Below are 137,864 nucleotides of genomic sequence, written 5' to 3'. Positions count from 1 at the left end.
CAAGAGAATTTGAGAAAGGAAGTTTACGGATTCCACCTTAGGAAAGCAAGAATCATGGTTGGGAATTCCCCTAATATAGGAAAAGTGTTCAAAAGACACTAAGGACCCATCACATACATGGCAAATGTCCACCACAGTCCATCACTTGGCTGCCCAACATGAACGCACACTCCTTCTCCATAAGTAACCTTCCTAAAACAAAAGTGCCCTCATTGAACGTAATCCTCACTATCTCTTGTACAAAGGAAAATGAGGTTCGACTCTCCCCAGAACTGAAATAAGCCAGTCTCAGCACTTAACTGCTTTCAGCTTCAAGTACAGGATCTCCAGGTGATATCCATTCCACCTCTAATTTAGTCAGATCCCCAAACTGATATCCTATAAACCGTGGACTAAAGCGAAGGTTCACCACCAACAGCATCCTATATATAAAATAGCAGAAGGAAGGCAGAGGACAGAGAAAAAGGAAATCTGTTCAAATATGCAAATACACACATGACAGAGCAAGGAGGAAAATGTGGACAGAGAGTGCCCTCTTTATTTCCGAAATTGGCCCCTGACCAGAGCTGTACCTATTTCATTCTCTTGCCCTCCTCCAGTACAGGTGAAACAAAACTGAATGTTGGTGAACCTGAGCCTTAATGATGCTGTGGAACTACCACCCTAGCCCTGGACTACCTACCTCTCAACTTCTCACACATGAGTGAAAACTAGAAATGCTTCATTTGTTTACTTCTCCCATTTTGGGTCCAATTGGGGAAGGCCCACAGGACAGGACTCCATCTACATCCCCATTAGTGGGCCTCCATTTCTCTGTTTCTCTGCAGTGGTAGAGCAGAGAGGGCCCTTGATTTGGAATCAGGAAAATCTATTTCTGAACCATAAGCCTCAATAGCCAATCCATAAAACTGAGCTAGTAATACCTACTTCACAGGGTCATTATGCAAATATATCTAAGAGTTGGGACAATAAATGATGCATGGGCTGTCTCAAAAAATGCGAATTCCAATCCCAATTGCTCTTGTGATAATGTATGTAAAGTCCCACTGTAGGGTCTGTTCCCTTCCCACATCTACTCTCCGTGGATCTTCTGCCAATAAGAGATCCAGATCAATGGTTTTCAAACTGCAGGTAATTATCCTTTAAGTGGGGTGCTGTTCATATTTTAATATGGAGTGGAACGGAATAGAATAGAAACTGAAAGTACTGCACGTGACCAGGATAAATACTGTTTCCTGAAACTTCTGATTGTTGTATGTGTGTATGTTTGTGCTCGTGTATTCCCACACACATATATGTGCATTGGGTCCTTCTGCAAAGTGCATTTCCTACTGTGGGCCATAAAAGTGCATATGTTTCTGGATGCTCTGCGTAAGGACTCTCCCAACCCATGTTTCTGAAGAGCCTTTAACAAACTGCCCTACCTGGGAAAGACATGATCCCTCCACCCCCGCTCCCCAGATAAGGCACCGCGGTTGAAAGCTCAGACTGCCAGCTGAGGATGGGAGAAGAAACCATGACCACGCAGTTCCTGTGGTGACCAGCCCAGCCCTTCACTCATTGCTGGAGTTATAAAACCCAAGACCGGAAAATAGAAGCAGCATCTGCCCAGGGCAGCCTCCCTGAGAAGATGCACAGTCTCCCTCTCACCCTGCTACTCCTCCTCCTATGGTGCAGAGCTCAAGCTGCTGAGTCTTGCGGTCCTTCCCTCTGGAAGCGGCAGGATCGGCCCCCAAAACAAGGTTTAGTCTGAATATAGCCGACTCTTAAACAAGGTCGCAGGATCTCTCTGCAGGAGTCCAGAGTGAATTCCACTTGGGATGCGCCCACCCAGTCTCTGCAGCCTATGGTAGTTCCCCAGGGGACAAGGAACCCCAGTGACCAGGGAAAGCCCACAACAGGTGGGATGAAGAGGGGCATCTTCTCATGCTATAATGTGAGGTACTGCGTAGAAGGTCCTATGTTCCCTTCATCCTCTGAGCTTCGGGGCTACATTTTACCGTGTAATGTGGCCATTCTGTGATGCTGCTCACGACCTGTGGAGAAGGTCAAGCCAGGAACCTGGAGAGCCTGCCCTGCATGGTCACAAAGGAGCATTAAGGCACAGGCAGTATGGGAGCGGTGGAAATCCGAGGTGAAGAATGCCTGAATGCATCTGCGGCCAGATTGGCTGTTAGACCTGGAAGAAGGAACGAGAATTTATATGGGAGGTTGTGGGTGGGGAGACAAGAGACCAGAGACCAGAGCCTCCTGAGGGGGACGACGGGCGGAGTACAGGGTGAGGATGAGATTCCCAACTTCAGCCCAGCCTATGGTTTCTCCGTGTTCAGGCCCTGGGGGCTCTCTGTTCCAGGGGAGATCATCAGGGGCACAGAGTGCAAGCCACACTCCCGCCCTTACATGGCCCACCTGGAAATCATCACTCCCCAGAATCACCTGATGTCTTGTGGTGGTTTCCTGATAAGACGGAACTTCGTGCTGACAGCTGCTCACTGTGCAGGAAGGTGACACAACAGGGTCCTGTTTATCTCCAGGAAGAACATAAACAGCCAGCATCGCAGCCAGGGACACATGCTTGGGTGGCCTCAGGAGGGGTCCCGGGCCTGGGAGAGGCAAGACTTGAATTTAAGGAAATTGGGCCCATAGTTGATGGATGCCCTGATCTTCTATCACTGTGAGCTCAGCAATCTACCAAGGAAAAAGGAGGCCCTACCCAAGTGTCCTTCCTTTAAAAGTAGCTCCCCTCTCCCCGACCCCAGCCTATGATATATGTGACTTTCAGGGGCCCACCCAGTTTTCCAGGCCACTTCCTCTCTGCCCTTTCCAAGAACCCTGGCCTTTAGTTCTCAGGGACTTGACCCATCCTTTCCATGGGAGGCAGAGAACAGGGTCTACCAGGGACTCCACCACCTCCCCCTTTCCTCTGGTATCTCTTGCTCCGGAGGGCTGGCCCTCATATAGGGCTCCCTGAATTAGCAAGAGCTAACCCTGTCCCTTGGATCCTCCATGGCCGGCCCAGTCCCCAGCAATTCCCGAGGGTCCTGGAAATGTCCCTGTTCCCTGAGTGAAACCTGAGCCCCCCAAATGCCACAAGTAGCCCAGGAAAAGGGGGGTGGGTAGAGTCCAGTAACCCCCATGATAGACTCCAGTTCCCTTTCCTCAGAGTGGGCACATCCCAGGAGACAGTAGACCATCACTGTCTCTCCTTGTCTTTCCTTCTCCCTCACCACAGGTTCATAATGGTCACCCTTGGAGCCCATAACATACGAAAGAAAGAAGACACGTGGCAGAAGCTTGAGGTCATAAAACAATTCCCTCACCCAAAATACGATGACTTTACTATTCGCCATGACATCATGCTACTGAAGGTGATAACTTCTTTTTCCCCCTTCTCCACTTCCTGTTCTCTTAGTTTTCTCCTTCAGGTCCCCATTGCCCTGAAATTTTCCCAACCTGCCTCTGGACTCCAACCTCACCAAGTCACCCCACTGGGTGTAGTTTTAATGTGAAACAGTTTGCCCTGTCCTCCCCTGATTTCCTCCAAAGAAAACTTCCACCCAAAGCGGTGATACCCCGTCACCCCTTTCTAGCACTGACAGCCCTTCATGCCCTTCACAGTTGAAGGAGAAAGCCAACCTGACCCTGGCCGTGGGGACACTCCCCCTTCCACCCCAGTTCAACTTCATCCCACCCGGGAGAATGTGCGGGGGGCTGGCTGGGGAAGAAGACAAGTGAATGGAGCAGGCTCTGACTCTCTGCAAGAGGTGGAGCTGAGGCTCACGGATCCCCAAGCCTGTAGACACTACCTAGCTTTTGACCACAACCCCCAGCTGTGTGTTGGCAATCCCAGGAAGACAAAAACTGCATTTAAGGTGACCCTCCGACATGGGTTCTTTTCCACAAATCTCTGTTTGGGTTCTAGGATGTCTCCTGGAAGGAGATGGAGTGGGAAGACTGTCCGCCAGCAGCAGGGTTTCAGATCATAGGCCTAAGGAACTGGAATTGCCCCTCTGCAGATCTATCCCCCCCTCCCCGCCATGCAGTCTCTGACCATCCTTCCCAGGCTGCTGCCCAGCACACAAGGGGTAGCAAGAAGGAAAGGGAAAGGGGCATCATACCGAGATGTATAACCCCATGAGAAGCCAGGGCTGCTGGGTCTGACCGGAGGTCTCTCTGTGACTCAGAACTGGGACCCACAGGCAGGAGTGGATGACTTCCCTGCTCACCTTCTGTGCTCGCTCTCTCTCTCTCCCACAGGGAGATTCAGGGGGCCCTCTTCTGTGTGCTGGGGTGGCCCAGGGCATTGTCTCCTATGGACAGGATAATGCAAAGCCCCCTGCTGTCTTCACCCGAATCTCCCACTACCGGCCCTGGATCAATGAGGTCCTGAAGCAGAATTAAGCCTGTACGGAGCCTAGGCCAGCCCGAGGAGAAATCTGGAGCCAGACCTGAGCAGGCTCTCTGTGCCACTTACTCCGGAGCTGCCTCTGGTCTCTGCTGAGGCCCCGCCACATCCCTCACACCCAAGAAGGCTCCTCCAGGTCACAGAGTCCTCAGTAAACCTCAGTAAAGACCCAGCTTCCAGACTTGAGCATGTGTCCTCTCTCTGATTCTCCCCTCTCCTGGCACAGAGCAATCAGCCCCAGCCTAAGCAGCCTACAAGCTTTGGAAGGAGTCGGGATGTGGGAGGGGAGTGAGTGTAAGAGACAGAGAGGAAATAATGAAGAAAAATTAGGGAAAGAAAGAAGAGAGAGGGAGGGGCGCCTGGGTGGCTCAGTCAGTTGGGTGTCTGCCTTCGGCTCAGGTCGTGATCCCAGGGTCCTGGGTTCAAGCCCCACATCGGGCTCCCTGCTCCGCCGGAAGCCTGCTTCTCCCTCTCCCACTCCCCCTGCTTGTGTTCCCTCTCTTGCTGTGTCTCTCTCTGTCAAATTGATAAATAAAATCTTAAAAAAGAAGAAGAAGAAGAAGAGAGAGGGAATCCCTGGAGAGGCAGGATCGGTATTTCCAACTTAAACAAGATGTTACACCAGATCCTTGCTATAATCATCTACTCTATACCAATTCGGATTTATCTCTAGTAATATTCAGAATCACTAAGAACAGTGTGAATCACAAGCAAAGATGTCAGATGTTTAGAGCATCCCTGACCTTTCCCCACTAGGTGCCAGGAGTAGCACCCCTCCCCGCTAAGTTTTGCCAACCAGAAGTTTCACAGGGCATTGCCAAGTGGTCCCCAAGGGGGCAGGGGAGCAGGAATCATCCTCAGTGAGAACCACTGGTTTAAATACTCGATCTAGGGAAGGCAGTTGGTGCCACATAGGGCCCTCCTCACAGTCCACCTCGATAGGAGAAGATCTACCATCTGTGGAACTTCCAATCAGAGATGCAAAGAAGATAGACTGGGGGACTTGCTTCCACCAGAACGGAGGATATAGTAAGGGTTCCACTAAATCTAAAGTTATGGCTGCCAACTGTCATGTCAAGCTTGTCTTGATCGTGAGTGAATCCCTAGGCAACAGTGAACTTACCCCAGTGACATGGATAACTCACCTTTATTATTATACAAAGATAGAGTTGTTGCCACATAATAAGGGCAGGGGGAGTATGAGGCACTCCTTGGGGCTTCTATGCCCAGTGACAACTGAAACATGTAGCTGTAGCAACTCTACCCTAAAAAAAAAAAAGCCCAGGAACCTCAGAGATAAAGGTCTGGTTTACCCTAGTGGGTAAACAATTTAAACCAACAGAAGAGCTGGCCATGGAGTGGAGCGGGGTGGGGGATGGGGGATAGGTGACAGAGGAGGGAAACAACTACTCATGATGACTAGGACCAGCTGCCACTGAAGGGACTATAGCCTGTCCTTACAAAGTGCTTAACATTTGAGTCAGTGGACTTTGTGAGGCACCTGGGTGGCTTAGTGGGTTAGGCGTCTGACTCCTGGTTTCCCCTCAGGTCATGCTCTCAGGGTCCTGGGATCGAGCCCTGCCTTGGGCTCCCTGCTCAGCGAAGAGTCTATTTATCCCTCTGCTCCTCTCCCCTGCTTGTGCTCTCTCTCTCTCTCTCTAAAATAAATAAATAAAAGCTTTTTTAAAAAATCTTTTAGGGGTGCCTGGGTGGCTCAGTCGTTAAGCGTCTGCTTTCAGCTCAGGTCATGATCCTGGAGTCCTCGGATCGAGTCCCGCATGGGGCTCCCTGCTCAGCAGGGAGTCTGTTTCTCCCTCTGACCCTCCCCCTTCTCATGCTCTCTCTCTGTCTCATTCTCTCTCTCTCAAATAAATAAATAAAATCTTTTTTAAAAAATCTTTTAAATCAGTAGACTTTAAGTAAACCTCCATAATGCAGGGGGGCTTCATCCCATCAGGTGAAGGCTTTACGAGCAAAGACAGGTTCCCAACAAAGGAATTCTCAAGATGGCAACAGAGAAAACCTGTTTCTAGACGGCTGCCCTGAGGAATTCAGATTCAAGACTGCAACATCAACTCTTACCTGAATTTCCAGCCTGCTGGCATGACCTACAGATTTCTAACTTGCCAGCTCCCACGGTGGTGGGAGCCAGTTCCTTAAAATAATGTCTCCTTATATGCGGCACCTGGGTGGTGCAGTCGGTTAAGCGTGGGACTCTCGGTTTCTGCTCAGGTTGTGATCTCGGAGCCATGGTGTCAAGACCTGCATGTAGCTCCATGCTCAGCGCAGAGTCTGCTTGGGATTCTCTGTCTCCCTCTCCCTCTGCCCCTCCTGCTCACTCTCTTTCTCTCTCTCTCTCTCTAAAATAAATAAATAAAATCTTTTTTTAAATAATAATATCTCTTATAGTTACCAAAAAAAAAAAATAATATATATATATATATATATATATATATATACTTTTTTTATAAATTGAAATGACCACTCCCTTGAAGAATCAATGCCAAGGTGAAATGAACTCAATGTGGGGCAGGAGGGGACCCGACCTGACACTGTCCCTACTCCATCACTGCTCGCTGAAGGGCGCTTCCACAGAAGGCTTCTTACTCTGGTCATCCACAACTCTTTCCCTAAAAGCTTTCTCTGGTGTAGGAGCATGCTCAGCCAGGGCACACAGCAGACGAGAAGCGGCCCCTCAAGTGGCCTCATCCCATAAGGGATGGAAATTGGTGGGTAATTAACCCAGTGTCATCGCTCTGCTGGTGACACAACTCTGAGGCACGTCTTACACCATCCCCCAAAAGTCCCAGGTGACATGAAGCTCCGGGCGTCCGCAGCGCTGATCTGCTCAGTAACACACCCTGTATTTTTTTCCCTCCTTCCTTCCCTACTCTACTTCTCTCTACTCCCCTGTTGACGCTTCCAGGAGTCACATCACAAATAAACTCCTTGCACTCAAATCTTTGTATCAGGGTCTGTTCTGGGAAAACCCAGACTAAAATATTCCCAGCAATCAAGATTTATTACATCTCTTGTAGTTAGTACAATGTGATGTTGAGGCAAAGACAATCAATTAAAGCAACGAAACAGAATAGACTCTGGAAAGAGATACATTCACCTATGGACTATGACAAAGTAACAACAGCAGGACAGTGGGAAAGGACAGTCCTTTCAGTACGTACTGCTGGGCCAAGTGAATATCCGTGGGGAAAATGAAATTTGACCTCATCTCACAAACCCAGAAAAATCAATTCCAGGTGACCCACACATGACAGGTAAAACAATACAACTTCTAGACAATGTGACAAGAGAGTACCTTTTTACCTTGGGGTTTGGAATGATTTCTTCAAGGCACACAAAAACCTCTAACTTAAAAGCAAGTTTCTCCACCTTGCACTACCGACATTATGAACTGGATACATTTTTGTTATGGGGCCTGCCCAGGCCTCCCACTAGATGTCGCCACCACTGCCAAAACTATCCTAGTTATGACAACCAAAAATGTCTCCAAGGCACGGTCAGATGTCCCCTGGGGTACAGTTGCCAGATTTAGGGGGAAAAAACAGAACACCCAGTTAAACTTGAATCTCAGATCAACAACAGCAAAATAGTATGTGTCCCAAATATTATCTGAGACATACATATATTAAATTTGTTTCATTGTTTATCTGATATTCAGATTTAACTAGATGTCCTGTATTTTATCTGAAAATTACCTCCAGTTAAGAACTACTGTCTCAAAGGAAAAGTGATTTGATATATTGGATGACAAGAAGAACCTCTGTTTATCAAAAGACACCTTTAAGAGAATGAAAAAGCAAGCCATCGAGTAGAGGAAAATCCTTGTATCCCATATGCAGAACTTACAAATAATGCCTGTCGAGCAATAAGAAAAAATTCAGACCATCCAATAGAAACACAAAAGACTTGAATAAGAAATTCACAAAACAAGATATCCAAATGGCCAATAAACATTATGAAAGGCATCCAACCTCATTTGCTGTCAGGAAAATACAAATTAAAACCACAACGCAATACCACTACACACTCACCAGAATGGCTACAAATAAAGACTGATAATATCAGTACTGCCAAGGAGGGCAACAGAAACACTCTTACGGGGCTGGAGGGCGTGTAAACAGACTCAGCCACTTCGACGGCATCCTATGAGAAACAAAACATGCACATCCTCTGACCTATCAATTCCACTTCTAGGAATATAGCCAAAAGAAAGACCTGCATCATAAAGCATGAACAAGAATGCTCATAATGACAGGATACTTGGGAACAATCCAAAAGTCCATCCACAGTAGAATGAATAAATACAACTGCTGTATGATACGAGTACATGGGACACACCCCACAATAAAACGTAACTGCTGTTACATCCAATAACATGGATGAACTTCACAAGCATGTTATTGAGAAGGAGACAAAAAGCAAGACTCAAAAGAAGACCTATTGTGTTAGTCCATTTCAGAAACTAATAAAACCAATGTATGTGTTCAAAGTCAAGGTAGCGGTTACCTTTGCGGAGGATGGACAAGGCAGGAATTAGGACAAGGCACGTGGTTGGGGAATGAGGGCCTTCTGGAGAGCTGGTAATGTTCTGTTCCTGACTGGGGGAGCAGTTACAGGAATGTGCTCACTCGGTGATAACTCACTGAGTGATATTCGTGTTACGCATGGCAATTAAAAGTTTGGATTTTTTTGTTGTTGTTGTTAAGTTGTTCTCAGTCCCTCTCAGTGTTTTGGTAACCTTATTTCTAGTTGATATCTAACTCTTGCCATCCAGTGTCCTCTCTTTTTCCTCACTCAGCCAATTTGACCATATTTTTCTTAAAGATTTATTTATTTATTTGAGAGAGAGCATGAGAGAGAGCACGAGCGGGAGGGGCAGACGGAGAGGGAGAGAATCTCAAGCAGACTCCACGCTGAGCATGGAGCCCACACGGGGCTTGATCCCATGACCCTGAGACCACTCACAACCCGAGCCAAAACCAAGAGTCAGGTGCCCAACCAACTGCACCACCCAGGCGCCCCGACCATATTTTTTAAAGACATATTTTTAGCTGTAGCAGCCTCTTCGACTATGCTGGTTAATCACCAGTGAGGATTTTTTTTAATGCCTGGAAGCATCAATCCAGACATTTCCTTTCTTAATTTACAGGGTTGTTGCCTTTTAATATTTTACCTTTCAATTGTTCATTAATTAATTTTCCTACTTTATCTGTGATCTCCCTTCTCTCCCAAGGATGCTGGATTTAATTGGGCATAAACACTATTAGTAAAGGAAGTGCAGCTCACATCTGGCCTGGTCTATACTGCAGCCTAGTTCCAAACCCGAGGTAAAAACATCAGCTCTAATTCCACTCTAACGAAGCATGGTCCACCCCTTCCTCAAGTGGCACAGTTCCCATTAAAGTAACAGGTGCTCTAACCTCTCTCTACTCTTCGGACTGGTCAGGTGACCCACAGTGGAGAGAGCTCTGGGGTTTTAGATTCATGTTTTGTCCATTTTTTTTTTTAAGATTTTATTTAGGGCCGCCTGGGTGGCTCAGTCATTAAGCGTCTGCCTTCAGCTCAGGTCATGATCCCGGGGTCCTGGGATCGAGCCCCACGTCGGGCTCCCTGCTCTGCAGGAAGCCTGCTTTTCCCTCTCCCACTCCCCCTGCTTGTGTTCCCTCTCTCTCTGTGTCTCTCTCTGTCAAATAAATAAAATCTTTATTTTTATTTATTTATTTTTTTAATAAATTCCTCACATACTGGGCCACTCACCCTCAGCTGCCTACCCACCTCCTGCTTTTTCTCTGGAATTCTGTCCCATAGATCACCTTCCCATGAAGTCCCTGCTGATCAGACAAGCCTTCGTTAAGTTCTTCATACTCCACTAAGAGTTGCAAATGTCCTGTTTAGTAATCCGTGATCCAGCAATGAAATAGGGGGACGTTCTGTCCCCTGACTTGACGTGGCTTTTCCCACCTGTATCTGTTTGCTTCACTGTTGGCCATGGGGGAAACAAACCCAGGAAAAGCTCCCAATGGCCCTTTTACAGCCCAGAACAAGAAGGCTGACAACTGTCTGCAGACGGTGGCTCTCCCTTTGAGAGGGTAGGAAAGGGAATTTCTGGGCTAGTGAGGCCTCTGGGGGTGCAAGAAGAGCTGTTGTTCATGCTGAACATTTCCCTTCAGCCTGACAAAAGGCTGATCTCTGTGGGTGTGTTTCTTTCTCTCTGTCTCTGTCTCTGTCTCTCTCTCTCTCTCTCTCTCTCACACACACACACACACACACACACACACACACACACACCAGCATTGGCAGAGCCCATAGGAGGGCAATCCTTAGCTCATTTCACTTCTCACTCGCTGCTCTGGAAATTAGACTCAGAGAGATCTCAGGGGCCCTTGGTCTTCCCAGTAGGTCCAGACCAAGAGAGGAGATGGGGCTGATGCTGGAGGTGAGACGCTATCAGCTCCTGAGTAAGGCTCCACTGGGAACAGAGGTCTGGATAGAGGTCTGACTGAAGATGGTGGCATCTAGAGCTCTGCATGGGGGGCAGAGAAGAGAGGAGAAGATGGAGCCCCCGGAGAAAAGCGGCATTTCCACAGAGGGTGAGCCTCCAGGAACACTGCTTTTTGCCACCACAAAATCTGAGGTCAGAGGAGATAATCTTTAAAGGGAGGAAGGGGGCTCTAGGATCCTTAATCTGCTGCGTGTCCAGTATCAAGATCTTGGCTGGATGGTTGGTTGGTTGGTTCTGCCATATTTTAATAAGAAACTATGTGAGATGATGATGTGAATTGCATTTAGCAAGTAACATCCCAGAGCCTGAGAGAAGTTGCAAAAATCTGCCCAAACAAAATGAAGCAGGGGACATTCACACAGTTAGAGGTGGCAGAGGGGAAGGGCAGAGGTGCCTGTCACCAGCAAACCCCCCGTCCTGTGCCCAAGCTGAGGGGAGCAGCCAGGACATCACCCTAAGTCTTGGTTTCCCATCGTGCCCTGTGGTGATAGCTTCACCACCCAGAGGGACCATGCTCAGCTCCTTTTGCTGTTTCAGGAAGCAGCTGTGGGGGAAACGGTCCCATTTCAATGAATGAGATCCTTGTGATTGCTAAAGACTCAGAAGAGACCCTTGTCTCCCTGAAGGGCAAACCAGCTGCATTTGCGCCAACACCCAGATGCAGACAGAAATATCTCATGTCTTATTGTCTGGCTCAGATTTGAATGTTTTAGCTGCTCAAGTGTCAGATGGACTGTGAGAGCTGCAAACAGTTTAACTTAACTAGTTCAGTTGTAAAAGGAGAGGCTAAGAAGGAAGGAGAAGTCAACCCACTCATCACCAGACTCAGAAAAAGAGAGACTTTATGGAGTTTGAGGGGAGTTTGAGGACACTCAGACAGGACCTGCTCCCCATCAGCCTCCGGGAGAGAAGAGGTGGTTGCTGGGAGCTAGCACTGTCCCTATGTATATCCCCTCCCACGCAGGGCACAAAGGTCTGGAAGGAACTCCTGCCTCACCTCCATGACAATATTGATGAAACTCCACCCTCCTGAATCCATGGTCTAAAGGTATCTGATTTAGCAGAACCTCCTCTGCCCAGTCCCCAGCTCACTGTAAGAAAAGACAAAGCCAGGAGAGAAAGAAGGGGTTGTCAATAACTAGGGTGTGGTTGAAGAGGGGAGGAGTCCCTTGATACCTCAGCGACCTGGCTGAGGTTCCACACTGGAGGACGGTGAGCAGGGCCCCCCCAACCCTGGTCTAGCAGTAGACACATGTCCCAGGCCTAGCCAGTCAGAACACTCCATACTTGACCACAGTGGTTGGTTCAGAGATGGACACACAAACCAAATCAGTCCAATGAGAGTCAATTCTGAGATTTTTTTTTTCCTGAAGACTTTATTTATTTGAGAGAGACACAGAGATAGCGACAGAGAGCACAAGCAGGGAGGAGAGGGAGAAGAAGGCTCCCTGCTCCCACTGAGCAGGGAGCCTGACACAGGGCTCAATCCCAGGACTCTGGGATTATGACCTAAACCGAAGGCAGATACTTAACTGACTGAGCCACCCAGGTGCCCCCAATTCTGAGATTTTTGCTGGGATTAGGAGCCAAGAAGCCATCCTTGCCATAAAAGGGATAAATCTTCCTGAAAATAAAGCCAAATTACAATAGAGAAGAGCCTGGAATAGCTCGGAAAGTAGAAGATTCACTTGCAAGAGCAAAGTTTTGTTGAGAGAAGAAATTATTTAGGTGTTCCAACAAATCAGATCTTGGAAGATTGAGCAAAGAATTTGTTCTATAAATCAAAGAATAGAAAGGAAACAGGATATGACATCAGAGCAGTTGCCCATCACACAGGTTTTCCTGGGCGTGGGGAAGGAGCTCAGAGAGATTTGGCGAAGTCAAAACTAGATTATAAATGTTGCATGGCTTCTCTGAGAAGGAACTCAGCTAGAGGGGCAGAGAGAGATACTGGACCCAGAGAGGTAGAGGACACATCTGAAATCAGCAGGATTGTGCCCCAATCCCCAAGCATAGCTGAGAGACTACGAGCCTCTCAGAGAAGTCCTAATTACAGCACAGAGCTTGTGGTGCTCCTAAAATAGGTCCACAAATTCTTCGACACCCCTCCCTTCAAAAGTTGGAGTCAAATTCCCCTCCACTTGGACTTGGTGACTCACTTCTAACAAATAGATCATGGTCAAAGCAACTGTACGGAACCTCCAAGTCTAGGTGGGTCATTAAGGGCTTTGAGGCTTCAATCTTACTCTCTTAGATCACTAGCTCCAGGGAAGCCAGCTGCCATGTCATAAGGACACTCTAACAGCCCTATGGAGACATCTGCGTGGCAAGAAATTGAGGTTTTCTATCAACAGCCAGCAAGAAATGAAAGCCTCCTGCCAAGGGCCAAGTGAGTGAGCCACCTTGGGAAAGGATCCTCCATGTCGTCAGATGATTGCACCCCTGACCCTTATCTTGGCCATAACCTCTTGAGAGACCCTGAGCCAGAACCACCTAGCTAAGCTGCTCGCAGATTCTTAACCCACAGAAACTGTATGAGATAATAAATATTATTATTGTTGTTTCAAACCACTAATTATTTTTTTAAGATTTTATTTTTTTAAGTCATCTCTCCACCCAACATGGACTCAAACTTTCAAGCCCGAGAGATCAAGAGTCACACACTCTACCAACTGAGCCAGCCAGGCACCCCTCAAACCACTAAGTTTTGAGATAATTTGTTAACAGCAGTATATAACTAACAGTGCTAGACTGCAGCGAGATGCTTGGGCAGTAATGATTATGGCAAATAACGAAGAGATGAGCCTAAGGGGAGATTTACCAAGCCCCGTACATTCCATGCTGTTGGCCAGAAGACAAGCTGAGAGTTCCTCACTCTCCTAGGAGACACTCCAGACCATGGGTATCATAGGTAGAAGATATAACACCCAGAAGCTTGGGAGTTTGTATCCAAACACCATGCCCAGAGGCCTGGCCTAACCAGCCGTGTCTCAGCCGATAGCTGGCAACATGCAAAGGCCGAACAAGAAGAGATTCTTCCTCACAGGATGGCAGTGTCTGGACCAAAGATCTCCTACCCCCAGGTGTCCAGCGGGGAGAGGGAAGGGAGAAGACAGATGAGGTACTCTGAAAAACTGAGAATTTACTCACAGAAAACTGAGTGAACTGAGAACTTTTAAACTAGAAATGAGAAAGTTACTTTGGTTGGTTGAGTTTAAGTTTATTCCACTGCCAAAGAGAAGCGTTCATGAGCAAGTTGTGTTCAACTATAAGTAATAAAGTTCTGGGGCACCTGGGTGGCACAGTTGGTTAAGTGTCTGACTCCAGCTCAGGTCATGATCTCAGGGTCCTGGGATCGAGCCCTGCATCAGCCCCAAGTCAGTGACAGGCTCTGCGCTCAGCAGGGAGTCTGCTTCTCCCTCTCCCTCTGCTCCTCCCCTTGCTATGCTCATGCTCACTCGCGCTCTCTCTTTCTCCGCCACCTCAAATAAATAAATAAAATCTTTTTTAAAAATTAAAATTAAAAAAAAAGTTCTGTTTCTGCACATCTGAGATGGACTATAAACTTTCAAACCACTACATATTCTTATTTATTTCAGACAAAGAAAAACAAAATGAATGCCCACGTACCCGCTACCTCACCTAAGAAATAAGAAGTCAGTCTCCCCAGTACTCCTCCTGGACGGCTTTTCTGCTCACCCCCACAGGTAAATGCTATCCTGAGTTTTTTTTTTCATTTTCACTCCCATGCATTCCTTTTTCCTTTAACTGCAAATCTGTCTCCTCAATAAAAAGTGCATTATTTTGCCTATATTTAATCTTAATATAAATAGTACCATATTGCAATTACTTTCCTGCAAGTTCTTTTTCGTTTTAACATTATAGTTGTAAGATTCACCCATGGTGAAATTTGTAATTCCAGTGCATCTAGTTAATTCAATTTCTTAGTCTGTTTAAATGTACTATGGATACTGATTATTCCTATTATCTTATTTTGAGCTTTCCAATTTTGTCTAAGCTTTCTTTTTTTTATTATTTCTTGATAACTTTTTTTGAATTGATTCGATTATTGTTTCTACTGACTTGGAAGTGCACATTTTATTTCTAATATGTAATAGTACATTTTTCAAATGTTTATGTCACAAAGTTTAATATTATTCAGCATTGTTATCCTTTCCCAGCAACTCAGCTCCAGCTCCATTATTGCTGACTCAGATTTTAGTTCTGCTTCAATTTTTACCCACAAATCAAATATTATTGTGGTGCTTTATATGGCCAATATTTGTTTATATTTACCCATTTGTTTACCAACTTTTGGATCATTATTCTCTTGCATCTCACACCTTCCTTTTGAAATCAGTCTCTTTTTTCCTGACAAAATTTGTAAGTCTGATGATAGTAAATGCTCTCTTTTTTGTCTTGTCTAAAACTATCCTTGGTTTACCTTCATTCTTGAATGCCAGTTTGTAAACAGTTCTAGGATGGCAAAGTTATTTTCTCTTCACATTTGAAGGTTTTATTGTATTACTCCACTGGCTTATATTGTTGTAGTGAAGGTATCTGTTGTCCATTTAACTGTTATTTCTTTATAGATAATCTGTCTTTTACTTCTGCCCTCTTTTAATACCTCTTCTTTGTCTTTGTTTTTATACTTTAAATATGGTGTGACTATGTATGGATTTCTTTTTATTTATTCTACTTGAGATTCATTTTCCTTATTGAATCTGAGTATTCATATCTTTCATTAATTTGGAAAAGCAACCAGCTATTATCTCTATAAATATTTTCCGTGTCCCCTCCTCTGTCCCCTCTCTTCTGAGATTCCAAATAGAAGAGTTCGAATCAGGGCAGCTGGCTGGCTCTGGTGGTTAAGGGTCTACCTTCGGCTCAGGTCATGATCCCAGGGTCCTGGAACTGAGCCTGCCCCCCCTCCCTCTTCCTCAGGACATAGCCCACCAAGAGCTTTATGCAGGGGTCCCAGGCATCATCTGCTGTCACCCAAGCCTCTGGGTTACAGAGACTTAAACCAACCACAAGGTAATCTCAAAAACCTTTGGTTTTGGTCTCTGAGGATTTCCTTTATTTTCTAGTTACCTTCACAATGCAGTTAAATGGAGATGTGTTAAACTTTACCCAGCATATCCAGGAAATTTGCAGTGGGAGGGGTTTTTTTAGGAGATAAATGCCACCATAGTGTTCTTCCCACAAGTTTTTAAATCATTCAGTTTGCAACATGTGGAACAGTTTGGAGAAGAGAAACACACAGAACCAGGAAGACCTACTAGGAGACTACTGCAGAAATTTACACAAAAGAGGATAATAACTTAAAGAAGAGTGGTGGTAGCAGAGATAAACAGAAATAGATGGATCTGGGAGATATTTAGTAAGTAAAATCAACAAGGTTTCAGACATCCAAAAAGAGATGTCTAGTAGGAAGTTTTAATAGGGGTTAGGAGGTCAGAGGAGAGATTCAGGTTGCATAGGATACTAGGAAGTCTCTGAAAAACTGGTAACTAAATTTGTTACCGAAATTCAAACTTGTCGGTGCACCTGAAGCCAATGTCTGAGACATCAGTTTTGAAGCAAAGAAAGTTCTATTATCAGAAGAGCAGCCATTTCCAAAACTGCCTTGTCCTGTTGAACCTAGGGACAGCTTACATATGTTTGGGGAAGGAGATGAGTATGTGAGAGGAAGGTGAGAGGTTTCTTGAAAACCTGAAAGGGCAATCTGGAGGTATGCATTTTTTCCAGAGAATGAGGGGTCAGTCAGGACGTGGTACATCAGATAATTTCAAGACAAATGTTTCTGTCCAGCCCTCATTAGTTTTCTACAGTCAGTGGGTAAACAGGGAGTAGGGGTGGAAAAGGCAAAGTTCATGATTGATAAGAGGTGCTAAAACATAAGTAGGGAACAAAACAGAAGGTAGACCTAAGTTAATAATGCAACTAACACAACTATAGTTCTGCTTATGCTTTCAAAGCAGGTCCAGGAACCAAGTGTCCAGACTCAAATTCACCAACATAGATACTTGGAACAAAGTGCAGAGGGAAGAGAGAAAGGTCTTAGGACCCAGCTTCGAGAAATACCAACATTTTGAGACCTCAGAGGAGGCGAAGGAAGCAACAGAAACTGAAAAAAGACAGGAGAAAGACCCAGAAGAGAGCTGTGGCTTTCACTGAGGCCAAGAGATGAGCATTTCCAAAGGGAGGAAGTGTCCAGCAAGTGTCCAGTGAAACAGAAGTCAAGAAAAATGACTGGGCATTCGTTTTGGTGACACGGGAAATTGGTGATCTTGGCGAGAGTCAATGAATGATAAAGGCAGGAGCGGTGCTCGCTTTGCCCAGCACATATACTAAAATTGGAAGGATACAGAAATTAGTATGTCCCCTACGCAAGGATGACACGCAAATTCGCAAAGCATTCCATATTAAAAAAAAAAAAAAGACGGGAGTGAATTAGGGAATAGAAAATGGACACCACTCCTTTGAGAAGTTTGGCTATGCAGGCGACGACAGAGAGGGCCTTAGCATTCGAAGAAAAGGGCTGGAGATGTGTTATTTTAAGAGGAGGGGAACTCTATAATGTTCTAAAGAATACAGGAAGGAACCGGAAGAGGGAAAAGAAAAGATAAGAGGCCGGGTCGAAAGAAATCCATAGTACGGGTAGACGAATTCTCTTGCTACTATTACTACTGATCCACCAGGCTGAATGGACGTCCAAATTTCCGCGGTTTGAGTACCTACAGGCTTTCGGTCAAGGGGTTTTGGGGGGTTGGAGTTTTGTTTTGGTTTGTTTCTGCATTAAAGCCTTCCCTCCTCGGCCTTCTTCCCTTCTTTCCCCGCCCATTCGGTCTATGTCCACCGCCCCCCGCCCGTCCCCGCCACTCCTTGCAATGAAATATACGGCCTTCTCTATGAATTCTTCCGGGTCGCCAGGCAGGGCCACGCCCAGTCTCCATCCTGCCCGCCCCCCCATTGGAGCGCGCTTCCCGAAAGACGCATGCGCACAGAGGACGTAGTCGCTTCCAAGATTGGGCACCCCCACTGCCGCCGCCAAATCTTGCGCAAGCGCGTTAGGTCCTGGTCGCTATGCGGGTGCTTGTGGGTGAGGGAGGGCAGAAAGGGAGAGTCAGGGGCGGGCTTATGGAAAGGCTGACACAAAGCTTGAGAGGTGGGAGGCAGTTTCTGAGGGAGGGCAGTGAAACGTGCACAGGTGATCGTGCAGCAGCCTTGGCCTCCTACCCCAGGAAGCCGAAACTCCCCAGTCCCTGTGACCTGTGTCACCTCTGCATCGCGGGGAGGGGGCGAGAAGGAGGGCAAAAGTCTGAAGTCAGATGGGATGGCAGCAGAGGAGGGGGCCACAAGCAGGGATGGAAGGCGACCCCGAGAGGATAAATACCTCGTATTTTCTGGCCAGGTGGCGGGACGGGCTTCATTGGGACAGCCCTAACCCAGTTGCTGAAAGCCAGGGGCCACGAAGTGACGTTGGTCTCCCGAAAGCCGGGGCCCGATCGGATCACGTGGGTATGTCCATCCTCGGGAAGCTCTGGGGGACGGTCTGGTTTGGCGGCGCGGGGCGAACCCCCACACCCACCCCCCACCACCGTGTTTTCTCTGACAGGATGAACTTGCTGAGTCGGGGCTGCCCCGCTGCGATGCCGCTGTCAACCTGGCGGGAGAGAACATCCTCAACCCTCTCCGAAGGTCAGCCACGGCCCTGAAGCTGATAGCCTTCAGAGCAGAGGGAGGACGGTGTGACCCTGATGAGCTGTGGAGAATGGAGATGTCCAGATGGAGAACTAAACTCCAATCCCAAACTACTCATCCTGCCCCACTCCTCCCTGCACACCCACCTGCCCTTCTGCCCTCTCAGCCGTTGACTTTCATCCTCACTTATAACTCGGGATGCCCAAAATATGTGCCTTTTCTTTCTCCAGGAAAGATGGACCATTTCTCTAAACCACAATGCAAGGTTTTGCTAGAAATGGGTCTGGATGAGCCCCAGGGAAAGAGAAAGAGGTATGTTTGTGGCTCATTTCCTTTTTGTTTCTCCTGCAGGTGGAATGAAACCTTCCAAAAAGAGGTTCTCAGCAGCCGCTTGGAGACCACCCAGATACTGGCTAGAGCCATCAACAAGGCCCCACAACCCCCCCAGGCCTGGGTCTTAGTCACTGGTGTAGGTATGTCCCAAATCACCACCCTTTATATTAGCCAGAGGAAGAGAGGTTGCAGTGAGGGGCAAGCTCAGGCCCTTCTAGCTCTACATGCACCAGAGCGCTGGTCTTTTCCAAATACAGAACTTCCTAGGCCCTCCATCCATGCATATTTCTTCTGACCTTTGTGTACTTTCACTGAGAAATGGGGATCCCTAGAGGAAGAGGGGATAGTGGCACTGCTCCTGATGCCGGGAAAAGTCCCACCTACTCCCAAGTCCCTTGCTTGTCACGGCACAGTTCTTTAGGAACAGAATTCCTGATTCTTATATTTCACCATTGGGACGGGATAATTACAAACAACTATAGAACATATGTCAGCTGCTACTCCAAGTGTTTTACACGTATTACAGCATTTAATCCTCACAGGAACGCTAGAAGGTGGGTACTGTTATGATTCCCATTTTAAAGATGCCAACAGAGAGCTTATATAACTTGCCTGAAGTCACAGGCTTAATAAATGGTGGAGCTAAGAGTAGATCTCAGGCAGCCTGGCCCCCAAGTCTTTGCTCTTAACCACTACACTCTAGCAGCCTCTCAACTTAGCCCTGCAATTAAAGGTAAGTTACCCCAGGGCAGCAACGGGTCAACCCATGGAGCAGCTCAAAGGGAAAATATCTATGGCTCTGTCTTCCCATGGGAAGATCCCAGGGGCCGGGGAGGGTGAGACCCAGAGGAAAATTGGGTGCCAAGGGCCAGGCAGGACCAAGGACACTGGGGCAAACCAGTGCTGTTCCACCGGCAGCTTACTACCAGCCCAGCCTGACTGCAGAGTATGATGAGGACAGCCCAGGAGGGGATTTTGACTTTTTCTCCAACCTGGTAACCAAATGGGAAGCTGCAGCCAGGCTTCCTGGAGAGTCTACACGCCAGGTGGTGGTGCGCTCGGGTGAGAACCAGGGGCTTGGGTATCAGACAGGGTTGGAATGTCTTCCCTGGGCTGGGGGCCTGGGGGAGTCAGGGGAGCTGAGCATCCAGAGTGTGAGAGGAGGCTGCCATTTCTGGCCAGCCTGCAGGTGGGAGGACTCGAAGCCCCAGAGAGAGCTAAGTTGGCATGGGGACGGGGAGACCGGGAGGAACAGTGGAACAGCCTGGAGGTTGAGGAGCCTCCCGTGCTGTCCCTCTTCCCTGCTCTAGGGGTTGTGCTGGGCCGTGGGGGTGGTGCCATCGGACACATGCTGCTGCCCTTCCGCCTGGGTCTGGGGGGCCCCATCGGCCCAGGCCACCAGTTCTTCCCCTGGATTCATATCAGGGACCTGGCAGGAATCCTGACCCATGCCGTTGAAGCAAGCCACGTGCAGGGGGTCCTGAATGGAGTGGCTCCAGCCCCCACCACTACAAATGCTGAGTTCGCCAAGGCCTTCGGCGCCGCCCTGGGCCGCCCAGCCTTCATGCCTCTCCCCAGCGTGGTAGTGCAAGCAGTCTTTGGACGAGAGCGTGCAGTCATGCTGCTGGAGGGCCAGAAGGTGGTCCCACGGCGGACACTGGCCACGGGCTACCAGTATTCCTTCCCAGAGTTAGGGGCTGCGTTGAAGGAAGTCGTAGCCTAAGTAGGGAGGCTCCTGGCAGGGCCTGAGGCCTGCCCCTCTACAGAGGCTTCCTGGTTAGAGACTGTGAATAGGCTCAGGTACTCCTCTGAGACCTGAAACCATCTGGTTCTTAGGGATTCCTCTCCCTGCCCTCCTCCTCATTGTTCTGTTGCTCCACCTTATTTAACTGAGAGACTGTCCACAGTGTCAAGGTTGGAGTCTCATCAAGTTGGGTCCTTAACCTCTTCAACTCCTTGTAAAAGAATTTCCAAGTTTGGTTTCCCTACGTGTTCCGTTACTGTCCCCGGTATCCTTTATGTTGTGTAGAATGCTCTGCTATTGAGGCAATAAAGATAAATTATCTCACAGGCTTTGGTTTGCTCCTTTGGCCTAGATTCTCCTGGAGTTTATGTCCGAGAAAATGCCAGATGACTCTTTCCCCTATGTGGGGCTTTGAACGTTATAATGGGCAACATCTCCCTTCTTGGTCCCTCCATTGCCAAACTGGTAACAAATCTGGGGCATGAGGTTATAATAAAGGTGGAGACTAGAAAATGAGAGAAATGATGATCCATTAACAGTGGGTTCTGTGGTCATCCTGCATACTTGTCACACAGTGCCATTAGGGTGCCATCAGAAGAGACCAGGCCCCAGTCTAGAACAGCCTTCAGTCTGTCACTGAACAGCAGTGAATAAAGCAATCACACGTTGGTCCTAGGTCATCAAGCTGCAGTAGGACAAAGCCAACATCCCTGTCTGTACGAAGCTGAGGACTTGCCTCTCATCTGACTGGGGCCACTTCAGGCAACCAGGGTCCCTAGCACAAAACGGCAGATGATACCCCTGGCCTCCTGCCCTGGTTATCGGCCACAACTTAACCAACAGCTCCCCTAGCCCCCAGTTTGGGCCATCTTAACCAATCTCCTTTATTCCCAGAGGACTCTGTGCTGTCTTTGAGCCACCGTCACCCCCTAACTAGCTTCTTTCCAACACACCTGCCCCCAGCTCAGGTCAATACAGGATAGTGGTATAAAGCAGCAATGGGGAGGAGGGGTGAAGACACCGGGACCCAGAGACTCTCCAGCTTCATCCAGCTCCCCACACTGGTTGCTGGAACGAAGAACTGAGGTGGCAGTAGTCAACTCGCTGTGCCTCAGGGAGAAGTGACAGCCTGAAAAGGACCATGTCCCGGGACCTGCCACAGAGCCCAGACAGCACAGAATCCAGGGGCACCTGTCCTACTTCTTTATCTGGTCTTGGGCTCTTTAGGAAGTTGATGGGCTCTGTATTGTTCCTGAGGGAATGACCCATCTCAAGGGTAGCAGTAACAGAAAAGCGTATTTGGGGGCTGCGCTAAAGGAAGGTCTACTGACCAGTGCTGTCCACGGATGAATGTGCGACCTGGAGGTAGTCCGTTTCCCTGCACAGGACTTTAAGCAGATAAAGAACAGGAGGGGCGCCTGGGTGGCTTAGTCAGTTAAGCAGCTGTCTTTGGCTCCGGTCATGATCCCAGGGATTGAGCCCCACATCGGGCTCCCTGCTCAGCAGGAAGCCTGCTTCTCCCTCTCCCACTCCCCCTGCTTATGTTCCTCTCTCGCTGTGTCTCTCTCTGTCAAATAAATAAATAAAATCTTAAAAAAAAAAAAAGATAAAGGGCAGGATGTAGGAATCAGGATGGAGAGGCAATGTTCTTATGTAACAGTGGTTGATCTGTTGGCCAGTCAGGTACTTTCCTTCCGACTTGGGATTCTTCGGTTTTCATTTTCCAGATCATTGGTTCATCTCGATAACAACCTCTGAAAACCCTCCCATCCCCATACACACACACACACACACACACATACACACACACACACAGCAGAAGCGGGGCTCACTTTATGCCACATATGTGTTCTGTAGAGAAAATGCTGGGGTCAGATCATATTAACATTGTCATCGCAGAGCATGGCTTCATCAGGCTGGTGAACGCTCAACACTTCGGCAAGTGCATCTAACCGGGGACTTTCTGACACATTCGTTCATCTATAAACACTTGAACGCAACAGGAGAGCTGCCATTTATAGGAACCCTGAGAGTATTTTGGTAATGCAAACAGTCACCCCTAATTAACTGTTTTGTAAATGTGGATTTGGGGGGTTGCCCAAAAGGGACGCAGCCATTACAGGGCATATGATACTGAGGACGCAGTGTTAATTAAAATCAAGGGCCTGGGCCCTGGGGACAGAGGATCCTCAGCTCTGGCAAAGTGAGGTTTTGCTTAGGCAGCCTGTGCAGCCACAGACACACACACCTGAGACTTGATGCAAGTACCTTTCCTCCGAGGAGCTTTCCTCTGTGTTCTCATTTCTCTTCCCAGCCGGCATTTTTAGCCCTGATTTACAAGCAGAAGTAAAGGCCAAGCAGCTCCATCAAGGTCACAGACAGATACAGCTGAGACCGGAAGCCAAGTCTCCCTCTGCCTTCTCCACCAGCTCCCTGCTGCCCCACTGTGACCCAGACCCCGTAATACCTCCCCAGGGCCTCCCCAGGGCCCAGCATTCCCTTCGATGCACCCAGCAGCCCAGCCAGGCCTAGGAAGCAACTGTCCCTCTGGCATCCAGAGCCACAGCCAGGGGAAGGAAAGACTTCACTTCCTTGCCACCTGCTCTTCGTTCCCCACCCACCCCCCCAAGCCTCCATCCCCAACTCAGTTTGAAGGAGGAGCCGGCAGTCCCCACCTCCAGGACCTGCTCTTCCCAGCGGGTCCCCACTCCCTACAGAAACCCTGTGCTATGGCAAGGTTGAGAACTTAAGGCTGAGCAGAACCTCTTGAGAGCTATCTGAGGTCCTGACTCAAGATGAGATCAAGTCCCACCAACTCAGAGTGAGTCTAGGTCAGGGTCTGAGCAGCACAAGGACCCTCACAGAAAGAGCTGAGCCAGGCCAGGCTGGAGCTGACCGGGTGGCAGGCAGGCAGTCAGGCAGGGGAGGCTCAGAAGTTGAGACTCAGCAGGGCCTCGGAGAGCTGGTTGATGTCCCGGCAGGAGGGCTCCCGCTGCAGGATGAAGTCCACCTTGTGATCCTGGCCCCAGAACACCTCCAGCAGCTGGCGCCGCAGCCGCTCAGTCTCCCGGGTCTTCCGGATGCCACTGCTGCCTTTTTCCTCCTCTTCTCTCCCCTGCTGCTGCTGACCGGGTTCTGAGAAAGCCCTGGAAGGATGCTGAGCCTTAGAAGCCCCCTGTGCCCTGGGAAGAAGCAGAGGGTACATGAAGAGCTGATGAGCATCCTGGGGGGAAGCGAGAGCTCAGTGGGCCTCCCAGGTAACGGCCCGGCCTATTCCTGGCTTGGGAGTGGGGCTGGGGCCACGGTGGAAGACGCAGTCCTGATGTTCCCCAAGCTGACCACTGAGTGGCAGCATCAAGCCACTTCTGAAGGGGAGAAGACCAGTCCCTTTAGAACCAGGAAGGTGAAGCCTGTCACTATTACGATCTAGTTCTAGTCTAATACAGTGATCGCTTACTTAATAGTCCAGCAGAGGGTGTGTGGAATACAACTGGCTGTAAGTAAAAGCAACCATGTTCCAAATAATCCACCAAAAATATGGATTAGGGGAAGCGCCCCTCCCAGCCAGGAGGGCCTAGATCAGGATGCCCTGAAAAGCAGTTAAAGGCCAGGCCCACAGCAACCAAACCAGTACAGAAGCAAGCTGGCCCAGATGAGGTCACCCTGCCCCCAAGTCTCGGGATCTACAAGGCCCCTGCAGACAGAGGGCCAAGGCTGGGGGCTGCCTGGGAGAATGTGGGGCATTACCTGACTGGCTTCTTCAGGAACTCATCCAGCGTGGGGCCATTTCGCCCTAACGGGTCATCAGGAACCATGAAGAGGTTTCCCACAAAAGTGAAAGGCAGCAGGCTGGGTGTGGAAAGAAAACATATGGTCGCAGGGGTGCTCTGATGAACCTCCCAGACAGCTGAGACCAGCACCACCAGAAAACTACTGGCCACCATCCTTCGAGACCATATCAAGCCCCTTCCCAGAGTCTTCACCCAGTGGCAGAGCAGAACTGGTTTAGAGAAAGGTCTGAGTACGCGCCCTGTTCTCAGGGGAGGGCTCTCACCGCTCCCTGATGATCGCCATCCACTTCTCAGACTCCTCCGCCAGGTCCCGGAACTGGTCATTGGAGACAATGACCCCATCGGTCTCTTCGGCCAGCTTCACCATGAACCTGTTTCAAAAATCACAGCAGCCGTTCTGGCATTCTCCAAGGCCCCAACCCCAAAGAGTATTATTGACTCCCATGACCCACTTCTGCGGATGGAGATCTGGCCCCCCACCTCACCTTGACCCAGCCATCAGGTGCCTGCCAGATTTGGGTGCCATGGGTTGGAGAGGAAACAAAGATGAATCCAGCATGGTGTCCCAATAGCATCCCCTCCACCTACCACAATCTTCCACCCAACACTTTGTGCCTCATTAGTGAGAGACAGTGAGATCTGGCTCCAGCCCAGTCTTCTTCCACCCTACCCCACCAGTCAGTCACAAATCTATCATGTTCTTCTCCTGAAAAGCCTTCCACTCTGCCCCTTCCTTTTCAGTCATACCATTACCCTTAGCTATCTGGACACTGCAGCTGAGACACCACATAGCCTCCTGATAAGGGGGTCCCCTGACCCCAACCATTCACCACCCTGCAGTCTCTCCTGCCTTCCCCTCAACAAATCTCTCCCCTGCTTGCCCTTTATCTACCGAGTAAAGTCCACATGCCCAGGCCTGGCAGCTAGGGCCTTCTAAGCCCAGCTCGAGCCATCCTTACAGCCTTATCTCTCCTGGTATTCCTAATGAACTTTCAACTCTGCCAAAATCAATGATCAGATAACACCCCGTTCTCCAAACATGTCCTGTGCTGACTGCCACCATGTTTCTCAAACTATTCCCTCCATCTGGAGGTGCTTCCCTAACCTCACTGATGAACAGAATCACCAGGGAACTTTTAAAAAAAAGAGATGCCTGGGCCCCACTTTAGAAATTCTGACTCCACAAGACTGGGATAGGACTCATGAGGCAGTGGATGGGGGTCTTTTCTAACAAGTTTAGAAACTAAAAGATGCAGCCTAGCCCAAGTCCTCAATCGACAAAAAACTGGCAAATCCCTCCCTTCCCAGAAAACTCCTACTAGAAGGGGGCTCCCTTTCCTCCAAGTTGCCACTGTGTTTGGTTTAGGGTTTGTGTGGGCTCCAAAGTCAATGATCAGGCCCACCCTAATTCCCAGCATCCCCACCTCCTCCTGCAGGCCATGCGCCTACTGCTAGGTGCTAAGTGAGCAGGCAGTATTTGAAAGACAGTGTGGCATACAGGAGACTAGTAATCAGGATTCAGTGTAACATGTCTGGTTCTGAGTTTCTGTCTGGGAAACAAATGAAGGTGTATCCATGGTATCACAGGATAGACAAAAGGCATTTGCTGGTTAAGGGTATTTTACTATCGTGTTACTTCATCTGTTGCTCAGCACTACTCATTCCGTGGGCCTACGCCACGCACCACCGTGTCATTCACTGTAACCAGACAAAATTCCAAATTCGCATCGGGCTGTCTGCCTACTGGGACCTACGTAACTGTACAGACACGTGCCTTTAAAATTCATTACAACTGACTCGCTCTTCAGTTTCAATTCTGTGTCAATGCTGGTGTGGAAAGGTTCCATATCTTGGATAATCTGTGAAATCTAGACATAAAACAGAAGAGCATTGGGAGAAAGTGAACTGCCTTTTTGTAGAATACCATTTGCTTGTTAGGGAGGAAACGTTGTTTGAAAAGACAAAATATATAAGCGCTATAGTTTGGAAACTAGTTTTTCTTTAAAACTGAAAATCCTAGAGAATAAAGAACTTGTAGTAGTAAAAATTTTTTAATTGGTTAATTGGGTTTTAAAATCTGCCCATTTCTGTGGCGCCTGGGTGGGTCGGTCGGTTAAGCGTCCGACTCTTGATTTCGGCTCAGGTCATGATCTCAGGGTTGTGGGATGGAGCCCTGCATCGGGCTCTGCGCTCAGTGTGGAGTCTTCTTGTCCCTCTCCCTCTACTCCTCCCCTCCACCACCCACCCCCCACCTCTGCTCTCCCTATCTCTGAAATAAATAAATAAAATCTTTAAAATCTGCCCATTTCCCCACTGTGTAAACTCTGGGGAGGGAATGTGCCCTGCATTTTTCATTTAAACAATTTGGCAGTTTTAAGTTCTCACTTTTCCTTTGCCATGTAATAGCCTTGGTCAAGAGAGTTCACCACTCCTACCCTATGTCTGCAGTTCTGTAGGACAGAGACGAGACCCACTGCCACACTTGATTGGGTCTGTGAACAGTTAAGGAATATCACTGTACACCTCCCTAGCACCTTGAGTGAGGCAAGCACATCCCTCAGCTCCTTTTGATATTCACAAGGAGGGTGACCAAATGAAGAGGACCGAGACAGAGGTTAGCCCGCTAAGAGACTGGTCCACGGGCAGAGTCAATGAATAGTACAACTTGGGGCTCAAATGCAGATCTTCTGATTCTAAATCCAGTGACCTTTCTATCAGAACATGTTTTGTATACTCTTAGAATGCATGGCTTGTGTCTCTTCATTTGACTTGTGATTTTGAACATTTACCCTGGCGCTTCCAGAACGTTGGGGAATTTCTCTACATGTTTGGAAATGTGGGTTGTCAGAAGGTACTTGTCAGTTACCCACGTCACCAGCTTTCCATTAAACTAGGATTTTCTAGACAGGAAAGCACTACATAAATACAAGGCAGCATTCAGCTTGAGGAACGAAAAATGAATGAATGGACACCCACGGCTGTCCACCATCTGTCTCATCACGCCTGCGGGGCAGGTTTACTGACCCGTTCGTACAGGTCCACGAAGGAATGACTGGCCATTTTCCCGCTGCCCAGGCTTAGAGACAGCACAAGGGGTCAGGAGCTTCTGTCTCTCCCTCAGTTTCCCCACTGTGTTCCTGGAATCTCAAGACGGGGGCCAGGAGAGAAGCAAGTACCTATCATCATAGGAGGAGATCCTCTTGCCATCCATGACTCGGGAGGGAGTGAGGGAGAGCAGGCTGAGGGAATACAGCTTTTGCAGGAAGTGGCCCTCTAGAGAAACACAGGCGCACAACGGGGTTATCCTCAGGCTGAAGCGGGGCCTATCCCAGGTTACAAAAGACCAGGCCCAACTCACCTCTGACCCTGGCATCCTTACTGAAGCGCCACTGAGGCACAAAGACAGTTATGTCCCGGTGGCCCCGGTCCCAGAAGTACTGCACAGCAATGGCGATGCCCCGGCTGGAGAAGTAGTGCTGGAGGCCGTGCCTGCGGCGGGAAGGGGTCAGCGCTCCGGGGCCCCAGAGGAGGGGCCGCTCGGGGTCAGGAACTCTGCTCGGATCATCCCTCCCACCCCCAGCCCGGATCCTCAGGCCCACCGGGTACTCACACCATGGCCACATTGCTGCCGTCGATGACAATGTGACGGAGGTCTGGCTGGCCGGGGACATTGGCAAGGCACAGGGTGAAAGGGTCCTGCAGGGCCTCCTGGAAACGCTGCGTGCCGGTCACCAAGTTGCCCCCGCGCGAGCCTCGTTTCCACGGAGACCCACGACCTCGTGCTGCGACCTGCTGCTTATCTCCCCTGTCTCCTCGGTCTCCACAGTGCCACGGGGGTTCGGGCGCAGGTGGAGGGCTAGGCACCCTTGGAGGTGAGGCTTTCCCGTTGTGTAGCCGCTGCAGGAGGGAGGCTCCCCGGGGCTGAGCTGCCCTCTGACAGGGGCCCTGGGCACCAGGAGGCTCGCCCTGGACACAGACCGACCTTCCTCTGTCCTGAGGCACCCCCTCCTTGCCCAGGGCCTTTCCTGTCAGGGGCCCTACCTGCCCTGCCATTCCTCCTCCTGACTGTGATCTGAAGGCCCCTTCTTTCTCCCAAGGCTCTTTCCCAGGCAGCTCCTTCCACCCCAAATCCATCTCCCTGGGACCACCCTGCTTCCCTCCCTCCAGCTCCATAACCTGTCTCTCTCCCCTCAACTCTCGCCACCCCGTAGGTCCAGGGTCCAGGGACTCCCTGCCTTCACTCGAGGGAGCTCTGACACCCTGGTACTGAGCACCCAGTGGGCCGGGGCTCCCCCCACCGCAGGGGGGCAGTGCCTGGGGCCCCTGCCCCCTGGCTGCCTCCTGCACCAGGCTCAACAGTTCCTCCTGGACAGCTAGGGGCAGCTGCAGCAGGGCCTCTCTGTGGGCATCCCCACAGGGCTGCAGCAGGGCCGAGAAGTCTCGCAGCACTCCAGCACACTGGGAGGCTCCAGGGGCTCGCCCTGGCCGAAAGTCCCAGCTCAGCCGCTCCACCAGCTCCTCCACTCTGCTCTGAGCCATGACGAAGGCCTCGGTCAGGCCACTGACCATCAGCGAACCGGGGGGCCCTGGCACGAGGTGGGCTGATGTGCTCCAGACCAGACAATCAAGGAAGAAGCCCTGGGCTCCCAGGAAGATGCAATGCAGTTTGGGTGGATAGTGGACTTCATCCTGCAGCTCTGGGCTGCAAAGACCCTTCAGGAACTCCTGGGGGAGGAATGGGCGGGGGGGGGGGGGTAGGGAAAAAGGAGACTGCTGGAATTCTACATGGCCCAGTAGCCTCTTCAAGCCCATTGCATCCCACCCCAAGCTCCAAGACACCTGGGCAGAGCAATGGAGCCCCATAGATCCTGACAAAGGTAAGGATTAAAAAGGGATCAAGAATCCACTTCCTTCCGTTTTCAGCTGATAGTCTATGGCTAATATTTCCATTTAGAACTTGACTCAACTTAAGGTTCTATTATAATTAACTGATTATAATTAACAAGGTTGTCTCTCTAAATATTTATGCGTGTATGTGTGTTATATATTTCCATCATAATGACTGTCATTGCTAACTTTTGCTGAACTCATGCTTTATCTCATTCACAATAAGCCCAATGAGGTGGACACTGCTATTATTCACATTTCATAAATAAGGAAACGGGAGACTCTGTCACAGAGCTGGTAGGTGGTGGAGCTGTACTGGAACCTCTGGAAGCAATGTGGCCTGGCTTCCCATCCCCCACTGAATTCCTTGGTGGGGCCTGCTTGCCCAACTGGATTATCTCCCAGTCACAACTGATTTGAGCGAATCACCTGTTGCTAAGTCTTGGCAGAAACTGGCTCATCACGGCTGAAATGAAACCAAAACTCCACAGAAATACAGATTTGCAAAGTCCCTCAAAGTTCAGAGCCACTGAGGTTGCCAGTAAGACAACCAAGGAGTGAGTGGAGATCCTCCCCAGCAGCCCCTCCTCTCCTCTGCCTCCGTGCAGGGGAGGGAGTCACTGTTCCCTGAAGGGGCAGAGAGGGGTGTTCACCTTGGCTCTGCTGGCGTTCTCCTTGGGGCCCTCCAGCTGCAGCCAGATGTGAGGATTCTCAGGACAGTCCTTCGGGAGGACACTCATCCCCACGCTGAAGATGCGCTCCACGTACGGTTGCTGCTCCCGCACCTTGTCCTCAGCCTCCGCAGACACAGCAAAGCGGTCAGGGGACGGCGAGCCAGCCCCCCACGTAGGCATGGCTGCTTGGCCACCCAGCCCTGGAAGGAGGGAAGGCAGCTCAGAGCCTCCTCGTCCCCTCAACCCAAATTCTGGTCTCCCAGCCGACACCAGCTATCAACAGGTCGCACTTAGTTACCCATCTAGTAAACACCCTGGGTCCATCTAGGAAGGGAATGTCAGATTATGCGGAACCGGGTCTTCTCTCCGAGAGGAAGTCATGGGCAAACAAGGCTGCCTGTTGGGGATGGGCATCTGGCCTCTGGAAAAGGCTGACCAGGGCCCTAAGCAGGAAGAGTGGGGGGCTCCAGCTCGGTCTGGAGGCCAGAAGTGAACAGATGACAAAACAGTCTCTCTCATCGGGGTCTCTGCAGTCTCCGGGTCCAAAGCGGCCTCTTAAAGACGAATCCTCACCGGGGCTTGAACTGGGATGTCCTCTGGAGTCCCTGGTCTGCCATTTCCAAGGTTCTAGCCCCTCCCACCTCTCCCCCTCCCTCCGCTGTCCGCCGCTGCTCTCCAGCGCGCTACGGCCCCACTCGGGGCCCAGGGGCCAGGCCGGGTACCGCCCACAGCCGCCTGCGGCCGCCGCCCCTCCCCCCCGGCCGCGCTCTGCACTGGGGCCTCCGGCTCGGCTCCCGCGGCCCGGGCGCGGGGGAGAGCGAGCCTACCCGCCTCGGCCGCCCGCTTCGGCCTCAGTCCCGCCGGCGCCTCTCGGAGCCTGCCGGCCCCAGCTTCGCCCGCGCCCCAGGCCCAGAGGAGAAGGGCGGGGGACGGGGGGAGGGCCGAATCTGGGCGGGCCTTCCCGAAGTCCTCACCCAACTGGGACCTGTCTTCACATCTCGAACAGTTTTTTGAGTCACTTCCTGGCCCGGGGTGGAGTCAGCCAGACCCCACCCAGCGCTGGGCCGGCTCCGGGCCCTAGCGCGCGCCTGCCGCCGGGCTCCTCCCCTGCCCGCCCCCGGCCCCGCCTCCCCGGCCCGCCCACTCGCCCGCAGTTCCCCGGGGCTCCGCGTCCAAGCCTGGCTGATGGGCTCTTCTCTCCGCGTAAGTCTGGGTTCTCGCTCGTTCTGAGCAGCTGTTTCTCGGGAGAGAAGAGCCACTCGTTGAGAGCTGGAGGTGAAGAAGGCCTTAAAGGGACTAATCCATTACCTTCGGATGAAGATATGGAAGACCAAGGAGAGAAAGAGATTGGCCCACGGTCACAAGATACTGACACCGTTGGCCCAAGCACTTTCCACCAAAACAATTGTAGGGAAAAGACAAGGGCGCCCGCTTTCTCCCAAGAGCGGAAAGGGGCCACTGAGGGCTGTTGACTAGCGAGGGATTTTGAAGAGGGGAAGAACAAGGAGAAGTAAGGGACTGTAGCGCTGTCTTGCGCACACATGCACTCACACACACACATGACGGGCACTCATACGTCCTCACAGGCACATGTACACTCTTTTTTTTTTTTTTTTTTAAGGGAGGGAATCTTTTTTTTTTTTTAATATTTTATTTATTTATTTGAGAGAGACAGAGATAGTGAGAGAGAGCTCGAGCAGGAAGGAGGGGGAGAAGCAGGCTTCCCGCGGAGCAGGGAGCCCGATGCGGGGCTCGATCCCAGGACCCCGGGATCATGACCTGAGCCGAAGGCAGAGGCTTAACCATCTGAGCCACCCAGGCGCCCCGGCACATGTACACTCTTACGAACACACCAAGTTCTCTGTCGTCCCATATGCAGCCTTCAGTGCTCTCCAGGAGGGCTGCCCTGGGTTCTGTCTGTAGCCCTCCTGTCTGGCTGCTCCATCCCTCCTCTCCCTCCTCGAGCCCAACTGCTGCTGTCACTTCATGCCCTGCCAAGGAGGAGGGAACTGCAGTGACGGTGGGAGAGAGAGGCAGGACAGAGAGGTATGGAGAGAGAGATGCTGAGACCAGGGAACAGTGAGACCCAGAGAGAGGGCTGAGGAGCAGGGTGAGAGGTAGTGAGAGTCCGCCAGAAGCGGAAACTGAAAGGAACACCGAGAGGGGGCAGAAGACAGGAGGACTTGTGGGTCACAGAGCCACTCAGCCATGCTGGGAGCCAAGCGACACTGGCTACCGGGTCTCCTACCCAGCCCCAGGCTGCCCTTGGCCCTGATGCTTCTGGCTCTAGGGTGCGGGTGGGCCCAAGAGGGGACAGAGCCTGTCCTCCTGGAGGGTGAGTGCCTGGTGGTCTGTGAGCCTGGCCGAGCTGCTGCAGGGGGGCCTGGGGGAGCAGCCCTAGGAGAGGCGCCCCCCGGAAGAGTGGCATTTGCCGCAGTCCGAAGCCACCACCATGAGCCAGCAGGAGAGATCAGCAATGGCACCAGTGGGGCCATCTACTTCGACCAGGTAATCCCCCTACCCTTGTCCAGATGATCTGTAAGGACCTGGAATCAACTGCCCAAACCCACTTTGCTCTTAAGGAAAAGCCCCCCACTGTGACCAGGGGCTCCTCAGCGCCACTGCCCATCTCCCTTCCCTACACTCCTACCCACATCCCTCCTTGCCCTTTCTCACCATTTCTTTTGAATCTGGGCCTTCCTCCTGTTCTTGTCTTCTTGCCACCCCTACTTTTCCTCCCCACAACCCAGTAGTTTCCCCGAGCCCCACTCAGCAGAGTCTGCTTCCCACAGGTCCTGGTAAATGAGGGTGGTGGCTTTGACCGGGCCTCAGGCTCCTTCGTGGCCCCTGTCCGTGGTGTCTATAGCTTCCGGTTCCATGTGGTGAAGGTGTACAACCGCCAAACTGTTCAGGTGACCTGTGTGCTGGGGCCCTGTCCTGGCTCAGGAGGGGAGGGGAGGGAGGGTGAACAAGTGGAGTCCAGCTGTGACTCCTCGGTAGACCCTCCATTGACCTGTGGGGTGGGGGGCTGGCAGGGGCAAGGGCGGAAAGGACCGGCCTAGCAGAGAGGGTGGAGGAGGTAGAGGACAACACTGGCCACCTCTCAGCCCTCCTACAAGAGTGCACTGAGCCCCAAGTTCCCAGGATTACAGAGTCCCTTAGGGGCTGGAGAAAAAAAGCAGCCCTCAGGAAAGTGGGGGTTCTTGGGACAAGGGCTGGGCAGAAGTGCTAACTGGGCTCACCTCCCCAGGTGAGCCTGATGCTGAACACATGGCCTGTCATCTCAGCCTTTGCCAACGACCCTGATGTGACTCGAGAGGCAGCCACCAGCTCTGTGTTACTGCCCCTGGACCCGGGGGACCGGGTGTCCCTGCGCCTGCGTCGGGGGAACCTACTGGGTGGCTGGAAATATTCAAGCTTCTCTGGCTTCCTCATTTTCCCACTCTAAAGGTTCAAGCTTTTCAAGGACTGGAATCTAACCCCTGACCTCTGACCTCCGCCCTCTGCCCTCTCCTGCCCCAGAAGCAGCTTCTTTGGGGTAGGAGAGAGGCTCCCTCTGGCTGCCTGTATTCTGCCTTCTTGCATGGGACCCTGTGCCTGACACCCAAGGTGCAGAGTGAAGAGTAGAGCTGTGGTGTCTGGGGACCTGGCCCCTCTCACCTCCCCTCCCACCCCCTGCCTCCCACTGCAGCTCTTTGTGCCTGTGGGGTTTGGCAGGTAGGGAGCTCTGTGCCACTTTGCAGACTCTGCTCTTCCTGTTCCTCCACCCCCAGCTCTCCACTCAGTGCTATTTGGGGACAGGTGGCCCAGGTGAGCCTGACAGGCCCCCACCGGGGCCCAGATGGACCAGCCTCAGTGTACCCTGCAGGCTCCTTCCTATGAGGTGTGCCAGCATCACGGATCTTGGCCAGCACAATCAGAAGCTGAGCCAGCACCGTGTGGGCTAGGGCAGGAGGCTTAGGCACCAGCAGAAGTGCGGGGAGGACCACAGAGTGGCCCGGAGCCTGTGGCTGGTGAGGCAGGCAGGGCAGGTGCCCAGCCTGAACATGGTATACGTATTTCATTTACGTGGGGACAGCCAGCAGGCAGTGAACCTGGGTATCCATCTGTGCTAGGTCCCAGATGGACTCTGGCCTTCCCCTCCCCATCCACGACATGGGGTGTGTGTGTTCGCTCTGGCCAAGAGTGGGTGTACTCAGTTTCCTTAGACAGCTGGAGGTAGGGGTAGAAAGTCACATGTGAGCAAGTATAGATCTCCAGGCATGGAATGTGTCAATGACAAGGCCACCTCCTAGAACTGCTCCACCTTTGTGATCTGAACTTCAGCCACTCCACACTCTGACGGTCACCTTGCAGCTCTCTCAGCTTCCTTCACTGTACCTGTTCCAGATGATCCCTCAGCCTCTCTTCTTTCTCCTGATTTGTGCTGTCTTGTCCTCCTTTCTTAAACTTTCTGTTATCTTGGATGCTATGACTCATCCCTTCAACCACTCTCCTGCTGGTATTATAAATTCTCTCTGTCTTACCGAGCTGTCCCATTCTCCCAGCATGGATGAACCTATCAGTAAAGCAACTAGAGAATGATGGTCAATGAGAAACTGCAGGATCACTGAAGAGACAAGATGCCATTACAATTGGGATCAGGGGTTACAAGTTCCAGGCAAGTATGTTGTTGAGAAGATAAATGTAAGCTTGTATATTCAAGTCAAATAAAAAAGGAAATTAGTAATGCTTGAATTAAATAGGAAATACCAATGTGAATTTGTGGTTTTCAAAAGAAATAACTTTTTCAAACGTTGTCACTAAAGTAGCCTAGAAACAACATCAGGAAAAATCTGATACGCATTCTTAGCACCAGGATCTTTGCCTCAAATATTATTCACCTTTAAAATAACTCATGGGAGAGGGGCACCTGGGTGGCTCAGCCAGTTAAGCGGCTGCCTTCGGCTCAGGTCATGATCCCAGGGTCCAGACATCAAGCCCCACCTTGGGCTCCCTGCTCAGCGGAGAGTCTGCTTCTCCCTCTCCCTCTGCCCCTCCACCCACTTGTGCTCGCGCTCTCTCTCTCTCTCTCTCAAATAAATAAAATCTTTAAAAATAAATAAATTAATTAATTCAATTAGATTAAATAACTCAGGGGGAAGGGTGCCTGGCTGGCTCAGTCAGTGGAACATGTGACCCTTAATCTCGGGGTTGTAGGTTCGAGCCCCCCGCTGGGTGTAGAGATTACTTAAAAATAAAAATCTTTAATAAATAAATAAATAAATAGGACTCAGTGTTCCTTGGAGAATAAATAGCTCCATGTCTTAAATAACTCTAGGCCTGGAACATGTTGTTAATGACAAAAAGCAAGGATATTTTTTTTAAACTGTATAAGGTAGCGCTGAAAAGGCAAAGGAATCCGTCTTAAAATGCTCCCACCTGACATGCTGTGACAATTTGATCATCAAAAGGAAAATAATAGGGGCACCTGGGTAGCTCAGTCGGTTAAGCACCTGCCTTCAGCTCAGGTCGTGATCTCGGGGTCCTGGGATCGGGCTCTCCGCTCAGTGGGGAGTCTGCTTCTCCCTCTTCCTGACCCTCTGCCCCTAGCCCCACTCGTGCTCTCTCTCACTCTCTCTCTCAAATAAATAAAATCTTTTTAAATTTTTTTAAATTTTTTTTTAAGATTTTATTTATTTGTCAGAGACAGAGAGACAGAGAGAGAGCACAAGCAGGGGGAGAGGCAGAGGCAGAGGGAGAAGCAGGCTCCCCGCTGAGCAAGGAGCCCAATGCGGGACTCCATCTCAGGACCCTGGGATCATGACCTGAGCCGAAGGCAGACGCTTAACTGACTGAGCCACTCAGGCGTCCCGAAATTTTTTTTTAATTTTTTAAAAAAGGAAAATAATATAATTAATCAGAACAAGGTGAACTTTTAAAATCCATGACTCTGGAGTGATATTCAAAAAGGAAACAGTCACTATAAAAATGTCCAAAAAGATAGTTAATATACCAAGTGGAGAAGAACAAATATAATGGTATATTTTTAGTTAATTCTGATAAGTAGAAGAGTATAAAAATAGTAGGTATTTTATCTCTTCATAAGGTACACTCATTTCTCTTTATCTGTATAAGTAGGGAGGGATGGACACATAGAGCTGTGAGTGATTCCAGAGAAAGTTGGAACTGTGTCAAGAATGAAGAAGACTGATTGGCACCATCTGGTCATATATTACGACTAGGAAGAAAGGGAGTCCAACAGTGTGTTGCAAGATGATGAATTAGTCAAACGTCTAAAAGATAACTGCTCACAGCTCAAACTTGATCCTTCATCTCTTGGGAAAGGGAGCCTCTATGTTACGATACTAATTACAATGAGATTTCAGTAAGAGTAAACCCAATAATAATGGCTTAACCGAGGAAGATTATTTCTGTCTCACATAGAAGAATTCGCACATAAAGAGTCTAGGGCCGGATTGCAGTTTCCTGATGATCACAGCTGAGTTTCCCTTCTTGCAGTTCTACCATCTTTAGCATGCCATCTCAGGGCCCAACATGGCTCCTTGCACTACAGCCATTACATCAGCCTTACAGCCCCCCAGGAAGGAGGAAGGAAGAAAGGGCACACCACTTTCCTTTATAGAAGCCTTCTGAAAGGTGCATCCCACATTCCGGTTGCATCTCATTGACTAGAATTTAGTCACACGTGGCCACACCAGGCCAGGGAGAGAGGCTAGGAGGTAGAGTCTTTATTCCAGGCTGCTCTGCTCAGCTAAACATTAGAAGTTTTATAATGAGGAAAAAGAGGAAACTGCATATTGGGGGAAAACAACTAGATGTTTTTAAAAGTGCAAATGGACTACATAAATTTGTCAATAATGACAGTGAAGTTGTAGTATTGGTTTTCCATTGCTGTGTAACAAATTACCATACAATTAGCAGCTTAACACAATACCTATCCATTATCTCAAAGTTTTCTGTAGGTCAGAAGTCCAGCAGAGCATGACTGGATTCTCTATCTGGGGTTTCATAAGGTCAAAAGCAAGGGCTGCCTTCCTTGCTGAAGGAGAAGAATCCACTTTCAAGCTCATTCAGAGTTCAGTTCCTTATGGCTGTAGGACTGAGATCCACCATCTTTGAGCCAACAATGTTGGGCCAAGCCCCTCATACACTTTGAATCTCCCTGACCCATCCATGTCTCTGACTTCAGTGGAGAAAGTTCTCTGATTTTAAGTGACCACATGATTAGTTTGGGCCCACTCAGAAACTCCGGGATAATCTCCCTATTTTAACCTAAATTACATATGAAAATGTCCATTTTACCACGAAACATAATTCAAGTTTCCAGGGATCAGGGCATGGACATTTTTGGAACATCTGCATGGAACATGGACATTTTTGGAATATCCTCATCATTAAATTTAAGGATGGCATCATCTAAAGGAAAGCCATCCAGCTACAACACACTAATCATGTGGGAAAAGTGTGGGCTTGAGGAATTCCCATGCTATTCAAGGTAAACACTGGCTCTGATTTTAGTCATTTTAGAAGGGGATCCAGTTCCCAGGTCCCAACCAAGAATTCGTTGATGAGTAATACAAAACTTCATCTGCACTGAGATAAGTTTCTTTTTTTGGATGGCTAAACTGAGATAGTATCCATCTCTTGGGTCTACAAACCCATTTTTATAATAAGTGTAAGTGTAGGTGTAATAAACATCATGGTCCTTGTAAGATGTGTGTGCTTTACCAAAATCATGCTTTTAGAGAACTTAATACATTATATTGGTGATCCTATCGAAATATGTATGAGGATTTAAGTTTACAATCAATGTTTAAATCACTTGATTTGTAAAATACATAGATTTTGATTTATTGGGTATATAAATCATGTTTAAATGTTTAGACAATTTTGCTTAAGTAGGTTTACAAGGTAAATAGATTAAACAACAAATAAAGCACAGATGGCGGCTAGTGTTCCTCTCCAGGTACAAAAAGCTCCTCAGACTTTAAGGATCCTAAGAATAGAATCCAGCTGTTTTACCTTCCTATGCCCACATCCTGGCAGCTGGTTGTGGCAGAGAAAGTCCCACCACTGAAAGATGCGCTGTAGATCTAAACTCATGGTGTCCAGCCACTCCTGGTCCTCAAGCGTCCGTCCAAGTCTCCTGTGGTTTCCTCAGCCAGGTGTTCTCGTCATCCTCCCCAGCATCCAACTGAAACCTTCTTTTCTCTCCTGAAACCTTGTATACCACCAACTCTGCCCCATTGTCAGTAGCAGACAGCCCCCTTCACAGAAGCAGCAGAAACACCAGGCAGGAACCCTTCCTACCACCACATCTAGAAACTCACCATTCTCAGCTCTGCTTCGTCCTATCTGGCTCAGTAGAAGCTGGGTCCCTCTTCTTGTCAGGGCTGCCATCTCCATCCACCAGTCACGAAGCTCACTTCCTCCAGACATCCCCTTTTCTTTTCCTCACTTCTCTCTTGTAGGTGCAACTTCTCCCTCTCTACTCCTTCTCTTCAGCAGTTAACTAGACTCAAGTATCTTAAACCTGAAAGAGAAAAAGATGGGTATGGAAATAGTTGTAGGTATAGAGTTGTCCTCAGCTTTATATGCCCCCAAGGCTAGTTGGTGCCATCTCTCCTCCCCTTTAGAGTCAAATATTTATGCTCACCAGTTACCCACCTCTTAAGTCAACTGTGGCCTCCACTGCCCCACCTAAACTGCTCTCAGCTGGTCACTCACAACTTCTGTGTCACTAAAGTCAGTGGACACTTCCTGGTCCTTCTGTTATTCGGGCTCTCCCTAACATTTGGCCCTGTTGACCTCACCCTCTTACTAGAATTCTCTGCGCCAGTTTCCCTGGCTATATGCCTTCTGGGCTTGCCCTCCACTCTTGGCCCAGGCTCCAGTTTCTTTTCCAGGCTCCTCCACCTCTGCCCATGGCTTAAATGTTGGTTTTCCTCAAGGTTCTGCCCTAGGATTCCTTCTGTCCTGACACACTCTCATCCATGTGCTGACAGCTTCCACATTTGTTATCTTTCTCCCTGATCTCCCTCCTAAATCTCAGACTCATACCTTGGACAGCCCACCTTAAAGTCAACCTCCTAAAATGATAGACTTTCCTCCCTAGATCTGTTCTCTCTGTGTGTCTGTTCTCTGTAAATGGAACCTCCCAGTTGCCCTAACCCAGCACTAGCCATTGTCCTCAGTTCTCCCCTCTCCCTTATCCCCCCATAGCTAATCACTTACACCCATGGGTTCCATCCATTGTTTTCCATCCACCCTGGCTCAAACTACCAATCTCCCAGATGGAGTTTCCCAAAACCTTTCTTTTTTGTTGTTTTTTTTTTTTTGGCGGGGGGGTTGTGTTTTTTTGAGGTAAGGGAGGGACAGAGGGAGAGGGAGAGAGAAAATCTTAAGCAGGCTCCACACCCAGCATGGAGCCCGACTCAGGGCTTGATCCCACGACCCTGAAATCATAACCTGAGCCGAAATCAAGAGTTGGATGCTTAACCGACTGTGCCATCCAGGTGACCCTAGTTCCCCAAAAGCTTCCTAACTTATCCCTTGGCCTCCAGTTTCACCTCCCTCCACCCGTTCTCCACACTGGGGCTGCCATAATGATGTTTGTAAATGAGCTTCACTGCCTAAAGCCCTTTAGGGGATGGGGTGTGAGTCTCAGAATGAGACATATCTTTGTGTGGTTTTTGAGATCCTTGGCAGTCCAGCCTCAGCAAACTCTCCTGCTTCATTTTCACCATCTGCAAGAATGTGGAGGCTTACAAAGTAGCACCAGGTACTAGCAGAGGGAAAGCGGCACCATCCTCTGTTGGGGGACCTGGAGCTGGTATATTAAATTAAAACTATGCAGCTTATGACCTGCTGAATGAGGAGGCACAAGCCACCCACACGGACGTCGTAGGCAGGTCGCTCCCTCCCCGTCTGAGCTCTCACCTCAGGGGGATGAAAACCCCAGGACCATTTTCACTGGAGGTGCAGTTTCAGTATATGCACACAAAGGAAGGAAAGACACAAGATTTATTACTTACAAATCCCAGACTTGGAGGCGGGGGTTCACGCAATGAACCAAGGGAAGGGCAGTCGTCTATCCCTCGTCACGAGTGAGCGAGCAGGAGGTAGAGAGCAGGGTAACAAGACCTATTAATCATAAGGTGGTTGGCCCAGAGGTCACTAAAATGTTTGTGGACTCAACTCTAAGTGGTTATTTTAAAAGGTGCCCCAGGAAAAGCAAAGTGGGAACTTGGGGCGGGGTGGGGGCAGGAGGAGCACGGCATCCTGAGCTCTGATCCTTGAAAATGGCCCAGCCTCTGGGCATGAGCCAGGTTGCCGTACTGCGAAATGGCCAAGCAGCAATTCAAAAATCACTGTTTTCTCATCACACCACAGAAAAAGAAGGCATGGCTTTCAAGTCAAAATTTATCAGGGCCAAGAGAATCGTTCTTGGGCCCACCTGAGGTAAATCGGGACCTGTTTTAGTTTGTAAAGCATCTTAATCTGGACCAACCTGAAATGGAGAAATCTGAACTGACCCTGTGTAACACATTAGTGAAAGATGGAGAGCCACAGATTGAAGCGGGGGGTGGGGGGGGAGGAGTAACTCTAGCAACCAGGTGAATATGCTCGCGTGAGAAGCAGTGAGCATAGCGGTTAAGATAGTGGCGCGGGAGCCCCTCACTTAGAAGCTGCATGTGACCTTCTGTGACTTAACCTCTCTGTACTAATTCTTCCTCTATACAATGGAAAAAAGAATTGGATCTACTGCACAGGGTTAGGAAACACTTAGAACGGTGCCTGGCACAAAGCAAGTGCTCTATATAAGTGACTGTTACCACTTGGATTAGTAAATAAATTAAAACTGGTGCATGTCCCAAAGATTCTTGGGCAATCTTTAAAAAGCAGGTAGGATTTTTGTTTTGTTTTATAGTGGCCACTTACCTGTTACAAAACTTCTTTCGTTCTGATGTGTTCATTTTTACCCTGAACACAAGGACTTAATAACTGGTTGCTCAGAAAACATGGTATAACATAAAGCTGAGAGGTCCTAATCTCACCAGCTAGTTTATGTAAGTTTTAACATGGGAACGGGATACAGTGTGGAACGTTCTTTGTCTTTACAGCTTGTGTTACATCATGGGACTATCTGCATAATGGCTGTTTTGTAATTTCTCTGCTAGAGACTTGGGGAAGCCCACCTGCCAGTGCCGCATATAAGAAGGGAAAATCGTGATGGGTGTAAATGAGAGAAGCAGTGACTGGTAGTCTACCATGCCCATGATGCTCAACTGTAGACAGACGTTTTTTATTCACTCCCCCAAAGAGAGGAGGAATCGCAAATCCTGCTCAGACCTTGTAAGTTGTTCCATAGCGAAGAAGAAGAATCTCACCATCAGAGGGCTCAGAAGCCAATGTGGGTAAAATCTGATTATGGCTTAAAGTCATCCTGAGTAGCAAATAGATTTTGCTGAGCCACCTTTCTGATCAGCCTTCCACTTAGGAGTTCGAGCCTTTCACTTGCTGACCTGTACTAAGAGCATGTGCATGGCTCTCGGGAAGACCAGGACCTCTCTGAATGGCCTGTGAGCTGAGATCCCAGGTGCCTGAGCCACAAGCTCCTCTGGAACACTCTCTCTTACTACCCTGCTCTGTATTTGCTTGAGTCATCTTGAATCATTTCCCTCACCCGAGTGTGGGTACCAAAGGGGCAGAGACCATATCACTCACATTACCTGCTACCCACCCCACACCTAGACAGGGCCTGGCACATAGCTCCACAAATAATGAGTGACAGGGTACACACAAACTGGGGAGTTCTCAGGAAGGACATTTCCTTCCCACCACTCCATACCCCTGCCAGTGCTGGACAGAAGCTTGGGCAGGTGAGGTGTGCCTGGGTGGCTCAGTCAGTTAAGCATCTGACTCTTGCTCTGGGCTCAGGTCTTGATCTCAGGGTCCTGGGATCAAGCCCCACATCGGGCTCCCTGCTCGGTGGGAAGCCTGCTTCTCCCTCTCCCACTCCCCCTGCTTGTGTTCCCTCTCTCACTGTGTGTCTCTCTCTGTCAAATAAATAAAATCTTAAAAAAAAAAAAAAAAAAGAAGAAGTTTGGGCAGGTGAAAAAGGCAGCAAGAAGCAGAGGCCCAACTTTGGGAAGCTTGGCCACCATTAGGACAGTCTCTGAGCCTGAAGGGCAGTAACAGCAAGAGTCCAGGGGCAGGAAGAAGAGAAATGTTAGCTGGCATGCAATTGGCGTAGTCCACTCAGGCTGCTATAACAAAATGCCATAGACTGGGGGGCTTACACAACAGGCATTTATTTCTCACAGTTCTGGAGGCTGGACATTCAAGATCAAGGTGATGACAGATCCAGTCTGTGGTGAGAGCCCGCTTCCTGGCTCGGAGATGGCCACCTTCTCACTATACCACACATGGTGGAGATAAAGTGACTTCTAACATCTTTCTCTTCTAATAAGGACACTAATCCCACCATGGAGGCTCCACCTTAATGACCTCATCTCTGATTACCTCCGGAGGGCCCTTCTAATACCTTCTAATACCTCTAATATCTAATACCTCCTAAGAGCATCCTACTGGGGGTTAGGGTTTCAACAGATGAATTGGCGGGGGGGACTCAAACATGCAGTCCCTCCCAGCCCTGCCGCAAACCAGCGGTGGGGCCTGACGCCTGTCGATGCTCAGTGCCGGTCTCCCCATCTGTGAAATAAGAGCATGGGTCAGGTGAGCTCGGAAGGGTGGTGCCCAGGCCTTCAACTCTGCAGGTCAGCCTGGGAAACGTGCGGTAGCGGTACCCCCACGACCGCCTCCCACCCTCCCCACTCCCAGAATTGAGTCCGTAGCTAAAAAGAACTGGCCATTGACTCCATTTGGATCCATTTATTGACAAATCGAATGAAGAAAAAATCATATAAAAGGGTATAAGATCATAAATGTGGTTAACAGCTGGAGGGGGGGCAGGGAGGCAGGACGTGGGTCCAGCACAGAGGGGAGGTTGGCATACTATTGGAGGGAGGAGGCAGAGAAGCCGGGGAGCAGGGAGTGGAGAGAAAAGAGGAAAGAAGGTATCTGCTAACAATCCCACAGCTCACCTTTCAATTTCTCAGCTGTCACCCAGTCATTCTCTCCTGGACAGAATGAACAGCTGGAAATGGTTTAAGGGCAACATCGAAGCAGTTTGTCTACGAGAGCTGGGAGATGGGGAACCAGAGAGGATTCTGAGGGATCCTCTCCCTTGAACCTGTCGCCACAAGCCTGTTTAAAGTGAACTGAGAGTCGGGAAGCTGAATCCTGGTCCCAACTCAGCCACCAACTAGCTGTGTGACTTTGGGCACATTGATGCCCCCTCTGGGCCTCTTTCCTTGGCTGCAAAACAAGCAGATTGGACGCGATGGTAGGCAATGCCTAGCTCTAGCAATGCCAAGTGCTTTGGCAACCTGGGCCGGGCCAGGAGACTGGCTCAGCTTCGGAGAAATAAAACTACTCAGAGGCCCCGCCGGAGTGACACAGTGCTGGCCTTCACCCGGAACTGCTCTGTGGGTGGAAACAGCAACTCGGAGGGGTCAGCGTAAGCACACACACCTAGGAGAAATTCACTCTCCCTACAAGATGATCTCTGCAGAGAGTGGCTTGGAGGGAGCTGGGTTTTGCTCTACACAGAAGGCAGGTGCAGGGGATGGGGTGATCCAACCAAAGCAGTCACACACTGTGCAGGGTCTGGGGATGCAGGGCACAGCAGACATGGCAGGAGGAGAGGGCTGTGGGCTTTGGGGTGGGGTTGGGAGGGCGAGCCATGCCAGCACGTCACCGTGTGCCAGACTGCTCATTTCAGATGCCCTGCCCCCCTTGAAACAGAGGCCTGGGCCCCTTGGTCTAGTTGAAGTAGCTTGTCAGGCGGAGATGCCACACTCGGCATCGAGATCCTTGATTTCTGTATGGTTGACGCCATTGAAGCAAGGGACGGGGACTTGTCTCCATTGGCTGGAGCCAACTGAGGTAGGCCGACTGTCTCCCCTCGCCCTTCCCCTGCTGACAAGCGGGACGCTCGGCGTGGCTGGCCGTACTCCTACCCCAGCTCCGAGTCTCGAGCCCAGAACTGCCAACCCCTCCTTGACAGCTGGGCAGGCCTAGCCTGGCCCGAGGAAGGTGGCCATGAGACTGGGAATGAGCTGTGACAACCTCATGGACTTGTGTCACCTCTGACAACTTGAAGGGCAAGAGCCCCCAGTTGAACGTTCAGGGAAGAGTCCACATTAGAGGAGGGAATGGAGTTCTGGTCTTGAGGCCCAGAAGCACACCAGAAGTAAAAGTCTGGGGGGTATGTGTATATACCTGCCCACGTGTGACAGGACAAAGGAAATACTTGGGGAAAGACATTGAGCCTGGCCTACCCTTACCCCAGGGTGAAATCCCCAGAGGTCCATATCTCACAGCCTTTGACAGATTCTCCCAATACCCCAAACTGGGGATGTTTCCGTAGGGACACTTGTCCCCAGTTCAAGGCAATTCAGCAAAGCTTTGTGAATTAACTTCTCCACAAAAGGCACAACCGAGGCCCCCAGGGGGCTGTGAGACCACTTCCCGGGGCTGGGGGCGGCCTAGCAGCAAAAGCCCAGGACCTTGGAGTGGGGGCTCTCCCACCACCTCGGTCATTGCTCCAGGACCTTGAAGGACAGGGGTGTGCCGCTCTTGGCAAAGGCCTTCATCAGACTGCTGGGATAGATGCACCCCAGTTTCTCCGGAGTTGGGAAGCCCCAGACCCTGTAGAGAGACAGGCTCAGGCGGTCCCCGATATAGAAGGGGCCCACCCATTTGGCACTGCTGCCGTTCCTGGGGAGGGAGAGCAAAAGGACTTGGTCGCCCACATTCCACTCCTTCTCCTGACTCTCCCGCTTGAAACGCCTGTTCTCCGCCTTTTCACTAGCCTTGTCAGCCGCCCGCCAGTGTAGCTCCAACAGCTCCGCAATGAGCTGCAGCAGGAAGACATCCATTTTGAGGCCTTCGATATTGGCACTGCTCATCTCCCACCACAGGGGCTCACTCAGCCTCACTTCGTCCCCCGTCAGGATCTGGACAGGCGTGGCCTGGGCGGAGGAGGCCCTGAAGGCCAGGTGCAGCAAGGGCAGGGAAGCCGCCCACTTCTTGCCGTGCAGGAAGATGAACTCCTTGAGGGCCCTCTTGAATTCCCAGTAGGCGTCGGAGCTGGTCAAGCAGGGGAACTGGAGGTCCCGGCTCAGGGAGGCGGCCTGGGCTCCCAGGGCCAGCCCACAGCTCACCAGGACGTGCCGAGCGAACTGGGGGCCCTGGGCGGCCTCCAGCCTCACAGGGACGCCCCACCTGGCAAACACATGCTGCAGCAGCAGCTGGGCCACGGCCGTGTGCGTGTAGGGCTTCAGTGGGAACGCCTCCACCCACCTGGTGTTGGGGTCGGCCACAATCAGCACATGCTTGTGGCCCTCCTCGCTGATGGTGATGGGGCCCACCACCTCGATCTGCAGGGTGGACCAGGGGGCAGTGGACCTGAGGGGCCAGGGGGACTCAAGGACCTTCAAGTCACTGCCAGTGAGGTTGCGGGGGATGCAGAACAGGCAGCTCCGGCAGTAGTCCCTCACGTGCTCCTGCATCCCGGGCCACCACCCCAGCAAACGCAACTTCTTATAGGTCTCCTCGGGCCTCTGGTGGGCGCCCAGGGGCAGGTCGTGCACAGAGAAAATCAGGTCCCTCCGGAGTTGCCTCGGGACCACCCAGACCCTGGGCCTCTTGTCCCCCTTGAACATGAGCAGGCCGCTCTCCTGGTCGAGGCTGAGGGAGCTGAAGACAGAACTGAAGGGGGAGGAGCCAGGCAGTTTCTGCCCCGCCCGCAGCTTGGCAATGATCTCCGCCAGGGTGCCGTCGCTCCGCTGCAACGCCAGGAGGTCGGGCCTCTTGCCCATGGTGTGGGGGGACACGACGGGGACTGGCACGTCCTTTGGCAGGTCCCACCACTGCCCGCCCCCCTGTGCGCCCTGCTTGGCCAGGGTGTCCACCGTCACAGCAAACAGGGAGCCCCGGTAGGAGGTTCGGTAGATAAACGGGAGGGACGAGAGGCCAGAGGTGAGCGAGATGATGTAGGAGAGCAGGCTTGGGTGAGGTAGCGGGGCGCCGTCCGAGGAGAGGAAGCCTCGAGCCCTCCACAGGGGCAGGAGCTCCCAGAGGAGGCTGAAGATCCAGTTGCAGTGCGTGAGGAAAACCACGGGCAGGCGGGACTGGCCAAAGCGCTCCAGGCCACAGGCCACGGCCGCCAGGTGGGCATAGGTTGGAGTGTAAGGGGAGCAAGAGAAGGAAAGGGAGACGGGGGCGCTGGTGGGAGACAGGACATAGAGACCAAAGCCGGCACACCACTCGTCCTCACGGTAAAAGCAATAGCCCGACATGTGGATGCAGACGAAAGTGGACAGGTCGGAAAAAGGAGGCAGGACCTGGAAAAAGCGAGGCATTGAGGACGCGGGCGTCAGCAGTCGGTTTTCTCCCAGCAGGCCCTGGAGAAGGGTCAATTCCAGGGCCCTCTTGCCTTTGTCCTGTACCAAGAGGGACCATCGGATCAACCATGCTTTGGAAACCCTGCGGCCCTCCCGCGTCTCGGGGCCCACGGTGGTCCGGGAGGCGTAGGAAAGATCCAGGACCACCGGGGTATCTCCGACACAGCGGGAGAAATGTTTGAGGGCCCAGGCCACAGCGTAGGGGCTGTCTCCCCCTGACTGGGGGCCCTCGCTCTCCTCATCGGGGAGGAGGGGTTTTGAGGTATAGGCTATGGGGTGCTTCCTCCCTGAGTGCTCCTGATAGACAACGGCCGTTAGGGCCACCTGGCTCACTGTCACCTCCAGGCGGAAGGGCAGCTGGGCGTTGGGGGCCGTCAGACAGAGGGCGGACACCAGGGCTCGCTTCAGAGCCAGGAAGGCCTTCTCATGCTCCCAGTCCCACTGCCAGTCCGGCTTCTGCTTGAGGAGGCTGTGCAGGGGGCCCACGAGAGCTTCGTAGTCGGGGATGACATCCTGGTGGGAGTCCATGAACCCCACGAAGAAGGAGAGTGCAGTGAAGTTGCTGGGGATGGTCAGCTGGGCCAGCTGGGCCAGGACCTGTTGGCAGGGAGCCTTCCCGTCCCAGGGGATGCCCAGGTAGGGAGAAGCCGGCGCGGGCAGGAGATCGATGTCTAGGGCCCCGTCAGGGGGGTCTTGGAGGCTGAGGCACCGGAGGATTTCCTCTGAAAGGGAAGGGCACTCAGCCCTGAACACTGATGCCAGGGAGGAGTCCAGGGTGTCTTCTTCAGGCGGCTCCTGCACCCCCTGCCCCTCGCTCTGCTCCTCGTCCTGCCCCTCCTCCTTCTCCTCCTTGACTTCCTCCATATTCCGCAGACTCTCAGGAGCCGCAGGGGCAGCACCGTCACTCGGCTCAGAGGCGCTGGCCGAACTGGGAGGAAGGGTCTTCCACACCTTCAGGAAGTTGCCAACGTCGGTGTCCAGCCTACACCAGAAGAGCAGAGCGGAGGCGTTAAGGGGCCTTGTGGAGGACGGAGGGGCACCCCAAGGGGAAAACTGCATCTGCAGAGCCTCACCCCATGGCCCAGTGTCCCTGAGTCCGGGCCAAGTGCCAGCCGGCGACACGGCAGAGCCTGTCAGGACCCTGCCCACGCCGGTGGCTTCTCTACCTCCAGCGTGTGCCAGGCCTGCATATCAGATTCAGCTGTGCCCGGAGGGCTCATCCAACCCAAACCTCATTAACCAAGCGACATTTCCAACGAGATCTAAGCCGATGATATGGTAGGAGTGAAGTGACTGGCACTTCCAACCGGCCCCGACGATGAGCAAGCCAGGGGAAGGTCAAGAGAGGGATCGGGGCCTGACAAGGGATTGGGAGGGCACAGCAGACAAACCCAGGGAAATGAGACTGAGGGACCTGGCCCCAGAAGCAAGGCCCTGTCCATAACAGGGGCCAGGACCTGGCCCGTGTCCCAACACCCCGCTGGGCCCAGGGAACTAGGAGGTGGGGAATAAGGTAGCTCAGAGGGGGCAGATACCTGGGTATCTGAGTTACTGCAAACCTGGCCCAGGATAATGGTCATGTCTAACTCCAGTTGTGAGAATCAAAGATAACAGATAGGGGAAAAGTCCACCAGAATGTACTCCAGCACAGCTCCCTTGTTCACCAGGAAACAAGAACGAGCCTGTCCACGGCAGCACCGGGGCCGATAGCATGATACGGAAGATGTCAAATGAGCCCCAACAAAAGATTGGTTACATCCGTTGGGTACTTTTGGAATGGAATAGCACACAGCCATTAAAATGAGCCACGTGAATTCACACGGCATAGATCTGGAAAAACAATAAAACATTGAGTACGAACGCCAACGGCGACAGGGTGCGTGGCGTGCAAAATTGGAAAACTGGAAAACCGTACTATGGGTGGTTTACGGATGCATCAGTATGTGGTAGAAGCGTCAAGACCTGGAAAATGGAACCACTCGGCTCATTGTTAAGCACTAGACAAATGTTGGCTAGCACCGAGACGTTTCTGGTCAGTCCCAGGAGGGGCTGGGACGCAGCGGAGGCCTGGCCCATTACCTGTTTGGCTTCTTCAGAAACTCGTCCAGAGTGGGGCCATCACGGCCCAGGGGGTCATCCGGCACCATGAAGAGGTTCCCCGCAAAGGTGAAGGGCAGCAGGCTGGACCCGGGAGAGAGGGGACGTGGTCATAGAGGAGGCCTTGACTCACCCACGGCCCATCGCTCCCTGGGTGTCCGGACGGGGCTTGAGACCCACTCTCCTCCCAGGCAGGTGCTGGTGGGCACAGTTCCAAGGCCCCTCTCCTGGGCCCAGCACCCCCTGCCAGGGGCTGCCCGATATCCACAGGGAAGGAACGGCTCCAGCCCCTGGGATCACCTCACCGATCTTTGACCATCAGTTTCTTGGAATTATTCATCAGGATGTGGAGCTGCTCATTGGTCACGATGATCCCGTCTGTCTCCTCTGCCAACTTTACCATGAACCTGCAAGGAGAGGGGGTGCCGCTAACCACCCAGAAACCCTCCCTCGCCAGACCTTCGGGGAAAATGAACTCTCAGTGTCACATGGAGGTGTGCCGACCAAAAATGCTGCCTTTGGTAGTCGGGGAGCCAGGGCTCGAGAGCCCATCCCCTCGTCTATGCGGCCATCCGAAATCACCACTAGCCCCCGGGAGGGTGAGGTTGGATGCACACCCCCAACTGTACATACAAACACAGACCCTATTTAAGAGACAGACCTTCACAGACACATGCACAGACACGCGCACGGGAGCTGCACACTAGTCCGCATTCACACATGCATTTTTACTGCTGCAGTTCCCACGTCTGCAAAACGGACACATAAAATACCTACCCTGTATTGCTGTGAGGATTAAACTGAATGAGATAGGACATTGAAGCGTCTGCCTCGGCGCCTGGCACACAGCGTGCACACAAATATTCCATTATTCCTCTTCACCAATGCACAACCATTCTCGTACGTGCCAAGACATACATACATCTGTATGTACGTATACACGCTACATATAGACCCTGTATGCACGTAAGTACGTATATACATATAAACATATATAAAAACACATACCTGAATAAACAAATCCACTTTTCCAAGGATCACCTCTCCTTGAAAGAGGGCTGTGACCAGGAAAGAAAGCAAAGGCCACCTACTTCTCGGCATTCCCTGGAGGCTGCCATTCCGGTGGCCCCAGGCGTGCTATTCCACAGGTGCCCAGCAGAGGGGCCTTTGCGGAAAAGCCATCTTCCCTCAAGCCCAGACCCGAAATTAGAGGCACTTCAAGACCTTACCAAAGGGCCTAGCCCTTGAAGGAGCGATGCCTGGGCTACCATGCCCAGCCCTTCCCAGGCTGGGTAGATGCCAGGTCTTGGGGAAAGTGGGGAGGAACAGAACTTCTCATTGCCCAGCGTAGGAGGGGCCTAAGGGCAGCCGAGACCTGTGTGTGCCCGGCATCGGCTCCAGCCTAGGACCAGTGGCAGGGCCTTCCCTGCCCCAACAGAGGCAGCATCACACACACACACACACACACACACACACACACACCCGCCCTGTGCGTACTGGTCCTGCAGCCACGCTGGGGACTGGGTGCTTAGGACTGACAAGTAGGAAGGCACTGGGGTTTTAGCGAGGAGACAGGGCCAGTCTAACTCCATTGTCAGAGCCCAGCCAGGGCTCCAACCACATACAGTCACACACATACCTCCGCCCAGTGCCAGGGCTTGGGGGGTGGGGGGGTAGGAGACTGAGGCAGTTCCTTAAGACATGAACTTTAGCCCAAACTGGAGCCCCGAATCAGTCACTTGGGCAAGCAGCTCACTGGAAGCACCAGAGGTCCCCTGGGCTAGTCCTGCCCAAAGTAGTCGGTCTCAGCCCATAGGTCATGGGGGAAGAAAGCCTGTTGACTAAGGGAATGGAGCTGCGGAGTCCCAAAGTCAGGACTCCCCCTTGGCCTGGGGTAGAGCCGACCTTGGAGCCCTCAGCCCACGGTGTCCCTCCCTCCGCCTCCAGAGGGCGCGCACACCAGGCCATCCTCTCCGACAGGACTCTCGACAGGACCCTCGGACATGTGGGCCTCCATCCCCCCAGAGCAGGGAGGCAGGACTCCACCTGACACAGCAGCCCAGCCCCCGGAGCCCTACAGAAGGAAGGCCTGGGACTGGCACACCTATAATCGTAGGTGGTGATCTTCTTGCCATTCTCGAGCTGGGAGGGGGTGATTGAAAGCATCTTGAGGGAGTGCAGCTTCGTCAGGAAGTGGCTCTCTGGAGGTGAAAGGCAGAAGACGGGACTGCTCAGAGGAAGGGCCACGTGGCAGGGGCCACGGTCGGGACAAAGAGGCAGCAGGCAGCTCACCTCTCACCCTCCGGTTCTTCTTCAGCTGCCAGGTGGGCACGAACACAGTGACCTCTCGGTGGCCCCGGTTCCAGAAATACTGCACCGCCATGGCAATGCCACGGCAGGAGAAGAAATGCTGGAGGCCATGCCTGGGGGGGGGGGGGGCAGGGGCAGGAGGTGAGGGAACAGGTCCCTCCTGAGGAACATGGCCCTGCCTCCTCTCAGTCCTCCCTCGGGGCCAGGCAATGCCACGCACCCGCATCCGCCCCAGCGACGCCCTTCTCCCTTTCCTCCACCATCAAACATTCTGGGAACACCTACCGGGCTCACTCACCTACACTGTGTGTGTGTGTGTGTGTGTGTGTGTGTGTGTGTGTGTCTAGGGACCTCCAGGGCAAGAGGAAAAAGAAGGCAACCTCTATACCCAAAGAACTCAGTTCAGGGCTGGAAGCAAACGAGCATCCATTGCCCCTTACTGTGTGCTGGGAGTGCGCTCAGCACAGTAACTCCTACCCTGTGGGGGGAAAGACCACAGGTCTTCCACGCACTTGGGCGGACACGTGTACGGCAGTAAGCGCCGGGCAGGCAGGACGGTCTCTAAGGGTGGATTGGCATAGGCACGAAACGCCGCACAAAGGACACCTGGGCTGGGCCTTAAGGCTCGGGCTCAACACTGATAGCTGGCCTGGGGTTGACAGACACCACGCCACGTGGAGCAGGCTGCAGTGGGAGGAGGACAGGCCTTGGCAGGGGACAGATGGGAAGCCAAGGCCAGCCAGGCCCCTTACTAGGCCCTGGAATCTGGGGCAAGGTCCGTCACCTCTTTGAGCCTGGCTCTGCTTCTATCAAAGAGGGAGAACAGAAACCTCCCTTCGCAGGGCTGTCGTAACAATTCCATGCACTCCGCCAGCATGCCGTAGCCACCCACCGTCTCCCCATTTGAACCCCAGGTCACCCACATGCAGAGGTTGAGGGGATGCCACACACTGTCCCCCCGCCCCCCCGGGATGCCCTGCCCCAGCTGCCCAGAACCCCCAGCCCACCCCACGCCCCTGGGTACTCACACCATGGCCACGCTGCTGCCATCAATGACCACTCGCCGCAGCCCCTGGTTCCCGGGTTCCCCCGATAGGTTCAGCTCGAAAGGTGTATTCAGGGCCTCGTGGTACCTCTGGAAGCTGGTCACTGTGCTGTTTGCCTGTGGGTGGCGAGGCGGCTGCCTCGGGGCGCCCTCCCGGGCCCCCAGGAGCCCCTGCATCTGAGGTCGGTGCTTACTACTGGGAGCTGAGGTGCTGCCGGACTGGGGACCCTGCCTTTCGGCCTCCCCCTGGCCCTTCGGGAAGGAGGCGGTGCCCCTTGACGAAGGCTGGCCCTCGCCCAGGAGTTTGGCCCCATCCGAGACTGGCCCCGGATCTGTGGGCGTCTTCTGAGCCGCAGGTGTTTTGGGAGCTCTGGAGGCTTTGGGGGCAGCAGGTGCTTTGGGGGCAGCAGACCCTATTTTGGCTGCAGGCCCAGTTTGAGCTTTGGGTGCTTTGGGCCCCGCAGGTGATGATTTCGCCGCAGGCGTTTTCTGAGCCGCGGGAGCTTTTGGAGTTGCAGGTACCTCTGGAGCTGCTGCTGCCAGCGGAGCCCCGGCGGCCTTCTGAGCCGTGGGCACCCCTGGAGCTGCTGGCTTTGTCGGGGCCGAAGGCACTTCGAGAGCTGCAGGTTCTGCGTGGACTGCCAGCGTCGTCTGGGCTGTAGGCACTTTGGGGACTGCGGGCAGCGCTTGATCCGCGGGTGGGGTTTGAGCTGTGGCCACTGCTGCAGCCATGGGCACTTCGAGAATTTCAGGCACTGTTTGAGCGTCGGGTACTGACAGAGCGGTTGGCCCCCCTTGAGCCACGGGTCCCCCCTGAGCTGTAGACACTCCTTGCCCCGGCGGCAGTGCTGGAAAGGGCCCCTCTTCTGGCCCCTTCCTATCCCACTGCCCACTTCCTTGATCCCCCGGCTCGCTTCCAGCTTGCAGCTGCGGTACAGAAGTCAAGGGTGGCCCTATCTGTGGAAGTCCGGGGCTAGTCTTGTCCTTTACGCCTGAGCCCCCCGAGACCACCAATAAACTCATGACTTTTTGGGGGGTGTCCGGCCTCGGGCAGTTCTGGAGGGCCACCTCTCCTCCTGGTCCCGCATCCAGTCTGCAGTCTGGGCTTTCCATGCTGGGCAAAGGAACCAGCTCCTTCTGCTTCCACTCGAGATTCAAGGGCAAAGGATTCTGCCCTGGTAGCTTGAACTGAATGGGGCCCAGCGGCCTCTGCCAGAAGGGGAAACTGAAGCACGCCTGGGACAGGAGCCAGGCCAGGTGGAGGGAGTGCAGCTCATTGATCCTCCAGAAGGTGGCCGCGATAGCCCCCGGCCACAAGGGCCCAAAGGCTGGCCCTGGGGTCCAGGCCTTCCAGGGCGGGCACACACCCAGGGCTGACACGGGGGGCTGGAAGGGGACTTTGTCTTCCACTCTCTGGCCCTGCCTCTGCTGTGACAGGGCCTGTGTGTGGGCTGTGGAGTCCTGGCTGCCGGTGGCTCGCGCCGGCCCTTCCTCTCGGGGAGCGCTGTCTGTGCCACTGTGGCTGCTGGAATCGACCCTGGAGGAAGCCCCAGTTTGTTGGAAGGGTGGTTAGACCACTTAAGTCCCCCACTATGTCCTTGGGGTGGGGGAGCAGGGATAGGATCCGAGAAGCAAAGAGATTCTTCAGGACTTACCGTACCAGCTGGTTGACGGGTTCCTGCTGGGTGTTCTGGCCGGGGGTGCCCGAGACCAGGGCCCTGGTGGCTCCCAGGCTGGTTAGTCTCTTGGAATGTTCTAGACTCCTGTTCTGGAGGGTCCCCACCTCCAGGAAGGGCCCAGGACCGTCTCCCACGGACACCATGGCCGGGCCTTCCTTCTGCTGGTGGGGAGGGCAGATCAGGACCTCGGGGTCAGAGCGCGACTCGGAGGTGCCGATGCGGCCGAGCCACTCGATGATGTCTTCCTTGCCCGCAGCGTCCCGTACCAGGCTCAGCAGCAGCTCTTGGACAGCTGGGGGCAGCTGCAGCAGATCCCCTGCGTACTGGTCACCACGGATCCAGACCAGGGCCCCGAAGGCCCTGGTCACCTCGGCCTCCCAGATCCCCCGGGGCGTGAGCAGAGCAGCAGGGCCCCAGCGCAGCCGCCCCACCAGCTCCTCCAGCCAGTTCTGGGTCATGATGAAAGACTCGGTCAGCCCCCCCACCATCAGGGAGCCGGGGGGGCCAGGCACCAGGTAGGCCAGGGTGCTCCAGCAGAGACAGTCGAGAAAGAGGCCCTGGGCCCCAAGGAAGGCGCAGTGCAGGGCCTGTGGGTAGCGAACCTCCTTCCACAGCTCCGGGCTGCATAGGCCCTTCAGATACTCCTGAGGCCACAGTAGGGAGAGCAAGCACAAAGGAAGTCATCCTTTTAGGGGCCTGCACTCACTGGCTTGCACTCCCCAACCCCAAGGACATGCCCTCCCCTTGCCTACCATAATCCAAATGCCACCCCCCTGGCCAGGCCCTCTCTCCTGGCCCTGTCCCCTCACACACTCATTTCTTCCCAGGGAACTCTCGGACAGGATGAGGGAGGCACCCAGGGGAAGGGGAAAGCACCTAGGCTTGGAGTCGGGGGCCCTGGTTCTAGGTCCAACTCGACTGCAACCTAACCTAACCTTAGGTAGGTTAACTGTGGGAAATTTACCTTCTTCTCGGGACCTCTGTCCCTTCGCCTGTAGGATGGCAGGTTAAGTGAGCTACCCCTAAGGTCCAGTCCTACCCTGGGGTTCTAGAAATGTGAGCTAGCTAGGAGAAGGGGAATTGCACACTACTGAGTATCCTCCATGTGCCAGGAACCCATGTGACCTGGGGCAAGTTATTTACCCTCCCTGTGCCTGCGATTCCTCATCTGTAAAATGGGGATAACAGTCCCCCCTCATTAGGCTATTATGAAGCTTCAATGAGTTAATAAAAAGGAAGTGCTTAGCCTAGCATCTTAGCCGAGCTATTCGAATTCTGTATGCTCAGAAGGGACATGTCGCTTGCCCAATGACACACAGCTAGAAGCTGACGGGCCAGGAGCACAATCCACACCTGTCTGACTCTGAAACCAGAGCCCTTTCCACCTCAGACTGCACAGTGACTACAGGGTAATCCTGAGGGATTCTGGCTTAATCCCCCTCCAGAAGGTCTCTAGCACAACCTGTACCTGTAACCATGGTAACTCTGTTGCCCAGAGGGAAGAGAGGAGGAGGTAAGTCACTGGGCCAGCATCCAGGGGAATCCCGCCGATATGCACAACGGTTGAACCTGAACGAAGGCCTCTGGCTCTCTGGGCAGACCAAGTCCTCATGTTTACAGGGCTCACACACTCAGTCTTCAGCAGCCGCTGGGAGGGGAGAGGTTGGGGTTCCCCCCTACACGGCTGAGTTGTACCAGCATGGCCCCATGAGCTCCAAGGGAGCATGGGCACTCCCTCTTAATCAGCCAACCCATGTTGATTGCACTTGCCCTCATGTCCCTCCTGCCCCTCCACATCCCATGTCCATGACAGCCATCCTTCTTCCTGTTTTCCCCTAACAGTTCCATTAAGGAACAAAGGCTCCATTTTAGATCTCCAGCACCCATCCTGAAGACCACTCCAGCCCCCTGCTCAGACCATTCTGCTCAGGCCTATGCTTACCTCTTCTATCTGGACCAGGCCACAGACCTCCAACCCCTTCCCCAAAGGGCCTAAATACACCTAGGCACTTCTGCCCAGGTCTAACCCCTTTGCGATCAGTCCAAAACCAGCTCAAAACCTGATAGACATCCCAAGCCAACCCCTCCCACCCAGAACCTCAGCTGGTCCCACTGTCTGGCAAGGGTGAATCTGACCAGATGCGGGATAACTGTCGTAGACCTTAACCAATCCTCACCCCAGTACCCTACATTCCAATTACTTGAAAAACAATATGTAAAAATGAAGAGATGTGCTGGAGAAGAAGATTGTGGGTGGTTTCTTTCTCTTTGTGCAAAGAGCTTAAAATAGTTATTGTTCCATTAACTGTTCAATATTTTTTAACTAAAAGATACATTAAAAACTAAGATCCTTTTCCAAATAATAAATGTGAACTAATATTCATCGAATACTCACTGTGCATCAGGCTCCATATACACATGATCTCATTTATTCCTCTCTCCGCCCTAGAAGGAAATTACTACATCCCCATTTTAGATGAGCAAGGAAGGGCACAAGTTCAAGGTTACACAGATAGTGGGCTGGGATACTCAGGCACTCTGACTCCAAAGTCTGGGGTCTTAACCACGATGCTGTCTATACCATTCAACAAAAAAAGGTAAAGAAACAACAGAGTTGTAAGTTGGAGCCCCACATTGGGTATAGAGATTACTTAAAAATAAAATAAAATTTAAAAATAACAAGGCAGACTGAGGTAAAGTTGTTCGAGGAGCAGTTAGAGACCAACCAGCCCCCTACACGAAGGCTGGGTAAGTACCTCACACGCTTGGAGGTTTGCTCTCTAGACAAACTAACAGGCAGGAAACGAGGTCCTGGGATTAGAGGTTGATCACCACACTTGAGGGTGTGGAGACCGTACAAAGAAACATGAAGGAAGGGAAGAAGGCCAGATGATGAAGTCTACAATGAAAGCTGAGTGCAGAGAAACCCATTCTTCCCATTCGGCAATTCAGCAGCCAGACCGTGACCCTCCAGGGCAGAGAATAGAGAAATAACATTCTGGAAATCTGGCCAGCCGGAGAGCAAAGACCTAAAGATCACCAAACAGCTTCCCTGACAGACAATGCCCTCAGATCTCCGTACACCAAGCTCAAAACCAACAAGTGTCAGCCTCATGCATGGATTACCATGACATATGAGGAAAGCTCCTAATGTGAAATAAACATACAGGAGCGCCTGGGTGGCTCAGTCGGTTAAGCATCCGACTCTTCACCTCAGCTCAGGTCTTGATCTCAAGGTCATGAGTTCAAGCCCCACGTTGGGCTCCACAAAAAGAAAGAAAACACACAGAAAGGGGCGGGGAACAATTTGAAGGAAGAGAAACTAAGCAAGGAGAAGAAAACTTCAAAACGCTTACTGTCATTGCTCTCTCAGAGAGATAATAAAGAACACTGAGCACATTAAACAAGAATAGAATACTACTTTTTTTAAGATTTATTTATTGGAGAGAGAGAGTGTGTGCAAGCAGGAGGGGGGCAGAGGGAGAGGGAGAGAAAGAATCCTCAAGCAGACCCTGCTGAGCGTGGAGCCCGATGCAGGGCTTGATCCCAGGACCCTGAGACCACGACCTGAGCCATAACCAAGAGCCAGCCGCTTAACTGATTGAGCCACCCAGGCGCCCCTTTGAAAAGAGAATTCAGAGAACATAAATAACATTTTTTTTAAGATTTTATTTTTAAGTAATCTCTACACCCAATGTGGGGCTCAAACCTACAACTCTGAGTTCAAGAGTTGCACGCTCCACTAACTGAGCCAGCCAGGCGCCCCCCATAAATGACTTTTAGATATTAAAAATATGATGGCAGTATAGCGCCGGGGTGGCTCAGGTGGGTGAACCTCTGACTCTTGATTTCAGCTCAGGTTATGATCTCGGGGTCGTGGGACTGAGCTCCAGGTCAGGCTCCATACTCAGTGGGGAGTCTGCTTGAGACTCTCTCCCTCTCACTCTGCCCCTATCCCCTCCCAAATAAATAAATAAAATCTTTTTAAAAATTTAAAAAATAAAACGGTTGGAAGATAAACTTCAGGAAATCTCCGGAAAACAGAGCAAAAAGTTAGAATTGGAGAACAGGAGAAAAAATAAGAAAAAGTACACCAGACCAGAATGTTCAATGTCTGAAGAGGAGTTCTAGAAAGAGAGGACAGAGAAAACACAGGGGGGAAATCATCAACAAAATAGTTCCAGAAAAATTTCTAGATCTGAAGAACATGAGTGTCCAGATAGGCCCACAGAGTACCACCGCAGTAGTAACCGAAGATGGATGAAGATAGACCCACACAAAGGGGTCTCACTGAGAAACCTCAAAGCAGTGGGGAAAACTACAAACTTCCAGAGGGAAAACATTTCACACACAAAGGACCTGGGACCTGAAGAGCTTCAGATGTCTCAAAAGCAAGAAGTCAATGCCATAATGCCTCTGCATTTCTGAAGGAAAATAATTTTCCATTTATAATTCAATACCAACCAAACTATCAATATCAAGCGACCTTCAGATGTGCAATGTAGATATGCCAATGTGCGTATCATTTTACCTCCTCCAACATTTTGCCTCCTATAAAATCTTTCGGCGGGGGGACCTTTCTCGGGAAGCTGCTGGGGAGCATCTTCCAGCCAATCAAGAAAGGACATAGGAAAAAAGCAAAGACAATCTCCAGGATGATGGTGAAGACAGAGCTCAGAATGGATTCATCTAGTCAACAAATCGTCACTGAGCACCCAGGCACTATTCTAAGACCACAAGCATCAGCAGGCATGGGGGACAGCTAGCTCGGACTGGAGGGTAGGACTCAAGAGACAAGCTTGTTGAGAGCAGTCACCAGCATACCGTTTAGCACTGCGTCATCTTTCTCACTTGATGATGCCATCGATGACGTGACCCACCAACCCAAGAAAGAGAAAGACATTCGGTCCAGTAAACAAAGCATTTGACAAAGAAAAAAGGCAAAGGGATGACAAGAATGACAGCAAACTGAAATCTTGGATGACAGCTGTGCAGTCCTGGCTAGACAGAAAGATGTATCCAAGGAAGCTGAACTGCAATAACACCCTGAACCCATAGATCGACCTTCTAGAAAACTGTAGCGAGAGGCTACTGAAGTTGTAAGAATGGGCTACAGGTACAAAGAAAAACAAGCAAATTGAAAAACAAGGGGTTCTTACCTTAGTGAAATAAAAAAGTGAGAAAGAAAACATAAGCAGAGTACATGGCAATGCCCAGATGTGAATGATGCATGCCCAGGCATGATGATGTAAACAGTAAATGCAGGTTCGACAGAAAATTGAAACATAACTATATTGGGAAAAAAGAATGGACAGTGATGTAAGGGGCTAAACCCTCACCTACAACAGAGAAAGTAAAAAGATATCTAAAACTGGGGCACCTGGCTGGCTCAGTGGGTGGAGTGTGTGACTCTCGATCTCGGGCTTGTGAGTTCAAGCCCCACGCTGGGTGTAGAGATTACTTAAAAATAAAATCTTAAGAAAGAGAGAAAGAGAGATCTAAAATTATTTAATCACCTCTGAAACTAGCAGCACACTATCTGTTAAGTAATTGAATTTAAATTTGAAAAATACACAAAAAATAAAATCAATTAATCAAAAGATATAGATAGATAGATAGATAGATAGATAGATAGATAGATAGATGATAGATAGATAGATAGATAGATAATTTTTTTAAGGAATGCGTAGATGAGGAAATGCCAAAGGGACTACTGTCTAGGAGGAAGAGCACTGAAGACGGAGTTGGGAGGCACAAGGCAGGGAATCACAGTGTCCTATTGTGTGCTTTTTTAAAACTATTGGACTTTTTAATTATGCATTACTTTGATAGAAGAAAAACTAAGTTTAAAAAAATAAAAAGAGAGAAAGGTTAGTTGCCCAAAACCCAATTAAGTGTGTTGGTAAGAGTTTAGCATCAGCCCGTGGGGGGTGCAGGGGGATAGCCCTGATTTGCAGCATTTGACAATTTCTATGGCATAAATACTCCCACCATGGCTGATTTCAAACTACCAGTGGGACTCCACTGGTTTGCAAACTTCCTGAAATGTTAACAGCGGACCAGTAGCAGCCAGGTCCAGCATATCCCCGGCCACCAACGTCCATGGGACTGCTCGCAGTGGGGAGCAAGGGACAGCTCAGCTTCCATCTGACAAGCCAAGCCCAAAGTCAGCAAACCTCGCCCTGTCCCACAGCTCCCTGAACCCAGTCTCTGGCTCCCCCTCACCTCCCTCCATCATCTCCAGAAAGGAGAAAAGTGAAATGTCACCTCTCCTCTCTGCACTCAACGCTTCCTCACATCGTTGCCAGGGACAGAGGGCTGAGCAGGGCTTGTCCGTGGGCAACTCTGATCATTATTAAAACCCTCCTTTCCACCTGCTGATTACGCCTCAGAGAGGCCAGGCCACCCCACTGTTTTTTGCCGCCTGGGAAGGTGATTTCCGGCAAATGTCTTCATTATTTTTTAAATCCCACCACAAGATAACAATTGAAAGGCACTCTTGAGTTCTACAGACATTTTCCTGGAAAGCCAGGGCATATAATTTAGAAACATACCCGGGCCCTTCTCCAGATGAGCCTGTCTCCTTCACCCCTCCTCCCCTCCCCATCCAGCCAACTCCATGCTCACCCCTCTCCCATCCCTCAGCCTCTGGTCTCACTAGGTCCTCTCTGCCTGTTGGCCTGGGTATCACAGCACATTATCAAAGTGTCCCCACAGTTTAGGATTAGGTTCAGCCCCAGCACCTCCACACGGAAGCCACGAGACATCCTCATACTTGAGAAATTGTCACGTATGAGATTGCTGGACCTTGGGGAGCATTTCATCTTACTTTAATTTCAGCCTTTCACTTTACAAACAAGGAGACTGAAAATCAGAGACAAAAGCACTCGTTCCAAGTTGTACAGTAATAACTGACCTATACGGGACGCCCGGGTGGCTGGGTCTGCTGAGCACCCAGCTCTTGGTTTCAGCTCAGGTCACAATCTCAGGGCCCTGGGATGGAGGCACCCCCCCCTACCCCCATGAAGCCCTTGGTGGGGAGTCTGCTTGAGGATTCTCTCCCTCTTCCTCCGCCCCCCAAAATAAATAAATAAATCTTTAAAAAACAACGACAATAACTGCCATCTATATCCCGTAGCTTTCCACATTTGCAAACGTACTTAAGCATGCATTATTTCAGCTGACTCACAACCCCTCCATGATGTGGGTGTTATATTATTATTTTATAGATGAAGAAATAGGCTCAAGGGAGAGTAAATTATTTGACCCAGGTCACCCAGTTAGAGGGTAGCAAACCCTGATCTCAAACTCTCTCTGCCACACCCCTCTGTCCCAGACATAGCTTGGTGACAACAGGTTGAGCCCAGATCTCCTGACTCCTAGGACAAAGCCTTATCCTCCCACCCTCCCTGCTCTCCTTCTCCAAACCTCCAACCATCTCTTCTTTCTGCTCATTCTGTGCAGTAAGAGAGGGACTTACCCAGAAGACCCTCACGTTATGTTTCCATCTTAAACAGGGCCTTTCCCCCGAGGGAAGACAAAGGGGAATGAGGTGACAGGTAGGGGAATCGAGAGAGCCACTGGTTACATTAGCAGGGTCTGGGGTGTGAGGGAGGGATCAGTGGCCCAAGGAACCCTGAGACGGCAGTGGAAACAGGAGCAGACAAGCCTGGAGAAGCTGATCCTGGATTTAAAGCAGGGGGCAGGGGCACTGGGCACCTCTGAAAGTACAAATCCCATAAAAGGGTGAGTTGTTCTATTTCAAATTAACAAAAAGATTAAGAACCCAAAACAACCCCAAAGGCTCCTCTTGTTAACCCACCCTATTCCAGCTACTGAAAAGTCTGAATCTCAGGGGCTCCTGCCCATCCATTCTCTGGGCAGGCACCCCTCCCCTCCCCTAGCACCTCTGTCAGAACTGGAAAAACTGCTGACCAAGCAGCTCAGTGGAGGGGCTGAGGGAGGAACTTTCCAGCCTGCCTGCCTGCCACTGGCCAGTGTATTCTGGGCTCCCCCACCCATGGCCTTGACCAATTAGGATATTGGTATAGACCCAGCTGGGGAAGGGGTGTGTTTTGGGGGGGGGGGTGAGAGGTGCACAGGGAGTGGTGACCTGGGACCCAGGGAAGCTGTAGCATTCCTACCAGGAAAAGATAAGGGAATCTAAGGGAAGAGGGAGACCTTGGCCATGATTGGGGGTCAGAGGGAACCTGAGAGGCCCAAGTAGGGAAGAAGCTTGTGAGAGAAGCCAGGGAGAATGCAAGAGAGGTGCACTGTGACCTGGCCTGTCCAGCGCCCTGCCCCACACAGCAGGCTCTTTCATCTGAAAGCCCACAGCCCTCCTCCAAGATTCCCACCCATCCCCAAGGGCTGCTGCCTTCCAGAGCAGCTGCATACACACACACACACACACACACACACACACACACACACACACAACCAGTCCCTGCAAGAGGCTGCCTAGGGCATCAAGAGTGTGGAGCAGGGAGCCCAGAGCCCTGGGTTCTAGTCCCAGCACTTGCCACCCTCCCCCCACCCCCACCTGACACTGTGTGCTCAGGCAAGCCCCTTACCCTCTCTGATCCCCAATACCACATCTGTAAAATCCAGCATTGCTCTAGAAGGGTTTCTAAGGGCCCCTCTAGCCCAGCACTCTGAGAGGCTCCAAGGGGCAGCCCAGGATTTAAGAAGACTTAAAAGGAGACAGAAGGACCTGGGCCTTCCAGCGTCTTGATGGAGAACAAAGAGGTGTTGCAGAGGCCATAGAAATGCTGGACCTTAAGTTGTTCCCCGGATGGGGGAGCAGGCTATGGATGCTGGGGTCCTGGCCATGGAAGGCTCCTGGGGGAACACACACCACGGAGGCTCTCTCAGAGCACTTGAGGGACAGAAGTGACATGCAGGAGAGGGGTGAGGCAGAAAAGAAAAAGGGAACCAGAGGGAAGGAACCAAGGCTGCAGATGTGGAAAAAGGCAGGAGACTGGCCCACTACCTGCCCGCCATAGTGCCGAATCCAGGTCGAGGGACCTCTGGGGACCCGTCTCCCCGGGACAGGGGAGCGTGAGAGGGGTCTGACTGGAAAGGGCGGGTGGGGGTGGGGACAAGCTGTTTACCTTGGCTTTGCTCATGTTCTCCTTGGGCCCCTCGAGCTGCAGCCAGAAGTAGGGGGTGTCTGGGCGGCTCTGGAAGGCGTTCAGCTTGACCCTGAAGATGCGCTGCACTTGCAGCCGCTGCCGCTGCACCCGGGGCTTTGATTTGGTCTGCACCATGAACCATTCCTGCGCCGGAGGGTCGCCCCCGGACAGGAGCATGGCTGCCCCGCCCGCCCCTGGAAGGAGGGCGCCGACAGTGTCACCGGGCTCCCAGCGCGGGAGGCGCCCCAGCCGGGTGCCCGAGGAGCCCAGGCCACGCCCCCTCCTCCGAGCGGCGCGCCCCCAACCCCCCCCCCCCGCCCCGCCCGGGCCCGGGTCCTCCCGGCTCGCGGACCCACCCGCCACCGCCCGGGCGCCCGTCCGCCCGAGCTCCGTCCCTTTTGGCGGCGGCTCCCGCGACAATCTCTTCCTGCCAGGGGCCGCAGCTGGGGGTGGGACCGCTGGGGCTCCCGCCGCCCTTCCCTCCGCCCCCAGCCTTCCCCCTTCACCACTGCGCCAGCCCCCGCAGGATGAACCCTTTCCCCGTCTGCCGGGTGGCTAGAAAGGGCGCGGAAGGCCGGGGGAGGGGGCGACGAGGCGGGGGGAGGGGGCGGGAGGGTCCTCGAAACCTCCGCCTTCCACCCAAGTTTTAGGCCTCGAGCCAGAATCAGGGGTCAAAGTTAATTTCCTTCCACGTTCCCCTTTCCTGGGTGGAAGGAAGAGGAAGGGGAAGGAGGGGCGTTCGGGTGCGGGAGAGGGGGCTTGGATTCTGGGACTTTCTCCCAGCTCCTCCCACCGCGCCCCTCCCAGCCCTCCCCGGAGAAGCGGACCTGTGCCACTCCTCCCCCCCGCCCCCCGGCCCCGGAGGAAAGGGTTAAGGGAGAGCAGGGTGGGGAGCCGGGGAGGCCGGGGCCTGAGGAAACTCCGGGCTGGAAATCTAGCAGGAAGCTGAGGGTAGCGGCACCTCCTCCCCACCCCACCCCCAAGTCTGGGGACAGCCGGGGTTGGCAGGCAGCCCAGACCCTCCTGAAGCCCCCAGGGCTGGAGGGGCGGGAGAGCCGCCCGAGTGTTCAGACTCGCGCTGTTTATGAAAGCCCCATTTAGGGAGTTTGAGTAATGCCGGGAGGGGAGGCTTCAGGATGGGAGTGAGGGTCTGGCCTGTAATGCCGCCTTTGAGGGTTCCCTCAACCCTTGACCCACAGCCAACCGCTTGGCATCAGCGGTCAGGGACCAGTTCTGGGCTGGCCACCCCCCCACCCCCGCCAACACCCTGCCCCGGAGGCGTCATCCGCACAAAGAACACCTTATGCAGCCCTGCGGCCTGAACCTGGCTCTGTGGAAGGGCTCAGTCTGGGTCCTGGGCTTCAGTGACCTTTATTTTACCAACCCCAAATAAGACGGGCATTCTAACAGACACAAGTGTACCTATGGGGACAAAGGGCAGTGGACTTTAATTTTAGGCCAGCCCTGGAACATCTCCCCTGGGGGGCCATGGCATGTGGGGCCCAACTGGGGAGAGGTGGGTGCTCACACTGCTCCTAGTCTGGACTGGACCCAGCGCATCCTGTCCCAGCCCACCCCCACTCCTGTTGCTTCTCCCTAGAATGGAATCCAGAAAAGGAAGAGGCTCCACAGCCTTCTGTTGGGCCCCATCTGAAGTCCCTGTCCTGCCGCTTTAGAGCATGTGGAAGCAGACCCCCAGGGTGAACGTCAGGTCCTCTCCACTCTTCCTACCTCTCTCTGCTCTCCCTTGATTCAGAAGAGGCTCCTGCCTCCTCGTGCTTCAGTTTCTCCTCGGAAGCAAGGTGAGAGCCTCCTACCCCTGCTTCTCACTCTTCCCTGAATAACGTAACTCTTGTTGACCTCTTCCCACTGACTGTGGACCCCACGCACAGGGGCATCTTCAAGGAAAACTCTCAGGTTAAATCCTAAGTTTAAAGGGGCAGTGCAGAGGATGGAAAGAGGTCAAGTTTAGGATAAATGATAAAATGGATAAAAGAGGGTAATTTATGTAAACTCCTGTGACTCCATTTCTTCAGCTCATAAGAATGGGGATAATAATACCTGCAGCACAGGTTGCAAATCAGACCGCACAGGTGCATACCACACCTGGCACGTTTTCTGGCACAGAATAGATACCCAATATATTTTAGTTTTCCCTTCCTAGATCTTGTCTCTTGTCCCCACCTCACCTCTGGCCCATATGTCACCATAGCTTCCCAGAGATCCCCTCTTTCCCACTGGCATCAGCCTGGCTCTAGATCAGGCTCTCCTCACCCTTCCTGCTAACCCATCCCCTCCTCCTGCCTCTCCTCCTGAATGTAGTCGATTTAATTAAATAGCCTGGCTCCAGTCCCAACTTCGCCAGTGATGAGTTGTGCACGATTAAGCAGGTAGCTGAGTCCTTGACCTCTCTGGGCTTCCTCATCTAAATTCATTCACTGGGCCAAATTCATTCACTCATTCAACAAATTCGACACATATTTATTGTTTACTATAAGCCGGGCCCTGAGAGTATAGCGTTGACTAAGTTAACTCCTGGCCCTCATGGACTGGGAGAAGAGAGAAGAAGAAAACAGTTGTGATTTCAGGGGATGATAAATATTCTACTGGAAATAAACCAAGTTGGGCTGATGAAGAGTGCCCAATGGGACCTCTCCGGGGAGGGGATAGTTCAGCTAGAGGCAGAGCAGGAACCGGCCCTGAGATGATGATGTGCAAAGCTCTTAATTTTTGATCAAACCTCTCCCGGCGTGAATCTGTTTTAGTGATTCCTTGCCTACAACATAAGTTAAAACTTGTTCGATTGTGATAGAGGCTTTCCTTGCTGCGGCCCAAATCTACCTTCCCAACCGCTCAAGTCTAAGGAGAATCCGATCTGTCTCGGCATGTCTGGCAACAGGGGAGCACACCCTGCAAGGAGCCTGTTTGCATAAGGAATGAGAAGCCTCCGGAGAAAACTCTTTGTGATTAAAGGAGGGGCCTGCCCTGTAAGCCTGACATATAGGCTTATTCCAGTTGCTGGAGGTGGGGGTGGGGAGCCCTGGGATCCAGACAGCCTGCTTGGGACCTTTGTGTGGGAGTAACCCAGAGGGGAGACAGGCTTCCCCCTGACTTTGCCAGAATCCTGAGCAGCTTGCCCTGGAGGGCTCCCGTTGGAACAGAAGTAGCTTCCCAGAGGCACAAAGAATGGTCAGGACTTAAGGTGGTTTCAAATAAGCAAGCAGAGGCAAGAGCCAAGGAAACTGGAGTTACTCCCCGTATTGGTCAGGATCTCCATAGGAAGCACAAGGTCCCCTCCAAAGGAATGGCTGAAGGAAGGTTACAGAATGGATCTCTATAGGGATGTGGGCAGGGTGAAGGAAAACCAGTAAGCGGTTCTAGGGTTAGTGTGGGGGAAGCTGTTACCATCATAGGCCTGAAATGGAAAGGGGAAGAAGTGGTTACCGGAACCAACCAATGGACCAGAGCTGGAGCTATAGAGGGCCACAAGACAGGAGCTGTGGCCTTAGGTAAAGATGCACAGCCACCGACAAGCTGCGACCCAGAGTGGAGGGAGCACTTCCAGCTTGCTGCCAGTGACTGGCATTGGCCAAACCCAGACGGAAGCCAAAGGGCAAGGAAGTAGGGTGGCGGCAGGCCATTGAGGTCAGCCTCCTGGACACTGGGCAGGGTGTTGGAGAGCAGAAGAGAATGGGGAGGGACACAGAATGACCAGCATACGCCTTTGTCTGTAACACCCATAGGCTGACAAAGCCCAAGGAAATTGGAGGCACACTAATTTCCCCGGCTCCTCCCCATCACACACTCTCTCAGCAGCAGGGATGACTATCCCTGCACTCCCACTCAGAACACAGGGCTCAGGCTCGCACTCAGACTCGCCTTCAAATCCCAGCTCTGTCACTGTATCAGCATTACAGGTTACCACAAACCAGGGGGGTGGCTTACAACAACGGAAATGTATTCTCTCACAGTTCAGGAAGCTGAAAGTCTGAAATCAAAACATACAAGCCACTATTAGCAGCTTGGTGCATGAATAGACAAAGTGTTGAGTGGAACAGACCAACAATGTAGAAAGAAGAGCAAGTACACACTGAAATTTAGTATATGACAAAGATAGCCTTTCAGTCTGTGAAGATAAGATGAATTTTCCCTAAAGACCTTGGGACAATGGGGTAGCTTTCTGAGCTAAAATAAAATATCCACACCTCACCTTGTACACCGAAACAAATTCCTGAAAAATCAATTATTTAAATATTAAAAATGAAATCATAAAAATACTATAACAATGGGAGAATTTTTTTATTATTATATTTGGAGGAAGCAGGTCTTTCTAAGAATGACAGCAGGTCAGAAGTCATCAAAAACTTGTTTAATACATTCAGTTACATAGGGGCGCCTGGCTGGCTCAGTCGGTGGGGCATGTGACTGTTGAACCCCAGGTTGTAAGTCTGAAGAAGCAGGTTCCCGGCCTAGCAGGGAGCCCGATGTGGGACCCGATCCCAAGACCCTGGGATCATGACCTGAGCCGAAGGCAGACGCTTAACGACTGAGCCACCCAGGCGCCCCCTGAAAATAAATCTTAAAAAAAAAAATACAGGGGTGCCTGGGTGGCTCAGTTGGTAAAGCGTCTGCCTTCGGCTCAGGTCATGATCTCAGGGTCCTGGGATCGAGACCCGCATCAGCAGGGAGCCTGCTTCTCCCTCTCCCTCTGGTGCTCCCCCTGTTTGTACTCTCTCTCCATCTCTGTGTCAAATAAATAAATAAATAATCTTTAAAAATATATATATTCAGTTACATAAATACAGCATCTTTTTCCCATGGGAAAATAAACCCCATAAGCAGAGTCAAAAGATAAATGAAAAGCCGAGGAAACTGATTTGCCAATTATATCACAGACCAAGAGCTGATTTCCTTGATATTTAAACAGCTTTTACAAATCAGTAAGAAACAGACTAACTCGGGGCCCCTGGGTGGCTCAGTCGGTTAAGCGGTGACTTCGGCTCAGGTCATGATCCTGGGGTCCTGGAATCGAGCCCCACGTCTGGCTCCCTTCTCAGCGGAGAGCCTGCTTCTCCCTCTCCCTCTGCCTGCCACTCTGCCTACTTGTGGGCTCTCTCTAGCTCTCTGTCAAATAAATAAATAAAATCTTAAAAAAAAAAAAGAAACAGACTAACTCAATAGAAAAATGGACAAAGGATATAAACACTCCCCAAAGGAGGAGATATAAGTCGTTCTTAAACATATGGAAAAAAATGTTCCCTTTCATTCGCAATAAGAGAAATGCAAATCAAAACTATGGCAAGATTTTTCATCTACAAAGTGGCAAAAATGAGCAATGCTTGCTAACACACTGTTGACCATGCTCCGACCCTGCTAGCAGGTCCTCACAACCTCCAAGGACAGCAATTAGCAGTGTCAATTAAATTTTAATTGGATATACTCTGGAGCCCAGCGATCACACTCTAAGAATGTATTTTACAAATATATTCTCACACGCGCTTAAAAAAATTCTTCGCAGCATTGTTTGCCGTGGCAAAATATGGTTGTCCATTCATGCAGTGGGATGCTATCATTCAAAAAAAGTAGGGGGTAGAACTGTCCTAATATGGAACTAGGTCCAAGACCTATAAAAGTGAACTTTGTAAAGCCTAGTGCAAGAGCAGGAGGGCTGTGGGGAACCACCCAGTTGCTGATTGATTGCCCCAGCGCACCAGCCAGCACCCACCAGAGGCGCATGTACTGTGTGCTAAGGAAGCTGAGGCTGAAGGGGGTCCCCCGGAGCACAGGCCCCTGTCGCGTGTGCACGCAATCTTATGTTTTTGTGAAATGTGCGAAAGATATTTTAACCCCAGTGTGTAAGACTACTGTGTCTTTCCCTTCAGGCTTCCCTCTGTCACACTTCCCCTTGAGTCAGGTGACGTTGGAAGAGCCAAGAGCAGTTTTGGGATCCAGCAAAAGGAAGGTGGGTTGGAGATACATTAATTATAAGGTTAGTGGGATAGATTTATGTGCCTGTGGTAACTTCCACACAGAGTTAAGTTATTGCTTGCCATCCCTGTGCTGAAATGGCTTTCAGAAATATGCCATTTGCCTGACCTGGGATGGCCACACAAAGATATAACTCATACAGACTCACAACAGGCAGTTAATAAGTTTTTTTTATTTAAAAAAAATTTTTTGGTCGGGGGGCGCCTGGGTGGCTCAGTCAGTTGGGCATCTGCCTTCGGCTCAGGTCATGATCTCAGGGTCCTGGGATCAAGTCCCACATCGGGCTCCCGGCTCAGCTGGAAGCCTGCTTCTCCCTCTCCCACTCCTCCCTCTCTCACTGTGTGTGTCTCTCTCTCTGTCAAAAAAAAAAAAACTTAAAAGTCTGAAGTTCAGGGGCGCCTGGGTGGCTCAGTCAGTTAGGCGTCTGCCTTCAGCTCAGGTCCTCAGGTCATGATCTCAGGGTCCTGGGATCGAGCCCTGCTTCGGTCTCCCTGCTCAGTGGAGTCTGCTTCTCCCTTTCCCTCTGCCGCTCCCCTGCTTGTGCTCTCCCACGCACTCTCTCTGTCAAATAAATAAATAAAGTCTTTAAAAAAAAAAAAAGTCCGGGGGTGCCTGGGTGGCTCAGTCGTTAAGCATTAAGCGTCTGCCTCTGCCTTCGGCTCAGGTCATGGTCCCAGGGTCCTGGAACCGAGCCCCGCATCAGGTTCCCTGCTTGGCAGGAAGCCTGCTTCTCCCTCTCCCACTCCCCCTGCTTGTGTTCCCTCTCTCACTGTGTCTCTCTCTGTCAAATAAATAAATAAAATCTTGGAAAAAAAGAAAGTCTGAAGTTCAATCTCTGGGCTGTCTGGCTACCTCATTCGAAGGGAGTCCTTGATGTTTCCTTTTTTTTTTTTTTTTTTAAGATTTTACTTATTTGAAAGAGGGAGAGAGAGAGAGTGCGAACAGGGGGAGGAACAGAGAGACAAGCAGGCTCCCTGCAGAGTGGGGAGCCCAACACAGGGCTCGATCCCAGGACCCCGAGATCACGACCTGAGCCCAAGTCAGACACTCAACCGACTGAGCCACCCAGGTGTCCCTTTGGATGTTTACTTTTAATCTGATTTCACCCATGTGATAAGGAATCTGGGGCAGGATGGTGGGAAAGATCACTGGACCTGGAGTTGGGAGCTAGCCTTCCAATCTCTAGACATTACTTAAGCCCTCTGTGCCTCCGTTTCCTCAGCCACGAAACAAGGATAATAGGATTGTTGGGAGAGGATTAAATGAGATGAGCTATGTAAAGGGCTTGATGAGGTGCTGGGAGCAGAGTGAGCACCCCAGTTACCTATTTCTGTCGTGGCTATTCTCAGTGAACATCTCCGAGCCTTAGTTTGGGATTGCAGCAAACTTGGAGTTAAAACACAGAAAGCACTCCCCTAATATGCATCACAAAATGGCAGCTTTTATTATTCACTGCACAAGGAGGCACAAGGAGTTTATAAATATAAACACTGGCTCTGCTCTTTAGGACCTTACAATCTGGCAGGGGAAACAGGGAAATCTCCCTAAAAATACAGTTAACGAGGCAAATCTATGATTACCGAGCGCCAAACAACTGACGATTCTGAGAAGTGGGAGCCAATCTGTGAAAACGCACAAGAGGATCGGATGTGAAGTTCACATGGGCACAGGGCACTGTTTTTCCGACCTTTCTCCTCCCGCCTGCCCACCCTACCTTCCACTTGGTTACTGCTGCCCCCTGGTGTCAGGCACCCTCCCAGCACTCCTGGGTGACAATCCGGACACCGTTCAGCCCCGGGGCAGTCTGGAGGGACAGGAGGCCACCTACCCACGGCACAGCCGGGCAGGACTTGAAGCTGAGCTGGGTCCCACTGGGAAGAAAGGAGGTCTCTCTTCTTCAGATTCTCCAGCCTGGACAAGGACACAAACAGCAACTGCCTAGGTGGAGGAAAGGGAAAAACTGAGAATTATTGTCCCGTGGCAAGTGAAAGGCCTGTGACACATCGGGATGGAGACAGGGTCTGAGTGTTCCACATACATGGGCTGCATCTCCAAAGGTTACGGAATCACAAAGCTTTAGATTACACGGCCCCTCCCTCTCCTAGAGCTTCAGCTTTTCCCTCCCTTCCTGGCATCAATATATAAATATGTGCGTGTGTTTCCTCAAAAAGAAAATTGAAATCTCAATCCCTTTCAAGATTTGTGGTTAGATCTTTTGTAGAAAGTTGCCCAGTTTAGGTTACACTGAGGTTATGGGGTTTGGGAAAGAATATCACAGAGGTGATGTGTGCTTCTCAATGCATTGTATCAGGGACATCTGATATCAACATGAATTATTGCTGATGATGTTAACATTGACTGCTTGGTTTAAGGTGGTGTTTGCTTGGTTTCTCTACTGTAAAGTTGCTCTTTTTCCCTTTCCGTACTCTATGTGTTAGAACAAGTTGCTAAGTCCATACCACGTTCAAAGTCAGAGGAATTAAGTAAGCTATACCTCGTAGAGCAAGGGGTATCAAAGAATTTGGGATTGTATTTTAAAACCCTCACAGTAATTAGTATATTTAGGAACAGATATTTTGAGGTCTGCAAATATCCTGTTCTACCTTAAAGTTTTACCTACTGATTTTAGCATTCATCAATGGATCTTGCCTGTAGCAATTATTAATGTGATGGTCTAATGGTGATTTTCTATTTCACTTATTCCTTCTACAGTTATTAATTGGAATTCTTCTTTAAAGGAAACTTGTCCCTTCTCCCTCAGTGAGTTATTTATTCAACCATTTATTTATGTCAGTATGGATTTACAGAGATTTATTTTATTCTTTGTGTTATAATCTAATATCACTGTTATTTATTACATTGCTCAAATTGTTTCAGCCTTGGCTATTAGGACATCTTTTGAGTTGGCTCCTGCATCCTTTTGATATCTGCCCCCACTCCCCTGCTTATTTTTTAGCCCTAACTTTCTAGAAATTCAAGTTGCTCCAGGTTTATCTTGCATTAGAATTAGTCATTTTTCCAAGGAACACTGGTTCTTTTTATTGAGGAATGGTGTTTAGAAATCAACATCTGGATGTTAGATGTGCTCATTGTTAATGTGGTGCCCCTTCTTTTAGGACTTCTTAGCTGACAAAACTAGCAAATATATGTATGTATATTAGCTCGCATATACATACTATTTATATTATTTGTATGTCTGTATATATAATATATATTATATATCACACAGATATATAATATAATATATAATATATATTATATTTTATATAAAATATTATACAGATATATAATATAATAAATATTATATATATAATGCAGATATCTGTAGCTTATGAATCTATATAGAGTGATATCTACCTACATAGATCTATCACATATATTCTATAATTCTATGTGTATATGTATATAAAACAAGCATGAGTTCATGCTGGTATCTCCAACTCAAATCCAGCCCCACAAGGTTTATTCTAGGCTTTCTCCCCAACCAACCCCTCTTTCTCTGACAGTAAAAACCTTATGTCCCATTAGCTACAATTTATCTACTTATTTGTTCAAAACTAATATACATGTTAAATCATTTCAGAATTGTCAATCTGTGACAAATTTACCGACTATAATGTTTATATATGATTCCTTCTTTTTTTTTTTTTTTAATGTATGGTTCCTTTTGTCTGTAGCCTTACAGTATCCAGTCAAAACAGTGTTTTCCGAATTTACTTATTTTAGCTTTTCCCCCACCCCAACCCCCACTACCTTTTTCATATATATTTGTAATATAGTTAAATTCATATGTTACATCCTGGGACTGAATGATTTTTTTTGTTTGTTTGTATACAATTAACTTTGGTCTTTGTAGAGTTCTATGGATTTTGATAATGGTATAGTCATGTATTCACCACCATACTATACAGAACAGTTCCATCGCATTAAAAATTCCTGTGTGCTGTCACTTTAGAGTCAACCATTCCTTGTTCTCTAATCATTTCCCCTGGCTACCACTGATCTGTTTTCTTTCCCTATCCTTTTGCCTCTTCCAGAATGTCAAGCCTAGGTCAGGAGCCCCAGCTTCCATGGTATTATGAGTGTCCCCTGTCTTGGCATTAAACATTCTGTAGTCACACTTCTCACTTACTCTTCTGTGTCCCTGTGAAGCAGTATTTCCCAAATTGTCTCAAGCAGCTGTTGAGTGAGTGAGGTGTCACTAGAACGTGAGCCCCACAAGGATAGAGATGTGTCTGTTGTGTTTGAAGTTGTGTCCTTGGTGTCTAGAACAGTGCCTGGCATACAACAGGCACCAGGAAATATTTGCTGAATGAATGAATACATGAAGATTCATATTTGTGGTACCAGCCTCCCAGATGGTCCATATGACCCTCACTTCCTGCTGTTCCCACAGGAAATCAGGGCTAGTCTGTGTAACTAACAGAGTATAACAGAGTCTGTGTAACTAAAGAGTATAAAAGCTGCATATACTCTATTTGGTCCTCTATAACAGAGGACCAAAGCTAGCTTATAAAGTTTCCGCCTTGGCTTCTTGGATTGCTAATGCTGGGGAAAGCCAGCTGCCATGTCATGAGAACACTCAAGCAGCCCTGTAGAGAGGCCCATGAAATGAAGAACTGAGACCTTCCACCAATAGCCAGCATCAACTTTCCAGCCTAACTGAACCACCTCAAAAATGCATCCTCCCATTTCAACAAAGCCTTCAGATGACTGCAGCCTCAGGAAAGACTCCAAGCCAAAACTTCTCAGCCAAACCACTCCCAAATCTCTGACCTTGGAAACTGTGAAAGATAATTTTTTATTGTTGTTTTAAGCCACTAAGTTTTGGGATAATATGTAATATAGGAACAGATAACTAATAGTGTATTGTCCTAAATAAAAGAGCTTCATGACCAAGTACATTTAGGTAACATTGGATTATACAGCTAAAGGGATTTATTTACTGGAGGAATCTTCAGAGCTTTTAATATGCTAAATGCTCATTGAGAATGCCCCTTCTCATTTAACTGTTTACTTCTTGTTCATCATGTTACCTTTCCAGTTTAGAAATGTAGTTGTAAGTAAATCTACAATCTCCCAGCATCCCAAGTAAAAGGGAGATTGTCCAAGAACAGCAGGAAAAGGAGAATCTCCTGAGGAATGAGGGAGTTGGCCTTAAAATTCCTACTCTTCACTCATTCAAGTAGCTACTTCAAAATCACCTTTCATTTGGGAATCCCACGCCTCATGGCTACATCCGCCAAGCTGGCATCAAAAGACAATGCTCTTCCTTACGCTGCATGGGTCCAAACATGGACACCCTTGCTTAACTTGCCATAACACCACTGAGATCAGAAAGACTGACAAAACTTTACATGAAATTCAGTGTGCTAGATTGAATTGGTCGTCAAAAGAGATATGTTCCAGTCCTAACCTCTGGTACTTTTGAATGTTACCTTATTTGGAAATAGGGTCTTTGCAGATGTATTCAAGTTAAGATACAGTCATACTGGATTAGGTAACTGGTGTCTTTATAAGAGAAATTTAAACACAGAGGAGACACAGGGAAGAATTACATGTAATGACAGAGGCAGAGACTGGAATGATGTTTCTACAAGCCAAGGAATACCAAAGACTGCCAACAACCATGAGAAGCTAGGAGAAAGGACTAGAACAGATTCTCCCTCAGAGACTCCAGAAGAACGAACTCTGCCAACAACTTGATTTCAGACTTCTGGCCTCTTGAATTATGAGAGAATAAATTTCTATTGTTTTAAGCCCCCTAGTTCGTGGTGCTGTGTTACAGCAGCCCTAGGAAACTAAAACATTAAAGAAAGCTAAAAGGAGGGACACCTGGCTGGCTCAGTAGGAAGAGGATGTGACTTTTGATCTCGGGGCTGTGAGTTCGAGCCCCATGTTGGGTGTAGAGATTACTTAATTAAATAAATAAATATTTAAAAGAAAGAAAGAAAGAAAAGAAAGAGGGGTGTCTGGGTGGCTCAGTCGGTTAGGCATCTGGCTCAGGTCATGATCTCAGAGTCGTGAGATAGAGCCCTGCAACCCACGCCGGGCATGGAGCCTGCTGGGATTCTCACTCTCCCTCTCCCTCTGCCCCTCCCCCTCCTGCCCCATCTGCCCCCCACCCCACCCCCACCCCCACCCCCACTCACACCCATGCATCCTCTACACCAGCCCTCACTCTCTCTCTAAAAAAAAAAAGAGAGAGAGAGAGAAAGAAAGGAAGAAAAATAATCTTCAGAAAAAAAGAGCTAAAAAGAATTACTCAGAGGAACATAAAATGTCGTGCTACCTACTCACGGAAAGGCCACCTTGCCCAACCTTGGCTCCCTGACTTACTGCCCGGCCAGGATCCTGCCCCACTGTGGTAGAGGCCACTTGGATGCACTCAAGTCTAACTAGATCCCTCAGGGTTCAGGCCTAAGAGAGAAAAACATAGAGCGATGCTCCTTCTAACATTACGCAAGGTCTGAGTGATAAATCCACATTTCCTGACCCTGGATGCTCTTCATCCAGGACAACTGACATTGTGAATATCCATTCCTTTCAGGGAATGTCTTGTCCACACCCCCTCCCCCACCCCCAAAAGGGACGGATTCAATAGATTCTCTCAAAACATAGTCATCTACCGTTACTATAAGAGATACACAAACAATGGGAAAAGATAGGTTCAGTGAGCTTTCTGAAAGATCCCGAAGCCCCCAGTACTTCCCCACCATTACACATTGTTCTGTAACTGCCTATTATAAACTTTGAGTTCCGTGAGAGAAGGAAGCATGTTTGTCTCACTTATAGCTTTATCCCCAGTAGCTATCCCAGAGGCTGCTGCATAGTAGGACCGCGATAAACATTTATAGATGAGGCAGCTAGAGCCCAGTTAGCTCTGGGACGTGCTAGAGATCACACAGAGAGTTGATGGTTGAGTTAGCGCTCGAGCCCAGGAACTTTTCTGTTCCCTGACCCCCCACCTTAGCTGAACCTATTTAGCTAAGCTAATCAGTAAGTAAAGACCAAACTTCTCTTGCCTAAACTACTGCAAAACCCTTTCTGATCTCCCTACCACTATTTCTCCATACAGTTTCTATTTTTTGTTTCTTTGTTTGTTTGTTTGTTTAGATTTTATTTATTTATTTGACAGAGAGAGACAGCGAGAGCGGGAACACAAGCAAGGGGAGTGGGAGAGGGAGAAGCAGGCTTCCCGCGGAGCAGGGAGCCCAATGCGGGGCTCGATCCCTGGACCCCAGGATCATGACCCGAGCCGAAGGCAGATGCTTAACAACTGAGCCACCCAGGCGCCCCACTCCATACAGTTTCTAAACCTTAAATCGTGCATGCATGTGCACACACACACACATCCACACCTGTAGACCCTCTGACCAAATCAGTCTTTCGCGTGACTGATTAAAGCATCCCAAGTCTGATTCTTTCCCACCAGTGTGGTCTTGACCTCATGTTTTCACCCTCAGGCATGACCCCTCTCATGCCTATCTTGTTTATCCAGAAAACTCCCCCTCCTCCTTGAAGATGGAGCTCAAAATCACCTGCTTTGTAAAATGTTCTTTGACCCTTCCTCTCAAGCTCAGCTCCCAGTGTTTCCATAGCAACAGACCGTTTCTGCCTCTTGGACAGCTCACATAAAATCACCTCACCCCTGCCACCAGGGAGGAAGGTCTCTGGTGACTGGTTTATCTGTTCCTCCACAGCAAGGCCCCAATGTGATGCCCATGGCCCTCGTGCCTAGCTCAGGGCTTGGCACACAGTAGGGGCCCTGGGGGACTTTGTGGGGAGTTGGCTAAGTGAGGAATGAGACACCGAGGCCACTAAAACGAGCTCCCAAAAAGCAGCCGAATCCCTCTGCCCTTCCCACATCTGGAATTTCCAGGAAGTGCCATTTTTTTCTGCAACCTTCTTCAAGCAACTGAGATTATCTAAGCAGCAAGACAGAGCCAGGTGAGGGGAGAGATGGGTCGCAATGTCAAGAATGTGAGTGCCCTTCCCCTCTCCTAAGAACACTGTTCCAGGTGAGCCTCACCCAGGACAGCCCAGGCAAGATCTGTGAGAAGGGGGCAGGGAGCTATTTTAGAGTCTGGAGTGGGAAGTATCACACAAATGACTCTAGGTCTCAAGCATTCTTGTGTTGAATAATTACCTAGGGCACTCTTTCAAATGCAGATACCAGGGTACCTGGGTGATGCAGTCCCTTAAGCATCCGACTCTTGATTTCAGCTCAGGTCATGGAATCAGCCCAGAGTCAGGCTCTGTGCTCAGCGTGGAGTCTGCTTGTCCCTGTCCCTCTGCTCCTCTCTCTCTCTCTCAAATAAATATATAAATAAAATGTTTTTAAAAATGCAGATACCTGGGTCCTGCCCCCATAGTCTATAATTGAGTAGGTCAAGGGTTGCCTAGGAATCTACATTAAAAACTAAAACAGGGGCACCTGGCTGGCTCAGTAAGAGCTTGCAACTCTTGATCTCAGGGATGCGGGTTTGAGCCCCACGTTGGGTGTAGAGATTACTTAAAAATAAAATCTTCAGGGGCTCCTGGGTGGCATCAGTTAAGTGGCTGCCTTGGGCTTGGGTCATAATCTCAGGGTCCTAGGATCGAGCCCTGTGTTGGACTTCCTGCTCAGTGGAGAGTCTGCTTCTTCCTCTCTCTCTGATGCTCCCCTTGTTGTGCTCTCTCACTCATGCTCTCTCTCTCTCAAATAAATAAAAATTAAATCTTAAAAAATAAATAAATAAAATAAAATCTTTAAAAAACAACAACAAGAAACAAAACCAAAAAACTGTCCCCATTGATTCAAATGCAAGAAATCCGCAGACCACACTTTGAGAAACCCGGGCCAAGAAAGTCTTTTCTGGCACCAGCTGAAGATCTGGCCTTCTCCTCTCTCTCTCTCTCAACTCCAGCCTCAGGGACCTAGATGTCTGTAGGGATCCTGGGAAGAGACAATGACCCTGGGAGGCTGACCCACGGCAGGATTCCAATAGGAAGAGAGGTTAAGCCTATAAAGTGTGGGCCCAGGGGGCAGAAAAAGCCCTGGCAGAGCAAGTCACAGAGAGGCAGATGTCAGCTCGACCCCAGGAAGACTTTCATGGCAGATCTATTGGATCACTCCCAGCTTAAGGCCTGCCATCTAGAAGGGAAGCTCCCACTATCCTTGGATAACTCTAAATTCCCTGGTGTGGCTACAAGGCCCCTCAGAATCCAGCCCCTGCTTATTTCTCCAATCCTTCACAGTCCCCCATTTCCAGAACTTAGCCTGCACCCCACCCCCACCAAACAGAACCTCTCCGGCTCCTCCAAGAATGCCAAGCCCTCGACCTGTTAGCCTTCCTTGTTTGCCTCTCTCCTCCAGGATTTGGCCCGTTCTGGTAGCTCTGCCTAACCTGCCCGGCCCCTAATTCTGTCATCTTTAAGTTAGTTCCCTCTAACCCCACAGCTGGATGACAGGTTCCTGATCTCTGCTCCTTTTATACCCCATATTAAAATTATTCACTGCCCCCCCCCCCCAAGACCTGACATACTATCTGTACAAAAATTATTTACTGGGCGCCTGGGTGGCTCAGTGCCCAACTCTTGATTTTGGCTCAGGTTACGATCTCGGGGTTGTGAGATGGAGCCCCATGTCAGGCTCCGCATTTAGTGGGAGTCTGCTTGAGATTCTCTCTCTCCCTCTCCCTCTGCCCCTCCCCCTGCTTACACTCTAAATAAATAAAATCTTTTTATTTTTAAAGAAATATTTACTGAGTTGAACTGTTCGATTTTTTTTTTTTTTTTAAGAGACTGACTGCCCTGAGGGTTATCTTTAAAAAAGAAGCCAAAGCCCAGTGAGCTGATCATTTGATGTCAGTTTGGTTCATAAAAATTTGTATTCCGGAAGACAAAGGAAATTCATTTCAGAGCAGCAACCCAGATGGAAGGGGGCGGGGAGAAGGTATCACCTGGGTTTCCAACCCTCCAATCCAGCTTCTGTCACACCTGCCCTTGAAAAAATAGGTACTTGCCAGGCCTGTCTGGACCCACTGGGCATAGAGAGGCCCCACCAACCTTAGGTGAGGCTAGTTTCTCAAGTACTAATTCCCTGACTATCTTTTGAGTATGGCCCCCTGCAGCCGGGCCTCACCAACTCAGCCTGGTGGTACTCACTGCCTACCGTGTACCAGGCTCCAAGTGACCAAGGCAGACAAGGTCTGAGTCTCCCCAGCCCACTGGTTGGTCCCGTAGCCTGTCAACTGGGGTAAACCAGGTTTCCAACCCTGGCCTGTCAGTGGGTGTCCCTGCAAGGTAGGCCAGGAGGTCATACAATGCCCTGAGCCAGGGCAAGTGGTGGTAGAGCTGCTGGGGAGCTGTTTGGTTTCCTAGCCTACCTCTGAAGCACAGACCTTTCCAGAATGTCTTCACAGTCCCCAGAGGTGGGAGAATCCAGTGTAGATGGATCCATGCCAGCCCTCCCTCACCCCCAACCCTATTCCAGGGAGATAAGCCTCACTGGGGCCTGAGCCCCAGGGGTCAGGATATCTGAAGGCGGCTGGGGACAGGAGCCCAGAAGTGTGGCTGTTCAACCTGCTAGTTGATTAGCTGTGTAACCTTGGACAAGCCCCTTTTCCCTCTCTGAGCCTGGGATTCCTCCTTTATAAATGGGGGAAAGGGACTAGACTGGTGTTTCGGGACCTTGACTATGAATCAGAATGATCTGAGCAGCGGCAAGAGAAAGGAACTTGAAAATGCACAAATCCCTGGGCCCCATCCCAAAGCTCCTAAACAATCTGAATTCCCATGGAGGACAGGCCTCCTCCAGCCCTGGCCCCCAACCTCACCCCAGCTGGGGAGGCTCTGGAGCCCCTCCAAACCTTCCCAGCACCCGTCCACTGAGAAACTCTTTGGGATACAACCCCTAGGCCTCCTTGGACCAGGGCTCGAGTAAGCTGCCCCATCTCTCTCTCCAAAGACTTCTGGAGCCTGAAGCACTAGTCAGTGAGCAGTTTATTATCCATCAAGCTGTCCCCAGCCTCCCAGCACCGTGGCCTGTACACAACTAGACACAGCCTTCACTCCCGTCTGTCCTCACTCCCGGCCTCGGACCCCACTCCCATCCTGGCCCTCCAAGGCAGCACCAGGCCCAAGGGCCACACCTCAGCTAGGGGCAGGGGAGAGGAGGCAAAAGCTGGAGAAAGAGGAGCTAGATCGGCCCCAAGCTTCTGGAACCAGCACCCCAGGAGGAAGGGAAAGTGGGCAAGGCTGGGGGGAGCTGGGGTTGCCAGGCGATGCTTCAGGCAGGAGGCTCTTCTCCCGGAGGTGCAGGGAAGCCACTCAGGTCTCGGCCAATGATCTCACTCACTGTAAAGGAGGGGCAGTTGAAAGATTGGGCTAGGGACTGGTCCCCTCCTTCTCCAGAGACCCCCAATCCATTCCAGGCAGGCCTCAGTCTAGGATGCCTCTAGGCTCCTCCTCTACTGGCTTCTCTTCCACTGGGCCTCAGTTTCCCCAATGTGTCTTGATACCTGGTCCCAATCCAATCTCGCTCAATTCCATCCACGTGGGCTCCCAGGCCCCCATCCCAGCCCTTTCCTGCCGGCTCGGCCTGCAACGTTAGGGCAGTGGCTGTCAGCAGCGCTGCGGGCGGGAGGAGCCAGTGGGAGGAAGGAGACACAAAATACCAAGGCTCCTCACCACCAATCCTGACCAGTCACCACGTGGAGGGGAAAGCTGAGGCAAGGGGAAATATGCTCAACTGGGACCTCTGCAAGCCCCTGCCCCTCTCTGAAATATGGTGTCTGAATCCACAAATTGAGGGAGCTAGGCTGAATGATCTTGAAAGTGCTTCCAGCCTTGAGATTTTTTGATCTGGGGCAGAGAGCAGAGGCAGAAGGGCGGGGGCAGGTACTCCATGCACCCTTCGGAACTAAGTTTAACTGGATTCAGGCGGCCACATGCACCAAGCACTTGCCTCCTGAGACCCTCCGACTGGCCCTGAGGGACCGAGGACGCCCCATCTCTGGGAAGCCAAACTCCAGCCCTCAGCAAACATGCAGAGCAAACTCTTGCACACACTCACACTCACAGCCCCCAGTCGCACACCCACCTTCCTCCAGCGTGATACCCTGGATAGGGACACTGTCTCGGAAGCCGCTGCCGTAGCCACCCCTGGATTTCTCCTGCTCCGGAGCCCCCTCCCCAGGGCCATAGCTTGGCCCTACCTCATTGTATCCCTCAGCAGGTGGGGGGTGAACACCACTCTGGGGAGGGAAGGGGCCTTCCAGCGGTGGGGATGAAGGCAGTGGAGGCCGAAAGGGGGCTGGAGGAGGGAATGGCAGCCCCAAGGGAAATGGGGAGCCCCGTCCTCCATAGGGGTCACTAGGGAAGGGCCGGGGAAGGAAGGAGACTGGAGATGGGCGAGCACAACCGGTGGCACCCCCAGTCTCAGGAAACATCCGCAGGCCAGGTCTGTAGGATGGCGGGGGCCCCGTCTGGGGGTACAGAGGGGGTGTGCCATAGCTGAAGCCTTCTGACAGGTAAGGAGTTTCATAAGCAGGGTCTTCATGGGGATAGGAGGGGTAAGGGGGCCTGGGTGGTGAGAAGTCCATGTCAGTGCCAAAGGGAGGGCCAGGTGCTGAAGGGAAGCCGCGGAGAGACAAGTCGGGTAAAGGCTCCTCCTTGAAGATCACTAGGTAGGAGGGAAAGCAGGAGGACACACTGGTGAGAGGGCTTGCTATCTCCCTACTGCACAGCTTCCAACCTCCTCTCCATCTCCAGGCTTCAGCCGTAGCTTGGCCCCTCACCATGAGGGCCCTGCATCCCTCTGCCCCTGCCTCAGCTCTCCATATCCCCACCCCCCCACTGTGGGCTGTCCTAGAGCGTACCAGGCAGGAACTTGAAACTCTGGGTAGGACTGCGCTTCCTCCGCCCATTGGAGACATAAAAGTAGACCTGGACTGGCCGGGACACCCGCTTGTTGCTGTACTCGGGGACAGTCAGGGTCAGCGTCACCTGGGGAAGGGCACAGGATGAGGCAGGGAGCCTTCAGGGACCCAGGCTCAGCCCAGCCCTCCCAAGGACCCAAGCTCCACCTCCTGGCTTTTTTCATTTGCTTAACAGCAAAGTTCATTCCCTCGAGATGAACCTGCTTCTACGGCAGCCAGGCCACCTCCTCCGGAAAAGAAAAGGTAGCTTCTGGACTCCATTCCCATGGGCAAGAGAGAGAGCTGTGAATTTCCTGCCTTCTCCTGCCACCCCCCAGGGGTGGGTGCCCTAGTGACCCTGGTACCTCGTTGCTCTGCAACCGGTTCACTGTGGCCTCCTCCTCCCATTGCAGCTTCCCATCTGTGCAGGAGGAACAGAGAGCTCCAGCCCAGCTCCAGGGCCCCTGCCCCATGCCCCCTGCCATTTCCCCTCCTGCTAGAGCCAAGGCCAGACTCAGAAGTCCCCTACGGGGCCTGGCTCACAGAGGAGCCCACTGAGTGTTTATTCAATTGGATGGAAGAGGCAGCAAACTGAAACCAAGAGAAATGGCAGGGCCAGCCCAGGAACCAGAGAGAATTCATAATGGAGGCAACTCTTGAACCCCCTCCCCCATCCAGCTCCAAACATGCCCTCCCATGACAGTGCTGGGATGAAGTTCAAGGGTAGGAAAGGGTTCTAGCTTGAAGGAAGACCACGAGACCCCAATCTCAAGATCTAGAACCTCTGAACCTGCTTTGACATGGTCTCAGGGTGCTAAATTTGAGTGTAGGGGCTGGGGCTCTTGATGGGCAGGGTTAGGGGAGGTGGTGGTTTTACCCAGACCCCTCAGTCTCCCCTTCTCCAGCCCTGCAGCTGCCCTGAGGCCCCTCACAGGCTTTGTAATCACAGGCCCATAACTGCTACCAGGCCCATAACTCAGGAGGGTTTCAGGAACTCACCACCCCGAGACCAGGAGTCGCATGCTCCACTGACTGAGCCAGCCAGGGACCTCCCCCACTCTCTAGAGCCTTTGAGATTGCTGTCACAACCACCTCCCCATGGGAAGCAGACAGGACAATGGGAAGGGCAGTCTCTCTGTTCCCTTTTACAGATGAGGAAACAGAGGCTCCACTTGCTAGCTTAGGGACAGCACCAGAGATCTTTCAGCTGCGCGGTCCAAACTCTTCCTGCCTGCCCCCCGCCCCCGTGGGTGCTCACCAGGGCCCCTTTCGATGAACACCACCTTGGAGTCTGGCAGGAAGTTGGAGCCAGTGAGCACTAGTTCCTCTCCTCCTCTCACGGAACAGGCACTGGGGCTGTACGCCTCTACCTGGGGCAGCTCCTGGGCTGAGCGCTGGGCTGCAGAGCAGGGCAGGAAAGAAGCTGGCTGGGCTGAGTACAAGAGGACAGGACCCTCTGCCCCCACCCTCCTTGGAATAACTGCCGCAGGACCCTGGAGGAGTCCTCCTCAGCAGCAGACACACAAGTAAATCAACAGTATCCCTGGGGTCACACAGACCAGGTAAGGAGCCTGGGCAGAGAGAGAGAGATGAACAAGGTCACCAAAGGCCAGAGTTACCCAAACAGGGACACAGAGCCACCCAGGGACAGATGGAGGCCAGGGCCACTCTAGTCCAGCCCAGAGACAGAGTCTGCAGCAGGGATAAATTAGAACACTGCCCCCACCCCCTCCATAAGAGAAATCAGTGCTGAGTCCCTTTCAGGGCTACCTAGGACAGACAGGACACAGGACACGACGCAGAGGACATGGGAAGTCACACAGACACACAGAGAAGGAGCGGCAGGAGACACAGAGCCGGCGCAGGGCCTCTTTGCTCACAGCACTCAATGGGCACTGATGCTGTCTGCACCGAGGCCACCTTCCCACTGCCCTGGGGCACGTGCACCCGGAACACGAGCCGCACTCGTGTGTTCTTGCGCCCAATGTCTGTCTCCCCCTTCCGCAGCTCGATGTCTGAATTCCGGAGCTTCAGGATGCCAGCACAGTCAATGCTGAAGGCAGAGAATGGAAGGCAAGCCCTCCCAGCTGAAGCCAGAATAGTGATGCCCCCATAAGAGGGAAGCCCCCACCCTTCATCCAAAGCCTTGAATGACTTCGTCTGGGAGCCTTGAGGGTGGGGGGTGATTTTCTAATCAAAGGTGGTCTCTCCAAGGTGCTCCCTAACCCCCAAAGTCCTCTTCTAGATCGTGAGAAGCCTAAAACCTGCTCCTAGGGGTGATGTCTAGCTCCTCTGGGAAGAGGAAGAATGGGACTAGCTTAGACCTCATGGAAAAGTTGGTCCTAAAGCCCGAAGCCTGAGGGGAAGTGAAATGGGGACCTACTTGGCTGCCATGTTGTTCTCAGGAAGCAGGGTCATCTCCAACACTTTGGTACCACTGACGACAGCTTCATAGCTAGCCGTGGCCACCATCTTGCCCGTGATACGGTGCACCTGATAGAAGGCATGAGGCCGCAGGTTCCTTTCATCTGCAGTGCCAATGAACATCTGTAGAGTCAGGGGCTTCTCACTGTAGCCTAGGAGCTGGCAGAGGGAGAGAGAGGCCACCCAGTTGAAATCCCCACTGTCTCATCCTTCATCCATCCCTGGGTTTTCAGTCCACCAGGGGATGAGGATGGTGAAAGATAAAGGATATCCTGGAAGGGATTCCCAGGGGGAACTGGGCACCAGCTGTGGAGAAAACGTGGCCTGGAGTTCACAGTGCTATTCTTGGAATAAGGCCCAAACTGGGCTGGGCAAAGGGGAAAATCTTCCAAGAGAGACTGCCCCAACTCAACAGACAACCTAACTCCCAGTGAACTTTGGCCTCAGCCTAACCCCTCCCCCACATCTGGCACACCACCATTTTCCAGAGTAGACATGAGGCTGGTGTCCCATGGGAAGAATGGAGGGGGGGCGGGGTGGAGGGACAGAGAAATAGAAAGTATATCCGGGTCCTTGAAGTGCACCCTTCCTCCCCTAACTCCAGCCCCTCCCCCAGGCTGCCTGCAGGGTCAATGCTGAGAGGGAGTGTGGGAAAGGGCAGTGCCATGGGTCGGCACAGCTGGAGCCCATCTGCAGGGATCTGGGACTGGAGAAGAGAAAGGCTATCAGGCCTGCCCTCTGCCCCTTACCTTGACTACAGGGTGACCACCAGGGGCGGCTTTGACAGCCCCTCGGCTGCCCTCAGTCTCATAGTGGGCCCGGTGGTGGGCTCTAGGCTGCACCTCGATCCTCAGCTCCAGCTGCTCATACTGGCTGGGCAGAGGCCAGTCCAGCGGGGGTAGGGCAGAGGTCCTGGAGAGGAGAGAAGAGCACTGATCATCTGCAGCCTCAGACGCCAGTCGGAGAAGCACTGGGCCCAGCTCCCTGGGATGTGAGGGAGGAGGGGGTGTGGGTATGGGAGAAAGGAAATCACAGCAGAAATAAAACAGTCCAAAAGCCCAGAAGCAAGGGGAAATAGGAGACACCCCTCTCAGAGCCCCTTGAGATGAGGGTGTGGAAAATGGCCCCAGGCCTGAGACTCCCTTCTTTCCAGCTCTGAGCACAGGGTTTGGGGTGGCAAGGGTTCATTCACCTGGATACAGAGGTGAACCTAGACCTAATCCTAATCCCCAGACCTGGATGGGAAGAGTCAAGTAAAGGAATACCACTTCAGACCAGAAAAGTCCTCAGAGGTTCACCCCTTTGTTTTTCAAATAAGGAAACTGAGGCCCCAGGGGAGTAGAATACAGCAGGCCAAGCAAGCCAGTGACTGACAGAAGCCAGGACTGTTTCCAGCACCTTTTCCTCTAGTTGGGGCCGGACAGGTCAGGTCCAGAAAGCTGGGGGTTACAGATGGGCAATTTTCCTGTATTGAGCTCGAAGATATCCTCCAGGTGGTGGCTGGCAATGTCTGGAGACAATTTGGGGAGTCCCAACTAGGGGAGAGGATGCCACTAGCATCTAGTGGATAGAGGCCAGGGATGCTGCTAAGTCATCCTACGGTGCCCACCACAGCCCCATACAACCCTGCCCTACAGGAACCCAGGGGAACAGGCATTAAGGCTTCTTTCCCCAGATGGAGCCAGCTCAATCTGACAACCCCAGATTTAGGATTCTTGAAATGGGCAGGGTTCTTTGAGAGTGAAAGGGGTGGAAGAACTATAAGCCCTGCTTGTTTTAATATGAATTCTTGGACTTGCAAGCTATTTTATTCAAATTAGCAGCTACACTTTTAATCAATGAGTCAGGGCCCTAGAAATTAAGTGAGGGAAGAGAGACTTCCTGCTACCCAGTGCAGGGCTGAAATCCAGCCAGGCTCATGCCCAGCCAGCGCCAGCACAGAGCTGGGGGTGGGGGACATCCTAGAGGCACTCCTTCTTCACCTAAGTGGTTCTCCTGGGGGGTAGGGAGGTTTTTCCTTATTCGTCCACAGGGAGTGATTGTCCTTTTGCAAATTATGTCTGGAGGGGGTGGGGTTTGGGTTTGGTTTGGTTTGATAATTCTCCCCAAAACTGGGTAGATGGCAGCCATCAAGCTGGTCGCAGATTCTCTTTTGAAATGCCAAGGGCAGAGAACCAGGACCTTTCTTCAAACCCATCCCTTGACCTTCCTGCTCCCTCAGTGGGATGGCTGGAGACACAGGTGGGGCTAGGCACACTCCTCACCTGAAGATGGGGCTGTGTCCCCCAATCCGGGCCTTGGACCAAGCCAGCGGGGAAGGCACGGCCAGGTAGTCCATGCCGGCCACCTCCTTCCGAGGCCCCCCGGGGGGCGCCGCAGTCTCCTCAGCTCCTGCCTGCAGCTTCCCATTGCACGGGGCAGGCTCCTCAGACCGAGGCAGGGCCACGGCCTGCTCGCTGGAAGTCCGCCGGGTCTTCTGCGGGATGCTCTCTGCCGGTGGGGCTCCCACGTAGTCGAAAGGGCCGGGGGAGCCAGGGTCCCGGGCCAGAGGCAATGGGGGTGGTGGCGGTGGCTCGGGCCCCTCCTCCCCTAGGCTGCCACGGCGGGACAGAGCTGGGGAGGCCGAAGACGGGGTTCCCGAGCTGGAATAGCGCCGCTTGCCACATGGAGAGGCGGGCCGTGGGGAGGCTGGGGTGGGCCCAGGAGCGCTGAGGAGTAGCCAGCTATCCTCCGGCCCCCGGCCTCCTCCGGGGCTCGGACCATACAGGTTCCAGGGATCGTCGGGGGTCCACGGCCTAGGGGAGGCCCGGGGCGAGGGCAAGGGGGATCCCAGGCCAAAGCGCGAGGCTGCCTCATTCAGCTCGGACTCCACCTCGTCACAGGCTGCGTACAGGGCTGCCTCGTCTGAAGCATCCGAGAAGAAGCTCCACGAGGACAGGCTGCTGCTGCCGGGGCTGGGGCTGAAGAAGGGGCCCCCGCCCTGGCCGCCTGTCTCTCGGTAGCCCCCAAAGCCTTCTGGCGGCGGGTAATCCCTGGGGGAGCCGTCCCCCCAGGTATCGGGGTTGTCCTCCAGCGCAGCCGGTGGGTCAGGCGGGGGAGAGATGGAGGTGATGCGGATGCTGGGGCATTCAAGAACACGGCCTCCCCCAGCCCCCCCGGAACCCCCTCCCGGGCCCCCCAGCCTCACTGACCGGGCAGGCTGGCTCTCCCAAGTGCCAGGTGAGGGGGCCGGGCGGGGTGGTGGCGAATGCATGCCAGGCCGAGGGGGTGGAGGCCGGGGAATGCCAATAGGGGCAGCGCCATAGGGAGGGGGCTCCCCCAGGGCCAGACGGCAGCATGGCGGGGCGTCCTCTGAGTCCAGTTCTGTCAAAATGGGAAGGGAGGAGGACAGAGAGAGGGATGCCACAGGAGATGGGGACAAAGAGAAGCAGGTGAGATGTCTGGGTCCCTTGAGTGGCCAGCCCTCCGAGTCCTGTATGCCACCCCCTCCTCAGAATAAGGTAGGGGGGGTCCCTGAGGTGCCCTTCAGAGCCCCAAAGACAAAAGCAAAGTTGGACCTCAGAAGGTGGAGTACACAGATCCAGACGTCCCAGGCCTTTTCCCACTCGGAGAACCTGACACTCCTGAGCCCCTGGCCCTGGGACCTGGGGTACCAGACGGGGCGGGTCTTAAGGTGAAGGAGGCGACTGGAGAGGGGCTGGAGCTGGGCCTGGAGGCGTGTTTAGGGAGGCGCTGGGCTGGGCTGGGGGCGACTCACACATGAACCCAATTAGCAGCGGTTCCCAAACCCCCAAACGGTGCTGGCAGGAGCCCCAGTTGCCATCGCAACGGTGGCCAAGGGGGGGGCGCCGGGGCTGTGGGGACAAGGGGAGGTGGCTCCTCCCTCGCTCCCCCCATCTGGGGACGGGGGTGCAGCGGAGGGGATGCTGCGTGCCGGGCCCGAGCCCGGCCCCGGGGAGGGGGGCGCGGGCAGCGCGGATTCCGTGAGAGCGGCCGCCGCCGCCCCCGGCTTAGTCCCCGCCATCTGCCTCTCATTGCGGCCGGCGGAGGAGGGGGAGGGGCGCCCTGGCGGGACCCGAGAGCTCCCCCAGCCCCCGGCGTCGGGTCCGCGGGCCCAGGGCCCGGTCCGCCAGCCGCACGGTCCAGAGACCCCCCCCCTCCCCTGGCGGAGCCCGGGGCTCTCGGGGCCGCTCTTCCCGCCCGCCCCCCATCCCAGTGACAGACGGCCCAGCCGAGAGGCGGCGCGCAGCCAGCGGCACCCCCACCCCCACCCCAGTCACGACCTAAAAAGGAGAAAGTGGTGCCCGGCCCCCAGCCTCACCTCCGCAGACCCCGGTGCCCTGCGACTCCCCTCCACCTCTGAGCCCCTCATCCTCCACCCCAGGCTCGCTGCCCTAAAATCCCCAGACTCGGGATCCCCGGGCCCTTTCCTTCACTGACTCCAAGACCCCTTCCCAGCCCCGCACTAACCTTCCCCCGACCCCCCCGCGCCCAGCGGGGGGGTCTCCTTTTCCTCCCCGAACACCAGCTTAAATTCCAGCTCCTCATCCTCGCAGCTTGCGGCCCCCATGGAGCCGGCCAGAGCCCCCAGGTCCCGGTCTGGGTGGGAGGGGGGGAGCTCAGGAGGCTGCCGTATCTTCACCCGTGGCTCCCTCCCTCCCCTCCTCTGAGACGCCCCCTCCTCCGCCGCTGCCTCCTCCCTCCGGACGCCCCCTCGTTATTATAGAAACTTTTCCAAACTTTTTTCCCCAAACTTCTTCAAAGCGCCCCCCCCCCAGCCTGTCCCTGATTGGCTGCCCGGGATGCTCCAGCCCCTCCTCCAGGGATGAGATGGGAAAACCACGCGCCCCTCGTTCTCCCCCACCCTCCCCCCCCCTGTCCTCTCTCCAGCCCCCCCCCCCCAAAAAAAAAAAAAAAAAAGGAACAAAACTGAATTGGAAAAACGGTCCCTCAAGCGTGGTGCGACCTTACTGAAGCTTATTGGCCCGCACTCGTGACAATCATATCCCTCTGGGAGCACTACCACCACACACACCCCCAATTTAGTCTAAGTTCGGGGGCTCCGGGTCCGAGCGCCTTAAAGCGGATACATCCTGGGCCTATAGTGTGGAGAGCCCAGGGAGATCTTAAGTTCTGAAGAGTTGTGCAGCCAGCAACTCTCAAGGAAGGACACCTCTCCGCCCCTTTCCCTCCAAGCCTTGAGGCCCAGTGGCCTCTGGGGTTCAGAGTGGCTACAGGCTGCTCTGAAAAGGAAAAGGTCATCGCTCCCCTGAAGCCGCCTTGCCTGGACTTTCTGGAAGCCCAACCGAGTCAGCCCTCTCAGCCACCGTCTCTCCCCAACCCTCAAAGTTGAAGAACATTTAGGCGTCTTGGGGAACTGTTCAAAGGTCCATAGCCCCTGATTGGGCGGTGATCCAGGCCGGGCTTTACCGCTGCCCTATTCCCAGCCACCCAGAGGGGCCATTAATTAGCCTCCACGGGAAGTCGGCTCCCTACTCCCTAGAACCGTAGTCTGGAATGAATCTCTGATCCGATAGCATCCCGCTCCGACTAGCTTGAAAAATCCTAGCCAGGTTTTCTAGGAGCCCGGAGCCCGGCGACCTTGTGGGCCCCAGGGTTGGACACCTGTCACCTGGGCGGGGGGAGGAAGGAAGACTCGGACTGGCGTTTCCAGGAAGGGCAGGCATGGTGGGGCCCTGTTGGCATGAGAGGGAATTAGATAGGAGATTCTTGACTCGGGAGGCGGACCGGGGTGTGGGAGGTACCATTCCCCGCCCCACCACCAGCACCGAAGGTGTACTTCAGACCTCTCTAACAGGCCGCAGCGACCTTTAATCTAAATCCCTCCAGCTCAGGGCTGCACCCCCTGCGGCGCCCCAGCCCCGCACCTAAACGGTTAAGCTACGGCCCTCGGGTCAGACGTTTACAAACACTCGGGAGCCGGGCGGGGACCGCGCCCTTTACTCTAATGAGAAACAGGCTCTGCGGGGCAGAGGGGAAGAGGGGAGGGCTGGCCCGGCGGGCCGGAGCTCCGCCGCGGCCGAGGCGGCTCCCCTCCCTTCCCTCCCGTCCTCCCGCTGGCCCGCCCTGGGGACCCCCCCAGCCCCCGGGGACCCCAGTGACGTGCGGAGCTGCTCCGGCTCGGAGCCCAGGACCGCGACGCTGGAGGGGCGGGGATAAGAGGCCAGGCCGGCGGGGAGAGAAGAATGTCCCGGGGCCGAGCGGGGAGGCGGCCTGGTTTGATTTTTTTTTTTTCCCCCCCCCCCCCCCCGCCTTTGGTTGGTCTCCTCGGGTTACATTTCCCTTCCAGCTTCATCTCGGAAATAAAGGAAGGAGAGACCCACGGGGAGGGAGAGCGAGGAACACCCTGAGACCCGCGACCAGCCTCCACCTAAGGGGGGGGTGCAGAGGGAGGAGGGAAGCGGAGGCTAGAAGGGCACGGGTAGAGACCCCAGTCCGGCCCCTGATTCCCCACAAGCCACCCCCACGCCCCCCTCCGCTGTACAAGCAGACGCGCACATTCTTTTCAAATGTCATATTTCCTTTGATCCTGGGCAGCGTTTCTCCATGTGTCTGGCTCAGCAACTGCCCAGCCAGCCACCTCCCCCTCTCACCCCCCCTTTGTATATTTTCCTGGAGAACCCTCCCCTCCTCCAAGCATCTGGAAGGCCCTGAGGGCTGGCGTCGGCGCACATTCCCCTAGCGACTCGGGCCTCGCCTCCCAGTGACTCAATTTCCCCTCTGCGGGTTTCGGGGGGAGGGTGGGGAACAGAGGAGAAGAGTTGAGAGTTGTTGAGCGCAAAAGTGGTACGAACGAGCCTGAAGACCGCTCAGAGTGCCAAGCTTCTCTCCGGGGAAGTGGAGGGGGGTGGCCCCCGGAGTCTGAAAACCCTCCGATCCGTCTGGGCTGCGGCAGAGGGATGGAATTTATGACTTCTACACTGTCCTGCCTGTGGAAGAGCGGGTATTTGTAGGTTTAGATTGCCCTACACTTCCGCTCCCTGGCGACCACAAAGACCCAGCCGCCCTCCCTTCGGGTCCCAGGTTTCTCGCCCGCCTGCCTTTGTTCTCGCTCCGCTGTCCCCTAGCGGGCAAACCTGAGCACAGCTCGGCTGTCTCACCTTGTGTTGGTGGAGCGTTTTGCCCTCTACTCTGCACTTTCCCAGGCTTGATTCAGTGACCTTGGAGGGACGATATTGTTTTTGGGTTTGGTTTTGTTTTGTTTTGTTTTGTTTTGTTTTGTTTTGTTTTGTTTTGTTTTGTTTTGTTTTGTTTTGTTTTTAATTACACAGATACATTCTCCTTGTAAACGACTCAAGCCATACAAAACTATATAGTAAATCGTGATAGTCCACTATTTTGTATACATTTATTAGCATATATGTACACACACTTGCTCTTTTCAGGAACATGAGACCATTGCTGCAAGCATTTTTCTTGACTTGCTTTTTTTTTTCTCTCTGTTAACAAATGGCTTGAAGATCTTTTCCTGTCAGTACATGTGCATCTGAAAATGGTGATAAACATGCCCATCTCTTCAAGGGAGGTTAGTGACACAGCTAGGTCTGTGGGTCCTTTACCAGTGCTAACTCCTTCATCCATGCCACATCTTACATAGATCAGTCTTTGCCTGGGCTTCCCCAAAAAGCTGAGCCTGAGACAAGAATGACATGTGGGCAGCTTACTGTGGAAAGCAATCCTGAGAGACAAGCCAGTGGGGAATGGGAAGAGGGAAACAAGGAAGGCAGGCCCAAGGATGTGGTACTGAGCTGGTCGCTGTCTGAGCAACTGGAACATTGTCCCACTGGAACCTTCTGTGAGCCATATAGAATGTGATTCAAGAGACAGAGAGAGGAGTGGCTCAGTCGGTTAAGTGTCTGCCTTTGACTCAGGTCATGATCCTGGGATTGAGCCCCACGTAGTCATCATCGTCAGGCTCCCTGCTCCTTGGGGAGTCTGCTTCTCCCTCTCCTTCTGCCCCTCCCCCTGCTCCTTCTCTCTCACTCACTCTCTCTCTCAAATAATTTTTTAAAAATCAAAAAAATATGTATAAAAAGAGACATAGAGAGGAATATTTATCCACTCACTCTTACCCCCAGTGGTCAAAAGTTGCCCCTTGAGTGTTAATCCCCTCACTCTTCCACATTTACACAAGTGTCAAGAATGGCAGATGCCCCACAAGGCTGCAGCAAAGGAGTCCCTGGGCAAAGGCAAAGAAAGGAGCTGTAGTTGGGAGCAGATACTGTCAGGTGACACCTGCAAGCGGCTGGTTGCCACGGTAACAGCTAGAGTAAGAAGATGGATGGAGAGTCTATGAGGCAGCCAGGATGCGTCCTGTACAAGATCATTCAGACAAAAAATATGTATGTTCAGAGGCAGTTCTAGGCATTGGGTACCTATACTTATAAACCAAGCCCCCAAGAATTGCCAGTTATTATCAAGCTGGAAATATATTTCTTCCGTGACATCTCCCTCTTCTTTGCCCCCATAACTGTAGAAAAGTATCAGTTTTATTCATGCGATATCTATCTACTTCCTTTCTATTCCCTTCATTGCCATCCCAATTTAGACCTTGATTTTTTTCTGACTTAGACTCTCAATAACAGCATCTAACATCAGCCTTACACATTTGACAACTGAAGTATATATATCATTTTTAAAGCCCATCTCTTCTGTAACAAAAAATTATTTTCAGTATTAATCATGATATGAAACACAATCATGGCCAGAAAAGAAATATAGAGAGTACAAATTTTCTTTTATTGACCTAATATGCTCATAGTAATGCCAGTACTATATGCCAGTAATGCATATATATAACACACACATCTATAGGTATATACGTGTGTGTGTGTGTGTGTGTGTTATAGTACAAGAAAGGAAAAAAGCAATGGGTTAATAATTGTAATTATATACGTATACTTTTTATTTTAAATAAAAAGGAAAAACATTTACATATTGGTCTAAGAATAAATTATAACATTATAATTTCTGTTCCAGGTCTTAATTTTTGCAAATTTGTCAATGACTTTGTAAAAATTGATCTTCCCATATAGACAATAGAGCCAGATTTGCTCATCTATCTCACTCAGTGGTTGATCAAAGAAAACTTTTTAATAATGTTAAATGTTGGGGCGCCTGGGTGGCTCAGTCGGTTAAGCACCTGCCTTCAGCTCAGGTCATGATCTCAGGGTCCTGGGATCGAGCCAGCTTCTCCCTTTCCCTCTATCCCTCCCCCCTACTTGTGCACTTGCTCTAGCTCAAATAAAAATAAAATCTTTAAAATTTTTTTTAAAAATAATTTTAAATGTTTTTGAGATATAACTCATATATCATAAAATTCATTCTTTGAAAGCATACAACTCAGTAGATTTTAGTATATTCACAAAATTGTGCAACCTCACCATATATATCTAATTCCAGGACATTTTCATCACCCCAGAAAGGGTGATTAGTAGTCATTCTCCATTCTCCCATTCCCCTAACTACTGGAATCCATTAACCAACTTTCTGTCTCCATAGATTTGTTTATTCTGGACATTTCATATAAATATAATATGTCAACTTTTGTGCCTGTCTTCTTTCACTTAGCATAATGTTCTCAAGGTTCACCCATGCCATAGGAATCAGTACGTCATTCTTTTTTATGACTATCAATTTTAATTTTGAAATTTTTCTTTACACAAAGCAACAGATATATAGTTAGAAAAAAACTGTTGCATTGCTTATTATTAAACCCTTTTATTAGTATATAACTTTTCACATGTTTACATCTTATCTCCCAATTAGATAATATATACCTGAAAGGAGCTACTAAGTTTTGGGTTGATTTGTTATACATTGTTTGCTCAAGCTTGAGGTCCAGTAGCTAGGTGATGAGATCTGGGCCCTTGCACCTGAGCTTGGTGCCATGATGGATTAGACTTGAAGATTTTTTTTTTTAAGATTTATCTATTTATTTGACAGAGAGAGACACAGCGAGAGAGGGAACACAAGCAGGGGGAGTGGGAGAGGGAGAAGCAAGCTTCCTGCCAAGCAGGGAGCCCGACACGGGGCTCGATCCCAGGACCCTGAGATCATGACCTGAGCTGAAGGCAGACGCTTAACCGACTGAGCCACCCAGGCGCCCAAAGATTTTAATTTATTTTTTTGTCAGAGAGAGAGAGAGCACAAGCAGGGGGAGTGGCAGGGAGAGGGAGAAGCAGGCTCCCCGCTGAGCAGGGAGCCCAATGCAGGACTCGATCCCAGAACCCTGAGATCATGACCTGAGCTGAAGGCAGACGCTTAACCAACTGAGCCACCCAGGCATCCTAGACTTGAAGATTTTAAGGGGAAGGGATGACTATGGGAGGGATGTGAATTGCTATGACTAACAGGCAGGCTGTGACAGACTTAATTTTCCAGAGATATATGTGTTTAATCCCATTCAACATACCCTCCTTACAGTGTAACTCCTAGTCCTTCTACCCAGAGATGAGAGGTCTATGTTCTCCCCCTTGATTCTGACCGGGGGCTGTTAACTGCCTCGACCAATGGCATACATTAACTTTCAAGACTAGGTCATAAAAAGAATACAGGTCTTGTCTGGAACTTGATGGCTCACTTGCGCTCGCGCTCTCTCTCTCTATCAGTACTTGCCATGTTGCCCTTAGTAGGGCAGCTCCACAACTATCTGGCTTCCAAGCTCCTTCCATCTTGCTATTCCACTATCCCTAGCATTCCACTTCATGGAAGACCCATAAAGGATCCAGCTCAAAGTCCAGCCATCATGACCATATCTAAACCAAGAAGAAAAAAGAAGAGCAGAAGAATACACACCCTCTCCATCCCCGCACCATTTATATTTACTTCCAATTGGCCAGAATTTAGAGTCATATGACCACATATATAGCTGTAAGCGAGGCTGGGAAATGTGTTTATTCCAAGTGGACATGCGTCTAGCTAAAAATGTCATGTTCTATTACTAAGGAAAATGGGGAGAAAGACTCCTGGAGCCAATTAGCAGCCTCTGCAAACTAGAGAAATGGGACTTGGGGATTATCCATAAATTCCAATTACATACATAGTCTCTTTCCTCTAATACAGGATATTTTCTTGACTTACTACATAATTATCCTCATTATGTATTACACAGAACAAATCAAGTTCATTTTATAGCTAAGAAGAAACAGCTTAATGAGATTTATGGTTATCCTATTTTAGGGATGCAGTCCATGATGTTGTCTAAAGCAAGAGTCCTCTCTCTGTAACCAGGGACACTATTCTCTCAAGTCTCAGCAAGACGTATGCTTCTCCTGAATTATCATGCAAAAGGCAAAACCATAGAGACATTTAAAATGGCAGATGCTGAGCTTTTGTGGGCTAAGCATTCACAATATACATTATACATTCACAATATATATTATAGACCAATTTGCAATCAATTTGGTTCAATCTAAAATTACGTTCTGTCAGGACTCTTAACTATAGAGAACAGAGGGTTGCTGGAGGGGAGGTGGCAGGGGGATGGACTGAAAGGGTGATAGGCAGTAAGGAGGGCACTTGTTTTGATGAGCACTGGGTGTTATATGTAAGTGATGAATCACTAAATTCTCCTGAAACCAATACTACACTATGTTAACTAACTTGAATTTAAATAAAATCTTGGGACAACCCTGTCGGGACCCCTCTCACTCTTGAGAGCTTTTTCTGTATCTTCACTTAATAAACTTCTATCATTTTACTCACAAAAATAAATAAATAAATAAATAAATAAATAAATAAATAAATAAAATCTTGGAAGTATAAATAAATAAACGCAAAAATCTTGTTACCATAAAAAAAATTTTTTTAATAAAATTATGGAGCCCTGGGTGCTCAGTCAGTTGGGCGTCTGCCTTCGGGTTCTGGGATCGAGCACCGCATCGGGCTCCCTGCTTGGTGGGGAAGTCTGCTTCTCCCTCTCCATCTGCCTCTCCACCTGCTCATGCTTTCTCTCAGTCTCTCTTTCTCTCTCTCTCAAATAAAAAAATAAAATTAAAAAAAATAAAATTATGTTCTGCCATTTTTAATAAATTCATGATCACACACATTAAATTTCATGATCACATAGAATTCCCCAGATTTTGCCTTAGAAATTTCCTGCAGCTCCTTCTGAATATCATTCTTATTTACTTTGACATGTTATTGTTTCTCACCCTCTGATTCATCCTGGTCACAGGAAAGGAAGTGAGGTATGGGGTGCAAAACAGTAAAGCACTCTCCCTTCTGCAAGAGGGACACAATGAAAAAACATTTCAAAGAAGACTATGAGACTGGGTTTTCCCAAGACTCCTAGTTCTTTTCTTATGTCCATATTTGGGGGGGGGGGGTTTAGATTTTTTTATTTTTAAGTAATCTCTACACCCAACATGGGGCTCGAACTCACAACCCCGAAATTAAGAGTCGCATGTTCCACCAACTCAGCCAGCCAGGAGCCCCTCTTATGTCCGTATTTGGATTGTCAAGACCTTGATCTTTTTCCAGATCATTATTCTCACCTTCACTGCAGAATCCCCCGCCCCCTTTTTTTAAAGTAGGCTCCACACCCAGCACGGAGCCCAACTCGGCGCTCCAACTCACGACCCTGAGATCAAGATCTGTGCAGAGATCAAGCTCTGAGCAGAGATCAAGAGTTGGACCTTCAATCGACTGAACCATCCAGACACCCCAATCACTGCAGAATCCTGATAAGGTTGCAAATTTATCTACAGTTCAACAGTATGCAAGATCAGTTTATATCTGACATCTACAGAGAAAGGTGCATGCCACTGTGCTATATTTTCTTCTGCGCTTTCAGATTGATATTCTGTGTTCTAAGATTTTTTATTCTTCCACCTTTAGCGATCCAATACCATCGGAAGCAAAACCAAGCCTTAAAATTCCACATCCCTCATCACCTTTAACTTGTTCTATAGGAACTGTTACCTGGTCCCTTAGAATCTCATCTAGCTTGCTTTGCTAGAATATGGAAGGAGTCTCATTTCCTTTTGCTCAATCTTTACTCCATATCCAAGTCCATATGTCCCACATATTCTCTGCATACAATCCTACCTATTAGTGAAAAGGTTTATTGAACAATCATTTAATTCACTGTCATGGAGATATCATATTGAGGTTAAGTGCTCTTTGTACTTTGACCTGGTGACTAATACATGGTATTGTTTATCCAATACTGGAATAGATGGTTCATGAGAAACAAGATGTGGTAGACAGAATAATGGTCCCCAATTATTAGGTAAGAGTCTGAGAAAAAAATTTCAGCAGTGTTACTGTACTGAGAAAACAAAAATCGGAGTTCAAGACCTGTCAAGAAGGAGGACCCTGATTAAAACCCCTGGATTTCAGTTAGGGCCCCTGAAGAACTTATACCCTCAGACTAAAGCTGTATCAGTAAGGGTTCTATCAAGAGACAGAAATCACACAAGAATTTGAACCAGGAAAGTTCAATATAAAATTTCAACTATAATAGGGTATTAGAGTACTGAGCGATTGGCTAGTAAGAAGAAAAGAGAACTCTAAAGAAGACAGGAATAACAGATACAAGAAAGAGCCACTATCTCTAGGGCTGGAATAAAATGTCAAGGAAGACCACCACCCTGCCCCAAACTCCCAGGGCTGAGATCCAGACCTCACTTAAGAGAACTGTGACTCACGAGCTGGCAGAAGAATCACTGAGATGCTGAGATGCCGCTCCTCAGAACTCACTGCAAAGCTGTCCAGTCATTTAGGGGAAGGTGCCTCATCAGCTGCAATTCACTGAGAAGCCACCCAAGGAGGTGCCAGGCAAAGCTGTTGGTCCCTGGGCCCTGACAATTGCACTGCTCTGCAGGAGCCTGCCCTGAACAAGTTGTACACGCCGCTGGAGCCTGGCCAAAGGAACCCCAGAACTAGGAAGAGACCTCTTCCTCCTCCAGTGTTCCTCCAGCACCCTCTACTGGCAATGTTTAACATTGTGCCAACTGGCAAAAGAGAAATAGTTACAGAATCCAGCTCCAATATCGCAGAGCAGGAAGTGGAGGGTGGGTTTGGAGCTGAGACTTAATTGATAATTGGCACAAAGGATAATTTAGAAATGGAAGAGCCCAGACTAAGACTGAAATGCAGCTTCAAATCAGCTGGACCCCATGCTGGAGGAAAGTGATTTTCTTCTATTCTAATTGCCTACCAGAAATAAAAAGAATTATCTCTGAAGAAACCTAGTATTATCCAGAGACAGGTCTATCTCTATGATTTTTCATACAAAATACCTGTCATTCAATAAAAAATTACCAGGCATACGAGAAGATATCATTAAATGGCCGAAAACCAAGCAGAAAAAAAAAGAAATACTCAATAGAAACAGACCCACAGCTGAACCAGATAGTAGAATTACAAGACATGGATTTTGAAATAACTACAATTAATAAATCTGAGAAAACAAATGATAAGATGGAAAATTTCAGCAGAGAAATAAAATCTATTAAGCAAATGTAAAATCTAGAACGGAAAAAAATCCAAATGATCGTCTTTATTTCTCACTTCCCATAGGAGCTGATCCATGCCCAAGTCCCACCTAATTTTTCCCATTCAGAGAATTGCTCTACTTAATAATAATTATCTTTGAATGCCCATTATGTGTCAGGTACAGTAAATATGCATCATATACTTCTATCCATCTGTTGACCTTAAACAAATACTAGTTTCCCCATTGTATAAAATGTATAAGGAAATTGTCTCTCTCCGAAAGACAAACAAGTCTGAAATGGTGAGGCTTAAATCCCGGCCCAGGTCTATCAGTCTGACTCCAGATCTGTGTTCTTCCCACTACTCTGCACTACATCTCTCCTCCCTACTTGTCTGAGCAGATGGAAACTACTTTCCTTCCTATCTCTTCAGCACAACGTACTATCTTCACGTGTTTCCTATTTGGGTTTTTTTTTCTTTTTTTACTTTTTATAAAATTATATCCTTATCTCTGGTGCGAGCCTAATCCTTCTACCAGCGCCCCTGAAGCCCACCCTTTGCCACTACTCAGGGTCCTTACTCCCTCTCTTAGGTCTGCGACTCTTCCCTCTCTACTACCACTCCCTCTTCTCCAGGGTCCCAAGTCGTCCCCCCTTAAAAAAAAGAAGAAAAGAATCCCTTGATCCTTCTCCTTGCTTAATCTAATATCAGTTCCTCTTTTCCTTCCTTTACTACCAAATGTCTCAACAGGATTCTCTGCTCTCTGCTTCTATCTCCTCAGATCCTACACACTCACTAACGCACTCAAAATGAAACATAAAACTTCCCTCACAAAGGTCACCAAAGTCCTCTTTGCTACCAAACCCCACAGGCTGTCTTCACCTTGTTCATCATTTCTAGCAGATGTGCGTGCTCCTCACATCTCTGGGTTCAGGCGCAGGTGTGGTGGACAGTTCTGTGTGAGGGAGGCCATGCTCACCTTACACGGCCAGCGTCCTGCCTCAAGTCTGCACCTCGACTTACATTCTGCTTCAGGGCTGTATGAGTCAGGGCTCTCCACAGAAACAGAGCCAATAGGGTGTGTGTGTGTGTGTGTGTGTGTGTAAATATATATTTAGAGATGTATTACAAAGAAGTGGTTCACACAATTATGGAGACTGTCAAGTCCAGAATCTGCAGTGTGAGCCTGCAGGCTTAAGACCCAGGAGAGCTGAGATCCCAGTTCCAGCCCACAGGCCAGCGGACTGGAGACCGAGAAGTGCTGGCACAGACGGAGTCTGAAGGCAGTCCGCTAGGTAATTCTTTCAACTGATTAGATGACACCTACCCATACTATGAAGGCTGCTTTACTCAAAATTCACTGATTTAAATGTTAATCTCATCCAAAATTACCCTTCAAGTTGACACATAAAATTAACCATCACAGGTCATTTTTCCACACAATGGGAGCTTGCATACCACCCCTCTCTTTGCCTATTCTGATGCAAACACGGCCAGGAAATGCCAAGGAGTTAGTGTCCCAGGTGCAATCTTTGAGCCAGGTCTACAGACCTTGGCGAATGAATATTCCAGCCTCCCATCTTTCATGTGGATAATCCTGGGAGGCAGTCTCTAAATTTGGCAGTTCTACTGGAATAGAGCTTCCTTTGCCCACAACTGCAATCTCAATAAAACACACTTCTGTTGGCTTTTCCTCCTTCCCTGTCTTACTCTGTCAGTTCCCTCACTCCTGCTTCCTGCGATCCCTCCCTGAAAGTCTACCTGCACCTAAAACTGTGCTCAGGCTCTTCTTTGGGGGAACCCCAAACTTAGGTGCCTTCTCAGTAGCGGTTGACTCTGATGATTGTCTCCTGATTCTGCTCCTGCCTTGCTGACTTGTTTCTCTCACTGGTTTCCCTTCTGTTGTCCTGACCTTGATTATGCAGGGTTCTCCTCGATATTTACCCAAGAGAAGTGAAAGTATATGCCCATACAAAGACTTGTATGTGAATATTCATAGGGGCTTTATTTGTAATAGCCAGAAATTTTGTCCAGGAACAGGTAAATGGATGAAGAAATTGTGGTACGAAGGAATACTACAAAGCAATAAAAAAGAATGAATCATTGGTACACCCAACGATATGGGTGAATCTCAAAATAAGCACATTGAGTGACAGGCCAGACAAAAAAGAATACAAATTATGTGATCCATTTATATAAAACAGAAAATGCTCCGGGGTGCCTGGGTGGCACAGTTGGTTAAGCATCCAACTCTTGGTTTCAGCTCAGGTTGTGATCTCCTGGTCCTGAGATCGTGCCCCACATCAGCCTCCAGGGTTAGCACAGAGTCTGCTTGAGTTTCTCTCTCCCTCTGCTCCTCCTTGTCGTTCTCTCGCTCTCTCTTTCTCTCAAATAAATAAATGAAATCTTTAAAGGAGAAAATGCGGGGCACCTGGCTGGCTCAGTTGGTAGAGCATGCTGCTCTTGATCTTTGGATCATGAGTTCAAGCCCCACATTGGGTCTAGAGCTTACTTTAAGAAATAAATACTTAAATTAAATTAATTAATTAAATGAATGAACAAATAAATAAATAGAAAATGCACACCAATCTAAAGTGACAGAAAGGAGATGAGTGGTTGCCGGGAAATGGGGAATGGCATAGAAGGGCAGAAGGGAGAAATTGAAAAGGAAGCTTTGTGGTGTGATAAATACGTTCCCCATCCTAATCTTGGTGATGGTTTTATGGGCATAAACATATGTCAAAACTCATCAGGCCGTACACCTTAAATACGTGCAGTTTAGTGAATATCAATTCTACATCGATAAAGCTATTAAAATATTTTTAAAAACCCAATAGTCTCACTTGATTCAAAGTCCTGCTTTCAGATTCTATCAAAGGACCTCACTCATAAAGGCAAGTAGCTAAAAGAGCAAAGATCTGGGTTTATTTTTATTTTTTATTTTTTATTATTATTTTTTTAAATGAATTAGAAAGTAATCTTAATTTTTTTTTTTTTAAGATTTTATTTATTTGCGAGAGAGAGAATGAGAGACAGAGAGCATGAGAGGGGGGAGGGTCAGAGGGAGAAGCAGACTCCCCGCTGAGCAGGGAGCCCGATGTGGGACTCGATCCCAGGACTCCAGGATCATGACCTGAGCCGAAGGCAGTCGCTTAACCAACTGAGCCACCCAGGCGCCCCAGAGATCTGGGTTTAAAATCTGCTCTGCCTTAAAGCTATCATCTGACCTTGAGCTGGTTACTTAAATTCTCACAGCCTCTGGACAGCTTCTTCATCCAGAAGATGGGGCTAATAGTAATACACCTCACAGGTTTGTTGCTAAAATTTGAGGGAGATAACAGACAGAGTCCTAGCCCATCCTAGATGCCAGAATACAATTAGGCCCCATCTCTGAGGCAGTTAGATTCCTTTCTGTTCCCTTCCTTTCCCCTCTCCTTGCAGACAGGGAGGAATCCTAGTCACAAAGACAATCAGAGGAGAAACAATGAGGAGGAAACAGGGCAGAGGGCTTGGATTGTGTTCTCCTGAAAACAGTGCCTGAGACCAGAACTGGAGACTTCCTGCAGGGTGGTCCCAGGGATCAGGAGCGGGGGGGGGGGGGGGGGAAGCAGAAAATGTGAGTCAGGGAAGGAGAAAAGGCCAATCGACAAGTACATATTGAACTAGCTACTGATACGGAGCTTAGTCTGATGAAGTTTTAGAATACATGTGAGGTTCGGTGGGGTGAGGTCCGGAGCTGACAACCAAGAAAGAATTCTTGAGATGTGTTTGGTGCAAAATGTTTATTAAAGCACAGGGACAGGACCCGTGGGCAGAAAGAGCTGCTGCCCCTGGGGTTGTGAGGGGTGGCTGATAATATACTCAGGAGTTGGGGAGGTGAGGAAAAAGGGGGTGTCCAGAAGGACTGTCATATGCTAAAGACTCTCAGGATACTAGAGGCCTGGTTATTGTCAAGCCAAGGCACTAACATGAAGACAGTTGGGAGTTTCCTGGAGGAATGTTACATTCCTCCTATCACACGTCCTTGTCAATGGGCTTTAGGTTTAAAAGAAATACAATTTTATTTACATTTCCTTCTGCCTCAGCATCCCTTAATTTTATGGAGGGGAGGGTGATTGATTCTAGGGCTTTAGGAAACTGAGTTATGGGTCTCTGGAAGTTAGGCTATTGATAAGAAAGCTTCTTTCTTGTAAATCACTAGGACATTTGTAAACTGAGGGAGACTCCTGTCCTGCAGGACTGTAATCTCTATCAGTTAACCATTTGTTTTTCCTTTAGGGCAGCCCGGAGTGCCTGAGGAATGTCACATATATCCCAAAGGGGGGGGGGGTGTAGGGTGTCAGCTTCCACTTTGTCCTCAGCTAGCCTTCTGTTCCCTCATCAAGTCCAGCCAGAGACCCTCTGTGGAACTATAGAACGCACCTCAGAATTGACCCTCAAAGGACAGGAGGCCGGGGCACTGGCCCGTGTCCTCTACCGCATAGGCACGGCCCTCAGCATTACCTCCACTCTTCTCACCACACTTCTGTTAACTGAGGCAGAGACAGGCCTGTTGCATGAGGCACTGTCAGGGTTATGGGACCCTCCGAGCAACCACAGCTCAAATCCAAAGTGGCCCGAGGACATGTGGCCCGGGGCACTAAAGTAGCTGCCTCAGGCCCAAAGCCCATCCTCCAGTCAACAACGGGGAGCACCTCTGTGTCGGGCACAAAACTCAAGTACCTTTCAGCTGAGAAGCTAGAAACCCAGGACCAAAGTCCTCTCTCCCCAAGACTACACAGGCAGGGACACAACTGACTTCCTCAATCCCTCCCTCAGGACATTTGTCTGGGAGAGAGAAGAGAGAATACCTGAGGGGTGAGTCACTGAAGGGGCCCTGGGAGGAAAGGGTGGGGCAGGGATTTACCAGAAGAAGGAAGAGCTGTTTCACCGAGTAGTAGTTAAATCGTTTGTCTCTGCTCTACAGATACGCTGTGATCTAGAAAACACAGTAATGTTTATTGCATGAGTGCCTATCACTAGTGAAGCACGTAATTTGTGCCTGGAAATGCGCTGCATTCTTTCATGACTTCTTTCTTTCTTTTTTTTTTTTTAAAGATGTTATTTATTTATTTGACAGAGAGAGATACAGCGAGAGAGGGAACACAAGCAGGGGGAGTGGGAGAGAGAAAAGCAGGCCTCCCGCTGAGCAGGGAGCCCGATGTGGGGCTCGATCCCAGGACCCTGGGATCATGACCTGAGCCGAAGACAGACACTTAACGACTGAGCCACCCAGGCGCCTCTCATGACTTCTTTCGAGTCAGGCCCACACAATCCGATCCAGTAGGAACTATAATTACCTGAAGCTCAGAGACGTTGAATAACTTGCTTAATGTCAACCAGCTAGTAACTTGCAGAGCCAGAATTCAACCCCACGTAGTCTGACCTCAGAGCCTGGACCTTTGACCATCAGGCTATATACTCAACTCCCTCTGTAAATAAATAAATTAATTAAACATCCAGCTATACTCAATGCCCTCTGTAAATAAATAAATTAAACATCCAGCTATACTCAACTCCTTCTGTAAATAAATAAAACAAACATCCTGCTGGAGAAGTGATTTGAAGCAGTGGCCTGCCCTCCACTCCCCCTGCCCAGCCTCCAGGGGTGAGAGGGCCTGGGAGAGTATCAAAATTAGATCTTCAGCCTTAACTAGACGAAGTAAGCAAAGAGAGGACTCCACATTGATAGAAGGGACATTATGATGGTCGTATGTTTGCAGACACTTACCACTGATGGCTGCTAAAAATCGTTTTAGTCCCATCTCACTAAGGTAGAATAAAAAGAAAAATGACCCTTCACAGCCTCCCCAGCCTGGAAGGTGCGGACAGGCAACTTCCAATCTGCCAACGGGACATCATTTGCACGTGCTCTGCGAAGAAACAGATGACAAATGAGCAGCGATTCCATTTTGCGGGGGCAGAGGGCCCTAGGGGCAGTGCGGTTCTTTGTGAAATCATCGTTCTCTCACCTTTGCTAAGGAAAAACGAGTTAAAAAGGGCCTTTGACCTGTTTGGACGGCTGAAGGAAAAGAGCACATCCTGGGCACTGGAAAGGGCTCCAAAAACATCAACCCCAAGGGCAGAGAGAAGCAGGGAGCACGGCAGGTGGAATCCTAAAGTTCCGGACCCGATTCCAACATGTGTGTAGCAAGAGCAGTTTCCCACACCACCGAGAAATGATCGGACACCAGCAGAGTGTCCTACAATTCAACCCAGTTCTGACACGATCTATCTAGAGATAGTATCAGATCCCACAGGTTAAGGGCTCCGTCCCACAGGACTGACGCACATACACCCTGCTTCAGACACCAATTGCAAATCCAGATTGTCATCCGTGCTTCTGACCAAGAAGGCTACAGACTGGAGCTTCCACTGAACCCTGCCTTGGGTTTGATTAATGTGCTAGAGCAGCTCACAGAACACGGAAAAACATCTTATTTACTAGATTCCCGGTTTATTATAAAGGATATAACTCAGGAACAGCCAGATGGAAGGGACGCATAGGGCAGGGTGTGCGGAAAAGGGCACGGTGTTCCTGCACCATGAGAGCACCACTGTCCCAGCACCTCCTGTCACCAACCCAGGAGCCCTCCAGACACCATCCTTTCGGGATTTTATGGGGCTTCGTCACATAGTCATGATCAAGTCATCAGCCACGAGGGATGGATTCAACCTCCAGCTCATCTCGCCTCCCACAGAGGTCGGGGGAGGGGGGTGGGGTAGAACTGAAAGTTTCAATCCTCCAGTTACCGGACCGGCGATCAACCACGGCAACCAGCCCCCTCCCTCAGGTTATCTCCCGGCTTTCCGACGGTCACCTCATTAACATAACAGAAGACACCTCTTTCCGCTTTCCTTACAGGAAATTCCAAGGGTTTCGTAGCTCTGTTCCAGGAATGGGGTCGAATATACTTCTTATTGTAAATCACAGTATCACAGATCCCGCTCCGAGTGGAACACTTTCCCCATGGCTCCGCTCAAACCCTGGGGTTTGTTTTGTGACTTTACCAAGTTTGAGTGCAGCCCAGTCCCCCAAAGTGACAGCTCATTTGTCCGTAGTTCACCCTTACCCCTCTGGTGAGGGTTTGTTTTTCAGCAGCTGGGAGCAGAGATAAGGGTGCCCCCGAGGAGGAGCGGTCCACACTGCTGCCCAAATAGCTTCCTGATCGCTTTCTGTTTGTTTTTCACGTCCAGACAAAAGAACGAGGACTTTGTGTTTCTTCATCTACAGAATTGACAAGAGGTCCAACCTCACAGAACTGAGGTGACTTTCAGTAAGTGCTTTGGGAACTATCAAGTGAAAAAAGACCAGCTTTTATCATCGTTGATGACAGCGATGATGAGAACAGTGCTTGGGTCGGGGGGCAGGTCACTCAGCCAGTCTGGACTCCTGCCTTTTCCAAAGTTCGCACCTTTGCTCGCAACATCCTCTCTGACTGGAATCACCTCTTCACCTCTCCCAGGTTTATGTCTGTCAAAATCCTACTCATCATGGGACTGCCAAGGGCTAACTTCAACCAAGTAGCCAAGATGCTCCCAGTAGGCCTCCTTAATAGCTGCAGGAAACCAAGAGCCCACATAGTCCGTTTCTGGGTCAGGGCAGGTGGCCGGTGGCAGAGGGAAGTGGCTGCATCTCTGGCCGATGTCCTGGGGGAAAAGAGGAGGCTGAAATGTACTATTTGAGAATTCGTTTTAGGAAAGTTAGGAAATGCAAATAAAAAAATACAAATATGACACATAAGAAGAAAATAAAAATCACCTGTAAATTCACCAGCCATAACTTTAAAGCTTTTCTATTGTCCATTTAGATATTTTTCTAAATATGTATTATATATTATAATATACAAAAATGTAGGGGTGCCTGGGTGGCTCAGTCGGTTAAGCGTCTGCCTTCGGCTCAGGTCATGATCTCAGGGTCCTGGGATCGAGTCCCACATCGGGCTCCCTGCTCTGCGGGGAGCCTGCTTCTCCCTCTCCCACTCCCCCTGCTTGTGTTCCCTCTCTCGCTATGTCCCGTCAAATAAATAAATAAAATCTTAAAAAAAAAAAAATGTATACATATTATTATATTTTTCTAAATATATATATATTGATGTGGGAAACAAAGACAAAAGAAAAATTAACTTTCCTTACGACTTACAGCCCGCTGACACGTCCTTGAAACAGGCCGAGTGACCTTCCTCTAGGGACTCAGCCTCAATGTTAATACTTTGCTAAGGGCAAAAGGCAGTCTTAGCCTGACCCCCAGGATCCTGTAAGTCTACTTTAACATATAAAAATTCCTTTGGAAACTTCCTTTACCTCTACCCCGCCCCCCACCCCCAAGACACATCTTGGCAGTCATCCCCCAAGCATATGATCCACTGATACACATCTGAAGGGTCTCATGATTAAGGTTTTATTAGACAGTAATAAAGCAAGGTCCTGGAAACCTTGCTTCCAAAATTCCTTAGAGACATACGCTATCCCTAACCCCCTCCCAACTTGAAAGTATATCATGGGCCGCTCCTCCTGACCACGGTGCGGCTCTTTCTGCCCACGGGTCCTGTCACGTGCTTTCACAAAACCACCTTTTTGCACCAAAGACGTCTCAAGAATTCTTTCTCGGCCATTGGCTTTGAACCCTAACATCTTTCCTACATCATATATTACATATAAATATATACTTTTGCTTTTTCCCCAGTAAAATTTAATGTTCACATCAAATAACTAAATGTTTACTAACATAAATCTTCACATCTCGCCATCTAAAACATGGAGCCATCATTTTAGCAGGTCTTTGTTGTGGTAAAACATACATAAAATCGCTTTCTGTTTGTTTTTCACGTCCAGACAAAAGAACGAGGACTTTGTGTTTCTTCATCTACAGAATTGACAAGAGGTCCAACCTCACAGAACTGAGGTGACTTTCAGTAAGTGCTTTGGGAACTATCAAGTGTAAAAAAGACCAGCTTTTGGGTGGCTGGGTGGCTCAGTCGGTTAAGCGTCTACCTTCGGCTCAAGACATGATCTCAGGGTCCTGGGATCGAGCCCTGCATCGGGCTCCAGCCCTGCATTGGGGTCCCTGCTCGGCAGGGAGTCTGCTTCTCCCTTTCCCCTTGCTCTCCCTCCTTGTGCTGTCTCTCTCTCAAATAAATAAAATCTTTATAAAAAAACATACATAAAATGTACCACTTTAATAATGTTTAAGTGTACAGTTCAGTGACATTAAGTATATTCACATTATTGCATAACCATCACCATCTCCAGAAACTTCCCCTCTTCATCTTCCCACTTTCCATCTTCCCAAACTAAAACTGTACTCATGAAACAGTAACTACCCGTTTCCTCCCCACCCTTACCCCTGGCAACCACCGTTCTCCCTCTGTCTCTAATAATTAGAATTGAATTATTCTAGGTACCTCATGTAAGTGGAATCGTACAATATATATCTTGTTGTGACTGGCTTATTTTACTTAGCATAATAGCTTCAAGGTTCATCTCCATTGTAACATATGTTAGAATCGTATTCCTTTCTAAGGCTGAATAATATCCCCGTTATATGTATATATACCATATCTGTATAGCCATTCATCCATTGATGGGCATTTGGGTTGTTCCTACCTTTTGGCCACTGTGAATAATGCTGTGATAGACATTGGTATACAAATATCTGAGTCCCTGCTTTCAGTTCCTTTGGTTATATACCCAGAAGTGGAGTTGTTGGTAGCAGGTCTTTTTATTTTTTTATCTTTATTTTTATTTTTTAAAAAGATTTTATTGTTTTTTTTTTTAAGTCATTTCTGCACCCAGTGTGGGGTTCGAACTTACAACCCTGAGAACAAGAGTCACATGCTCTCCCACACTGAACCAGCCAGGGGCCCCCACAGCAGGTCTTTTTTAAATCAATGAGCCACCCCCTCCCATTTCTGTGGGTCTGGTATGATGCTAATTGGTTTTGTGGTTGAATTTTTGAGAAAACTGCTCTTCTTTCTTGCATTTCACATGTTCTGTGATTTAAGTTTTCTTTATCTTCTTGGTTCACATCCATTAGAATTTCTTGAGGGACGAGTCTGATGGTGTTAAACTCAGTTTTCATTTATTTATTTATTATTTTTTAAAAGATTTTATTTATTTATTTGAAAGGGAGAGAGTGAGAAAGAGCATGAGAGGGGAGAGGGTCAGAGGGAGAAGCAGACTCCCCACTGAGCGGGGAGCCCAATATGGGACTCAATCCTAGGACTCCAGGATCATGACCTGAGCTGAAGGCAGTCGCTTAACCAACTGAGCCACCCAGGCACCCAGTTTTCATTTATTTGAAAATACCTTTTTTTTAAGACTTTGTTCTTGAAAGAAATAATTTTTCTGGATATACATTCTATGTTGACAGACTTTTCCCTCCTCTCTTTTACCACTTTCAATCATTCCAGTGTCTTCTGGTTTCCACTGTGGCTTCCAAGAAATGTGTTATTGGTTCTGTTGTGTTCCTTTGCAGATGATCTATGTCTTCTCTCTAGCCTATGAGATTGTTTCCTGGTCTTCATGATTCTGCAGTTTTGCTGAAATGTATCTAGATATGGATTTCTTTAGAGTAATCCTTCTCGACATAGATCGTGCTTTTCGTATTTGTGGATTCTCGTCTTTCATCAAATCTTGAAAAATCTCGGCCATTTTCTCCTCAAATATTGCCTTGCCCCAACTTTTCTTTTCTTTTCTCTCCTCATGGGAATCCAATTAGATAATTGTGAGACCTCTTCATTCTTTGTCTCTCAATTTTTCTATCGGCTTGTCTTTTTTGCTGCATTTTGGAGAATTTCTTCAGATCCATCTTTTGGTACACTATTTCTCTCTTCAGCTGTGTTTTCTTTTCTTTTTCCTTTTTTTAAGATTTTATTTATTTATTTGACAGAGAGAGAGAGCGAGCACAAGCAGGAGGAGCATCAGGCAGAGGCAGAGGGAGAAGCCGGCTCCCTACCAAGCAGGGAGGCTGACATGGGGCTCAATCCCAGGACCCTGGGATCATGACCTGAGCTGAAGGCAGACGCCCAACAACTGAGCCACCCAGGCACCCCTCAGCTGTGTTTTCTATTTAACCAAGCATTGCAACTTCAATTTTAATGGTACATACTTTTTAAAATTTCTTGATGTTCTATTTTTTTTTCTAAATCTATCTGGGCATTTTTTATACTCTCTTATTCCTTGCTCATTTTTTTTTCTATTCCATCTTCTATCTCTTTAAACATTTCCCAGAAGCTTCTTTGGATTCTTCATCTGATTATTCCAAATTCTGCAGTCCTTAAAGATCCAACCCTGTTGATTTTTGTTCTTGCTGATTCTCCCTCATGGTGCTTTGAATCCTTACATATTTAGAAATTTTTTGTGTGAGTCTATATTTGGCAGAATTTAATCCAGAAGCTTGGGTTGATCATGCTTTCCTCTAAGGAGGATTCAGTTTGCTTCTGCCAGATTCCAGAGGGCGTTAATAATCTAGGCCACTTAAATTTTTCAGCTTATGGTTTGCTGATCAAAGGAAGAGTAAACATTGCAACCACAGATCCTTGTGAGAGCAGAGCTCACATGGAAACCAACATTTTTTATTAATTTTAACATCTAGTGCTGCAGCCTAGACAGGCTTCCTTGTAGGTTCCCTTTGTAAGCAGGTGGACTTTTTCCTTTCCACTGAGAAGGTAGCCCATTTGAGGATCCCAGCTTTTTAGGGAATAGGGTGTCTTACATTTAGTTCTTCCATCTTCCTAGACCCTATGACTGGCTCACTCTGTGGTTCTCCCCCAACCTTCTATATCCCTTTCCCAGTCCCCCAAACTCTACGCTTCTAGTTAGTTGACCTGCTGTTTACTTACTATTTACTTTTTATTTTGTATTGTTTTATTTTATTAGTTTCAGGGGAATGCCCTGGGGAGATTACCTTTCTTTTCTTGGGAGCTCACTAAGGCATTTTTTTAATGTGTTGGTTATGTTTTATGTAGCATTTAGGTATCCTGCTATGGGAGGCTTTTGAGAACTCTGTCATGCTACTGGAAGAGAATTTTTGAAACAAACAAAAATGTGATTATATGGTACATATTGCTTTATAACTTGCTTTTTTCCCACTTCATATATGATAAACACCTGTCATATTAATAAACATAGGTTTAGAGCATCATTTTAAAGGCTACATAGTTATCCACTACATAATTTATTTATAATCTTTGTAATATATATTTATTTATGTATAATCTTTTTCCTATTATTGGATATTTAGGGTTCTATTTTTTTGCCTGTGTTAAACAACACTTCAGTGAATATCCTTACAGCTAAATTATTGCATACATATGATCTTCTTCTTTCTTTAACTGTTTATAAAAGTAATATATGCTGGGATGCCTGGGTGGCTCAGTTGGTTAAGCATCTGCTTTTGGCTTGGGTCATGGTCCTGGGGTCCTGGAATCGAGTCCCACATCGGGCTCCTTGCTTAGCGGGGAGCCTGCTTCTCCCTCTGTCTGCTACTCCCCCTGGTTGTGCTCTCTCTCTCTCTGACAAATAAATAAAATCTTAAAAAAAAAAAAGTAATATATGCTAATATAAACTATCCAAACACTAAGGAAGATGAAAATTCTCCATAATCCTTTTTACCATCACCTCAATTAATACCATTTGATCTATAATTGGAATCTCTTCATCAAACAACAGATAAGAATTAGTTCGGGCTAGAATATGTAAGAAGAGAAACCACATCCTCTGCCCTCCCACCCCCACAACCAAGGACAGGGAACCAGAGCAGGTACTAGGGATGGGCTGAAGGTAACCAAAGACAATCAGGAGCAAAGAACTGAAGGGATGAGAGACACCTAAATAGACTCCAAAAGCCTGGGACAGGGACAGGGGCAGAGGCTCTGCTAGGGATCAGGGGCACTAGGCCTCAGGTAAGGCCGCAGTTCCAAAACCCAGGGATCAACTCTGTTTCGCCAGGTGGTTCCCCCACCCAGAAGCAGAGGGTCTTCTCAGGCACTCACTCCAGGCTCCTCTCGCTGCCCGTCGTTCTTTTAAATGGGTTTGATTTATTTTGAGTCAAAAAGTAGTACAGGCTCTGACACTCTCCCCAACCCCGTGCTTTATAGCTGCTTACGCCTGATGCTCAGGTCCTTATTCCAATGTGAAGCTATTTAGCCACAAAAAGGTCAGTAAGCACCCTTCTCATGCCTTTCTGCCTGTTCCCCCTCAAGAGGAGCCCAGGGTCTTCTCCCAAAAGAGAATCATGAAAAGGATGGCTGCCCTCTCTGGTGGCTCTTGACTCCGGACTAGACTTGAGGACCTGCCGCACTTGCCTTTATGGTTTGTGAGATACCACCTTGTCTCTACAATAAAGTCAACTTCAGGTGGGTTCTGTCAACCATGCGGGTACAGGCGAGAGCTCCCACACCTTAGAGAAGCTCAACCTCCTTTTTTCCTCCCAATGAGTATGGAGCTCCAGCTGGAGTGATCTAAGTTGTAAGGAAGCCCCCAAAGTCTTGGTTGTTCATGTATTAATTCAATTCAACAAATATTTATTGGGTACCTACCAGGTACTGGCTTTTAAAAGACACTACAGTCTTAGAATTCCCTAAATAGCTCCAAAATAGCACAAACTGACTCCATCAGAATTCATGGGATGGCTCCTGGAGTTCTCAGCCTCCAGAAACCACAGTTAACTGCTGGCCACTTTTGCTCCATCCAGCAGAGCCCACGGACCACCGGACAGAATGGAAAGTGCATACCAAGGTGATCACCTTCCAGTGAGAGTCGGGTCTCCTCATGAAGGACTGAGTGCCTAGGACTGGCCACATAAGAGTTTCCACAATGTCCAGCCACGGTCAGGCCTTGGGTAGCCAGCCCAAGAGTGGAGAGTAGGGAGTGGGTAAAACATAGACACCTTTTGTCTACCCTAAATCCTTAAGGCTCCCCAAGCTCCTGAGTTTCCAAAGGCCCTTGTCCAGAGTATATGCCTGTTTGGGAACATGTGTTAACCAGGGAATTTGCATGGACGAGTTGGTGTTGGGGGAGAGGGCAGGGATGCATTTCCCCTCCAGTGTCCACCACAATGGCAGACACACTGGGCTTGGCCAATTCATCTAGCTGACCACCGTGCCCTGGGAGTTAAGTCACTACCAATGCCAAGGGCTTGCCTCAGCAAGAACAGCTGTCAGGGACCGGGCAGGAATACAGACGGGGACCCTTCACTACACTATTCACACCTTCTTTAGCCACATTCAGGGCCAGCTGGGAGGTGGAGTCCCAGAAGCCTATCTGAAAACAGGAACCCTTTGATGGTTCTGAGCTAGGCTTAAAGCCAGCTCCATACTGACTTGGGCAAGGTACTTAAGTGCCTGTTTCCTCATCCATAAAGAAGTAATAAAGGCAGTACCAATCCCCTTAGGGTTGACGTGAGCATCAAATAAACTAATACGGGTACCTGGCACATTCAAGCTTTATAGAATTGTCCGCTATGATCGTAGGGGCATTTGGGGGATTGCTGAGCGTTAGCAACATAAAACATTCCTCAGCACCATCCCCTCCCCACCCCACCCCGGGTAGGTGGTGGAGCCAGAAATCCTGTGGGAGAAGGCAGAGACCCCAGCTGCCGGAGTGGATCGTGGGCTCCCGGCAGATGAGGACTCTTTCTGTGGCACCCAAGTGCCCAGGGCTGTGATCCGCGGCAGGTGCTCAGGAACCCTGAGTTACAAAAGAAAAGCGCTCACTTCCGTTCTGCCTCCAGTGTCCGCCGCGTCGTCAGACGACCTTGGCTGAGCCGAGGCTTCAAGGCTTCCGTTCTGTCTCCCTCCCCGCTGGGGCGGGACCGTAGACGCACCCGCCCAAGAAGGAAGTGGTTTAGTCACCCTGGGTAGGGGAGCAAACCTAGAGGTTGATCCCTCTCACGACCCCCTGCCCTTCTCTGCCACAAACCCCGCTCCCAGAAGTCCCTCCTTCCGTGCGGACTTGCACCTTCCAGCCGGATGTCTGGCGGCAAGTTATGGTCAGTGGAGGGCGGGATACAAGCACCGTGGGCCCCCCGCCCTCCCGGGGGGGCAGGGGGCCGGGGAAGCTAGAGTTTGAACTGACCACATGGAGTCACCAGGGTCACGGAGGTGGGGGCGGTACGGGGAGGAGCTGGAAGACCCCCTCTTTCAGGCTCGGCGGTACCCCAGCCTCCCTGGTGTCTGTCGAAGACTTGGAGAACCCAGAGTTCATCGGCGCAGGCAGGTTCGGGGTGGTGTTCCGGGCGCGACACAGGACGTGGGATTTAGATGTGGCGGTCAAGATCTTGAAGGGGTGAGTGACCTGAGCCACGGGCCTCCCAGGGTCTGCCCAAGGAGGAGGGGCCACTGCTGGGCCTGAATGGGGAGGGGAGGGATCATCCAGGAGTAAAGGGCGCCGCTCCATTCTTTCCTGGAGTGTAGGCAGGTGATATCCAGGGAGGTGAAGGCCATGGCAAGTCTGCGTAACCAGCACCTACTGCTCCTGCTGGGGGTCACCCAGGAGCTACAGTGGGAATCCACCTGCGGGCCGGCTCTGGTGACTCAGTTCCTGGAAAACGGTTCCCTGGCAGGGCTGCTGCAGCCCGGCTGTCCTCGTCCCTGGCCTCTCCTCTGCCGCCTGCTGCAGGAGTTGGTGCTGGGGATGTGTTACCTGCATAGCCAGAACCCCGTGCTTCTGCACCGGGACATCAAGCCCTCCAACGTCCTGCTGGACTCAGACCTGCACGCCAAGGTCAGCCTATCCATAGCCCAGCCCAGCCCCTGGACACAGAACTTGTTGCAGCCCTCTCTACTCCATACCCTCAGCATCTCCCTCCGGACACAGGGCTGCCCGAGGATCAAAGCCCAGCCAGGAGCTTTAGCCCCTACCCTACCAGGTGGGAGCGACCCTGACCCATATGGTCAGTTCCACAGGCCCACCCACCAGTCCGTCCAAAGACCCATGGCTGACCTAGCTCAGGAGACTCAGACCTTGACCCAGCCCCCTGAAGAGGGGACCCAGACCTCCAACCCAAGGGCCCCACTGGTCCTGCCATTCCCCTAACCCTCAAAACCCCCTTTATAAGGCTGGACCTGTACCTTGTGGTGGGAGAGGGGATTCTGGAAGCTGCCTGGCCCTGTCCATCCTCTACCTTCCCCCTCTTCCTTCCCTTACAGCTGGCAGATTTTGGCCTGTCCACGTTTCAGAGAGGTTCAAGGTCAGGAGCTGGCTCTGGGGAGTCAGCCCCAGCCTACTTGGCCCCAGAACTGTTGGCTGATGTAAACCGGAACGCCTCCATGGCTAGCGATGTCTACAGGTAAGGTACCCACTCCAAACACACATTCCACATTTCTACACCTCTCTGGGCCCTTCTGGGGACCGTATATGGGAAAGGAATCTTTGCCAGCAGTTGGGCCAGGCCTCAGCTTTGTGTCTCCTGCAGCTTCGGGATCCTAATGTGGGCAGTGCTAGCTGGAAGAGAAGCTGAGAGTAAGACTGTGGGCAGACACTGGGATCCTTAACTCCGGGTGCCCTCCTCCTGCAAGCCTCCATACCTTCTTTCTTCCAGCTTACCCACTCAGGCCACCCAACCTTCTCCTCACCTCCCCTTGGACTACACTCCTTTCCCCCTTCCATGATGGAGCAAGTGGCCCCTCATACCCTGAATGTCTTCTCTTTACATTCCCTCACCCCTACCCCTGTAGTGGCCCAGACATCGCTGGAGCAGGAAGCAGGGTGTGAGAGGTGGATCCGGCCCCCGCTGACCAAGCTGCCCCAGCCCAGCCCTAAGACTCCTGGCTTGGAAGGACTGACGGACTTAATGCAGCACTGCTGGGGCCAGGAGCCCAAGGACAGGCCCTCCTTCCAAGGTGAACTGGCCAGTGAGCTGGCGGCCAGGGTAAGCCTGGATCTGTCAGCAGAGGGCTTCTCCCTGGGAAGGTTTGGCTCACCTGTCTGCCACCCACTCTGTCGTGTCTCCAGAATGCCGACGAAACACCGAGCAAGCCCTCAGTCTGGTAACCAAGGAGATGGATGCCGCAGTCTCCACGGTGAGTGTCCAGTGCCATACCCCCAACCCAGGAGCTGGGCAAGGATGGCACAACATGGCTCCCTTGGCCACTCAATGACTCCCCACTGACCACTGTTCTTTGTGCCTTAATCTTTGTCCTCACTCTCCCCACCTCACCACTGAGTTCCCAGGTAATAGATTATGGACCAAGAGACTCCTCCCTTGGGTTTAGGCTGGCTCTCCCACCTCCATGCCCAGAAAGCTCCCCGTGTCCTTGCAGGTGAAGAAATTCCTGTGTGAAAACCGGGGCAGCAACAGGATGTCGTCTGCGCCTAAGCCAGGCCCAGGAGGGACAGAAACGGAAGGCCCTAGGGGAACCACAGGAAGCCATGACATCATAGCCACTGAGATGCTAAACAAACTAAATCTGAAGGAGTCCCCCAGCTCTGTTCCTAAAAAATGCACAAACCTTCCTGAGAGGATCAGGGCACGGGGAGACAAAGTTCAGCCCGCCCAGGTAGCAGGGATATCTTCCGATTCAACAGCCCCATCTCCCCAAACTCCAGAGACCTCACTTTTCAGAAATCAGACGCCCAGCCCCAACTTGGCTTGGACCCCAGGTCCTGGACCCGAAGGGAATCAGGTGAGACACTGGCGGGACTAGAGGATGCGCTAGGACTCCTGTGAATCCTGTCCCCCTTGCCAGGGAGAACCTGGGGCTGAGGGGGATGCGGCAGGGGAACCGGTCCCGAGACGGAGAGCCTAAGAGAGCTGTGTTGTTTGCAGGGGGCTAAGAGACATGGCACCAACTGGTCTCCCAGGGCACCACGGCCCAATCCAAAACCAGGTACCTGCTCCTCACTCCTTCCTTTCTCCTACTCAGTTCTCCCAATGGCTTCTTCCTCAAGACTGTCTAGAGATCCAGGTTACCTTGGGTAGCGGGAGAAAGGGCTAGGGGCCAACTACCCCAAACTTCTCATGTCATAAATGAAGAAACTGACACCCACTGGGCCTGGGTCCTGCTGAGGTCACACAGCAAAGCCTGGATTTGCCCTGGGCCTTCTGACTTTCCCCAGAACCAGCTCTGTGAACCCCTAACTTCTGCTGTTGCTCTGTTGGCTCAGAGGGGCTCCTAGAAGAAAAAAAACCCAAATTTCAGGGTCTCAGACATCAGCTGCCACTCCTTCTGAGCTGCTGCAAACCCAGGTCCGAAGGGGCAGCACAACGCCCAAGGGCACATTTACACAGTCGCAGGCTGCCCTAGAGACCCCATACTTGGCATTTCCCCGGGATGGACACAAGGTGCCGCTGCCCCTCCACCCCGCCGCTCCTCCTAATTTTGAGTCCGTTTCCCCGACTGCTTCACCGCCCCACCAGTACAATTTCTCTTAAAGGGAATCCTGTTACCATACGTGACAGCCATGCGGTGCAGGTGGGAGACAACAACTACTTGGTTATACAAGAAGGAACTGCCTTGCCCACGCCAGGCCTGGCGCCTTGGGGCCAGGGTCGAGGCAGGCCGCGTGCCCCCCACAAGTAGGTTGGAAAGGAGGGCCGCAAGAACCAAGAAGCCCGGAGCCGGCTGCAGGGCTGGTATGACGCACCTTCTGAGCTACCTCTTGGATGTGAGGCAATTAGCTGAGGCTTTCTTTGAAGGCCAACTGATTTGTGCACAAAGAAGTCAATAAACGTGATGGGTTTTGAAAACCAAAGCGCCACACTTGGGAGGCTAAGGCTTAGGCCAGGGGCTGGCGGTGGAGACGCGGATGGGAGACTGCGGTCGGAGCTGATCCGGAGGGAGGCCCTGCCCTCTAGCTGAGGCCGGAAGCGGGATGCTCCGGGCTGGGGGTGGGCGGCGGCGTGGCACACAAGGTCAGGGCCCAGCTGGCGGCAGGAAGGAATCCCTGAGGCCTTGGCTCCAGGGGCCGCTCTAATCTCTGGGCGGACCACTTCCTCTAGATCGGCTGAGACCCCACCCTATACCAAAATTCTGGGGATAGTCTCCCTTTTCCTCTGGGCCCCCCTTTTCCTCTGGGCTACGGAGACGCCGCAGTGGGGTGCTGGGGAGAGGGCTCTCCACGGGCATTGGAAGACCCCGGCACATCTCTTGCCCTGCACAATGCCCCCAGCCTCTCTGAGGTCAGCCTGATTTCTTATTCCCCTCCACCGCAAGCGCTCACCGCCTTCGCTCCCGCGCGTGTTGCTGCCCAGGCGGAGCCCTTTGACCCTCAGCTGGTGTCTGCGGTGGAAAGCTTTGGCTCCACAGAGCTACACACAGACATGCCCCCTCCCATGGAGCTGGACCCGGTGGGACAGGAACAGTTCAGACTCCACAGCAGCTGCATCCAGGCAGGAGGGGAGCAGAACGGGCCCACCCGCCGCCCCCTCCCCATCCCGACCTAAATCCTAGCCCCGATTTGGCCCCACATCCTTCCCTACATTCTCACCAGCCTTCACTCCAGCGCTCCTTCACTCTCCCGGTGGCCAAGGGCCCACCCCCATTTTGACACTTGCTGCTCAGCCTGGCCCACCCCACCCCCTCGCTTCTCCCACGGTTCGCATTCCCCTTGCTTGAGGGGGCTGGAGGAGGGAGGCAACGACAGTGTTAGAGGAGACAATGAGGGAGGGAGGAGGCCTGGGGAGTCCGCCTCGGCACGGGAAGGGGCCGGGCAGGGCAGTCCCGTCGGGGAAGTGGGAGGGGGCCCCGGCGCAGGGAGGGAAGAGCCCGCCGCCCGGGGCTCTGAGCCACTAGCTTCTCGGCGATCGATCGGGACTCGGCCACCGGCTGCCCCGGGCTCCCTCCTCGGGCCTCGCCCATTCAAGCTGCGGCAGCATCCCGGCAGTGAGTTTGGGGGTAAAAGAGGAACCCGAGGCTCCTTTGCTTCAACCCCAAATCCTGCCCCACCCGCAGCCGAGGCTTTTGCTAGGGCATCTCTGCAGTCTGGGTTTGAGGGAGGAGGAGTGAAGGATGGGGCAGTCTTCTCACAGCCAACTGGGAAAAGGCTGGGAGGCGCCGGGGAGTGCCTGGCAGCTGGGATTGCCACCAGGTTGGGGAAACGGGGTGGAAGTGGCTTGGACCCAGTGAGAGAGGCACAGTTGGGGCCCCGAGCGGCTACAGGCAGTAACGCGGCCCCTGGCCCTCCCCAGCCCGGGGGTCCGCCCTCCACCCCCGAGGCCACGCAGCCCAGGCAGGGGGGACCATGGCCCGCCTCTTCAGTCCCCGGCCGCCCCCCAGCGAAGACCTCTTCTACGAGACCTACTACAGCCTGAGCCAGCAGTACCCGCTCCTGCTTCTGCTGCTGGTGATTGTGCTCTGCGCGCTCCTGGCGATGCTAGCTGTCGCCTCCGCCAGCGGCAGGGTGAGCGGGGCTGCTTCTGTTGGGGGTGGGGAGCTCCTTCCCGAGGGTGGCAGGAGGGTCACCGTCTAGAGGGTGTTTTCGGGGTAGGGACTTAGGGAGGGGTCTTCTTTTTGACATGCGTTCTTTGCTGGAACCCAGGAAAGAAGCACCGAGCCTTGCTAGGAAATGTAGTGATCCTGGACAAGTCACTGCACCTCTCCGGGCCACAGTCGCTGGGCCGCTGGGAGAAAGCTGAGCCCTGGGTGCTTTTAATTTCTCTCAGGGTACTGACAGACCTTCTGAGCTTCTGTGATCTACTGGTTCTAGAGTAAATTCAACACCGGGTTTTCCAGTTTTCCAGAAGGGAAATTACATGGGGCCCCGTGGGAATCTGTTTCCTGGTTTTCTTTCTCTCATGGGGGCTGTGGGGCAGCTGTACCCATAGACTCCCAGAAGGCATCCTCCATCCCACTCACATTTAGTCCCCAAATAAAGCCATTTCCAGTTTCCTTTTTTTTTTTTTTTTTAGGAGAAAGAGGGTCTTCAATTCCATTTCTGGGAATATCTTGCTCCAAGTTTTCTTTTCACTTTTTGGAGGCGAGTTGGGGAAGCCACTAAACTGACCAATTCTTGCTGGGCCACCTTGAAGTCCAGGAAGAGGTGGGGACACAGGGCAGGGACAGCGGCAGGAGGTCGACGCCCAGACGGTGGTGAAAGTGTAGCGCTCCCCCCTGCCCTGCCACGAGGGAGGTTCCAGGTGCCCCCTGCTGCTGGAGCACTTTTTGGAGCTGGGGGGGGCAGCTACTCCCACGCTTGTGCCCAGGGCAGGGAATCTCCTGAGCAAATTGGCCAGATTTGGATACACTCATTCCTAAGTGCCTTCTGTGAGGTAGGCTTTTTCACTTGCGTCAGGACCCCAGGATGGTGCTCCAATTCCTATTTGACAGATGAGAAAACGAGCTCAGAAAGGTCATAGGTTCACAAATGTGCCATATGGGTAGGCTCTGGGTAGATGGCCCAAGGCTCTAGCACCCTGCCAGTGAGATATGAGGTTGAACCATTGCAGGCTCTGTAGATTTTGTTTTTTAAGATTTTATTTATTTATTTGACAAGAGAGAGAGAGAGTGAGAGCAGGAACGCAAGCAGGGTGAGTGGGAGAATGAGAAGCAGGCTTCCAGCTGATCAGGGAGCCCCGATGCAGGGCTCGATCCCAGGACCCTGGGACCAAGACCTGAGCCGAAGGCAGACGCTTAACGACTGAGCCACCCAGGCGCCCCCCCCCCCCCCGCCCCGGCTCTGTAGATTAAAAACAGATTCTTGGCAACTTCCTATGGTTCAACCTAATCTGAATGGCCAGCCCAGGTGCCCTGTCTCCTTTTCCGACTTGAGTTTGAGACACTTTTCAGAAGTGGCCTGAGGGCTGCCTGTTCTTCAACTTGGAGGAGCTCCCCAAACTCCGCACTCCAGTCTTGCCGCAAGCACCCCCTCCCCACAGGATCTAGCTTCAGACCGGGGCTTCCTGACCACTGTGCTGTGCGCACTGGGTGGCTTCTCGCTGCTCCTGGGCCTGGCTTCCCGTGAGCAACGACTGCAGCGCTGGACACGCCCCCTGTCGGTCCTGGTGTGGGCCGCGCTACTCGGGCTAGGCCACGGCTTCCAGTTCACTGGGGGCCTGGTGAGCGCCTGGGACCAGGTGAGAGGAGCGGCAGGTGGAGCAGGGGGCAGGAGGACGCCCGGGCCAAGAGCAGCCAGCAGCTTCCCGTGCGCCTCTCCCCCAGGTGTCCTTTTTCCTCTTCATCATCTTCACCGTGTATGCCATGTTGCCCTTGGGCATGCGGGATGCCGCCGCTGCGGGCCTTGCCTCATCACTCTCCCACCTGCTGGTCCTTGGGCTGTACCTGGGGCCTCAGCCGGACTCCCGGCCAGCGCTGCTGCCGCAGGTGAGAACACACGCACGTAGCCCAGGCCGCGCCCCCGGGCCCCCACTGCGCCCAGGGCCCGCTGGGCGGCATGCCGCTGGTTTTTCTGAGCATGCACCAACCGCTTGCTGAGCTGGGACTCCATGGCAGGGCGCCACGCTAAGCACAGGGTACAAACACATACACCTAGACGGTGCCCTGGTGGAGCTGGTACACCACTGCTGCATGATGCTGCAGACCCCAGAAGACCCCTCTGGGCCCACGGGGAAGGGACTTCCCCAGGGGACCAGAGTTGTGGGGACAGATGTGGATGATGGAACCTTCACAGCAAATGTAAAAATTGGAGCTTGAGTAGTTTTGTGCTGCGGGGGACACAGAGGGGCGTAGATGGTGGGGTGGTGTTCCAGGCAGAGGAAATGTGCGTGCAAGGGTTTCTAGACCTAAGAGGCCTTGTTGGTGCTCAACTGAGTCTAGAGCAGGGACACTGGGGCAGGAGAAGCGCCCCCGAGGGACTGGGCAGTGTGGCACCGATGGCCTGGAAATACTCCGGTCTCTCACTGTGGAGTCCTCCTCAACCCTCCTGGGGACCAACTCCAGCTACACACGTAGCCACTCCCCCCGCCAGCTGCGGCCGGCGCGCTCTGAGGCTGACCCTCTCCGCTCCCCCAGCTGGCAGCAAACGCCGTGTTGTTCCTGTGCGGGAACGTGGCCGGGGCGTACCACAAGGCGCTGATGGAGCGCGCGCTGCGCGCCACGTTCCGGGAGGCTCTTCGCTCCCTGCACTCGCGCCGCCGGCTGGACACCGAAAAGAAGCACCAGGTCCGCTGGGCCTGGGAGGCTGGGCGGGACCGGAGTTTGAGAAAGGAGTTGTTTATATCACACAACAGGGCTCCTTTGCAAGCCGAATGACTTTGGGCAGGTTACTTGCCCTTCTCTCTCCTCCTTTGTAAAACGTGGCTACCGCCCACCTTGGAAAGTTGTGTTAAGTCTCGAAAACCCTGAAGCTTCTAAAAGCACTTTTATGATACTAAACGAAGAACCCTAATTCTGGCATCGGTGCTGGGAGTTCAGTCCCTAAAGGTGATTAGCGCAGGATGGGGTGCTGAAGCCCAGCTCTATGTGATGGGGAGGATCTGGGGGAGTAGCCTGGGGCCCACCTGGCGGGGCTGGGGAAGTGGGTGAGCTCCTAGGTCATTGGGAGGCTGGGACTCCTGGCTTTAGGTTGCAAGAGGGTGGGTGTTCATCGTGATCTCCTCCAGGAACACCTTCTCTTGTCCATCCTTCCTGCCTACTTGGCCCGAGAGATGAAGGCAGAGATCATGGCACGGCTGCAGGCTGGACAGGGGTCACGGCCAGAGAGCACCAACAACTTCCACAGCCTCTATGTCAAGAGGCACCAGGGAGTCAGGTATGAGAGGGGATGGCCAGAGGGGCGGGGGGTGTGGGCTGAGATCTTGGCCCCACTGATGCCATTTGCCCTGCCCAGCGTGCTGTATGCTGACATCGTGGGCTTCACGAGGCTGGCCAGTGAGTGCTCCCCTAAGGAGTTGGTGCTCATGCTCAACGAGCTCTTTGGCAAGTTCGACCAGATTGCCAAGGTCAGAGGGGACCTCCCTCCCTACCCAGGGACCTTCAAATGCCCCACCCTGGAGAGCCCCTCCCGAGGGAAACTCCTGCCACCTAAGATCCCAGTCCCATTTCAGAGCCCATGTATTCCAACGGAAGTAGGAAACCCTCTCAAACAACCCTAGGTATGGAGCTGCTCACCACACACCTCAAACCTGGAGAGACTTCTCAACAAGGCCCCACAAATACCCCAACAACAACACCCCCCAAATATGCTCAGAGCGCCCGGCGTAGGGGTCTCTGGACACCACAACCAGATCTAGAGAGATCTTCAGATGTTCTAACCTTAGGGAGCCCTTCCAAGGGAACTCTCTGCCCTGTGCAACATCAGCCCAAGCCAGCCCAGCCACCTGTTCAGACCCCAGGGTTGCCCCCAACAAACCTAATTAGGTCTCCCCCAGAAAACCGCAGTCTTGAGGCTACTCTCATATGCTCAAATCTGAATACACCCTACACGTGCCGAAGCTGGGGGAGAGCCACAGACCTCAGCCAGCCCCATATCCAGTTAAGGGAATCCCTAGATCTGACCCAGAGACTCCCAACCTCAAAAGTTCTTCAGGAATACCACATTTGCTCCCACTTGTCCCAGCCCCCTCGTGCCTCCTCTGACCTCTAACCAGGTGCCCCCCCCCCCCCCCCCCGCACACACACACACACACTCCCAGGAGCATGAATGCATGCGGATCAAGATCCTGGGAGACTGTTACTACTGTGTCTCTGGGCTTCCGCTCTCCCTGCCAGACCACGCCATCAACTGCGTGCGCATGGGGCTGGACATGTGCCGGGCCATCAGGTCAGCTCGGGGGGGCGGGCGGGAGCGGTACCGAGGGATGGATGTGGGCGAGGAGCAGGCAGGGTAGTGGAGGTCCTCTTGGAGAGAGGGAGGGGTGTGGCATGCGTAGAGGCGAAGGCGGCATTCAGACTGTCCCCTGCATACCCTGCTCAGGAAACTCCGGGCAGCCACTGGCGTGGACATCAACATGCGTGTGGGTGTGCATTCGGGCAGTGTGCTCTGCGGGGTCATCGGCCTACAGAAGTGGCAGTATGACGTCTGGTCCCATGATGTCACACTGGCCAACCACATGGAGGCGGGCGGCGTGCCAGGGTGAGATGTGGGGCTGCAGGAGGCCACAGGAAGAAACCAGCCGGGCCTCCCACATGCTGCCACCCTATTCATAGTTTCCTAAAATGAGCACAGTCCTACCTGGGGCTCAGGGAGATCCTGGCATGCAGGGAGGGGTGCTGGGAGACACCTCCTGGAACACAAGGCCTTGCTTAAAGTCAGACCTCCAGGAAGGATCCTGGGAAAAAATGAGAGGTTTGCAGGCCCTCCCTCCTGATTCTCACTGCCCCCTCTTTCCAGACGAGTACATATTACAGGGGCTACCCTGGCCCTGCTGGCAGGGGCTTATGCTGTGGAGGATGCATCCATGGAACACCGGGACCCATACCTTCGGGAGCTAGGGGAGCCCACCTACCTAGTCATCGATCCCCGGGTAAAAGCCCAGCCTGGACCCCATGGGCTGGCCCATCCTAACCACCCACAGCCACCAGGCCTGATCTCTTCTCCTTCGCCAGACATTGAATTCCTGGGTCCCAGGGTGTCTGTCAAGGGGGAGGAGAGCCAACCTTCTAAGGGGTGTGGGGAGAATGTAGAAAGCATTTGTGATCTTGACTCTCAGCACTCATATGCCCCAGGCTGAGGAGGAGGATGAGAAGGGCACTGCGGGAGGGCTGCTGTCCTCTCTCGAGGGTCCCAAGATGCGGCCGTCACTGCTGATGACCCGCTACCTGGAGTCCTGGGGCGCAGCCAAGCCTTTTGCCCACCTGAGCCACCTAGAGAGCCCTGTGTCCACCTCCACCCCTCTCCCGGTAAGTGCACCTCCGTCGTGAGCCCGAGCACTTACGAACCCCTCCCGACTTCCCTGCCCTCACCACCAGTGAGTCACTTGATGACATCCCGAGGTCCTGAACTGTCTGGTTGCCCCAGTTACTGGTTCAGGCCTTTCCTTGTCCTTCCTTCCAGAGACAGGGCAAAGATCACCGCCCTCTGGGCTCACCTGAGATGCAGAATCCTATAGACATCAGATCTATGGCCATTATTCCCCAACCTCCACTCGGGAACCCCCTTCCATCAGCACCACAGAGGTATAGGCCACACTTCTCCTAGCTCCGAAGCCAGTGCTCACAGCCATTCCCGCGGGGAAATGTCTCTGTCCAACTCCATTCCTGAGACTGCACACTCTCTTTTAATCCCCACCAGGACTGGGAAGGTGGGGGCGAATCAGTTGTTGCCCCGACTCTCCAGCATGTGTATGAGAATAAAATGAGGTGACAGTGAAAATCTCACATGGCCTTAAAGGACGTCACCCTGAGCAGGCAGGGGTCAGGGAGGGAGGGAAGAGAGGACACAAGGGGACGGTGGATTACTGGCTGATCCTGTGCTTGGCACCCTCAGCTCATCGGTGACCCACTAGCTGGTGCAGGAGTCTTCATCTCCCCCACCAGCAGGCTCTTAGGTTTGGTGCTTGGTGACAAGCAGCCAGAACCCCCTCTTGCAGGGACTGAGGCCATGTCCCCAAAGGCTTGCCCCAGGAGCAACTTCCTCAGCCTGCCCTCCTCCATTTGATCTGATCTTCCCAGAACTTTCCCAGCCACCTTTCTGCAGATCTTCCGCTCAGAATCTTCTCTACTACGTAGACCCAGTTGGGTATATGGGATGACTTCAGAGGACACTTTCTGTGTTCTGGTTCCCCTCCCCACCCACCCAGCAGGAAAGCAGGCCAGAGATCAGTGAGCACTGTGGAGTGGGGGGACCTTGGCAGCAGTGGTTCAGGAGAATACCTAATTCGAAGACTTAACATAGGGTAGGGGAAAGGTCAGAAGGGCTAAGCAGGCAGGAAGGAGAGGAAGAAAGAATCCAAGACCCTGCTCACTCTTGCAGGATGGAGCCCCCCACTCCCCAGGGGGAGGAGGTAGAGTAGAGGGTGGGCTTTGGTGGGAGCCCAGGGACTGTGAGACAGTGTTGGGTGCAATGCCCATGGTGAGATGCCCCCCCAGAACCCATGCCAGACCTCCCCAAGACCCCACTAGTGTGCAGGCTAACAAGTGTCAGGGTGGAGAAGTTGGAACCCCTAGTTCAAGGATATCTCCCAAGGCAGGACCTCACCAGCCCAGAAATTCACTTCCCAGCCCCTGAAGTGCCAAGCCCTCAGCCAAATGTCAGGAACCCTAAGAATGACATCAGCTTATCCTTAAACAATGGGGACCTCTGGGGTGGCAGTGCGTTGTTGGTGCTAGTGTGTACCTACCATCCGTCTGTCCGTCCATCCATCCATCCTTTCCACAATCTTAAAGCACCTACTATGTGGCAGGCACGAGGCTAGTTCTTGAGAAGACAGAAATGAATAAAACGTTTTCCCTGCCTTCGAATAACATACAGGCATTGAGCAAGGTGGAGAGGCAGGTGGGTAGTTTGAAAAAAGTTAGGCCCAGACCAAGATGCGTAGATGGGCTCCTACCTAGAACATCCCTCTTAATCTCCCTTTTCCTCTCCTCTCCCTCTCCCATACACCGGGTTTGGGTTTGGGGGGATGAGGTAGCCCCCTGTGATCCTGCTGCCTTCACATGAGCCAGGGGAGAACGAAAGAACAGTCACCAGACGCCTGGCCCTGGGCAGGGGCCGCTGCACTTCACTCTCTTTCTTGGGGCTTGTCTCACCTGCTTTACTTGTCTGCTTGCTTTCATATCTTTACACACAGCATGCTTTCCTTTTACTGCAGAAAAGAATGACTGTGACCAGGTTTGTTTCTCTTCCTTCCTCTTTCCCTTTCTTCTTGTTTTTTGTTTTCTGCTCCCACCACCTCCCAGCTCAGCCTGACCACAAAGGAGCCAGAATGTTCGGCGTCATCACTTCAGTTTAAACGAACGAGGATTTTTTGGCACGCTGGGGGGATGGGCAAGTCCCCGTCTTTGGGGTTTGTTCAGTCCTTAGGGAAGATGACCACCCCTCAAGCCTACAGAGTTGTCTCATAAGTGGTATAAAACTGAGGAAATGAGAGCATAAGGACCCCTGGGTGTCTGAAGAGTCTGGAAGAACTTTTAAGGCATAAATGTGGTTTGACCCTTCCCTTAAGGACAGGTGGGATTTGATGGAAAGAGGAAGCCATCAGAGGCAGGGGAAACACATCAGATGCTCACAGCCAAGGACATGTATAGACATGGAATGCCTCACTGCAGAGAGGCTTCAAGGATGCTCAGCATTGCCTCATCTCCCCCCTTTGCTGTGTACTCCCGACAGGAGAAGGCCCTGGCCTCCTTCAGCCCCCAGTGGAGCCTGGACCGGTGAGGAGGCCCCAGCAACTCTGTCTGAGTGACCTGCCTCCATCCTCCCTAGGGGGGCTGCTCCCGCTTCGCCCACATGCTATGGAGGGTCTCCTGTGGTGACAGGCTGGGCTCTCACCGTGCAGGAGCCGTACCCCCCGGGGACTAGATGAGGACCTGGACACTGGGGATGCCAAGTTCTTCCAGGTCATCGAACAGCTCAACTCTCAGAAGTATGGAGAACAGAAGGCGGCCGGGAGGGTTTCGGGGCTGGGCCCCCGCGGTATGGGACGGATGTGTTCCCCTGAGGACCCGGCAGGAAGGGAGCGGCTTCCCTGCTCCAGCCCAGGGAAACACACACCTGGTCACCACCCCCCACCCACCCTGCCCTGCCCTTTCCTCTCTGGGGCTCACTGCCCTCCACCTCCCACCAGACAGTGGAAGCAGTCAAAGGACTTCAACCCACTGACACTGTACTTCAGAGAGAAGGAGCTGGAGAAAGAGGTGGGTGTGGGGGGTGATAGCGGAGAATTTTCTAACCTTAGTTCCTTGGCCTTGGGGAGCGGGCAAGCCCCATGGTCGCACCTCACCTCCCAGGTCTGCTCAGTTTGTGATCCTGGGGGTGAGGGGCTTGGGCCTCTCTCCAAATGGACGTCACCCTGTCGATTGGGTCCCTAGGTGGGGATAGGAGGGAGGAGGGCGGCTCCTCAGAGAACCGGTAGGGGGTACCTGAGACTGAACTGGGGGGGGGGGGGCGCGTGAGTCTGGGGCACCCGCTTCTTGCCTGCAATGGACACCTCCAAGGTGATGGGCAGCCCTGGTGGCCCCTGTCGCCACACTGACCCCTGTCCTTCCAGTATCGACTCTCTGCCCTCCCCGCCTTCAAATACTATGCAGCCTGCACCTTCCTGGTCTTCCTCTCCAATTTCATCATCCAGATGCTGGTGACCAACAGGTGAGAGCCCCATGCAAGGGCGGCCCTGAGTCTCGTACAGGGACCGCCAGGCTCCTGCTGATCCTTGACCCACACTTTCTTCCTTTACCCACTTCCTCTTGGCTTCAGACACTGAGCCACAGAGGAAGTATGTGTTCTGAGGAAGCAGTGATAATCACAGCCTTCATTTTACTATCTTACACCCTGTGGACTGTCTACATAATCCAAGCACTTTCACATGCCTGTCTCTGGGTCCTGACAACTTTTCCATGAAACAGGTTCTGTTTTCATTGAGAAGCCCAAATCTCACAGCAAATGAGCTTAGAAAGGAGGTCCTTGTTTTTAGTCCATGGCTAGGAGGGGCTGCAAGGACTTGTCCAAAACTCAGCCAGGTGCAAGAGCTTTGGCCTGAAGGCCCAGAGACTGGCCTGATGGGGCCTCGGCCCCTTCGTGAGCCCCCTGCCCCCTTCCAGTACTGTCCCTACTTTATTAGCCCCTGCCCCCCACCACCACTGCCCTAGACCCCCTCAGCTTTCCCGGATCATTGGCATGCAATGCCTTGTATTGGCCCAGACCCCACTGGGGGCCAGTTCAGATCCCCAGGACTGCTCCTCCCCACATCTCCCAACCAGGGTGCACAGCACCCTCGCGGCACACAGACCGTCCTCTGACCCTTCAAGGCCTCACTCACTCTTGTCTCCCTAGGCCCCCAGCTCTGGCCATCACTTATAGCGTCACCTTCCTCCTCTTCTTCCTCCTCCTCTTCGTCTGCTTCTCAGAGCACCTGACGGTGAGGTGGGCTGGGGGGTGGAAGTGGTCAGTTGGGCCCTGACCATGACCTGGCCTGAGGGGGGTGTGCCCCAGCCCCATGGCTAAGATTCTTGTGCTCCTTCCACAGAAGTGTGTCTTGAAAGGCCCCAAGATGCTGCACTGGCTGCCCGCACTGTCTAGCCTGGTGGCCACACGGCCCGGCCTGCGAGTTGCCCTGGGCACGGCCACCATCCTCCTCGTTTTTGTCATGGCTATTACCAGCCTGGTGAGGGCAGAGGGGGCCCTGTGCACCCCCATCAGGGCCTGTTGGACCCATCAGAGGCTGAGAGGGGGCCCCTGGATTTGGGAGAGCAGCTGGACCAAGGCCAGAGGATCCTGGCAATGTCGGACAAGCATAAAGAAAAAAATTAATCTGCCACCTGCGTAATTGTTTATAACACTCTGGTGGACATCGTTCCTATCTTTTCTATGTAGGCAGATCTTCATTGCTTAGCTCACTCACTATGATTTTGTAGCTGAGCCTGGCGGGTTTTTCAGAACTTAGAATCACTCCTAGAATTCTATCCCTGAAAGACACCTTAGGAATCCTCCCCCAGCCAAGTCACAGAAGAGGAAGCTGAGGCCCAGAGAGGTAATGTGGCTGGCAAGAGATCACACAGTGGATCCATTGGCAGGCTAGTGCTCAGGACACCCACTCCTCCCATCCCTGACCGCCCAGCGAGGACCCCAGTGCTAAGGCTCCCTCACCAGCCCAGAAATAGCAGGATCCACCCCTTTGGAGGAGTCTGGCCCTCACTCATCCCTAGGTCAGCTGAAACCCAGCACAAGCCACCATTGTGCCCCAGGAGCTGCCTGCCCACCTCAGCTCTTCACCTCCTTCTGCAGTTCTTCTTGCCGGCAGCATCAAACTGCACTTCCCGGGCTGCCAATGTGTCCTCCATGGCTTCCAGCCTCTCCTGGGAGCTCCCTGGGTCCCTGCCTCTCATCAGCGTCCCAGTGAGTGTTCCTCACAGCCCTTAACTTCTTTCTCCAGAGCCTTCCTTGGCCCGTCCCCCACCCCCTTACTTGAGAAGCATTCCATCCTATGGATTGGGATGGACATAAAACACACTCGGTGTGTGTTTGTGTGTATGACACCCCCCTGGGCCCTGGGAGGGGCAGGACAGGAGCCCTGGGATATTCTCCCACCCCTGCCCGTGGCATATGCCCCGCCCCTTGACCACCCCACCCGGCCCCACAGTACTCTATGCACTGCTGCGTGCTGGGGTTCCTGTCCTGCTCCCTTTTTCTGCACATGAGCTTCGAGCTGAAGTTACTGCTGCTCCTGCTCTGGCTGGGGACCTCCTGCTCCCTCTTCCTGCACTCCCATGCCTGGCTGTCTGACTGTGTCCTCGCCCGCCTCTATCCGGCTCCCTCGGACTCCAGGTGCGCACAGCCGCTGGACAGAGGGGCCCGGGGCCTCTTGGAGCAGAGCAGAGCTGTCCTCGCCTCACTGACCTGAAAGGGGGAGGGTGGCTGAGGGCTACATGGGCCCTTGGGGTAGGGAGGAGGCCATCAGGAAGGGGCAGGGCAAGGGGCAACCCTGATGTGTGGCCTCCTCAGGCCAGGGGTGCTGAAGGAGCCCAAACTGATGGGAGCTATCTCCTTCTTCATCTTCTTCTTCACCCTCCTTGTCCTGGCTCGGCAGGTAAGTCACCCAGCTCAACTGTCCAGAGCTTCCCTTTGAAGAGGGAGGCGGGGGGTCCCCATATTTGTGACTTGGTCTCTCTCACCCTTTCCCTCAATCCTACATCTCCAGGGTTGAGCCCAAATGGTGTGCCCATTGGAAGCTCCTAAGTGAACCTTCCAGCTCCCTTTCTTTCTCCTTCACTCCCCAAGGGAGGGGCCCTCAAATTCTCCCTCCCTCGTCCCTCCCACCCCACGTCCAGGAAAACCACCCTCAAGAAAGAATCTGCTGCCAATTCTGTCTACCCTAGTTTGAATCTAGTTTCAAGGTAGCCTCCCCAGGGAAAGTTGGCCCTTGAGCCTTCTGTCCAGACTGGGGAGTGGTGTGGTTTGAGGCATCATGGAGTTCGGGGGGGCGGGGGGGGGAGGGTGAACCCTCAGGAGCTGAGGCTCCCCCTGCATTGTGTCTCCCCTTGGGCCCCTGGTGACCCTGCCAGAATGAGTATTACTGCCGCCTGGACTTCCTGTGGCAGAAGAAGCTGCGGCAGGAGCAGGAGGAGACAGAGACAATGGAGAACCTGACGCGGCTACTGCTGGAGAATGTGCTCCCTGCGCACGTGGCCCCCCAGTTCATTGGCCAGAACCGGCGCAACGAGGTGACTCCCCCCCCGACTCCTGAGCCCCAGATGCCATGGGCACTAATTTCGGATGGAAATCTTGGCCCTCGGCCATTGTCTCTGGATCCCCCCACAGTGGGTTGGGTGGCCACCCGGGTCCCTGTCCCTGTCAGGTAGGTGCCTCCATCTTCATAAGCTCTTAGGCTTCGTCTGCTGAGCACAGAACCCCTGTGTTCCAAGTTCTTACTTAGAAGGAGTGTCTTCTCCAACCCATGGCCACTCCAGACCTCCCAGAAGCTTCTTCGAGTGTTGATGGGAGTTGTGTGGAAGACACGCAGTCCACCCAGCCCTCTGGACCTGCACTATCCAGGATGGTAGCCAGTAGCCATGTGTGGCCATTTACATTTAAATTAATTAAAATAGAACGTTCAGGGCCTCAGCCTCACTGGCCACACTTCAAGTGTCTAAGAGCTGCTTATGGCCAGTGGCTGCCGTATCGGACATCACATACATAGAACTTTCCAACACCACAGGAATTTCCATTGGTAGATGTTCATCTCTATCCTCACATGTGCTCTAGTCAGACCATCATTCAGCAGTAAGATAGGTTAGAAAGACCATCTCCACAGACATGATCCCAGTTCTTGAAGAGACTCCCTTCACGTTGCTATGAGGTGATCCTGACTCCAAACCCCTGTCTCTCCTGGAATCATAATGAGACCCAATCTTTGACTCCTGAGTCACACATCCCTGGGGTAACCTGGCCCTACCCCTCTCCCTCCTTTCCAGTCCTTCTTAAATGGAGGGGTAAGAGTATGGACACAGGGAGGAGGGCCCATGCAGACCCGTAGGGGGGAAGAACGTGGCTTGCTCCCTCATCCCAGCCTCCCACCCTCCAGGACCTCTACCACCAGTCCTACGAGTGTGTCTGTGTCCTCTTCGCCTCAGTTCCAGACTTTAAGGAGTTTTACTCTGAATCCAACATCAACCACGAGGGTCTAGAGTGTCTGCGGCTGCTTAATGAGATCATTGCTGATTTTGACGAGGTGACAACTCCAAGGGTCCCCCAGACCCTTTGTCTTGGATGCTAGAATTTCCCACCAGTCCCTCCTGCCCGCTTACTCTCCAGCCAGGGGCCCATCCTCCTCTCCCTGGCCCTGCCGCTCCTCCTCTGATCCCCCAGCTTTCCAGCAACTCTTCCCACAATCCACTCTCCCTCCTGCCACGCTCCCTGACCCCACAACCTAGTCCTTTCGTCTTCAAAGGCCTGGGGCTGGGCTTCTGAGAGGGAGGAGGGAGAGAGCAAGAAAGACCGGGGACACAGCCTCCTTTCTGTACAGCTGCTCTCAAAGCCCAAGTTTAGTGGGGTGGAGAAGATCAAAACCATCGGCAGCACCTACATGGCAGCCACAGGCTTAAATGCCACCTCCGGACAGGACACACAGCAGGTACAGCATCCCTTCCTTACCCACCAGCCCCCATCTGGGCTTGCGCTCGCGGGCCCTCACTGACCCACGCTGGTGGGCCGGCCCGTTGCTAGGACGCTGAGCGAAGCTGCAGCCACCTGGGCACCATGGTGGAGTTTGCAGTGGCCCTTGGATCGAAGCTGGATGTCATCAATAAGCACTCTTTCAACAACTTCCGCCTGCGTGTGGGTGAGCGCCCTCCCTTGCTGGGGCAGTCTGGGACTTCCTCTTCACCTTCTCAGGCTCTTCCTCCCCCCCAAGTCCTTTGTTAGCTACTCCCCCGCTCACCCCCGGACCCCCCCCCCCCCACCAGCCTCATCCCTGGGGGTGGAGCATGAAGCTGCTGGGCCAGGAGCTCTGGGGCTCAGCCACCCCTTCCCTAAGCCAGACCCCTCCAGATCCATCCTCCTTTCCTCTAAGACCTCCAGGCCTTCCCCCTGAGTCCTGGAGCTTCATCCTCCCCTCGCCCTCCTTAAACTACGCCCCGCCCACCTCCCAGGGCTCCTCCTGACCACACCTCTTGTCAGGGTTGAACCACGGACCTGTAGTAGCTGGAGTGATTGGGGCCCAGAAGCCTCAGTACGACATCTGGGGCAACACGGTGAACGTGGCCAGCCGCATGGAGAGCACTGGAGTCCTGGGCAAGATCCAAGTGAGGAGGCCACATTGGAGGCATGGGGTGGGGGGATAGGACAGGGCCACCCCCACACTCCAGGCTCACACCCTTTCAATCCCAGGTGACTGAAGAGACAGCCCGGGTGCTGCAGGCCTTAGGCTATACCTGCTACAGCCGGGGCATCATCAAGGTCAAAGGCAAAGGGCAGCTCTGCACCTACTTCCTGAACACAGATTTGACACGAACTGGCCCTCCTTCGGCCACCCTAGGCTGAGACCCCCATCCTCTCTATTCTAAGATCCTCAATAAAAAGACTCTGGGGGCACCTGGCTGGCTCAGTGGGTTGAGTGTCCGACTCTTGATTTAGGCTCAGGTCATGATCTCAGGGTTGTGAGATTGAACCCTGCTTTGGGCTCCGCACTGAGCGTGGAACCTGCTTAAGATTCTCTCTCTCCCTCTGCCCCTTCGCTCTCTCTCTCTCCTCTCTCTCTGAAAAAAAAAGACTCTGGTATGACTGGAGCCAAGCGATGTCGAAGCTTCTGGTATAGCTGCAGATCACCTTCTCCTTGCCTCTCAACAGGATGCTTCTTCCCAAGCTAAACTGAGTGTCTGTGTGTATGCAAGTGTGATCATGAATATGTTAGAAAGGAGTGATTCTTCACAAGCTCAGGCAGAGGACTGCCTCAGCCTCCCTGCCTGGTTCCAGTATTTTGTACACCTTGGAAGCGTAAAGAATTTTAGCCACGTGACTCAAAATAAGGATTTGTCCTTTCCTGCTCCCCACCCACAAATATTGGGAAGGAATGGCTAGGAAAATGTCATTTGACCTTTATTCATTCCATAAACACTAAGTAAGCACCTACTCTGTGCTTCCTAAGCAGCATGGGTGCGAGAGGCCTGGGAAATGATCTGTCGGGTCCCTCCCTCTTTTCAGCTGCTGCTGTCAGATTGACCCATGCTTTCCAGCCAAGACCTGTAGACAGTTTTGGGATTCTCTTGTTCTCAGGTCCCTCAGATGCCCCCTTGCTTCCTTCTGCATCCTCCTGTGCAGGTGCTGATATTATGGGGGTCTTGAAGCATCCCTGGTTCATTCCTAGTTGCTCAAATTTGGGGGTCTGTGAGCGATATCTTGACACCCTAGGTTTGTTACAGATGTTGCACATGGATTCTTGGTTTTTCTCCTAGTTGCTCTTTCTTTATGGGAGAGATTCAAAAAGTACTCCGCAGCCACTTCTGCTACCATCCTCCTAAAATGCTGTTGGAACAGAGCCAGTCTGAGGCTCTCTAAAACAGTCATCCCTCAGAAAGAATGACTTAACCCTCTCATTTGTGGGAATCTTAATTTCGTAAGAGTGACCAGGGTCACAGAGGGCATCAGAGTGTATTTTGGGTGCTGGCAGAAAGCTGACCTGCAGAATTCCAGGGCCCAAGACCTGATGACTTTGTTTTCAAGGGAGACCTCCTTGGGAGATGGAGGGAAGGAAGGCAGTGCCCTAGAACATTGCCCACTGAAAGGGCAAAGATGAGTAGCAGGAAGTTGGAGTCATGGTAACAGTGATACCTATCACAAGCTTCAGGGTAGAGGTCCCACAGCAGTGCTAAGTGTACTCAAAACATCTGCTGATTCAGGGAGTCTGGAGTGATAAGCCCACATGAGTGGTCTTCCTTGGTCAGCTCCTTCAGGGGTCTGTAGCCCTGTGTTGTTCTAAGTATGACCTGCAGAGCACCTGCCTCAGAATGGGGCAGGAGAGGGGGTTCTGGGTTCTGTATCTTTTGTGTCCCTTCCCAAACTGAAAATCACGGGAAACTAAAGGATGTGCCTCTCAACTGTTGAGAAGGACCCCACCCCCCCACCGCCGCAAGAGCGCCCAGGAGCACGCCTCTCGCCCCTAATGCACGCGCCGCACACACAGGGCTGACCCAACGTGAGACCAGTTTTAATTGCAAAGCTGCTCCGGGCTTTCCCTCTGCCCTTACCTGCCCCACCCCTCCCTCCTCTTCCGCTCCACCCTCCTCGCGTTCTCCTCCGCCTCCGCCTCGGGGTAAACTGGGTCAGGCCAACGTGGGGAGCATTCCGCCGCGAGGACAGCCAGAGTCCTTCCACCAGCAACCCCCAGGCCTAGTTCAGTTCGCTTCACTGCAGAGCGTCGATGGAGTCCGCGAGGCTCTCGGAGGGGCCGGGCTCGGAAGGGGCGGGGGCGCCCCTCACCGTCTGGCCCAGGGTGTCCCCGCGGCGCGCGCTGGACGCCTCGGAACCGGTGCCCTCCAACAGCTTGGCGACGAAGCCCACGCCGGCCGAGCGCAGCAGGCCGCCGCCGGCGCACGCGTACAGCACGGGGTTCACGCTGCTGCTCAGGAAGGCCAGCGCGATGAACACGTGGCGCGCCAGCAGCAGCGGGTCTCCCATCCGCCCCGGCCCCGGCCCCAGCTCCCTGCCCGCCAGGGCCCGGCCCGCCTCGGCCAGGTTCACCGCGTGGTAGGGCAGCCAGAAGGCGGCGAAGGCCAGGATGATGAGCGCCACCAGGCGGCCGGTGCGGCGGCTGCGGCGGAAGCGCCGGGCCCGCAGCCTGCGCCTGATGTCCGAATAGCTGGCCACCACCAGCAGGAAGGGCAGCAGGAAGCCGGTAAAGGCCTCGAAGAGCAGATGGAATGCCTTGACTCGTTCGCTGGAGTACGTCGGGAAGCACAGGGTCTGGTTGTTCTGTTTCGTCAGGGTGCGGTACATGATGACGGGTGTGGCCAGCAGAAGGGACATCACCCAGATGCTTGCTAGCACCCACCAGGCAACGGCCTTGGTACGAAACTTCTGGGACACAAAGGGGAGGGCCACGGCCAGCGAGCGGTCCAGACTCATGGCCATGATCAGCAGGACGCTGGCGTACATGCTGACTCCGCAGGTATAGTGAAACAGGCGGCAGCCAACCAGCCCAAACACCCAGGTGCGGCGCGCCACAGAGTACAGGAAAAAGGGGGCAGTGAGCAAGACAGCCAAGTCCGCCAGGGCCAGGTTCAGCACCAGCAAGGCCGTGACGGAGCGCTTCCGCATCCTCACCAGGATGCTCCACACCACAAAGCTGTTGCCGGGAAGCCCCACAGCCAGCGCCACTGACAGTATGACGATAGTCAACGGAACGATGAACATGACCCCTAGGGAGGAGGTACTGCCCCAGATGTAGTGTCCGTGGCCACTGCAAGGACCTGGAGAGTGAGGGCGAACACAGGCATGAGGGTAGGGGGCCGAGGCTTCCTGCCGCCCTGGACACAGCTAGCCTGAGCACTCTGGTCCGTCTCCAAGATCCGCAGCAGGAGATGCACCTCTGCAGGATACCGCCTTCACCCCTTCACCAACGGACCTGGCTTCAGGGGATCTGGCAGAGCACAAAGACCGGTTTCTAACTGGACCATGGGGCTCCTTCCTGCCCACAGACCCAATTGCCAAATACAGAGCTACAGCAGCAGCAGTATTTCCATACCCTTTCTGCCTCCTTCCCTTCTGAGACCCAGAACCAAACGGGGGAGGGGGGCCTTCCTTACCAAAGCTGCACCCCTCAAAGGCCTAGCTCCTCTGTCACCTGCCAGGCCCTTAGCCCCCTCAGTCCCGTCGACTTCCTCCAGTCATCTACTGACTCTCTTCAGAGCTGCCCAGGGCGCAGCAGGAATAACAGGGATGGGGAGGAGTTTGTGGATAGGAGACAAGAACAAGTCCTCCCCGGTCCTTTTACCACTGGTCAGGCTTTCTTTGGAAGTTCCTTTGCATCTTCTCTCACAGTTGTATCCTGCCCCATCCCTACCTCCCCTGCTCCCAGGATACTTACTTCCAGGCTTTGCCAGGTACCGGCCGGAAGCTGGTGCCAATCCCAAGGTCAGGGCAGAGTGGCGCAGCCTATCCCCAGGTCAGCCCCAGTTCCAGGGTCCCAGCGCCAGGTCTGGGTGCTGTCAGCTAAGTCCGCCAGAGAGGAAGTACCAAGAAGCAGAGGAGGGGGAAGGCACATCTTCCTGAGGGTGGGGCTGAAACTCCTAGCCCTCCCTTCACGGGAGGGGGGGGGGGGAATAGTCTTTGTGTTCCAGAAGAGCCTAGCAGGGAGGAAGGCTTCTCATGGGTGGGACCAGATGAGAAGAGCCCAGGAAGGTGCAATGAGAGGAAAGGGGGGTGAGGGGAGTGAGTATGCTGGGGTGTGTCCTCAGATGCAGGTCTAGACTGGAGAATTGGACAGAGTAATAAACTGTCATACAGGAGAAGGAAGGAGGGAAGCCAGAGAAGGAAAATGGGCTCAGATGGAGAGGCCAGAATGTTGGGTATCTTTATACGTTGTGTAGATAATGTAGATTTTTAGATTAATAGGAAGTGTAGGTTAGACCTGTGGCTAGGTCATGGGTTTGGGTTTAGGTAACATCAGGACTTAAAGAGGACAGCACCCTGTCTTTGGCTTGGATTCAAGCCATGAGTGGAGTTGGAGGGGGAGGGCCCTCTTTCAGCACCCAAATCTATTCCCTCATTTAAAAGGGTTGCTTCAGCTCTAGGTCAGTCAGTTCTCCCTTCCCTTTGGCAGAAGCCAAAGTCCAAAGGACCTCCTTAGTATCGCACAGAATGCCAGTTTCTCCGCCCTTCCCCAGCCACTTGCCTTACACTCGCCTGTGTGGCTTGCCTGCCACATGAATTTGGATTTAAGATCTGGGCACTGGGCAAAGAGGTCGGCCCCCTCTCTCTCCTACCTTCCCATGGTCGGCTGTCCAGTCCCACCTCAGACCCACAGAAAAGGCCGAGCCTGAGCCCAGGGAGAAGAGGTGGGGGCAGTGATGCCTCATAACTGCCCTGCCGGGGGGGGGGGGGGGGCAACCAGGAACGTGCAGACAGGAACAGCCTCCCCAAGTGGTCACTCTTCTCCCTTCCTGGAGGGAGGGCAGTCTCCCCCCGTGACGTCTCC

General features: G+C 51.7%; 9 protein-coding genes and 1 non-coding gene across 16 annotated transcripts; 6 read left to right on the top strand and 4 right to left on the bottom strand.

Annotated features, from left to right (window-relative positions):
• Positions 1–1,630: 1,630 nt before the first annotated feature.
• CMA1 (chymase 1) lies at positions 1,631–4,401 on the top strand. The gene is given in 6 exon segments (XM_032404554.1): positions 1,631–1,700; positions 2,354–2,504; positions 3,233–3,368; positions 3,619–3,706; positions 3,709–3,872; positions 4,258–4,401. Coding segments are annotated over 6 exon segments (753 nt in total).
• Positions 4,402–17,256: 12,855 nt separating this feature from the next.
• LOC116633356 lies at positions 17,257–17,361 on the top strand. The gene has a single exon (XR_004299645.1). It is a non-coding gene; the product is annotated as a U6 spliceosomal RNA (small nuclear RNA).
• A 582-nt stretch (positions 17,362–17,943) lies between these two features.
• On the top strand, positions 17,944–22,161 carry SDR39U1 (short chain dehydrogenase/reductase family 39U member 1). Of its 3 annotated transcripts, none has more exons than XM_032404846.1 (6): positions 17,944–18,033; positions 18,346–18,452; positions 18,550–18,632; positions 18,987–19,108; positions 19,887–20,030; positions 20,279–22,161. In XM_032404846.1, the coding sequence occupies exons 1-6, from the start codon at positions 18,018–18,020 to the stop codon at positions 20,689–20,691; spliced, it is 885 nt and encodes a 294-aa protein (XP_032260737.1). In that variant the 5' UTR covers positions 17,944–18,017; the 3' UTR covers positions 20,692–22,161. The 3 variants fall into 3 exon arrangements, with proteins under 3 accessions (XP_032260737.1, XP_032260736.1, XP_032260738.1); XM_032404845.1 differs by lacking the exon at positions 17,944–18,033 and adding an exon at positions 18,069–18,099; XM_032404847.1 differs by lacking the exons at positions 17,944–18,033; positions 18,346–18,452; positions 18,987–19,108 and having other exon boundaries at positions 18,551–18,632.
• A 148-nt stretch (positions 22,162–22,309) lies between these two features.
• On the bottom strand, positions 22,310–31,050 carry KHNYN (KH and NYN domain containing). 2 transcript variants are annotated; one of them, XM_032404844.1, is made up of 8 exons: positions 30,892–31,050; positions 30,044–30,264; positions 28,114–29,228; positions 27,862–27,992; positions 27,680–27,776; positions 24,767–24,874; positions 24,460–24,561; positions 22,310–23,894 (listed from the first exon to the last, which is right to left on the bottom strand). In XM_032404844.1, the coding sequence occupies exons 2-8, from the start codon at positions 30,242–30,244 to the stop codon at positions 23,642–23,644; spliced, it is 2,007 nt and encodes a 668-aa protein (XP_032260735.1). In that variant the 5' UTR covers positions 30,245–30,264; positions 30,892–31,050; the 3' UTR covers positions 22,310–23,641. The 2 variants fall into 2 exon arrangements, with proteins under 2 accessions (XP_032260735.1, XP_032260734.1); XM_032404843.1 differs by lacking the exon at positions 30,892–31,050 and adding an exon at positions 30,638–30,855.
• A 1,222-nt stretch (positions 31,051–32,272) lies between these two features.
• Positions 32,273–33,512, top strand: CBLN3 (cerebellin 3 precursor). Its single transcript, XM_032404553.1, has 3 exons — positions 32,273–32,572; positions 32,857–32,976; positions 33,315–33,512. Exons 1-3 carry the CDS (start codon positions 32,273–32,275, stop codon positions 33,510–33,512), a joined length of 618 nt encoding a protein of 205 aa, XP_032260444.1.
• A 9,492-nt stretch (positions 33,513–43,004) lies between these two features.
• On the bottom strand, positions 43,005–63,427 carry NYNRIN (NYN domain and retroviral integrase containing). 3 transcript variants are annotated; one of them, XM_032404840.1, is made up of 9 exons: positions 63,221–63,427; positions 62,844–63,058; positions 53,707–54,374; positions 52,035–53,588; positions 50,989–51,119; positions 50,801–50,897; positions 49,002–49,103; positions 48,679–48,780; positions 43,005–47,581 (listed from the first exon to the last, which is right to left on the bottom strand). In XM_032404840.1, the coding sequence occupies exons 2-9, from the start codon at positions 63,039–63,041 to the stop codon at positions 44,731–44,733; spliced, it is 5,703 nt and encodes a 1,900-aa protein (XP_032260731.1). In that variant the 5' UTR covers positions 63,042–63,058; positions 63,221–63,427; the 3' UTR covers positions 43,005–44,730. The 3 variants fall into 3 exon arrangements, with proteins under 3 accessions (XP_032260731.1, XP_032260730.1, XP_032260732.1); XM_032404839.1 differs by lacking the exon at positions 63,221–63,427 and having other exon boundaries at positions 62,844–63,098; XM_032404841.1 differs by lacking the exon at positions 63,221–63,427 and having other exon boundaries at positions 53,707–53,891; positions 62,844–63,098.
• Positions 63,428–79,868: 16,441 nt separating this feature from the next.
• On the bottom strand, positions 79,869–98,489 carry NFATC4 (nuclear factor of activated T cells 4). The gene is given in 14 exon segments (XM_032404552.1): positions 79,869–80,192; positions 80,938–81,519; positions 81,716–81,842; positions 82,120–82,175; positions 83,013–83,153; positions 83,635–83,807; positions 84,138–84,337; positions 84,928–85,090; positions 86,443–87,541; positions 88,649–88,777; positions 89,811–89,912; positions 90,143–90,158; positions 95,690–95,718; positions 98,477–98,489. Coding segments are annotated over 14 exon segments (2,898 nt in total). The 3' UTR covers positions 79,869–80,124.
• Positions 98,490–113,506: 15,017 nt separating this feature from the next.
• Positions 113,507–117,548, top strand: RIPK3 (receptor interacting serine/threonine kinase 3). Of its 2 annotated transcripts, XM_032404551.1 has the most exons (10): positions 113,507–113,672; positions 113,828–113,968; positions 114,097–114,406; positions 114,832–114,971; positions 115,098–115,144; positions 115,360–115,524; positions 115,637–115,704; positions 115,945–116,307; positions 116,451–116,511; positions 117,059–117,548. In XM_032404551.1, the coding sequence occupies exons 1-10, from the start codon at positions 113,653–113,655 to the stop codon at positions 117,202–117,204; spliced, it is 1,461 nt and encodes a 486-aa protein (XP_032260442.1). In that variant the 5' UTR covers positions 113,507–113,652; the 3' UTR covers positions 117,205–117,548. The 2 variants fall into 2 exon arrangements, with proteins under 2 accessions (XP_032260442.1, XP_032260441.1); XM_032404550.1 differs by having other exon boundaries at positions 113,507–113,968.
• An 880-nt stretch (positions 117,549–118,428) lies between these two features.
• On the top strand, positions 118,429–133,279 carry ADCY4 (adenylate cyclase 4). The gene is made up of 25 exons (XM_032404838.1): positions 118,429–119,023; positions 120,498–120,695; positions 120,781–120,942; positions 121,591–121,740; positions 122,181–122,329; positions 122,408–122,519; positions 123,213–123,340; positions 123,494–123,652; positions 123,911–124,043; positions 124,246–124,419; positions 126,848–126,891; positions 127,017–127,103; positions 127,305–127,374; positions 127,728–127,825; positions 128,510–128,594; positions 128,703–128,840; positions 129,461–129,571; positions 129,816–130,000; positions 130,178–130,262; positions 130,738–130,896; positions 131,757–131,903; positions 132,198–132,305; positions 132,398–132,512; positions 132,851–132,975; positions 133,061–133,279. Exons 1-25 carry the CDS (start codon positions 118,865–118,867, stop codon positions 133,211–133,213), a joined length of 3,234 nt encoding a protein of 1,077 aa, XP_032260729.1. The 5' UTR covers positions 118,429–118,864; the 3' UTR covers positions 133,214–133,279.
• Positions 133,280–134,869: 1,590 nt separating this feature from the next.
• LTB4R (leukotriene B4 receptor) lies at positions 134,870–136,882 on the bottom strand. The gene is made up of 2 exons (XM_032404837.1): positions 136,755–136,882; positions 134,870–136,137 (listed from the first exon to the last, which is right to left on the bottom strand). The coding sequence occupies exon 2, from the start codon at positions 136,079–136,081 to the stop codon at positions 135,074–135,076; it is 1,008 nt and encodes a 335-aa protein (XP_032260728.1). The 5' UTR covers positions 136,082–136,137; positions 136,755–136,882; the 3' UTR covers positions 134,870–135,073.
• Positions 136,883–137,864: the final 982 nt, after the last annotated feature.

This window comes from Phoca vitulina, unplaced genomic scaffold (genome assembly GCF_004348235.1).
Source record: "Phoca vitulina isolate PV1807 unplaced genomic scaffold, GSC_HSeal_1.0 scaffold7, whole genome shotgun sequence".
Taxonomy (NCBI): domain Eukaryota; kingdom Metazoa; phylum Chordata; class Mammalia; order Carnivora; family Phocidae; genus Phoca; species Phoca vitulina.
This window is presented reverse-complemented; position numbering and strand designations above follow the sequence as displayed.

Coding starts and splice junctions, on each gene's coding strand:
- CBLN3 (XM_032404553.1), top strand. CDS start 32,273: ATGCTGGGAGCCAAGCGACACTGGCTACCGGGTCTCCTACCCAGCCCC. Junction 32,573..32,856: donor GGGCCATCTACTTCGACCAG/GTAATCCCCCTA, acceptor TGCTTCCCACAG/GTCCTGGTAAATGAGGGTGG. Junction 32,977..33,314: donor ACAACCGCCAAACTGTTCAG/GTGACCTGTGTG, acceptor TCACCTCCCCAG/GTGAGCCTGATGCTGAACAC.
- RIPK3 (XM_032404550.1), top strand. CDS start 113,670: ATGGTCAGTGGAGGGCGGGATACAAGCACCGTGGGCCCCCCGCCCTCC. Junction 113,969..114,096: donor GCGGTCAAGATCTTGAAGGG/GTGAGTGACCTG, acceptor CCTGGAGTGTAG/GCAGGTGATATCCAGGGAGG. Junction 116,308..116,450: donor CTGGACCCGAAGGGAATCAG/GTGAGACACTGG, acceptor TGTTGTTTGCAG/GGGGCTAAGAGACATGGCAC.
- SDR39U1 (XM_032404845.1), top strand. CDS start 18,072: ATGGAAAGGCTGACACAAAGCTTGAGAG. Junction 19,109..19,886: donor GGTCTTAGTCACTGGTGTAG/GTATGTCCCAAA, acceptor TTCCACCGGCAG/CTTACTACCAGCCCAGCCTG. Junction 20,031..20,278: donor CCAGGTGGTGGTGCGCTCGG/GTGAGAACCAGG, acceptor TCCCTGCTCTAG/GGGTTGTGCTGGGCCGTGGG.
- LTB4R (XM_032404837.1), bottom strand. CDS start 136,081: ATGTTCATCGTTCCGTTGACTATCGTCATACTGTCAGTGGCGCTGGCT.
- ADCY4 (XM_032404838.1), top strand. CDS start 118,865: ATGGCCCGCCTCTTCAGTCCCCGGCCGCCCCCCAGCGAAGACCTCTTC. Junction 124,044..124,245: donor ACCTAGTCATCGATCCCCGG/GTAAAAGCCCAG, acceptor CATATGCCCCAG/GCTGAGGAGGAGGATGAGAA. Junction 127,375..127,727: donor AGAAGGAGCTGGAGAAAGAG/GTGGGTGTGGGG, acceptor CTGTCCTTCCAG/TATCGACTCTCTGCCCTCCC.
- KHNYN (XM_032404844.1), bottom strand. CDS start 30,244: ATGCCTACGTGGGGGGCTGGCTCGCCGTCCCCTGACCGCTTTGCTGTG. Junction 29,229..30,043: donor AGAACGCCAGCAGAGCCAAG/GTGAACACCCCT, acceptor TTCCTCCCCCAG/GAGTTCCTGAAGGGTCTTTG. Junction 27,993..28,113: donor GGCAGCAATGTGGCCATGGT/GTGAGTACCCGG, acceptor TTCCCGCCGCAG/GCACGGCCTCCAGCACTACT.
- NYNRIN (XM_032404840.1), bottom strand. CDS start 63,041: ATGCTCCTGTCCGGGGGCGACCCTCCGGCGCAGGAATGGTTCATGGTG. Junction 50,898..50,988: donor GAAGAACCGGAGGGTGAGAG/GTGAGCTGCCTG, acceptor TTTCACCTCCAG/AGAGCCACTTCCTGACGAAG. Junction 47,582..48,678: donor TTTCTGAAGAAGCCAAACAG/GTAATGGGCCAG, acceptor CTTCTGGTGTAG/GCTGGACACCGACGTTGGCA.